Source organism: Dromaius novaehollandiae, chromosome 1, assembly GCF_036370855.1.
Source record: "Dromaius novaehollandiae isolate bDroNov1 chromosome 1, bDroNov1.hap1, whole genome shotgun sequence".
Lineage (NCBI taxonomy): Eukaryota > Metazoa > Chordata > Aves > Casuariiformes > Dromaiidae > Dromaius > Dromaius novaehollandiae.
Window position 1 is genome coordinate 216,089,696 of NC_088098.1, and position 144,179 is coordinate 216,233,874.

The following is a 144,179-nucleotide window of genomic DNA, read 5'->3' on the forward strand; positions in this document are numbered from 1 at the left end:
TCTGGAAGCGGATCTGGGCCTGGAAAAGCTGGGTCCTGACACTTCATACAGCTGGAAAAAGACAGCCCCTGGAAAGCTTTGGCTGCTGAGGATGGAAGCCGCAAGTAGAAGCCAGCACTCTGAGGTGTCCTCACGCGCTCCTCAGCCTCTGGGTTGGAGCCAGAACACCTGAAATTAGATGCTTACATATACACTTGGGCTCGGTGAGTTGTCCCTCTCTGCTCTGTCCCTTCTAGCGCTCACTGAAGGGCAGGGTGTAAGGAGCTAAGGTGCCTGGGTTGTTCCTGAAGATACCATGAGACCCTGCAAAACTTGTGGGAGTCACAACAGACCTCTTCTAGGAAAAGGGCATGGAAACATCAGCCTCCAGGTGCTCCTTGCACTTCGTGTCCACGCTTTGTAGCAGTTCCTGCACACTTTTACCGTGTAAGGTCCTTGTGCAAACCCACTGGTTTCAGTGAGGTTTTGTCTCCTCACTGGGCCAGGTCAGAATCAGGCCCAGGTCTTCAGAAGAGTTTCTAACTTTTCCATAAGGTTTCAAAAGCATTAATTTGCTTTCCATCAGTTTTTCCTTCTCTGACGATCAGTTCTTTCTGCTTTTCATACATTTCCAGGGCCTGCAACCTCATAAAACTTCATGGGAGAACGTTTCTGTTCATTTGGCATGGGCAGGAAATTACTGTCACTTTTCACTTCTTCAACCCAAGGCGGTGTTCACCAGGACTGTCATTGGTGGGCAGCGCAAGCCAGCTCTGCCAGTGCTGTTCCCAGAGGGGTCTCAGAGCCGGCAGCTGCCACAGAAAAGAAGCCAAGGCCGTTATTTTGGCTGGCACCGAGAAGGCAACTCGTGCATTTCAGCAACACGACCACTCCAGCGGACCCCTCTGCAAACAGCTCAGCATCTCTGCAGCACAGCGAAAGCTGGCAAACACCTCGGCCTGCTCCGAAGGTTAGCAGCAACCCAGATACGTGTTTAAACATAACACACCCTGCCCCACTGCCTGTGAGCACCCACATCCCCAGAAAGCTCTGTGCTTTGCCATCTCTGATGTATTTGGGACTAGGGTGCTCCTGTGAAGGACTCCCACAGACAATTCCCATACGGGGAGGCTTAACAACAATTTTGTGGCAAAACAGGGATTTGAACCCAGGACTTGCAAGCCTGGTCTTCTTCCTTCAGCACAGAAGAGGCATAATCACAGGCAAAGACAAACGTGTTAAGTGGAGAGCTTCCTCTCCTTCCCAAGTGTCTTATTTATTGTTACTTTGGAGGGAGAAAAGGCAGGGTCTGGAAGAAACAGTTCTTAGAGAAAGCTCCAGGATGCAAACACATGGAAGAGATGGGAAAAGTTCTTCTCTCCCTTTTCAGTCCAGCCTCACCATGTGGAGCAACTGGAATATTTCTTCGCGTTTAATCCAAGCCAGTCTTCAAACTTCCGCCACATGAGAATTGCACCACTTTGTGGCAAGAAAAGTCTGTGATGCTCAGATATCCATGGCAACATGACCACAAGGAGAGCCTTTTCCTTCCTGCCTTCACCTCTATATGTTCTCACCATTTCATCCCACTACAACTGAGGCGGAAATGAGGACACCCCTAAGCAAAGGTGTTCTAGATCAGGCTTGTCAAAGGGCCTGGGGACACAAAAGAGCACTTGTTTCAAAGATGGAGCACAATAATCATATTGAGAGGATTATCCACTGTAGAGTAAAATCTGTCTAATAACATTAGCCATGACATAGATCACAGAACAATAATTTACATTGGAAGGGACCTCCAGAGGTCACATAGCCAAATCCTCTGCTCAAAACAGGTGTAGTAAGATCAGGTCGCTCTGGGCTGTGTCCAGGCAAGTCTTGACCACCTCCAGGGATGGAAATCCTACAACCTCTGTAGGAAACTTTTTCCACTCTCATGGCAAAAGACTTTTTTTCCTAATATCTAGTCAGAATTTCCCATGTTCCAGTTTGTGTCTGCTGCCTCTCACCCTATAGGTATGCACTTGAGAAGAGCCTAGCTCCATCTTCTCTGCAGCCTCTGATCAGGTAGCTGTAAGCGATAAGGGAAGGGAGAGCAATAAGGTCTCCCCTTCTCTTCTTTAAGCTGAACAGGCCCAGTTCCCTCAGCCTTTCTCATACGCCATGTGCTTCAGAGCCCCCTGACCATATCTTGGTGGCCTCTTCTGGACTCAGTCCAGTAGTAAGTACCTTTCTTGTTTAGGGGAGCCCAAAACAGGACACAGTGCTCCAGATGCAGTTTTACAAGTGCCAAACAGAGGGGAAGGATCACTTCCCTGGACCTGCTGGTTACACTCTTGCTAAGAAGACAGCTGTGGATGCAGTCGGCCTTCTCAGCTGATGACTGATGTCCAGATTGTTGTCCACCGGGACCCCCAAATCCTTTTCTGCAGAGCTGCTTCTTGGATGGTCAGCTGCCAGCCTGTATTGTTGCGTGGAGGTTCATGAGGTTCCTGCCAGTCCATTTCTCCAGCCTGTCCAGGACCTTTCGAATAGCAGTCACGCCCTCCAGCATATTGACTGCTCCACCACCTAATTTGGCATCATCCACAAACTTGCTGAAAGTGTACTCCAGCCCATCATCCAGGTCATTAATGAACATTGATCCCAGTATTGATTCCTGAGGGATGCCACTAGTTATTGGCCCCCAGCTGGACTCTGCACCAGTGATCACAACTCCCTCAGACATTTGTATCAGCACTAGGCACTCACGGCTCCCTTCACAGTCACAGTGAAAAACAGATCATAACTGAGGTTGGAAGGACCTCTGGAGGTTACTGGTCCAACCTCTCCTCAAAGCACAGCCAGCTCTGTTGACATATCAGGTTGCTCGGACTTGTTTTTATTCTGCCACTCCAGCTCAGTCTTGCTCTACCACAAAATGCTGCTCTTCTCCCATTTTCATCCGGAGGGAACAAACTGTGCCATCCACAGCAAAGTGCACCAAAAAATGGCAGATCAGCCCATACCACCCAGCCCTAAGCTGTAAAAACAGGGAAAGACATACCAGTTTACCATATACTCTGTGGTTAAATCTACTGTTTAATCTACTTGTTCCACATGGTGGCCGCAACAATTTCCATGTTGTTCAGTAACATTACCCTCTTTAATTCCTAAATCCTTTCCACATGCAGATGCACACCTGTAATAATAACAGGCCAAGGTTACAGCTTTCCACTGCATGATTTTAATGTAGTAATAATCTCTACAACCTGGCAGATTGATGTCCCAGGAGATACGGAGCTTTCTAGGGAATAGGGGGTCGTATAGAAGTGCCAGAGAGCTGAGCCAGCTAGAAAGGAAATTTGGGTGGGTACAGACCTGCTGGGGAAGCCACGCACTGGCGAAATCAGTCTGCACCTCACTCACGCTCTCCTCTCGACTTCCACATCTTGTGTCACTAGACTGCCATTAGTCACACCGCCAGCCTGGAGCCAGACTGTCCCTCTCACTCTCCAAGCCATGAAGTCACTTTATTATTATTATTTTCTCCTTGGGGGGATGCAGCCTGCCCCAAATACCAGAGTATTGGTGAAGAGAAGACCCACTTCCACGTGTTGGGAACCTAACAAGAGGTGACAGACAACTTGCTGACTTAACCAAAGCAAGTATTGAGAGTGCACAGCCATTCTGAAAAGAGAGAAATGTATTAATTGGTGATATTTCATCTCATTATCATAAGATAGATTGAAAACTATTACCTAAAAATTTACTGGAGAAAGATGCTTCCTTCAGTGAAGTTTTAAACCTAGAAATGAAGAGAACAATCCCAGGGCTATCCTAGTGCTTGAACCGTCCTTGCAACAACCTTGAAGACAGGACTCTGCCTACATAGCTGCCATAAGAAAGGGGCTGGATCTTGCTGTTCCAGAGGGAAGGCCTTGTTTTGACTGATGGGCAGCTGACAGAATGAGCTGCACAGATTTTAGAGACACAGTCGGTTAGCAAGCATGAAACACCTAATCATGCAGCACTGTGCTGAGCAGAGATGCTCACGCTCTGCCCTGAAACAGCCAGTGCAGGATTAGCCTGGAACAAGCCAACAACGTAAGTCTGTCAGCACTGCTCTAGGTAACTGTAGCATAACCTAGCGAAGAATGGTTTCCTGCCCTGGAGAATCTGCAGTCTGAATACACCAGGATGAGAGGAGGAATGGGGTGTGCAGAGGGGAGGAAATTGGCCCAAAGTCTCAGCAAGTGCTAAAACAAGCTGTAGTGCACAGATCTTCAGACCCTTCTGGAATACAAGGAGGTGATCTTGATAAACACTACAAAAAGACAGGACAAGTCTGGATGCTTAACATGGGTAAGTCTATCAAGCATTATGGAACAGTGCTGGTCGCTGAGCTAGTGCCAATCCATATGGAGGCCCACCTAGTTCAGCAGAGGAAAAATGGAAATGTTTCTGCAGCTTCACTCCTCAGTGATCAAACCCCATTTTCCATGTTCTGCCTGTGCATTATCTGCATCGGGATTTGGAGGCTCATTTGAGGGAGCTATCTGACACGTGAAGTCACAGTATAATGCTGGAGAAAGAAAGAAAATGAGTCCCCTGGGTACCCTAGGCAGTCCAAAGGTCTGGCTAGGGCCACAGTTCTATAGGAACAGCTCCATATGTGCTGCTCCTCCCAAGCTCCTTTTTATGGCTGGTAGGGAAAAAATATGCCTTTCACAGCAAGACTTACCTCACCCCGAAGCAGGCATCCCAAGCGCACAAACCAGTGCTCATTTTTCTCCATTAGCTCTAAAAAGTGTCTAGGATGACTAGGTAAACTTTAGGAGTCTGCATCGCAGACATCTCTAAGTGAGCTCAGTCTGTGCTAGCATTAGGATCCTCACCCATCCTCAGGAGATGGCCTGTGTGATCTTCATTTCATCCAGGTGATGGCAAAATGGGAGTTCGTCCCTCAGCATCCCAAATACTTCTGCTAAAGGAGCAAATGGCATTTGCCAACCCTGGGCAAAGGAAGTTTGGCCAAGCAGCCACCATTCAGCCAGACACGCACTGCATGCCCACTGGTTCAGCAGAAAAACACACAAGGACAGCATGCAAAAAGCCATTTGTTTTCAGCACGGGAAGATGGCTCTGCAAGCCAACATGCTCTCCCTTCATGGGGTCTCGTTTCATCTTCCTGCCCTGGCACCACAATCCTCGATCCTTTCCCTCCTGATAGGAGGAGAAAGGCATCATAGGTCATTTATCTGCTTTGGTGGCTTTGCAGGTTATCTTTTCCATATGCTTAACTGCCCTTTGCAAGCATCACCCCAGTCCAAGCTCCCAGCTTGCTTCCCCTTTGCTGAGGAAGGTCATGTTGGCTGGGGGGACCCTATTCTCATCCCGCCTGTCATTTGGGGACCAACTCTTGGAGCTGCTCAGCATTCAGCACTCACGCGAGCTTACCAACACCTTGGTATCTTCCAGACCACGCTTGGGCAAAGCTCAGTGCTGGCAGCAGCAGACTCCTGGTTAATCCAGACAGGCAACTTTTTTTACCTTCTTGCTGGACTTTCCTGGCAGCCAGGGAGACAAGAGAAGCCAGAAAAGGAAAGTTTCTAAGTATAAAATCCAAAGTGTCTTCAGCCTTACAGAAGTGTCAAGTAAGAGGCATATGGGTGACCTGAGCTATTTTTAAACTGAGACCCAATGGAAACCTGATGGAGCTGAACCAGATTCCTGTTTCCAAGCCATCTCTCTCCCCACAGCCTGTCACTGGAGCAAAGTGGCACCAGCCAGTGTCCCTGGCTCCCACCTCCCGAGTGTTACGGTTTATAATACAGCTGAGTGCACACGCCGCACCCTTTGAAGGAAAAGGTAGGACCAAGGTTCCCCAAGGTATATAGATGGTGGTCCTCAGCAAGGCAAGGATGTTAGTATGCAGCCCACACAAGGAGGAAGCCTGGCTAAGCCTGACAGGGAATAGCTCTGCCCTCCAAAGGGCTCCAAGTCTTTTGCTGAGGAACACAACAGGGAGGACGTTTAGCCTTAGCTTTCTGTCCCTAGAGAGAGGGATGTGCTGGTTATGCGTGACAAAGGATCAACATACCCAGGGTGGAAAACCCTGCAACACTACAGTTAACCTCTTTCTTCCCACCCAGGCTGAGAGGCCCAGGGGAGGGAGGGAGCCACTGCTGATCACCACCATCCTCTAGCACACCAGAAATCCCACCAGTCACAGCACAGCCCCCAGAGCTCATTCATCCACTCGGAGATGGAGAGCAGCTCCTCAGGCAGCAAGTGATCCCTCCATCAGTGCATTTGCAAAGAGCAAATGTTGCAGGACTTTCCCCCCCTACAGATTGGCTGCCAAACCCCACAGCAGCTCCTGCTCCCCAAATCCTCTAGACAGGCTAGATGTGGCCACCAGGAAGAGCCCCATCACTTTCTAGGGGACTGGGCAGTGCCTAGAGGAATTCTCCATCTCAGATACTTCTGCAACATAAATAAAGTCTATAGGAAAAACAGTTGTTTGTCATTTGTCATAGTAAAAAAGTTATTAAGAGAAACAGGCAAAAGTGAGGAAGTGTTTTCAAGTTAGGCACTGAATAGCTTTTCAGAGTTCATGGCTGAACCTTTACAGAAGGCCCCACACTTCAGAAGGAAAAAAAATACTGTATCAGTTCTTTAGCCATTGCACTGCTCTTACACGTGATAATCCTGGTTTTATCATGTGTTCTTCTCACAAGAGTCATATAGGATGCTACACTTCCAGTGACTAGCAAGTTAATTGTGTTTAAGATGTGTAAAATTTAAAAACTACCAGGGGAGGAAAGAACAGCAACATTTTCCCAAGATTTTTATTGAATTCTTAGGAAGTTACGGATATGTACAGTTTAGATGAACAAAAACACTGAGCTGGAAAAGACTTCAGGAGACCATGTAGACCACCCTCTGCTGCTGAGACAGGATCACAGCTGCATGCTATGTCCCTCGGGGACAGAAAACACAGGTTGGGGCCTCACTGGCTAGGAAACAGCTGTGGCAGAAAGGACCTGGAGGGTCCCAGAGCCCTCATGACAACTAAGGTCAACTATGCCCTGGGTGGTGTTAGCAGGACTGCAGCCAGCAGGCCAGGGATGATTCCATCCCTTTGGCACTGGTGAGGCCACATCAGGGCACTGGGTCCAGTTGGGGCTCCCCAGTACCAGGCAGACAGTGACAGACTGGAGTGAGCCCAGCACAGTCCAAGCTGCTCAGAGCTGGAGCACGGGACATATGAGACAGGCTGAGAGCTGGGGCTGTGCAGCAGGAGAGGAAAAGAGCAAGGGGAAATCTCATTGCCATCCTCAACTCCTTTCTGGGACAGTGCAGTCCAGAGCTGGACTCTCCTTGGAGGTGCATAACGACAAGGCAAGATGCAAAAGTACAAGTTAGAACATGAGAAATCCCCTTCAGATATTCGGAAAAAAATTCCCCGTCATGGTGGTCATACACTGGAGCAGGGGTCCGAGATTGTGGGATCTCTATCCTTGAAGATATATAAAACTCATCACAAGACCCTGGCCAACCTCAGATCTATTCAGTCAACTTCAAACCTGGTCCTTCCAACCTCACTTACTCTGTATACATTTGCCTGTCCTCAAACCCTCCAGTTTACAGTATTCTTGAATCATATTCTCTAACATTTTCTAACTCTACAGTTCTGAAGATTTTCCTAAAATATACCCAAAGGGAGTATTTGCTGTGAATGTGCCCATTTCTTCTTGCCACACAGCAGTGGATATTGCAAAATAAGACATTTTTTGTTCTTCTTTGGTAACAGCCTTTTGCAGGCTCCCAAGCAGTATCCTGTCCTCACTGCCTTGTCTCTTCTCTAAGCTAAGCCTTCCTTACCCCTCATGGCTTCCAAACCTCTTGCCATGCTTTCCTCCCTCTTACAGGACACTCCACTACATCCACAGCTTTCTCAGTGCATGGTGCCTGCAACCAGACACTACTGACAGTAAAGCTTCACCAAGGCCAGGGGGAAAAGGAGAATTATTCCTATGTCTTATGCATCCCATCTGGTTAATGCTTTCGGGGAGACGCATCTTTCATGACAGCCTCACTTCTGAGTCTTGCTCCACTTGTGATCGGTAACCTCTCAGGTCCTTTTCTGCCACACTGCTTTCTGGGTGCTCAGTTCCTGCTCAGAGCTGTTTCACGTTTCCCCTTGTTGGAAACACTCAAGTTTTCCACTCGTCTCATTGGAAAACCAGCTTCAAATTCCAATGGTTCTCCCTGTTCCAAGTTCCCTCAAATATCAAGCAGCCCCATGGGCTTTCCTCAAGACAAGCTGGCGGTCTGACAGCGGAAAGCAAATAGCTGCCTTTCCCAAGTCGCGCAGTCACCACACGCTGGTTTCCTCCAGGCCATTTCTGTCACATTCCTTCCCAAAAGACAAGGCCAGGAGTCTGAAAACAATTAGTGCTGTACCAGGGCATCTGCTTTCCCTTGGTCACTCTGTCCTCATGCAACTGTAGGAAGGTCAAACTCAAACCTTATTCCATACCCTGAAGCAAGGCTTCAGGAGAGATTGGTTAGAGATGATACAAAAAATATATTCATATTCATGTAATTTTTTTCCATATTATTTCTATACTGTACGGCAGAAGCAGAAGAGATGCTGTCCACATGCCAGATGGGCACAGGCAGCTCCCAGGCCAAGTTCACAGCTCATCATAACAGCTTATTAACCTGCAGGTCAAGGGCTAGTGCAGCAACCCAGCTGTGTTGCAACACCCTCATGCAGCCCTGGGAAGTTGGGGAGATGTGTCCCACGTATGCAAGCAATAAGGATATCTAAAGTCTTAGCTGTTTATCATGACTGGTCACAGGATGTTTTAGCTATATGCCCTGTGAATTTCTCCCTTGTTCTTTAGAAAGTCAGATGGGAGGCAATAGTTTAGGTTCCAAAAATACATACATGCATATATACACATATATGTGTGTGTGTATATATATATATATATATATATGTGTGTGTGCATGCACTCAGATGTGCTTAGCCATGAGATTGTGGATTCTTCCACTGTTTTTAACGAACTTCTCTTGAGAGCTGCCCTGAGACCCTGTTTGGGAGCTATGCAGACTAGGGGCCTCAGCCTCCAATCCTACAACAGTGAAGGATAAGGCATTGCTGCACTCAACAGAAAATACAGCTCCACTCAGGCTCCGAAAACATTTTGGCATAACTTGTTAACTTGAATTTTATCTGCAAACGTTTTCAGCCCAGTACCACTGGGGATCCTGATTTTCCAAGACTTACCAACAGGAAATCCCTGAGCAGGAGGGTTTAGCTGTAATGAACTTATTGTATATTCAAGCTCTGAACGTCAATTTGGATTACGATGTCAAAAATAAGCACTGAGAGCATGCAACCGTACCCTGGGGTCACCTGTCAGGAACTCCAGACTGAAATTGGCCAGATATAGACCAGCACAGCCTTGATTTATTTTGTCCATGTGCAAATACAACAGCTAGGAACTAAAGGAGCCTACTGCATCCTGGAGATGAGACCCCTCTTCTGCCCTGTGCTTTCTTCCACTTTCTGCAGGGTTGCCTTGACTGGAGATGCTTCATTAGAAACTGTCCAAACAGCTCAGGACTAGTCAGACGCATTGGGATGCTAAACCCTCCATCAGCGCACATCTAAATCACTGCCGCTTGTGTCATTCTGGGACCCCAAAGTCCCAGGCAAAACCAGGATTCTCATCCTCCTGGAGACCTAAATATATGTGAAGGCAGTCCTTGCGACCCCACCTCAGATTCACGGGAATCCACGGAGAGCACAGGGCACTGAGAACCTCTTTTCATTTCTCAAGCTCCATCCCAGGCACTTGGCAGTGAGGGGAATCCAGGCTGATTTTTTTGTTTGTTTATTTGCTGTGACAACTGAGCAGTGCTCGTGGGACATGCAGAAGTGGGAGCACAGGCTTGTCTCTGCAGAATTAGGTAATGCCATCATGCAGGGACAATAACAGCTACCAGAGCATGGGGATGGATGATGGAAGGCAGATCAGAAAGTTTAAATACCAGGCAGAGTCCATGGGCTGGATTTTAAGGTCATTCCAAAACAGAACTCAAGAATCAGAATCCTATCAAATCAGAACGCAACCATCTTCTCCAAATAAATGTTTTGCTAAAGTCTCCATTAAACAGCAGCAAGTGTTGCCTTCCGCAGCTTCCTCGCATGGTGTTCTCCCCAGTTAATGCCACCTTCCCTGAGATTTCCTTCTAAATCCTTCCCATGGAGGCCCTACAGCCAGTTATGGCTAGCTGGATGGAGAAGCAACTTGGAGACAAGGAAAGTCAAATTTAGTTCCTCCTACCAAAGGTCACCAGGATGAACTCTTCAAGAGGACTTCATTCACAGGCCCAGATCTTCCCTGTTCTGCCCCATAACACTAACCACTTTTTTTCATGATGCTGGCACTGAGTCTTTTATTTCCTTGGAGAAAGCAGGCAGTGTGTGACATGAGTTTCTTTCCCCTTGCACGTGCACACACATGTAGCTGCAAGACCGCAGCCGTGAGCCTCAACACAGGAACCAAGGAGCACAGGAACTTGGGACAAGGTTTGCAAGGCACTTGCAATCTCTTCTTCTAGTGGGAAATGCTCAGCCACATAACAAGCTTGTCCCCTCGATCCCTTTGGTCTCCAGTCATTGAGAACAATCCAGAGTGGAGGCTTTGGCTACAGCCAAATAATTGTTTGCGTGCTTTACCTACAGAGTCTCTAATTCACTCTCAAATTCTCACAAACTGCACAAGCAGCAACAGGAAAGGCAGGGCTTTTGGATCAGGCTAAAAATACCATCTGTTTCCACTGGTTTCCTTAGGGAAGGAGATGAATTAAAAGCCTTGGGTCTCCTCTGCTTTAGCAGGTAGGGATGGCTTGACTGCTTGAGGAGAGGAATCTGTTTTACTCATTTTCTTCATGCCAAGAACCACAGAGGAGGCTGGTCTGCTCTGCTTGCCCGCAACTTGACAAGCGCTAGTGCAAGGCAGTAACATTTTTCAAACCTCTCAGTAAAGTTGAAAGTTTTGCTGCACAGAGCTAGCCTATCCTAATAAGCGTGGGTTAGCATATTCCTTTGCCTGTTATCTGGATAATGTCAGGGCAGTGAGGATTAAAGCTTCCCTCTTCAATTGTCTCCAGTTCCCAGCAAGGCTGACAGCATCTTGGACTTCTCACCCAGGAGAAATCCTATCCCAATTTAGCAAGTCTCCTCCATGGACTAAGGGGCAGCCAAACAACCGCTTCACATTGTCAACAGTGCGCGGTGTGACAAAGTTATCGTTTTAAAAACAAGCCAGAGCCAAGCCAAGCCAAGCCAACCGGGGCCCTCCGCCTACTCCAGCATGAGAGCATTTCCTGCTAGTACAGGAAAAAAGGTTATTAAAGGTACACATAAAGACAGTTGCTGCTACAGGTTGTGGAGCTGCACTTGCTATATATCAATGTTCAGTGTCTTGGAAGGGGTATCTGTAAAAGAAGGGCTCCAACTGGCAGGTTAAGAGCATGAAATCCAAAGCTAGATGTTAAAATTAAAACAAAGAAGAGCTTTTTAGCTGCCAAAACTAATGCTTGGAATAGTCCTTATCTCTTCCCTGTTGTCTGCAGCACTAGGAAGGATTTCCATACATTTCTGAAATACCATGGTTTAAATTGTAAATAATAGGCTGAAAAAAATAGGTAAAGTTGTCACCCAATGGCATGGACAAGATAATACTAACAACTCAACCCAGCTCTAGACCCAGCAGCACACACACTTCCAGTAAATGCAGATGAAAAGCTAAGTGTGTGTAATATTGTTTAGGCCTTAGGTACCTCTTCTACGCAAGATCTACATTTCAATGCCTCTTGCCATCTCTCCACGTGTAGCTGATCTCATGGCGTGCCCAGAAAGCATGCATTGTGCCTCTTTTCGTGGTTGCCCAACACACATATTAATGGGTCTTCATGACCGCAATATTCTTTTTTCACTTAAGCACCAAGGCTGTGGTTTAAGCTGAAGGGAATAAGCTCAAGCCTTGCTGATGGCTTATGGTTTTGCAAAAGTTGGAGAAGTATCCCAATAAATCTGTTACAAACAGATGAGTAAAGACCTGCAACTACAGAAATTACAATTGCTTTGCAGATACAGAGCAAACACCTACTCTAGAACAACAGTACTAATCATAGAGGGGAAAAAAAAGGGAATGATGACAGACAAAGGGTGGAGAAAACCTAGAGTATCCATAGGAGCACTCTATCCTTTGAGAATGATCTGAAATTACGTGACATAAATTAACGTCTTCTGGAAATATAGCAAACGCATTCCTTTTTTAGTTGTTTTTTGTAACAAACGTTACCAAGAAACAGGTCACAGAAGAAGTTTTGGCAATACATATTGATTGTTGCTTCTACACAAACGGAGATCATCCTTCAACCTGACAACACTAATTTAAGCCAGGGGTTTCCTGGACTGCAGCTTTCACTGTCCTGTTCCTTTTGTCTTTCTCCCTACTCTGAAGAGATGTCAACACACAACAGTCACCAATGAAGTCATTTTCCTGCTCTTCAGACCAAATGTTTGCGAGCCAGCATCACAGTTCTGCAGTTCTGATCATTGCCAACAATTCACCTAGGAGTAAAGGAACCTTATCTTTGAGTAAAGTATGGTTAGCTTCAGAGAGGGGACAAGGGGAAAGCATACGCTGCATGGAAACCTGACGGGAACTGCACCAGAATAAGCTTAGCTGACAGCAGAAGCAATGAGAAGTCTTTCCCTTTCTGGTTCTTAAAGGGGATCATTCTCTAATGATTTCTTCCATGGGGACACAAGACCAGAAAACAATCAAGTAAAAAGCCCTTCAGCTGCTTGCAAGCCTGAATACCAAGAAAAGTGATCATGATCTTGGGAAACCATGCATAATATGCAAGAGATTTACTGTGCTTCTGCACGGTATATATTTCAAGCATATTTGATTTCAGTTCTATAAGGGACAAGTATCAAGCTGTGGCCAGGATCAGAGGTCAATAAGAGCTAGAAAACCTCACTGTCTTTCAGACCAGGCATCAAGACATGGAGGAACTTCAAGGCAACCCAATTAGACAGAAGTGAACTTGGTTTACTGCCACTGCTTCTAGCATTGGTTTGAACATCTGTGAAAGAAAGGAGGAACTCAGCGAGATTACCACAAAGCTAAGGTATTATCTGAACACTTGTGCTCTGTCAGATACTCCATCTCCCCTCAAGGAACTGTTCCCACCCACTCCCACACAGGATGCATACAACCCAAACCATAGAGAACAGATACGTATTAGGTGTTGCTGCCAGCACACTAATGTCTCCAATTAAACCATCAAGGATGTATCAAATTGCAGTGAAATATCACCATCACTGCATATTTGCAGGGAGAAAAAGATTAATATGAGAAAATGATTTCTAAACCAAGCAGCCATGCTCTTAGTGTTAGCCAAGTCAGACAAAACTGCAAAAGACAACCTCAAACTCTGCCCAGACTCTCACTCTAATTTCACATCAATGACTGAAACTGGTTTCTTGGAAATAAGACCAGAAAAGCATTAGCTGAAAAAAAGAAAGGAAGACAGATTCCTTCTTTAGTGCTTCACTGAGTGCATGCACAGCCTGCAACACCAGGAGATATCTTGCAGCAAAAAGGAGATTTTCTTCCAAGAAATACCTGACTTCTCAGTTTGCATGTATTTCTATGTAGTTTGCATGTAGCACACGCAAGTCTCAATTGAAAATAGAAGTCCTCAGTGTTGGCAATGTTCACAGTAACACACTGGCCAGCTGGAGGGATGTGTCTTCCCAGAGAAGCCAAAGGAGACTAGTGAGCAGAACAGTTTGCTTGAGGCCAGTCGGTCCCTAAGGGGTAGAGCTAGGAGCAGAACCCAGGTACATCCAGGTAATCTAACCATTGCACCACACCACCTCAATCCGTCACCTGCAATAACAACAGAGGAAGATTAAGAGAAAAACATCTCAATGGCTGTTGTTTCCTCTCTACCACACCACCCCGTTTTAATCGGCAGAGCTCCTTTCCCATGCTGCAGCCAAATATGCTTGGCAAAAGCATGGCTGGCCGACTGACAGGTTTTCAATCCACACCAATTGCACATTCAAGGTTAACAGCTTCTCATGCATATGCAACTCAATTAACTGATCTTATTATTTTTACTGTTTTAAAGATACAGGCATTTTATGTGACGTTTTTAGGCAGCTAGAAGCGTTTCAGATCTGCAGATCTGTTCATACCTCTGTTAATCCACAGCACTTCTGAAGGGGTTGCCCATGAAGAGTGATCCATGATTTCACTTTGACATTTGAGATGTGACCACGCAACCCAATCTGCAAACACTTAACAGCGGCATGAAAAAGACACCATAAAAAGACCACCGAGAAGATTGACTTCAGCAGTTACCATTTAGCTTGCCTTTTAAGTGACACCACTGAAAGGCATTAGCTAATTTCAGTGACATTTGCTGGAGTACTATCCCTCTCCCAGGACTGAGCTGAAGGTCTTACTGGCTCTGCCTGCACCCTGGTTAACAGCATAGACCCCGTGTGACAGGTACCTTGCAGGAGCTGGTGGCTGGTCACCGCAGTCACACGATTCCTTTGGCATCCACGGGCAGCACGCGTACTGCTGCTGGCAGGTGGACACATGACGGAAAGCTGGAGTGCTACTGCCAAAGGGCCAAAAATCAATAATCAGAGCACGTATTAGATTTATTTCCCACCTCGCCTTTCCCCAGCCAAGGAAACTACATTTAGTTTTGCGTAAAGCAACGGTCTGAACATGTTTCAGCTACAGTCAATAATCAATATGAGCGTTCAGCGTCAGGCTGAGGACTCCTACTCCAAAACACCTCTCGTCTCCCCCCAGAAGCAGACCAGCTGCCCAGGCTTCAAGGCAGCGCAACAACCAAGTCACCTTCTCCCTCCACTAATCATCTCAGGAAAACATATCCGCTGTGCAAGAGCAGAAAGTATCTCCTTTCTGTAGCTTGGGGAAGCAGGACCATTTCATACGGATTACTCAAAAGAATTCAAAGTTTAATGAACATATGTCAATAGAACTTTTACAATACCTGACTATCAGAAGGTAATTTGTTCATTTTAGGATTTTTGGGTGGGTTTTTGTTTTGGATTTTTTGGTGGGCAGCAGTTTGGTTTTGTTTAACAAAGCAAATAGAGGGATTTTCTTTCTGTTAAAACACCCAGACAATCCAGACTGGGAATGGACACTGCTGTTTTAGAAGTCAGTCAAGAAAAGACAGCCAATTCAGAAGTTTAAATACAGTTTTATCAAAAACAAACAAACAAAAAAATCATTAAACCAAATCTAATGAAGTTAGATTGAAATGGCTCAGAAATTAAATTTCAAGCTAGGCAACACAATACATACAGGACAAATTTCATCTGTAGGAGAGGTTGACATCTGACAACCAATTACTTAGCAGGAAACAGTTTTCATAGTATTTCATGAGAAAAAAGTAAAATAATGCTGCATTCTTTGCTATACACCAAATAAGATGATACTAAAATAACCAGTAATTAAAAGAAATCTCTTACAATTACATGCTGTAGCTTATCTTACTAGAAGTTTGGGTTTTTTTGGCAAATTATAGAATTATTTTCAATTGGGATTAAAAAAAGCCACTAGTAGTATTCACTAAGGTAAGAACTGACTTCTTCAAGGCTTTCAGCTTTGATGCAGGCATCCCTTCACACTTGCTCAAAACACTTCTTTTTAATAAAGAAAAAACCTCTACAGTTTTCCCAAGGTGATGATCAGATGGATACTGCGGCAATTTTCCCAAAGCTGGGCAGTTTAGATTTGCTTCATCTCTTTCAGCAGTGCTCTCTGTACCAGATCTCTCTGCCCAAAAGCATAGTGTCACTTCAGGGAAGTTCAAAACCCAAGTTAATCAAGTTGGGATGCGAGTTTTCCCACACACGGGCATGTGAAAGCAACCAGGGCGCAAGATATGAACTTGCATGCAAATAGCAGTTGCTTACTACAGCACAGGGATACCAACTAAACAAGACCAAAGCACAGCACACACACTTTCCTCCTGAAAAGGCACAAAACCCATAAGCCAAGAAGAAATGCCTTCTTTGTCCATTTGAAAGGTGATGAACTGAGCTACAGAAAATGCCCACAATCTAGAGCAAGTCAAGTCTTTTGAGCAGCACCTCTAGTTACACTTCAATATAAACCTTTTCCATTCATAGCTTATTCACTCTATCAAAATGCAGTTGTATTAAAGCTGTTCAATGTTGCAAAACAGCTTAAAGTTTCTCTCCTGTACCTTCCCACTTCAGCTACAGTCGGCGTCTTGGCATTTTACTCTCCGATGACAGACAGATTAGGTGGGAGAAAAGAAAGAAAAAAACAAAAAAACCCCCAACCTGTTTCACTGATGAAGCCCGGAGAGGCCCTTTGGCTCTTCATGTTATACTGCTTCCCACCAGCAACTGCCTGCATTGCACGGTCTCCTCCTAAGCCTTGAGCAGCAGTCTCCTTTTCAACAGAAACATAAGGTTTTTAGGCAGACATATGTTGCTTATTAGCTCAGATCACATAAGGTGCTGGATGAGTAGCAGTGCCTCCCTGACGAGGGGATATGGCATTCCCACTATCCATGAAGTTTTGCGAATGCAGCTGCCTTCCAGCCACACACCACCACCGGACCTGTTTTTCCAGCTGCGTACCATCTTTTTGGAAGGAGAACGAAAAGCAACCGCAGTGCCATCCTGCATGACACAGGAATTGGAGCCACGAAGGTGGTCTTCAAGTAAACCCGCTTGTCAGAATATTCACCACATTTGGATCACTTCGGGCTTGATGAGTTTTAAGCCACAGAGTTCGGGGGCTTGGGGAGGACATTGCAGTCCAAATCAGGCTTGTAAGCAAAGCAACACAGATGGAACCATTAACAGAAGACACACAACTTCTGAGAGATACTAATCAGTTTTATTTTATAAATACAGATGAGCTTTCCCACAATTACCAATGTAACTTTAATGTGTCATTTACTTTTTTTTTTTTTCTTTTTGTGCCATTTTAAATACCTGGTCAAGCAAGGATAAGCCAATGCTGTCTTGCTTGTTATAAAAATATAGTGGGCTATGATCTTCCAAAACTAATATTCTCAAAAATCTTAGGAATTCCTAGTCAGGGGAAAAGATTGCAATGAAATGTTTTCTCCACTTGAAGACATTCGCAGACATTTAACAGTGTCACAGCTGTGCAGGAACCAAAAGGCTCCTGACAGTTTAAAGCACACTGTGATATATCATCTCACCTAAAAACTTACTATTTGTTTCCCTGCCACTAAGCTATTTTTACAAGGAAAAAAAAATCGCAAAAAAAGCCACAAGAGATGGCTGCAATCTGTACAATTCCCCCACACCCTTCACAGCAAAAATGTTTGCCAATGCTTTAATTAGCCCTACTATGTTGTCCCCCTCCATACTTTCTTCTATGTAGAAAGTTGTAAGAATGGAAAAGAAACCTGGGGACATTTTAAGGCCTACTAAAGATACATCCGTGGAAAGCCCATCAAGGAAGCTTTGCGAGACAAATGCAGAAATTGTGTTTGACACATTAACAATTACAGGGCTCAAACAATAACAGCAACACAACATTAGGGAAGAAAACTAGACTTCATTTGGTTGTGCGCAACCTGAGAAAATGTGCAACTAATGACAAAATTTGAAGTTCTGCTGATGTTCTGTGAACCTAATCTCATGAGTTGCTTAATTGCACTGAGATGCTCTGTGTTTGTCTAAGAAACATAGCAACTCCACAGCTACTCTTTGGGTTGGTTTGAAAAGTCACCACTGCACACAAGCTAATGCCTTTTCTTTAAAAAGGACAATCAGCATGCATGAAAATAGAAGTTTTGTGCTGTTTTGAGTGTGCTGATTCCACTCTTCAATGTGCACAACTGACTCAATGTTGTTGGACTGTGTCTGGAATTATACTAGATCCTCATTATTTTCTATCAGCAAAGTCACAGGACAAGTATCTTATTTCTATGCCCATTTCATCAGTAAGCACTGTGCTTGCTTCAGGTGTTTGTTTCTGGCTGTCAACATGCCAGTGACAGAATTAGTGAAAATTTCCCACCTATCTTTTCTCAAGAATAATAGCAGCACTTCGAGCTGCTGCACGCACCATTTCCTTAGGGAAGCTTTTCATGAGGTGGGAACAGAAAAGTTTATTCTAGGGGAGAAGAGATTTCAGTTCCATAAAGTACTCAAGAACATGCCCAACTTCACGTCCAAGTTTGCAACTGCGATCACGTTCAGCGTCTTACAGAGCCGGGGCCTCTATTTCTTCTGCTTCCATCTAGCACATCGTACTGTGATAGACCAAAAAAGAACGAATCACTGCAGAAAGGCTCAATCCAGTAACTCAAATGTAGACACAACCATTAAAAGCTAAGAGAAGAACTGTGAATATAATTTCAGTACAATCATTAAGATGTTACCTGCAAAACACATTCTAAAACAGTGCTATTATGTATACTGGTTTTCACACACACATCTTGCTTTGACAACGGATAGTTGAGATTATACAAATCCACATTTTAAAAAGTTAATTTAGGCTAAGCCTTATGGTGAAGCTAGAAAGACTAGGTCACTGGTTCAAGAGAAAGCATAGACCAGGGAGAGGGAAAAAAAAAAAGTCAGGCATGATGAAGTGTTTTTTATTCTGCTATATATCTTTATATTTGAGAGCTCACAACTGAGCCCAGATTCTTGGGTATACAATATAGAAAGCAAGAGCAATGAATCCAAACTCAAACAAATACCAGGAATCGCAAAGCAGGCTGCAGATTGCTTTCCCATTAGTGCAGCTGAACACATGTGCCAGTGGTAACCTACCTACAACACAAACTACATCTCTAGCAAACTGCTGAAAGTTTCTTCCTTTAAAGTACAGATGGTACCATTAAAAGGATATTTAATTTAGATGAATAATACTAAGTGCCTCCTTTCTACAGAGGGTGGAGTGATTCAACAAGTTCACCTAATTCCAAAGTGCTGACTGCATTTTAAGTCTGGATTTTTATGGACTTGTCTGAAATGCTTCACAGCACATTGCCTAAGACACCTTGGAATGTGGCAGGTGAACCCCACTTACGTAGTGCATTTGTCAGGCCTCCACTGATTAGGTTTGAAATACTGTACCTAAGTATGGAATGGTCAGGCTGAGATTTTATTTTATTATTTTTTTTAAAGTAAGAAACACTACAGACAATTTAGTCCTCAGGGCCTCTACTTGAAAAGTCTCCACTGGTAGGAACTGTGAGTATAGAGAAAAGGAGGAAAAAGGAAATTGATTAATCAGGTGCAAGGGAAACAGATACCACACAGGTGCTCATTCTCTGGCAAGTTTACACCACCAACTGAAGACCCATCAGTGCAAACCAGAATTTCAAAGACTACAGAGCACAGACAAGAGAAAGCTGTTCAATTATAGCAAATTCATGGTATTTCTGTAACACTGACTACATTGCTCAAAAATACACAGGCGTACATGGGAGAAAGTAAAGAGGTGTCTGCTGGTCTTACCATAAGTGTATTTTTAAATTAACTTTTTCTTTTCTTCTGAAAAGATTAAAATAAACTTTAACTCTAAATAATAATTAAGAAAACAAATACTCATAGAAGGGCCTGATCAGCACTAGAAGTTCTTTCCAGGAAAGCATTTAACAATGGACTCCGATACCAAAAAGAAAACCGAACAGATTATAAATACCAGACGTAAGACTGGAAGCAGAATCAAAATTTACCTGGGCTGTGAATATACCATGATCCTGTGTTATCGTGCTCAGTTACAAGTCCATTTGTCTAACACCATAGGAATAGCTTTAGCTTTTTTTTTTTTTTCGTAATTAATATAAAGAATAAGTGCAATTTTATCTCTATTCCAGATCACTGATTTCATCTCAATGTCTGCTACCAAAATCCCTGTCCAAGCTCATTTGTCCGAACTTTTTCGTGGCCTGCGGAAACTGGACATGTTTTCGTTCAGTGCATAGATCCTTCGAGAGAACTCCTCAAACTCCCCCAGGACTTGTTCATCACACTCTACTGCCACAGCGTGCTCCACCGGGATGGAGTTAAAGTCTTCGAGTTGGTCTCCCACGCTGAATCCTGTGGCTTCCATCCCAATTATTTCCTCAGCTTGCTCCACAGTGCAGCAAAGAACAGGGCCAACCGAGGGCCGGTACTCGCAGGGTTGTTCATTGCTTGCCACGCCAGAACACTCACCAGGCAGAAGCGCCCCATTTATTGCACTAGTATGTCCCAGGAAAGACTCCTGACGGTCTTGGGTATTGTTTAGGCTCCCGTTTTCTCCGTTTAAACTGCTGCATAAATCCCCTCCTTTTTTGCTATTTTCTTTCGAGGAGTCCATAGAGGTATCTAAGGAAGAAGATATTGATCCAGGCTTTTTATCTAACTCTCCTACGCAGGCTGCAATGGCAACAGGCTGTGTTAAAGCAGAGTTGTAGCTAGGAGGAGGAGTTTTGTACTGTAGTCTTTCATTCCCTGTGCTGGCTCGTTTTCGGAGTCCTTTATCTGGAGAAGGAAGCCCACCGGAAAAGCCAACATCCAATCTGCCGAAGCTAGAGCTCTGTCTCTTTGGAACTGGAATTGCACTGGATATATGGTGTCGATCACTATAAAAAAAGAAAAGGATAAGTCACAGCTGTCAGGCATGCTCACAAGCAATGCAGATGTTCAACCAACACTGAAGTAATTATTTTATCAGAACTCGGAGCTCTGTTTGGCCAACCACCTGTATCCTAAAGTGCTAAAACCTCAAACGTGTTTAATGCCATATGAATTACAGAAGACACCCCAGAGGACAACTTTACTGAAAACCCCTAAGATCATGTAGGGGACATTTACAAAACTCCACGGTTTGAAGAGTCAATCACCCAAGAAACCAGTGCATTATGTTAATTCATACTGTTAACACCAATTTATAGGATCAAGCTGTACTTTATGAATTATTACTATTGACTATATATTTATGTATTTATGGCCTGTACTGGGCCATCATAAACTCTTCAAAGAGTAACAATGGCTGAATCCTCCAAGAGCTAGTTCTTCTAGCAGTGGACTTTCCCGGATAGCTGCACAGAGGAGGAAAGCCACATTAATTTTGTTATTTGCAGAGGACTATTTTTGCCAAATCTCTTGTTTTTCTATGTCAATGGTTCCAAAGCTTTCTGGACAAAAGTCAACTTCATTTTTTTTGTGGAACATGAACTAATCAAGCTTAATTTATAAGTTCAATTTTACTACTTAATATAGTTCCACAGACCACTTACACTGTCTCAGAGTCTATAATTTGGAACATCCGCTTTACATCATCTGGGGTGTGTTAGGTGAATTTTCCCTCACAGGCTTAATCCTTACCCAAATATAATCACCATATTATAGGTAAATATTATGTGGTACGTTAATTTAGGTAACCAGTTCACTTTACTTCCAAATCTAAAAAATAAAATACAGCTATTACCAAACTCCTGCATACATCACTCAAAGACTGAATTGCTGTCAGTATGAGTCTCCTTCACTAGCTTCATTTGAAAGAAACATCCCCTTCTACTCCAGGCCTGATACATTTTGGGATTTGTCTTGCAGGGAAAAATTTTGAAATGCCAGTTCCAAGTAGCCCCTAGTTTGGGTCCTTTTCCATCCTAAAATATATATTTTTTTGCTCCCCTTTGTAAATAGGATAAGCTATATTGCAAAAAGTCCCTCTGTGCAAAATAAGCATACCCATAGGAGGGCAGTGTGGAGTACTACTGCGCTTTAATTTCCTCTCCTATATTACTTCCTCCCAGCCTGGCCCTTAATACACACACAGTGCCTTCTTCTCTCCTATAGCCACCCCAAATTACCTTAAGGAAAAGCTGCTTTTCAGAATCTAAAGAGTTGAGGACAGTGAGGTGGAGATACATGCACCATACACAGAGCTGGCAGCAAAAACGCCACCACCTTTTTCTTAAGATTTCAACTGCAGTTTAAGACTTTTTTAATGCTATCTTTGCCTGCATAACATTTCATAGCTCTATTTGCAAAGGTTTGGAGCATTTTTCATGGAGGTGACAAGACAAAGCAGTACGTGCCACAGATGCTCATAAACATTGTAAATGTGGTCTTGGAGATTAGTCCTCAGTAGCTTACCAAGAAGAGACTTTTCTACACAACTTTTGACTATTTTAACCAATTGCTACCTAATCACTTATTTAAAATTATGTAATATGATTAACAGAAGAGCCTGAGTCAGGACACTTGCAAACTTTAATTGTGCAGACATATACTGGGGATGGTCTGTTTTGCCCTTCCCTTCCTTCTGGCTTAGTTCCTTCAGCTTTGCTTCAACCATTCTCATAGAGACTCCTTTTCAAACTCAAAACCTATTTATTGTCATCCCTCTTAAATTCCCAAAACTGATTCCAATATTAACATCCCCTGTGAAAATAATGACAAAATCATTCTTCCTGGTTTCTATCAAGATGTCAGGGATGAGTCAAATGTGAATTCATTCCTGCTGAATTGGAACCCCAGAGGACTGCAAATTCCATTTAAAATAAGAAAAGCAAGATTAGCACAGACAAAATAATACAAGATGTACTTTTTTTAAAAAAAAGATAAATATTGAGGGTTTTTTATTTTGTCTTAAAGGTACAACAGGTGACAGATGCATCAACACATCATGTTAAGTGTTCTGTAGACAATTCAGGTCTGGATTCACCAAGGCACCTCAGCAGTGCCAGTCAGGAGAGTCTAAAAGCTAGGTGCAGAAATTATGGTACAAGAGCCATTCTTTGCAGAGTGAAGGAAAAGTATGATACCTAAACATCAGATCCACAACAGTCAGTATGCTAATAACACTATTACCTGACCTAGGGGCAATGACAAGAAGGGTTTGTAGGAAATTCTGTATTTTCTCTGGATTCTAATCAGCCATTCACAGACCTGAGAGGCATTTCAGAGATTCCTGTAATCTGGGAACTGGATTATACAAGGATATATAGTCTTTGAAAAAATACTCTAATGATAAAAGCTCTTGCCTGGATTGTAAGCAGTCAGAAAAAGGGTCCAGACAAGTCACATAAAGAGTGGCCAAAACACCAGCCTTTAGACATCTTTGGAAGGAGTCTTCCTGTTGAGTATATCAACTTGCAGCACAAAACACAAGATTTCAGAAGAATAAGAGCTCTCTCTGAGGTGGACGCTCAGGAAAAGGAGAGTGGAAAGCAATCCTAGATTTGATCCTAGCTCCTGAAGCTGCAAAGGCACACTAACACACAAAATATAAGTTATCCTTGGAGGGATCAAGACCCAGGCAAAACTCTTCACCATCGGAATGACAGTATCTGATATTTTTATTTGTTGCACTAGACTGTGCTTTTGACATGCTCAAATTTAAATCTCTTAGATCGGCCTCTTTGGAGGGTTAAGACATAAGGCAGTCAGGCTAATTTAGGCATAACAGCAACTTTTCTATGAAGGTGGAGCAGCAGCTTAAGTGCCTGAGTAAACCAACATGAAAAGTGTCTAATTAGCTCAAGAGAAGCAGCCTTACAAATTGTTTCAGTGTGCATGTAAATTTAAGTTCTTCCTAAAGGGAAGCATATATGCCTAAATCCCTTTGCAAGTCTTGGCTTTTCAGGCTAACGGGTGAGAAATTAATTAGTTCGCAGAACCAGGAGTGTTTTTAAAAAGCTTGTTATGACAAGGCTATTCAAGCTAACACATTATGTATGCCTGAACAATACCTCTTCAGTCCAGCAGCCAAAAAAAAAAACTTCCCTTAGTAAGTTGAATTGGCAGAATGATCTATACTAAGTGATCCAACAGCCTAAACATAGCAGCAATACAAAGCTAATCTCCCCCATCTACAAAATAACTTCACAATTGTTTAAAATAGAGTATATAAAGACTGCCCCAAAGGGCAATAAGAAGAATCACCTTCCTTTATCATACAAGCATTCGAACTAATGAATTTAAGCAAAAAGCACTTGCAGCCAGGCTCCTTAAGTGTCATATAACTAAACGGACCTTACCTAAGACTGCAAGACCAGGCTTTAAGCTATAGGAGATATATGTAAGGCAGATTTCTGAAACCGTCTATTGCTGCCAATAAACATGAATAGGATTGGGATAGTTTCAGCCACGAATAAATATGGAGATAACAACCCAAAGCTGAGAAATCAGGAATGAAGTCAACAGGATGGCTTGATTGCTTATTAAATATTAGCTAAGGCATTTAGATACAAATAGATATGCATCTAGGACATTGGACATCAGCCTTTAACAGGTCATTGCCTCGACTCCTTCTGCAGTCACCAGGAGAGATGGTACCTACAGAAGGGTGGGTAACACCATACTGACAGCTATTTATGGTCAGCAGGACACCCACCCTCTCAAGATGTCTCTTCTTGAGCACAAGGGCAACCTAGGCAACTGGTTTAGGCTGGATGACAAAGGGTTAGAAGGCAACATGACATGAGATGAAAAGCATTCTGGTCACTTTCTAAGCAGGACACTGATCAGGATTGCAGGCAAGTAAAATAAAAACAGAATGTGTCTAGCAACAATGGATCAGGCAGTTAAGCCAAGGGCTCTTTTCCTTTTACCTCTCCTCCCTGGAGGTGTCAATGAGAAATAAGATCAAACTTTTGGTTAAGTAGTAACATATACAGAAAAAAACAAGCATGAAAACAGGCAACTGACAGAGGGTGTCTGTTCTATTAGTGTTTTCCAGGAAAATGCTATGTTATTACTAGATTTCATAGCACTGCATCAGGGCAAAGTCTAGAGAAAGACATGCTTTATTAGTTTCATGGCTCATGGAATTAACGAAAAAAAGCACATCACACTAGAAAACTAACATCCAATTGTTTAGAAGCTTTAGAAACTGCAAGGTATCCTCACTAGTGAAAAAAAGTTTGGCTTGCTCCACGCCAACTTTGACCTGAATTACCAAGGGTGAGCTGGTTCAGCTTCTAGCTGCAATTACTTGGTCAGTCTTCTGAGACAGCAAACAGATGCGGACACCTGTCTGAAAAGAACAGCCTGTGACTAGAAGAGTATAAAAATGACTTGATGAACTGTCATCAGGCCATAAAGGCTTTTAGTCATCAAGTTGGATCGAACTAGAGCTAGTTACATATAGGAGTAAGCTAAATTGCTATTAGGAAGCAGGATTTCCAAACTAAATAAAAAAAATTGGAGAACCACAGATTTATTGGACATTATAGATAAGAGAATTACATCAATCTCACTGTTTCAGCTGCATCCAAATCTCAACAGCCAATTCATAAATAGTCCAGCTTTGGTTTTAAGTTTTACTGGCAACACAACTGCAATGCAGCTATCTACAGCATCTTGGCCATTTTCTCCTAAAATTATTCACTGTTCACTAGTCAATAATTAGTCTGTTCGGGTAGTCTTAACCTAAAGTGCAAGACAAACTCTACACGGTAAATATGAGAGTTTAGAAAGTGACTGAAATATGATGCATCAATATTTCTAAAGCTATTTTCCTAGTGAAGATATTCCAATTGTAATCTGTTTGCAGTTTTAATAAAAAAAGTTTCTTCAGTTGGATTTGCTTGTGATTATTTAATCTGTCTGCAAGGGGCTCACAGAAACTGTAAAGCAGTATGAAAGACAGAATACAATTCACAGGCTCAAATATGTATCTTTTTCTCCCCACAAAATGTTTCCTCTGAGGAACATTACTGGATCACAGCTGGTCAAAATACTAAATCTTGATTGTCTGGCCAAAAGCCAAAATCCACAACTACAGCTCTTTGGTATGAGAATACTTAAAAAAATAACTTAAACACCATTTGATCTTTTTTGTTGCAAACTATGACCTCATGGCAGTAAGAACGCTAAATGAAGGTGTTTAAGTTGGTTTATAGCCATCTGAAATGTTTGAAGCTCCAAGCACAGTTGTGGGCCAATATCATGTCAACTGTGCTACAAAGCAATAATAGTTTCTCACCTTCTTAGAAATTACTGGTTAAATAATGCACAATAGTGACATGGCTGCAAAAAGAGGCTGCCAGTATGAAATTAAGGTGAAATTGCATCTTTTGGTAGCTAAAAATTCTGATGTGCACTTAAAAAAAATCTTCATAAATTATGCTACTAGAGTTTAATTCAAACATTAGGTATATGAAGCCAGAAATACCTTAGAAACAAATTTAACGATTAAGCTGGGCATGCAAGTATTTTGGGGTAGAGCTTTTGAGTGAGGGCTCAAAAGGAGATCTTCCTGACTGCAGACAAGAACTTCTAAAGGAGTGTCTCATATTTGCCAGCATTAAATAAACCTACTACCTAGTCTATTCACTCAGAAAAACCTCCTTCTGTGTGCTCTTTACCTACTATTAGTAAACACAAATACTATCCCTCAGAAATTACACAGAATAAATGAAATTAAACTGAAGACCAGGAGAGAAACTGAAACAACCTTCATTTGATTTAATGCAAGCATGACACAAAAAGTGTATTCAGGTTTTTCTTTCACAAATGAGGCAAAAAAAGTATAACATAACAAATGTTCACATACAAAATGTCAAGTCTAAATCTAAGCAAAGTTTAGGTCTCTTAAAAGCTGGAATAAACTGCATATCCAAGAGGAAGAATTTAAGAGAAGAGCTGTGCAGGGCTTTTTGCATGAGCAAAAGTTAATCTTAGAAATGAGCTGCTTTTCTAGAAGCCAATGAGACTCCAAGTCTAAAAAAATTGGAAACAGAATTAGTCCCGAAAGGAAACAGAAAAGATTTGGGGGACCACAACTAGGATAGTCTGATCAACAACAACTTCTGACTCATTACTTTTCACCTTAAGAAAAGGAGTCAACATCCAGCCTCGATATCAGAAGAGTTAAGTTTTTGCAGTTCTGTAGCTTCCATAGCAGTGTGCACAGGAACCAATAGAGCTACCTTGATTTTTTTCTATGTATAGTACAAATAATATTTTGTAGTAGGAGGAAGGGGGAAGAAAAGTAAACTCAGCAGAATAGAGGTGCCAGGAGAGATACGAAGAGGGAAGCAGAGCTTGTAGACCTGCAAGCCTGATGCAATAAATCATACATGTTGCAATGTGAAAACACGTATTAATCATTTAAGTGTCACGCCTGAAAAACCAAAACAACACAAATCTCACCAGGCAGAGGGATCCAGCCGCAACGTAATTAAACCTTGATGCAGACACTGAACTCTGCAGACCTACAACAGGGCCAAGGGTTGCCTCAGAGCTACCGGCACACCAGAATTCGTGAAAGCCTTAAATTCTAGTAGATACTTTAAGGGCTACCGCCAAATTCATTCCGATAGAAATGTGAAAAAGGGGGGGCTCTTCTACCGAAGTAAGACTTCTTACCTTAAGGGGGTAAAGAACCTATTTCGTTTTGAATCTGAACTAATGCTTAGAGATAAAAAGATTAACAATGAAATAAGGATTTAAGCTACCCTCAGTATCTAGGGGATTCGATTCAGTTCCAGACTGCAGAGAAATGCAGATATCTCTAGACAAAAGCAACGTGTGAAGAACATGCATGGGCCAGGAAGGAGTTCAGGTGATAGAGACAAGGAGTCAGCGTCATTTCTGAAGGTTTTCCTCAGGTTCTTCCTAAAGCAGACCCACACAAAAATAAGGATAGCTTGCCCAACAACAGTCCCATAAAAACACAAGGAGTCAGTGTCATTTCTGAAGGTTTTCCTCAGGTTCTTCCTAAAGCAGACCCACACAAAAATAAGGATAGCTTGCCCAACAACAGTCCCATAAAAACACAGGACCTTCTTTGGCCTAAGGAGTCTACAGGCACAGAGAAGAGGTTTTAAACAAGGTGCCCAATATTTACAGAGTACCTACAGGATGTAGTGAATTGTAAATTGTTTGGTTAAAAAGCAGCACAGACCTGACCTATTAAATTAGAGCTCTAATATTTTTATTTATTTATGAAAGGGACAAGCTGATCTCTCATCAGGAGGCCTTACATCATTTGTTTCAGACTGGCACAAATCAACAAGAAAAGCAAAATCAATGCAAGCCCTTTTAGCACAACTGAAGTGCACCAATATATGGGGCACTAATGCAGCCATTTATAACCCATTTACACATACATTTACCCATACATGTGTAAATGGATTATAAATACAGGGGAATGCAACGTGCATTAAGTCTCAGCACAGTGTTTCTACAAGCAATGAAGAATCAGTTGTGCATTGGAGCTTTTGGATTAAATCACTAGGTATAAGTTGAATTTATAACACGACTTTTTTTTAATATGTATTTAAGCATGATCTTTACTTTTAGTAAGAATAAACAGGCTTTTTGTTCGAGCAAATTATTTTGCACTCTCTCAAGTCCATAAGCAACACCCTGTAAGGACAAAAGGCCACATTTTCATATCATAACACTGCCATGCAGAGTTCACAGCTCCTCAAAAGCTTTTTCCTTTATTTAAAGGAACAGATGTTTCTGCAAAACAATCCTGTTCAAAGAGAAACTAAGGACAGCATAAATGTTGATGTTTACCAGTTTCACTCTGACTTAAGAGAACCTAATTTCAGCAAGATAAAGGAAGCTGAAGAACAGCAAATGAACAACAAAATACAAACCAGGCAGTGCAAGTGAATATATAAATAAGAAAAATCCATCCCTACCTCTAAGGCTCTTGCTCTCATCCTGCAAACAAAGGATATCCTGGCAATACTTTGCTGACTACAGTCTATAGCAGAGGGTATCAGATTACTCACCTGCTATATCCTGAAAAAGGCAAAATTCCTTCAAATCATCATTTTAACAGCTGGTGGCTTTTATGCTTACTTAAATATATGTAATTGGATATTATCCACAAGACAGTGGGCATCTGTACTCCACTATGTCTGCGCCCCACTGCAATGCCCCATTATGAAAGTCTAGTCAATCTTCCCCTTGAGCCAGACTTCCTGTAAAGGCTCATTTCCATTTATATTATTAGCAAGTACTAAGAAGCTTTTTTTTTTTTTTTTTTTTTTTTTTAAAGGCTAATGATTCTAAACAAAGTTAAAAATGAACAATTATGCATGCAAGTCTTGGAGGTGAGAAGGAAATGAGGTGTAGATAGTGGGGTGTGGTGGGGACGGGCAATGCGATACTCCCAGAGAACTGAGCCTAGTATTCCTACATGTTCTGAACTATTGCCCAGCCAAAAATGTGTTTTGTCTTGCTAATGAGTGTATATCGTCTATAGAGGAAAAAAAAAAAAAGGCTGTATGAAGCCAAAACCTCTAAGGCCTAGCTAAAACTTCCATTATCAGTACTTCAAAGCTAGCATGTGCCAGATGGGAGAACAGATACCTACACTTTGAAAATGATTCCCATGTAACAAGTCCCAGAGTCGCTCATCTCTGCAACCCAATCTTATTCAAGATTGAAAGAGATATCCACCACCTGTACCCCTCCCACTCCACTGATAAGTGCACACAAGTGTTACAGAAGAAGTTATGATGCATTTCCACTACAGTTTAAGTATTTTGGCCCTTCCCCAATGCACAGCTAGGCCGTTTCAGGTTTGTTTACAGGACTGCACATCATTTTAGGAATCACTTACCCAGTGCCAGGAGGGGGGGAAGAAGACAGGGAGAATCTTTTCAGTGGTGGTTAAAGTTACTGATGGTAGAACACTGCACAAGGGACTGAGCTTCCTTTTCTCAGGAACTATTTACTTCCAGTGTTTTGCTGGTTCAGTTGAATTTCCATCAGGCAACATTAGTTAGTCAGAGATTATATTTTTTCCACTCCTGTATTTGTTTTCCTTTGTCAAGACTTTTCCAAATCACACCAAGTACTTTGGAAACTAGCTTAGGTCACTTGGATCAGCATTTCAATGCAAGGAAAGAGGCAAAGAGTGACCTCCTTTCATATAGAAAGAAGGGCTGGAAAAAGTTATAACACAATGATGTCCCATAGGATTTTAGTTACCGTTACCCACTGCAGTAGAATTTTTGGCCTGAAGGTCCAATATATTGAGCTGTGCTACTCTGAGGCACTAACCATGTTTGAAGCCTGCTCTTATAATTTAACTGGAGCAGCAATAAAATGCTTTTCTGCATAAAAGCATATGTGATCACACACTTTCAGAACTGTTCTCCTTCCCACAATCTCTATACTGGGGGGGGGGGGGGGGTATTTTTTTAGTAGGCTCCTAAAATGTCACTAAGCTCTAAAAACAATATAGAAGTTGCCGAAAGCTGTATATCAGCAGAGCTTGGACATTATTTTTCAACCTAAGACATTTATCACATAACACTTAAAGTAGTATAGCTTTTTGCACAAATTTAAGACAAATATTCCCATCACTAAGAAAGTCTACCTCATGATATACTGTGTCTCTATTCTTGTCATGAAGAGCATGACAAGAGAATAGCTTGCGTTACACTTCTAATAGAGCTTTTGCTATTTCTATTTGTTTAACATGGAAGGAATTTAGATATATGAACAGCACTGGAAAGCTAATAACCAGACTGTTAAAAAGAAGAGCCAGTACCATAGTATTTAGTGTCATTTCACATCAGATTTAAACACAAGTTGCAATTAATTTTGAGTCTGCTAAATGCCATAGAGCAATTCCAAAATATTAAGGTTTGGCTATTTGTGCTTAGTACTTTGTTATCCTATTAGGAACAACTGGTTTTCTTTAGGAGGACTGGAAGCTTTCCTCCACCCCTACTTAGCATAATCTGTGCCAAAAGAGAAATTATTTCCCAGATCAGCTGGAACACTGAGGGAGTCCATGTCCATCAACAGAGCACCACCAAGTAATCTGGCAGCAAAACTTGGTGAAGTTACCTAACCACCTGGATGATATTTTAAACACCCTGGAGTATTCAGGGCATCCGCACAATGTCAGATATTACACAGGGACCACACAAGTTCTATGCAACTTCGGGGCAGCAACCAATTGATCTAGGGTTCCTAAAAATGGCACAGTACATATGTTTGGGTGGGTTCAGGTGCCCAAAAAAATAAAGACGAGAATGCAGGGCACAATAATTGCTTAACATAAGAGGCTGTGCAAGTGTGCATAACTCAAAGACCATATAGAAAGAAAAAGATATGAAGCTTCTAATACATGCAGAAATACATGCAGAAGTACACTTGTTAATGAACAACCTCCACACTTACTAAAATTTATCTCAGTGGGTTTAAGGAAAATTGGTCAAGCATCATGCTCAAACAGCTTTTGCAAAAGAATTCTGCACTAACTTCGGTCTTGTAACTCGGAAACCAGTCTAATTTGATTTTCTACAGACAGTGGAGAGGGATTCTGCATCCACCATAGCGAATCAGAGCAGGAACAATCAGAATTCCCCTGGTAGGCTACTAGGACCTTCAGTTACTAGTTAACATAGCTTCCCATTTAGCAACTACACTCAACATGCAACAACTGTATTCACTAGCAGCAAATATACTCAGCATGAATTGCGTCGAGTATAATTCACAGATTCCCATGCAGCTCACTTGAATTATACTGAAAGCAAAAAGGAGGCTAGATACAGACCAAGCTAAGACCTGTTCTGTGAAGGTCTTGATGTCTTTCTACCCTCCTATCCTCTCCCACACTATAACAATACAGAAGGTGCATCTGCTAGAAGCCCTTAGATACAACCTTAAGAGAATGGTTAATGCACCTTGGAGTTTTAAATCAGTCTTTCCCTCCCATAACTCTCCCAGAAGTAGCGTGGGCCCATCACATAGAAGATGAGATTACAAAAACAGAAGAAAACAGTAGGAACTTGTGGACATCTTATGTGGCCCGCATTTTGAGAAAGTAACAACCTTCACCAAGCATCCTCAAGTCTTATGAAGAGCTGCTTGTTTGGGAAGATCTTCACTCTACAAGTTTTGTTTTGTTTTTAAGAATGCATCTCCTTTTACTTTCACTCTTTAACTAACACCTGTGAGATGCTATAGAAGATACTTACCATCTAACCATTAGCCCAAGCTCCATGAAGTTTTTCAGGTTAGGAAGAGTTTGCCTTAGATCTGGAGTACTCAGTCCATGTTGATATCTAAGCTACAAAGACAGAAAAATTTAAATTAGCAAGGCTTTCCAAGTCCCAGATTTGAATGGATATGATATCATGATCAGTTAATTTACTAGGTTTTCAAAGAAAGCGCAGGATAATGAAACAATTCCAACAGATCTATTAAAGGAAATGTTTTATTTAATACTCATATGACCTCATATTAGCAAAACTCACCCAAGAACAGGGATAAAATACGATTGTTAAACCTCGTAACATTTTTTCCCCATTTCCTATCTGTAACAGGAGAGTAGCCTCACAGCTTAATAAAAAAGACAGCTATTAAGTGAACAGACAATGTCCTACATTTGCCGATTCTGAAAAGTTATGTGCAAGTGTCATCTGTCATCCTTAACGCATCAGTGTAGCAGTGGAATTATCACAGTGACATCAACTAGCAGAAACATATACTGTCACACAACTCAGCTAAATCTGTGTTCTCATAACAGTTTATATCGACATTTAAGCCGACGACTGTGCCTCCCATAATTAAACCCAGCACTCAAATACAATGCAGTGTAGCTAAAACAAAAAGGCTTTTAACACTGATTTACTATAACTCAAGTATTAATTCCTATGTGGGCGCAAACAAATTAAAAGGTTCCATACATTGACTCCATGGGAATGGAACATACTTCTACCCTCAGATTATCAAATGAAGTACACATGACACACCTGTCAGTGTCACTACTGGTAATTAAAAACTGCTCATTTGCAAAGTCCTCAAATTAAGAACACCTCTTAAGAAAAGGGAACATGTAAGGAAAAAAGTTATGCTTGGAGCCAAAAAACTTCACGGAAACTTTGCAGTGAAATGTGGTTAAAATATGGAAAATATTCCTAAATTCAAGTATTAAGGGATGCTATTGGAATGAAGCAGTGCCAAACTGATACACAGCTGTTAGCAGATGTTACATTAAAGCCCTTAAAGTCACAGCTGGCTGAAGATACATTTACAGTGACTACACAAATTTGATGCTGATAAAGCTAGGTGCTGAAACATATGGAACAGTCCTATTTAAAGTTAAATGTTTTTGAGCTACACACCTGTTTCTGTAATTTACAGAAGTAGACTGTAAGAAAGAAAGATTTCTGACTTGAAGCAAGAGCTCACCTGACTTTTCTTAAACAATGAGCCAATCAGCTTTTCATCAAAAAAAAAAAAATCTTGAAATCGGGAACTATTTCTATGCTTGTCTGAGTTTTAGAAAGAAAAATTGCTTTGGAAGAAAATCATCCTCAGAACTGAGTTGTTCAACAGGAGGCTATTTATTACATAGTTTATTATTTCCATATGGACATAGTCAAGTCATCTGGCGGGCTTGGTTTCATATTTTCTGCTACAATGACAGAACCTGGATTAAGACAACCATACAATATAAATTACTGAACGATCACCACATTCTCCTGATGAGATTACGGTGGATTTGGTTAACCAGAGAACTGGCCTGGGGCAAAAGAAAAAGAAAGAATAAAAATCAAAGACATTACATTTGTTTCTTCTACTACAATCAAATGTTTATAGAATACCCTTTTTTAATAGTCATCCTTAAATTCTAAGGTTTCATAGCATAAAAAGGACTGGATTAAGGGATCTCTGTTTCAAACGACCAAGATCAGAAGAATGCATGAGACACTTGTACCAAACATGAACAAAACACAATTTCTGCTAAAAATAATAAAAAATGCATTCTATTTCTGCTTTGTAAATGCTTAAAAGCCAAAGCAATATTGCCTTACATGTGTGCATTAATACAAGCTGAGGATAATGTACTTATAAAATGAGTTTACAGGTAATCTCAGAAGCTGTAGAAAAATTTGTTTGCCTTCTAGTAACAGAAAAATCAGTTGAAGCATCAGGGCATCAGCTACTTCACTAAGTTTTTAAAAAGAGAACAGCTGCTTTGCCCATGAGAATTAAAAGGAGCTCAGAGATACAGCTTAGCATTATGGAAGATGTAAGGAGAAAAAAGGCAAGAAGGAGAGCAATGAAGTGTCAAACCTGGGTAGGAAAACAGAGTACAGAGGGGTGCTTGTGTGCTGTCTTGATTCTCTTAAGAAACAGAGTTCAAATTTCAGTTGTTGCTATTCAGTATCACCCATCTCCACCTGCCTCACACTAAGTTTCCAAAGGAACCAAGTATCATTTGCAAAAGCAGCATATTGTTTTAAGATTAGATTAGATTGGACCTTCAGGGTATTATGGACCTGGCAATCCCGGCTACCCAAAGAAAATGTTTAACTTTGGTGAACAAGCGTCCAAGATTTGTGTTCACGCTTATGTATCCTCAACAGGTCAGAGCCACAAGGACTGCAAGTCACTAATGATGTTCCAGTAATAAGATGTTAATTGTCATTCCCTTACTAATGTTTACCTCCTATGCAGAGCTTTGTTTTCCCGCTGCTGTATAAAACATTGCCTAATTGAGCAAAAAGCACAGTGAACAAACTGAGAAATAAGCCAGAAATATCAGACACTTTAGACAGGAGTTTGAATCTGCTCTTGCACCAGTTACTAGCAACACTCTTACTCCACAGCAGCAGGATGTAGCAAACAAAGTGGACCATATTTTACAAACAGTTCAAGACACAAGAACTTAAGGGTACTGAGATGAAAAAACAACAACAAAAACATTCATTTTACAATTGCTTTCAACTATACAAAGATATAGATTAATTCTTTTTACTCATCTCAAAAATGGGGAAAGCTTCAACATTTACTATGCTTGGTTACTTTTGCTTCCATGTTAACTGACCTCATTCCAAGTTAGAGATGCATATAATTCCAAGTTAGAGATGCATATAAGGTAATAAAATGTTATTGTGGGGGTAAAAAACAAAACAAAACAAAAAAAATCTAATGTTCATGTTTCTGAAAGTTTTTAGAAAACAAATCTAGATTCACCCAATTCAATCCCTTTTCTAAAAAACTTTCATCCCAGGCTTCTGGCACTAAATCCAGTGTGATAACACCGAGGACTTCAACACTATGAAAAGATGGTGCAAAGCAGATAGTTACTGATAGTTGCAAATACTGTCTGTCTAGAGAGACTGCTTTTGTAAAATATAAATTTTGATTTGCCCTAAGACAATTTCAAGAAGGACCTATACAAACAAATTTGAAGACATGGGAGATAGACTGGTCTTCTATAAAGTCAGGATTGTCCTGAATCAATCATATTGGTACGTGTTTTATATTATGCTTGCCATTTATTCCAAGATGATGGATAATCATAGATGTTGAAGTGAGCTGCATTTAAAGCAATGATTCTTAGAGACAAAGGTAGAGCTATTTTTAAACTTGCTTTTTTTTGATATAAAGGTTTATGCTCTTAATTTCACTTAAAGGATAATAAAATCGTTCCAGCTAACACAACAGCAGTATTCTTTGTAGGTGAGGCATGTCAAAAAAGTTAACCAACAAGGTCATAAGTGGTTTAAACTTAACTCCTCAGGAAAACTGTTGACTTGATCCAGCTTCCATGTGAAGTTCCTTCCATGCAGTTCCAACTTCTACTGGAACAAAAGTTATCTGTCCCTTAGCAGTGAATCCACTCCATACTGATCCACCTCTAGTATCTCCGAACTATTACTGGTATCCAAGCATTTTAAAAGTAATTTATTTTGTCGGACAGACATACTTAATCAACATAATTAAAACCATGTCAGAGAGCATAAAAGTTTATCACCTTTCTAGCGATAACACTGGGAAGATAACTACACTCTTCACAATCTGGTGAATGAATGTTTTTATCTTGTTTATTAAAAAGTTAAAAATATAAATTGCATGGGTCCAGTTACTCTCTTATAAAGCCCATGACACGACAAGTACTAGAATTCAAGTTTTTCAATTAAGTTGGCTTAAAAAGCAAAAAAATCCAGAAAAATCTTTATTGCTATCTTATTTCTGGGTAATAGCAGACTGTATCTCAGATCAAAATTCAGGGTTATGCTGCTAATGATACTGGCATAAGAGAGACTAATGAGACTAACAAATCTCTTGCAAAGAATAATGATACCCTGAATTTAAGCACAAAGAAAAATAGCTCCTTCGTATCCCTACTAATTGACTTAACAGCATTTAATGATTAATGGTATATGAGCATAAATATTTACTTCCAACCAGAAACCACAGAGCACCTGGATTACTATATCCTTTACTGGGAGCTCTGAATGATTCCCATTTTGAAATAATCTATTCATCATTTATCTTATTTTGTTTCCTCAACTATATTCATCTTGTTCAAAGATGCATGGGAGCAGACTTGCAGCTCAGACTATGTTAACAAAGTCTATAATACCAGTCATTTTGGTACTTACTGTGCGTAATGCCAGAGTTCATGCTGAAGCTTACAGCATTTTTGTTTCCCTTAGTCTCAGACAACAGCTATTCAATGTTGCAGTATGTTATTCTACCAGCATCTGTATCAGTTCAAGAGGTGTATACCATGCATGCTCATGTATTGTTAGGGCAGTCAAGAGCAATTTTGAACTGTTTTCAGTTAAACATTTTTTTCCTTCATAGCATCAATAATTTCAGAGGACATCTGCTCCACAAATGTGAAAACACACAAACAAAAATAGAAGTAAAAGTGCTCTCTTAATCAAGTTCACAGCATCTGCTAGAAGCCAAGCATGCACATAAGCTTTTCAGAGGATGTCAAATTCTGGGACTCAAATAGAAAACGCAAGTTTTAATGAAATGACATAGTTAATTGTTTTACAAGATCCTGGATGACTTTTCACAGTATGAAGGAGCACTGGCTGGGATTCAGATGACTAAGCACTGCAATAATGAAAACAGAAAGTGTTGTTATAATGCCTGTTGCTATATAAACAGCCTTAGGGGGAATCACTGAAATAATGCCTGCTGCTATATAAACAGTTGTGTGTTTATATCTTTTGGGGGAAATTATAAAATTTGAGATTATTTGCACTCTAACATATTGCTCACTTCTGTTATTGAGCCTGTTCTAGCTCTGAATTAGATGGGTTTGCTGAAAAACCCTTACACATTAACATCAGTGAAACACATCTCAGTATCAATCAGCACTTTAGGTAGCATACATTGGAATCAAACCTTTAAAATTCACTTTCATTTTTCATATTTAAAAGACTGCTACTATACTACAATCTGACCAATTTGGAAGCAAATATAGACAAGCTTTTTTTTGGAAGCTTCTTGGGAAGTAGTAGGGAAAAGAAAGCAATATAGGAAGTAGGTAGGAAAATAGGGAGATTATAACAAGTCTTCAAGCACTCTTCAACCTTGTTTTCAGAAGGAAAAAACTGACTGCAACAGTAGTGACAGTGCTCATTCAAGCAAGAGGAAGCATTCAAATACAAAGCTATTTTTACAGAAACCTTGGCTTGTATCTTGATATGCCAAGAGCTGCCTCCCTCTCCCAAGTGGATGCCAATGCTGTTCAGAGGTCCACCCTGAAAAGCAGATGTTTACTTGGCAATTCTTTTAAGAGCACTGAATTAACAAGAAAAACAAGTTACGTGAACAGCGTTGAAGACCCATGTCCTTCACTAATCCATAGAGCACAAGCATTAAAACTCAAGCTGACCCAGTGTGCTTCAACTGACAAACAAAAAACCCAAAACCTTTTATTAAAACCACCTTAAAAGGATTCCCATCGCAATTTTGATTTAGCAATAACAAATAAAACATACAAACTGAAATCAAAGCAGTAATGGGAGATAACCACTACATTTAACACTGTCCCTTCAAAGATGGCTTACATTCAACTTGTTTATGAAACACACTTAGTCTAAAACTATCTTTCACAGGCTGATTCCCCCCCCCCACACACACACTTATGAGGTACAAGCTGCTATCAATAAAATAATCTAGTCTCTTACTTTCATCTGTAACAGTGATACCTAATGGCCAAGATAGTACAAAGTCACTGGTCCAAGACACTTCATGCTACAGCAAGATGATGTTCATCTCTGTGTTATGGCTAAGTGTCTGCACACATTAGGTTAGCATGGAGCTCTAACTGATCCAGCTCTCAAACTGTATCGAATTCACATGACAACTTATCACCACTGATTCTTGTTATCCCATGGACGACTTGTCTCCTTACCTTTCCCCTGCCTTTCAGATGGAAATGAATTAAAATCCTGCAAGATGAGAGGAAATTCAAGCGTGGAGTTTAGAGTACAGAAGTGATTCAGCAGAGAGGAGGGAAACTATGTTCTCTGCTGACAGCATATCTAATTCTCTTTCTCTGATCTGCCTTAGAATCATATTAAGCTGCATCTTGCCCTCAAATCTACAAAAATACAAAGTGTATCATTCAAATACAGCAGCAACCTGGACAATGCTCAGACTGTAATATTCTGTCAAACACTTTTGAAATAGCTTTCCTGTCATTTTTAAAACTGAAGTTTGATAATAGGCCATATTTAATAATGCATTCTAGTTTCACAGTAATAGAGTTTATTGGAGATGGACCACAAGAAAATAAGGTTACAGGAAAAAATGTTTGAGTAGATGCAGAACACACCGTATGACTAAACATCTAGATGAGCCAAAAGCTGTTTTTCCTCCAGGACACTCTCTCACATTAGTGGAGTCCTTCCTGAGAGTAAACACAATACCCCTCTGGAGAGGCTGCAAATACTAGCCTTCACGGTTCAAGTCTGGTCTCCCAGTAAGGATATGGGAAACCACTGTGGAAGACAGACTGGGGGAAAGAGCCCCTTACGTAAGTAAACTACTCCTGTAAAATCTCGTGGTTAGTGGACCCCGTTATAAAAACAACGTATATGGGTCCCCTTGCCCATAAAGGTATCTCTCATATATGATGACTATTTTACAGAACATGCATTAAAAAAAGCAATTTAGAAGATACAGCAGTTACTGGCCTCAGAAAAGCTTTCCCACTCCTTCCCCCAGCCCTATGAAGCACTCAAATGACCGAAACCATGTTTACTGTTAGGCTGTAGTCTTGCTGCGTTATAGCTTGATGAGCTATACAGTATAACCTTTCCAGGTTCAGGTCAGAACTCCTTAAAACTCCTCAGCATCACAAAGTAATGTTTATTGGATTATGAGACATGGGCACACTCACTTCCTATGACCTCATCCATCCTGAACATTTGTATTAAAAATCACTGTATCAGGCATAGAACAAAAGGTCAGACATGCAGAAGCCAAAAGGAGAAAGACAAGTAGCATTTTGTACTTAAGTCTTGAAAAAAGTAGTTTTCTTCATGTGTTTAGCTCAGCAAGCATAATCTTGCTCTATATAAGCACATTTGGAGTTGCTTTTTACCTACAAACACCGTAGCAGCAAAAGGATGGCAGCCTCAAGAATACAGAGGGAGGTGCACTCAACTCACCCACATGGGCCAGGCTGAAAGGTGGCTCGACTATACCTGGACTATCCCACCAGCTCGCAGACAGCTGAATATTCACTCATCCGCATGGACACGTTAACTCCTCTCTGCTACTGATGATGTTTCACTGCTCAATGAAAGCTCAGAGTCGTACAACAAAGTTTCCAAGCAAGTTTTTGGAAATTTGCATAAGGTCATACTGACTCATCCTACACTTATTCATTAGTAGGGAAGTCTATATTTTGACAAGTTAATTCAAATAAATAAATAAATAACCCTCAAACTAGCAGACAATTTCCCCATTTGGTTTCAGTCTAGCTTTACCTTAACATCTTGCAGGAAAGGGCTTTGCAGAATTACTCCAATACAACATAACGAGGCGCTCCTTTCAGTACTGTACGGACAACTACAAAAGACTAGAGCTCTAGCTAAAAAGGGTTAGTATTTTAGCTATTTGTTCTTTTAGGCTATGTTGGGGAAAACCCTTGTTTCAAGGAATTAACTAGTTTTGGGAAAATTGGTAAAGTGGAGCTTTAAACAAAATCTATTAAACAATGACCTTCCTGAGGACAATTAGCAGCTATGGTTGAAATGGAGCTTGTTTTTTTTCTTATTTACACAATATCAGCTTGAGAAATATTCATAAATTATGCACTAGGCAAGCAAGGAAAGATGTCATACTTTCTTAGTATTTTCACTCTCTTGAAAAATTAAATGCTTTTTAGCTTTGGGTTTCCAAGCATTCTGAACAAAAGTAAATCAGCCAACATATATCAGATGCTCGTATTCCTTCTGCTGGAAAACAGCTTGCTCTAAACTTCATCCACAACATATAAAAAGCCTGAAAGATATTTATGGCTGATTAAGTGGCTGTCATGCCCAAAGCCTTCAAAAACAGGGTTTGGGCCCTGTTGTGCCAAACTCTACGCGGAGAAATAACAGACAGACCCTACCTAACAGAGCCAACTGAAGTGACAAACCGGTGGGTTTGTGTGTTTTAACATGGATTTTTTCCATGAAGAGATAGCAACATAGCAGAAAACAAGAAGGTTCCTGAAGGAAAAGACAAGCAGACAAATGAGGTCCATTATTTCACAGATGCTAACAAATTATGACACCCGAAAGTCAAGCTTTGTCTCCAGGGCATTCGCCACTAGTTAGAAAAAGACTATGCACTGAATATTTCTCCTAGACTCATACAATATGCCACAGCTTGATAACAGACTTCTTCCTTTCCTATCTCTTTCAATTTTAAAAAGAGCAGTGTTTATATGAACTACAAAGCAGCTTAAGTTGGCAAACAATAAGCGTGCATGTCAGCTTAGCTGTATCAGGAATCTATTTTCCTTTTGATTACTAAAACTTGGTTCTATTTTAAACACACACTACTTTTTAAAAATCTGACTGAACAAGCTGAAGAGTTAATGCACAGAGACAATGGCAACTACATAATATACATAAGTGACCTAAAATACAGAGCATGCAAGGGGGCTCCCAAAATTAATGTGGGGAAATGACTCGAGGCACTGCAGGCAGTGCCAGCTTTCTTGAGGGCCAGTCACTTGCAAAGAGACAGATGCTCAAGGAAGTTTGAAAAATCCCCATCATCCTGGTAGAAGCCCAGTCCCCCAGCTTGTCTCCTACTTCAAATTTTGCTTCCTATTCCACCCATGTTGCTCACCCCATCTCACCACCTCTACACTCCTCTGCAACCCAAGCAAGAAGCACAGCTTTCAGCACTGTCTGGGCTCATGCTGCAGGTGCTGTGATCACTGCAGCCCAGGGAGCCCCGATCTGCTCCTCCATAGAGCAGGTTACCCTTTCTAATCAGTACAGATTGCCTACGGGCAAGGATAAGCAGGCTTTCATCTGAATAAAAGTGACTGCAGTTACAACTAATCCAGTCTTATTTCAACCTATTTTATCTTGGCATGGGCAATAGGGAAGGAAAAAAGAAAGCCTTCCAACAAGCTTGCAGAAAAACATATGTAAATTCCCCAATTCCTAGTGATCTGGCTAGGTATCAGCCCATTGCTACCCTAGGAGACTTTCAGGAATGAAATCTCTCCTAAAAGCCTTTGGCTCTATGCAGCTGGAGAAGGTACTTTGTGGTCTTTCAGGTGCAGTCCCTTCCTCTTAACATTAAAATGAAGGCTTGGCACTTTGCAAGACAAGGACTCAGCTCTGGCTTCAAACTGTGCTCTTTCAAGAGCACTTTTCCCTACGCAGTTAAATTGGCCACAGATTCAGACAGTGCATTCTTTCTGAACTGTACATTTTATGAACTTAGTTTAGGAGCCTCGTAAAAGATGCAGTGTGCAAGTCACAGTATCCTGCGCTCAAAGGGTCGTAACCACGGCATCTACACCAACACCCACAGAACTTTTAAAGACGCTTCTACTCAGTAGTGTTTATTGCCAAAACAAATTTCTACTCCTAACATTTCTGCCATTTCCCATGGAAAAGTTTAATAGTTTAAAACAAAGCTGATTTGCTCACATGTTAGTGTAATACAGCCAGGAAATGGACATCTTGCCCGAATTCATGTTTAAGAGCAGAATTTCAGTGTAGTTTCTTACACATGGCACTAGTACATAGCTTAAGCATTCAAATTCTTTTTCATGCAGCTATTAGAAAGATACCAGTTTGACTACAGCTATCATTAAGTATTTTGCTTTTCTTCCTTGTTTCTGTGAATGTTATGTGCCTCATACAACTGAAACTGCCAGGACAGCAGCACTCTGACAAAGAAGGATTGATCCAACATCTCTACCAGGTTATACAAAGCACGTAAATGTTGTCTGCCACCACGTGGACACAGTGGCTCCGGACACATGAAAGGATAGCTAGACACAAAGTTTATTGCTTGTATCTCTAATGCACTGATGTGAAAATAAACATCCTTTGGAGAACTGACAGAAGATTGTTCAAGTGACTTTTCCTGTCAAAAAGCAAGGTTCATCTGTTACTAATGACTGACAGATGAAGGCAGAACCATTCTTTGGCCACAGCTGAGCAAATCGTGCCAGTATGAATTGGAATATCAAACTAACATCACTCAATAGCTGTCAGGCAAAACTGGATCAAAAGGGAAGTCTCATGTTGTGAGATGAATGTGACCATGCATTCAACATGATCAGAAAAACCCTTAACAGATGCAGTGGAACAAGTCAGTAAAGAGATTTCACAAAACACAGAAGTGATGGCTGGGAAGGTACACTCGACTGTCACCAACTGCAGTCTCACTAACACCAGCAATTAACTGGGGGTAAGACTACACATATTCACTTAGCCAACTTCCTTAGCAAATCAAAGAGTTGCAGAACAGTCCAATTTCATTTGATACCCAATTGCTTTTCAACAGCCAGTAGTTGAAGCAAGGATAGGAAACCACCATTTATAGTCATAGTTAATATCATCTCTTCATACCTAATGATGTAGCTACACTGAAGTCAGGACCAAGCAATCAAGGCTCTAAGAGTCCAGGAAAGAGATATCAGTTGCCAATAAGCAGCAATAGAGCTTCTCCTTTCTTTTTACAGGCCTGGGATTTGAAACTCAAAAACAGTGCACTTTCCCCAGAGATGTTCCTCCCCAAAGCAGCACAGGCATCCTGCATAACCAACAACTGAGAGAATATATCTCGTATGTCTTGCAGGCGATTATCTCACAACAACTACACCTACACCTACAGAACTAGGGAAAAAGTGGAACACCAATACTACTGCTCAAGGACTCATGACAGCTCAACGTCCATAGTTCATCTGAACTGTACATTACGCACATTATATTCAGAGAGACATGAACATTCTCCTACATGCTGGAAACACATTTGCTTATCACACACACAAAAATCCCATGAAAATTCAACAGGTTCCTCAAAACTATCTGCTATAAAGGGAGATTTTCATAGGCAATCTAAACTCCTCTACTGTGAGCACCAACATAAGAGTTCATGTCATTTCCTGCTAAAGCCTCACCTTCCTCAGATACTCTACACACATCAATAGCTTAGCAGCTAGAGACCTTGTGGGGTCAGCTGCCTACTGAATGATCTCCCAACACCGGATATTTATGAGAACTGAGCCACTTTTAGCAACTGTATTCTACTTCACCATTTATAATGCTCTGGAATGACAGTGAATTTTGTTCCTGTTACTGCTGTTGCTATTAGGCATAAGTCATTAATTTCCCTTTAAAAAATATCACACTTGTGAACTCATTACAATCAGAGCTGAAATCTTAACTGGAAATTTATGGTCAAACCTAATATTATCTAACGAAAAGCTACTCTGAACTTTATAAGGACTTTGATTCTACAAATAGAAAATATGGGGCCTGAAACAATTTGTGCTCACATACAGATGGAAGTTATTATGAACTCTCAGAATTAACACACATTGTTTTGACTTTGGAATGTAACAGCAAAGCAAGTTTCACCAAATAAATGCTCTACCAAGCTAGCACTGAACTGCTTCTAATTCCAACAGAATTCTCCTGAGTGTAAGATGTGGTTTTCATTGTTATTGTCCTGCTGTTTTACTAAAAAGTTCTACTTTATCTCTAGAAGAGTTTTGATTTCAGTAATTTTACTTAATATCAGCCTGGTCTCACTTCTTCCCCACTCACACTCTCACGCCTCTCCTTGCTCTCAAAACTCCACGGGGGGGAAGAGTGTGCTGGGAAATCAAGGAAAACCTCTGTGAAACTGTGGGAGCTTATAGGAATCCTTTCACAAACATATTTAAGTTGATGCAGGTCTTTCTGGGCTCTTGACTTCTCACCCACTCTGATCACAAGACTCACATGCAGGATTCAAGTAAAGCAACAGAGACCTGAGTCTCTCCTCTAACATTTCAGTAGATTTAGTGTCTTCCTGATTGCAGGGTATCTAGGAGGAACCCCGTAATCTTCATAAAGCAGCCAGAGCAAATTAACCAACTGACCCACATTAACTCCTGACAGAATAACCACTTAGTTTGTAGGACTGGTTGCATGAAGCAAGGCCAACACCTTCATGCCTTAAAAGGATTCCCTCAGGTTGTGAGGTTCTACAGACAGAGAGGAGGCAGCTGCTCACTCTCCATTCAGACTTAATCTTTTTGATTATGCACTTTTTTCAAACTTTTTCTGCACCCACATGAACTAAGCATACCTCAAAGCTTTTCCTCAGAGCAGTCTTAAGATCTTCTAAAAGCTACTTAAATTCAACAGTTCCAGCCTCCAAAAGAGCATGTAAAATATTCAGACAGTCCCAGGTTTTTAATCAAGTCAGCCCCTGGATAGAGAACTTCCAGCACTGTGATGTACTTCTGCATTTTATCTACCTACTCTGCTAGATTATTCACAATGCTTTCACAATGAATTTACCTGTGGCAGACCTATAAAAAGCTGTAATATTTGATGAAGAATATCAAAGCAAAGGTGACTACAGCAATTTATGCAGACTTCAGTAACACTTCCCTGATTAAGTAGCAGAAGCCCTAAAAATTCTGATTTATTTTTATGTTTTATATTCAACAGCATACATTCTCAAGCAGTAACATGTGAACCACTGCTTTTGCACTAACTGCTTTAAACAGTTCAGCTAGCACCAGTGACCCCACATAAATTTGGAAACCCTTTTTTTCTACAAATACATAAATTAAATCTTTGATTACTTTTCTGAATTTAAGCATATGCCAGTGATTTCAGGAACCAACTCCAAGGACTCGGAAGGCAACACGGCTGAATAACCATGATTTGAACTGTTCATAGTATTTTGGAAATGGCACAAGAATAGGATCAGAACAGCAGATTTCAGTAGGTCTAACCATTGTAACATCTCCGAGAAGTCAAAGGGAAAAAAGGAAACAAGTGATAGTTCCTATAAAAGGGATACCACAGGCACAAATGCCAACTAACTCAGGCTACAAGAAATGGAAAGGCCCAAACAACCTGGGCTCAATGAAGAGCTAGTAATTTCAATTAAGAAAGCACAGAACACTTGCATCATATTACTGAAGAACAAACTGCAAAATTACACAGGAACAAAAATATGAAAGGCTGAAAAGCAAAGCAAGCAGCATCATGACAAGTTAGAGAATGAACTAATACATTTACAGAAGTAGAGATTAAAGAAAGCATTCATTTGATGCTAATAGAGAGAGAAAGCTATCAAATTATTTGAAGGAAAGAGTGCTTAATCCCTTTTTTGCACTAGTCTTCTCTATGAAAGTCAAGTGTGAACAGCTGGCTACCATTATCAACACTAGCAACAAAGAGTCACAGTCTAGGTTATATTAACAGCTTAGTTAAGTGAATTTTGAAGACTGGCAGGACTTGATTAACTTAATCCTATGATATTTCAAGCTTTAAGTAATTTCAGAACTATTGGAGGTTATCTTCCAAAGCACACTGAGCACAGGCAAGATACCAGAAGCCTGGAAAAAGGTAAATGCAATCCAAGCTTTAAATAAATAAAACTAAATGAAAAGATCCAGAAGCTTTACTTCAGTTGTGGCTTAGGAGATGCGGAGAAAGGCAGGGAGTGGAGCAAGAGAGAACTGGGAAGAGAGGATCAAACCAAAAAACTAGAAGTGAAGCATACAAAAACACCACCAAATGGCATGTCAAAAATAAAACTGTCAAACCAATCTTATTCCAAGCCTCACGAACAGGCTAGAAGCTGAGATGAATTTAAAGAAACCTTTTGACACTTTATGGCATGAAATGCTCACAAGCAGGCTGGGGAAATGGGATCTTGACGAAGTATTCCACAGAATGAGTGCAAAGCTAGTAAGTACTCTCTCAGTGTAGTTAACCAATGGCTCACTGCCAAAATGGAAGCGTTAATTAAGTGAGGCTCCACTTGGGTCTATAATTTATCCAAATCTCCTGTATTTTCTTTAGGTGACCTGAATAAATACAGAAGAGGTTACATGTAGACAGCACGAAGCTAAAGGCTGAGTTCTCACTCTGCCTTTCCCAAGATTCATTTTACAAAATCAGAGACATGATTAAAAACATAACAGGTACAGTTGTAAGGATACTTTTCAGGCACAGTATGTAAAACATGAATTAAAGGAGTGCACAAATACAGAAAGGGCTATTTTGTTGCCACACAGAAAAGGCTTGGGGATTGCAGGTTGCAGTGAGTCACATGAAGTTAGCAGTGTTAGACCACACAAACCTACTGGGACATACGAACTGAGGAAAACAGCACGACCCATGAAGCACTTCTCTCATCCCACTCATGAAGGCAACTCAGCTGAACGCTGTATCCAGTTTTAGACATTGCACTTCAAGAAAGATGTGGATCAGATGGAGAACAGGTGAGCAACAAGAATGCTCAGAAAGCAAGAAACACTACCCATGAGATACCACTTAAAAATAGAGATATCTTTCAATGCATAGAAGTTTGTTCATGTAATTCTCTCCCTCTTTGCAGATTGTTGGAATAAGTGGTTCTGTGGTTAAACATAAGCAAGAACAGCCAAGCACTGGGATAAAATACTTTGATCACAAGCTTTCCTTCACAGGTAGCTAAACATGCATCTGTCAGGGACAGCGTAAGAGCAGCTGACTCTGCCCTAGGGCTGGGGCATCGGTCAAGATGACCTCTCAAGTTCCCTTACAGACTAGCTTTTAAACATTTTCTGAATTCCACAAACTTGTTAGCAACATGTATCAGTACTACCTCAAGTAAAAGCCTGTAAACTCCCAAAAGCTAAAAAAGATTTCTCATGTGTTTACCAGAGTAAACCAGAGTAAAGGATGATTTTTAAAACACAGAGCAAGGAAGTCAGGACGATTAGAGGATTCTTTTTTCAAGTCATGCATCTGTAAGACCTGAGAAAATACAACAAGCTAGAAAATCTTATCATTTAAGGATAGGAACAGAAAGCTAGTCAGAGTAGTAATATAACAAAATTAAAGACAGAGCAATGAGAATGAGATGAATGATCTTTGAGTATAACAGAATAACAAAGATATCAGAAAACATTTACAATTTTCAAAACAGTGCAACATACACTTATAGCATTTACAATTTGAAAAGGAAGAGATTCACGGTTAGCTGGCAAGCCCTTCTCTGAGCACCACAGGAGGTAATCTCAGGCACAAAGCTATAAGGTAAGTGAAGCCAATGAGCTGAAGAACATCAAGAGTTCACAGATGTTCTCCACAGGGAACAGCACTGCAGCTGAAACAGAACATCCAAAGAGATGCATATTCATGCCACATTGACATGAAGCAGATGGTAGATAATGCATTAAAAAATTTCAAAGTGTACCAACCTGTGCTATATTTTTGTTGAGAAGATATACTCCATATTCAAACTGAAGCTTCTCTCCTCCTTTTGGATATAAAGGAAATCTGATGAGAAAGGGAAAAAATATATATATTTAAGGTGAAGTTATTCAAATGTATAAGTAGACTTTAAAAAGCCAGACTCCCTTTCTGAAAAGGCAAAGATTTAAAGACCTCTTAGAAAAACAGATCCACTAAACACACTTGCCTCCCTTGCTGACTTTTCCCAACAGCCTCCCCAGGAGGATATCCTCCAGAACCCTCTGCTGCTATGGTAGATCAGCCTCTTAAACTGACACCAAAATTCAGTCAATGGATTATGTTTTCCAAAGTACTATTTCAGGTTTTTAAAACATGCTTTATGATCCTGCTAATGCTGCATCATCTCTCTCACTAAATGAAGCACATTTTAAGAAGCATGAAATGAAGTATCAGACCTCACTATATCTTTGTATTCATCCATTTTCATTTGGTTAGCTCATTTCTGAATAGAAATAATTTTATATGAAAGAGAAAGGTGTTCCCCTTTTCACTAAACTATTATTTTGATATTGAAAAGGAGTACAAATCCCTTTACATGCAGAAGACATTTGCAGGCCCATAGATCAATGCACCAGAAAAAAAAACACTTGGAGGTCACAGGTAATTCCTCATTTTTGTGTGCTCCCCAGCCCATTTAAACCCTCCAGCCCTCCCAGACATCCATCCCTGGAACCTTCCCCACTTTTCCTGCTGTCATATTACCATTCTCTTCTGAAAACCTCTCCTTTCAACAAGCTTCAAATATGCACCAAAGGCTCAAATCAGCTATTGCATCCTAGCTCACTACAGCCCTCAAAAATATTATATTCCTAAGGTTTATTTCTATTCTATAATACATAAAGTTTTTCAGAATTCTAAATACATAGATCTAGTTAATTGTTTATAGGAAAGTGGCACAGCCTATTTCTCTCTCAACTGCTGCTTGAGATGAAAGAATCATCATTTCAGTCTGTAAAGCAGCAAAGGTTGTTTAGCATTCTGCATTAAAATAGTTTTATTAATCTGTTCTAGGAATCTTTGCCTCTTGAGTGAAGCAGTTACCATGAACAGTCTTAATATTTGTAAGCTACATTTCTTAGGTTCATCTTTTGACTCTTCTTTACCCTCAAATGTTATGAGGTCACAAGGGTTAATAAAGTATTTTCAAAACAATCTAAAACTTATGTTTATGGCAACTTCACCATGAAACAAGCTTTTGCATCTCCAGAGAACTGTGTTTTATAGTTCCTAATCAAGATACTGAGGTCATTATCTGCACAAAAACTACATTACATCAGAAACCAAAGCCTATCTCAGAATTAGGATAACAAATATAAGAGATCAATATCTACCAGAAACAACACATATTCTGGAGATGTGATTACACAGTGTATTTCAGCATCAGATAGAAAACCTTTACTGCAGCCCCACTGTGGGGAACATTGGCAACATTTAAGGATACTTCTATAGAGCTATTAGAGCTAAAGGTTAATGGGTCATCATCACAGCAGATCAAATATTAAGATGTCAGCTCCAAGTTTTATGCTACTTTCAAACTCACTAGGTCACTTCAAGTTGAGGAATATAAAAACTACCATGCATATCTAGCTCACCTTGCTTAATAGATCCATAAATCCAACTCGTTCCCATGTAAGAAAATAAACCTTTCAAAATGAACATCCCACAAGAATTCCACCACACACTATCCTGCGTGTAAAATACAAGTCGAAAGGAATTCATTTTAATATCTACAATTACACTACCCAAATGGAGCAGGATTTAGATTTAAAGGACACCTTTACAATTAACAGTATAAAGCTCACTCAAGCTTGACAATGAAAGCACTATTAGAAATACAAACCATGTTTTACTATAAGATAGTATTTCATTAAGGTACTAGTAATGGAAACCATGTATCCTCTATTATTGGACACAGAGCTCTTCAATACGCGCAATTTAAAATAAAGGATAAAAATTGTTTAACAGTGCTTGCTACTATCTCACACACAATTTCTTGTAAGTGGTGAAGATTAAGCTTTTCTGTTCGTCAGCTTTCTCCTGCTTTTTGGCTAACGTTTACAATTCTCTCCTCTAACTTCCACTAATTAATCTTGAAAGAATCTAAACTATATACATCCTCATGTCAGCTTTTATAACACAGTAAGTTACATGAAAGTCTTGAAAAATATCAGTGGATGTCTATACATGCACATTTATGACATACGGAAAAATATTACCAACTTTGATGTTCTTTTTTTGTGTGTTATCTTGCTTGCCTGTTAGGCCTGGTCACAAGCAATAAACTTAAGGGATGAGAACCATGACATTTTATATACTGCTTCATTGAGTATAATTGAATGCAACTTTGTAACTGTTGGCTCCCTATGCGAAGTTCTTCTTTCTGCCTGCTTCTTAGGAAAGCATGACTATAAGCTAATTCTCACTTTGGCATGCTACACAAAGTTTGTAGTGTAAGATTTTAGTTACATTTGCTCAAAAAAAAATACATTCAAAAGCTATTTTACTATTTCATAATCACAGAACATTCGATAAAAATACAAAACAGCATCTGCCTGCCCATTCTATTCCAATATCTACCTTCCTTGCATCTGTTCTTGCTAATTTGTTTGAAAACCCCAACACCTTCCCCCCAAATCCAAAAAACTCATTAAGCTCCTTTAAAGCAGGAAACAGACCCTTGCTACAAGACGATGAATCCAAAGGAACAAATCTGATACTTGGGAGGGATGGGAGAGGGAAACCACACAAGCCACAAATACCCTTGTTAAGTAAACACCAGAACCGACTGTCTGAGAGAAGTTAGCAAGTAGTAGGGTAGATTATGTCTGTTTAAAGGCATTTCTAACCATGAAGATGAAAAGGAAAAAAAGTCATTCCCTGACATAGAGGAAGCACCAGTTCTGCTTCTGTTCTAGGGTCCTCTCAACTGTCTTCTGAAAGGTGATGGTTATTGGGGGTGGTTCCTGAGAAGTGGAAGAAAGCAAATCTTCAAGAAGGGCAATAAGGAGAATCCAGAAAGCTACAGGCTGGTCAGCCTCACCTCAATCCCTGGAAACATAATGGAGCTAATAATACATTAAAGCAGCCATTTCCAAATCTGTTATGGACAAGTTGATTGGGAGTAGTCATCATGAATTCACAAAGGGGAAATCGCTCTTGACCAATCTGACAGCCTTCTACAAAGAAATAACTAGCTTAGTGAATGAGGGGAGAGCAGTGGATGACGTTTATTTCCACTTTAGCAAGGCTTTCAATGCTGTCTCTCATAATATCCTCCTAGACAAACTCTAAGTAGAGGCTAGATAGACAGACAATAGAGGTGGACTGAAAACTGTCTGAACTGCCAGGCTCAAAGGGCTGCGATCAGCAGCACAAAGTCCAGCTGGAGGCCAGTCACTAGTGTTGTACCTCAGGAATTGATATTAAGGCCAATACTGCTTAATAGTCATTAATGACCTGGACGATGGGGCAGAGTGCACCCTCAGCAAGTTTGTAGACAATACAAAACTGAAAGGAGCAGTTTATAGACCACATGGGTGTGCCACCATTCAAAGGGACCTCGACTGGCTGGAGAAAGGAGCCCAGAGAAACCTCATGAAGTCCAAAGAGAAATGCCAAGTCCTGCACCTGAGGAGGAATAAGCCCAGGCACCAGGACAGGCTGGCAGACAATCTGCTGGAAAGCGGAGAAAGACCTGGGCATCTTGGTCAACAACAAGTTGGACACAAGCCAGAAATGTGCCCTCACAGCAAAGGCAGCCAACAGTATCCTGGGCTGGATTAGGAAGACTGTTAGCAACGGTGTGATGCTTCCCCTCTACTCAGCACTGGTGAGGTCACATCTGGAGTGCTATATCCAATGCTGAGCTCCCAGTACGAGACAGACACTGACATACTGGAGCAAGTGCAGCAAAGGGTCACAAAGATGAGTCAGGGATCTCTATAGAGCATCTATCATATGAGGAAAGGCTGAGAGAACTGGGATTCTTCAGCCTGGAGAAGAGAAGCCGCAGGGGGGGATCTGAATGTGCATAAAGAAAGTGAAGCCAGACTCTTAGTGATGCTCAGTGAAAGGACAAGGGGCAATGGGCACAAACTGAAATACCGGAAGTTATATTTAACATAAGGAAAATAGTTCTTACTGGGTGGTCAAACACTGGAACAGGTTGCCCAGAAAGCTTATTGAGTCTCCATCCTTGGACATATTCAAAACCTGACTGAACACAATCCTGAGCAACCTGCCATGGCTGACCCTGCTCTGTGCAAGGAGGCTGGACTAGATGATCTCTAGGTGTCCTTTCCAACCTCAACTATTCCATGATCCCCGTGACACTGTCCTGGCAAAGCTACCAGACTAGCAGGCAGTAATTATGAAAACAGCTTCTACCCCGTGCAGTTAAAAGCATGTCCTTGTAAAAACAGGTTGACATTTATCCTGCAACTGTGGAATATTACCTTTCATCAACATGTAGGATTCACAAGAGATAGGCCTAATAGAGTATCTGCTGTAAACTCTGATTGCATTTATTTCAATATACAAAGAGCACACCACTCAACTGACATATAGCATAACTGACAATAATTAACTGTGGCTCATGCCAAAGATCTTAGTTCAGACAACATTAACTTGATAGAAGAAAAAAGCACGTTTAATGACTTTTTACAAGTTAGCCCAAGTGGGAGTTGTCTCTGCACCTCATGTGTTTCCACTGCATTAATTCCCCAAATCACTGCTGTTCTTGCTCTACCCAAGGCATTTGATATGTCAGCAAAGATAAGAGCTTGTAGTGATAAAGCGAATAACAAGCTGACAGGTACATGGAAAAGCAGCTTTAGGACCTATCATAATTGTACCAAAGATGCCAAATTAAAAAAGTCTCACTCCAAATTCAGAAGGTGGAGAGTACTGTACAGGAATGATCCAAACTGCACACAAGACTGATTTTAACAAGATGTTCAATATATGCATTTAAGATAACATGAAGATTCTCAGTCTTAAAAGACTGGGGTTTTTTTCCCAAGTTTAATGCTTTCCCATTTAACACCAAAGCACCGTGACAAATGTAAAGTTTTTTTATTTTATTCCTTTGAGTCATCTGTGTTCTCTTTCATAGGAATCACTGGGATGCAAGTCAGATGACAAGTGCTACCCAGCTGCAGGAACAGAGGCAATCTCATAACAAGTTTCAGAAAATACACATGCATTACATTTTTAGACACTTAGCTCACCTCCCTTTCACTTCCCCTCTCATGGCATGTTGCTTTGGACAAAAGTGTTATTCTTCTACTTATGATACCACAATGACAGAACCGTTTCTTCCATAGTGAACTCGTACAAGATCATGCTTACAGGCACAAAGCACACTCAGGGGCTTATACTAACACTAATACCCCTAAGACCCAAGCTTTCCAGTCCCACAAAAATAGTTTTTCATTTATTTCTCCTGGGAGCCAGTAAAAACATTCATGGGAGGGGTTACAAGGCACTTTTAAACAGCTCCAAGTAATTTCATTTTAGTAGAGCTTAGAATAGAAATGGCAACTAATCTGCTTCAAATTTACCTCTCTCCCATCTCCCCCGCTTGTGGGGTTCCTAAGGATAGAGATCTTCTCCCTTCCTGGAATCTTAATTCCAACAAGCCAGAATCAACTGCTTTATATCACCCTATCACCGACTGATTACTACCACACTTCCTAAGCACAGGTCAAGTGCTGGATAAAGAATAATCCTGCTTGAACTCTGTCTAAAAGACCAACATGGAAATCAGAAGGCAGTGCATGTTAACAGCTACCTAAGAAAGTCTCCTTTTCTATTGAAGCATCTAACAGTCAAAGCCTATTTCTTAGTGTGAAATCCTGTGTTTAACACAAGATGCCACTAACCACTAAGCAGTTTTAAGAACAAAACTGCTGGCTTTTCGAAGTATACTAGGTAAGCTTAGTTTCAGTTTTATACACAAGGAGGTTTTGCTGACAGGCAATAAGTAAACAAGTATTAGTAGGTCAAGGCTTAAAGTTCTACTCATCTACATGATCAAACAAACCGGCTCCCAAGAAACTCAGGCAAGACAGACACACCAAATCAAAACTTACACTCAGGCATCAGAGTAAGAGGAAGAATCTCTCATTTCCTTGTAAAACACCCAGGCAAAAAGGAGTAGAAAAAGGAAAAAGTCTTGGCTAAAAGAGGAGTGGTTAAGTGGAGTGTCAACATTGAGTCTACAGTGTAAACTGGCACTGACATGAAAGTTTCTAGAGCACTAAGTCTCAATAAATCCTCCCAAAAGACCTGTGAAAAGGCGAGGCCAAGGTTACAATGCTTTGTTCACTAACTCTGAAGGGGAAAGTAACCCCAAATCAGTCTTAAATAAAAAACAGGGCTGAGATTCTGCCCTTTGTCCAAGTTCAAGCCACAGAACCAGCACATTATCATCAGGACAGACTTAAGTTCTGCATTTTTAAGGATCTTGCAACACTTCACAATTAATAACATCTTAAAATAAGTAGTCAGTCTGAACATTTGCACAAAGAAATACTATTCTGAAACATATTAGGCTTACAGGTACCCAAATACACTATTGACAAGACTCTTAGTGAAGACTGATTCCAAAGTAATGGCCTAAGATTTTTTTCTAACATGACATTCGATCAAGCAGCATACATCTGAGACGTAAGTACTATGCAGCTATATCCCTAAGAACTAAAAAAGTGAAAGTATAATCTTACTACAGCAGGTCACATTTTTAAGGTTACAAAGAATGTAGACACGACAATTGTCAACTCATGTTTAAGTCTTTAAAAAAAGAGAAAAGGAAAGAGAAAACAATGTATGCATTTGCAGTCAATGTAGGAAACTAATGGAGGCTGACTACCACTTCCACTCCAGCTGAGCTAAATCGAAGCAGATCTCAATTTTCAGTTCAAGATGTATTCCTGCTCACATCTAAACTCTTGCAGTCTAGGGATAGTATAGGATCTGCAGATAGGAGTGCCAACGCATGCTTTTACCAGCTGCGACTGCCCAGGGGACTGAAACCATTTATTTTGGCAATAAACTCTGTGGCTCTAAGACATGTCTCTGCATTAATCTCATCCCAAAGTTACAGAGTGCCCCATCAGACTACCAGCTGTTGCTCCACATTGCTGTGACTACCTGTTTACTCACAGACACAAGCAGATCATCTTATGACAGAGCTAAAAGCACAAGGAAACCTGAACTTACCTTAGAGACCATGTAATGTAACCATGGCTGAGGTACAGGGTTGTGTAACACTTTCCTCTAAATAAACTCCATCTCTCTCCTTGAGTTAGGAGACTGTCTAAACTACTTTGCAAGATTCATTTCAGCTTTATTTTCTATGATTCAAGGCATGATGAAGGAGACAACTCTGCATCTGTGCTGCTGAAAACAAGTTTGAGAAATTCCAGAGGTAGATGGTAGAGAAAAAAAATTCTTGCAAACATTTTTCAGAATTGCAGTTCAAGGTGAGATGCCTACAGTTGGATCAATCAGTTTTGCTTCTTTTAAAAAGGAAAAGTTCCTTTTTCAAAAAAGGAAGTTATCTTCCCCTATGGAGAAGTCTGTTTCTCCCTCCTCCCACATCCTCTTACTAAACTCTGAATATATGGACTAAACCCATTAGTTTTGTTAAATAGCATGGGCAGAAGGTTTGTTACTACAGTGTCTTCAAAACTGCTTGCTAACACTGATGCATTTAAAAGTCCAAAAAAAGAAAAAACAAACAAAGACTACAGAAAAGGTCTTTTAAAGGTTGCTTATGTCACCCACCACTATCGATTCTGGACCAGACCAGAGGTCTGTTTTAGGCATTAGGATCACCATTCTTATAACTCAAATAATGAAACTGTCATAATCTTTCCACCATAACCACAAAGAACTTCTCTTCACTGATCTACCTTTTTGAGCTGACCTTAGATAAGTACCTACCATGCAACAAGATCTCATTTAATTTTATATCCTATACAGATATGCTGTTCTATGTCAGAGTAACTTAAATGTTTGATGAACTTGCAGCACATCACCACAGAACTCTTGGTTCAGTCAGATGTTAACTGTTAAGAAAAGCTGATAGGATTCCTATTCCATGCCCTTATTTCAGACCTGAAGGATCTCTTATGAATTCAAGTCCAAATATCTTTAGAGTTCAGTTCTGTGATTTACGACCTCCTCTGTACCCTGAAAAATCACATATATCAATATATTGGTGGCTGATTTTTGCCTATAGCCACCTGTCTTTAATACAAACTATTTCAAAAGTTTAAGAAATTGTTTCTTTTTAACTGCTTTCGCCTGCTTCCACTTTGGCATTACACCATATGTTTTAGATCTTTTCTTCTCTTCTGTTCAGTTCTTTTGGCATGTCACAAGTTATATTAATGTCTGAAAGTTTAATCTCCACATTAGAAAGCTCTTTGGGCAAGAATTCAGTGAAGTAATGATTTTACTCATCACCTCTTGTTTTCCACAAGCTAAAGTGTGGCACAATTTAAGTAGCACATTACATCCAGTTTGGCAAATTTAGTCAAATTACTTTGGAATTGTGTTAGATAAGCTAAATTTTCAGAGTGATGCAAAAGTTTGAAAACCACTAATATTTGTAGTTTTGCAAACTAAGGTAAAAGCAGTGATCTATACGTTTCAGACAGAACAAATGCCCCCATACAAAGCCTACTGCAATAGGCCTTAAGTTTTAGAGACATGACATGATACACTTGACAAAAGCAAGGTATTTATCGGTTCAAGATAGGAGGCAATTTTTGTCTTTGAAAACTGTTTCTGGATGTTTCTCAGCATTGAATAACTATTGATCTTCTTCTTTTGAGTATTATGAATGCTTTTGAAGTTGTAGTTCTGGTTTCAGAAACTAACAGATTTACAGGTCTTTCCCCTCGGACAGCAACATCACATGAGACAAAGCTGAACATACCCTGAGGATAAGCTTTGGGAACACAATAAAAAGCTTGTGTCCAGTCAATTAGGAAGATGCTGAATGCATTTCATAGATAACATTTAATTTACCTGCAAGTTAACTGAACATCGGAAAGGCAGTTAATCAAGCACATGAACCTAATACCACTAGACTTTTCACATCATCATAATTAATGCACCTTTGTCTACTTCCTAAGTGCATCCACTGAATTTGTCACAGAACACAAGCTTGGCATGGCTTTTTTTCCCCTTCACTACTTATTTTCAAAGACAGTAAGCAGAATGGCCACAGTGAGATGAGTGTACAGCAGACTTGGCAGAATGCAGCTGAAACCCAATTATTCACTATTATACAGATAAAGAACCGATGTAATTTCTGTGACTACAACAGTCGCTGGTCTGATAGCAGAGAACCATCCATCAGATCTAGGAACAACTGTGCCTCACACAACAGAACCAAAAGATAGGGCAGTTTCGGAAATGAGGAATTTCAGGCTTAAACCCACTGATAGAACACCCTGTATGAGGATAGAACTAAATGGCCCAAACCAGATAAGATAATGCCCTGGAAAAGTCACAAGTTCTTGCCTGATGTGACTCTGAAGTATGAGGAGCGTATAAGATCTAGGCTTAAGTACTTACTGAAGTTATTTCAACTTCACTCCCTTTGGGGGGGACAGGGGGACAGAGAGGAAGGACCTAGCATTTTCTCTTCAACCCAACCACATCCTGTTCACTCACTGTAAAGGAATGTTATATCAAGAGGAGAAAGTTTGCATTATTTCAAAGTGCTGGGACTTTTCTGAACCAGAATAAATGAGGCCTTAAAAGCCTGAAGTGAGAAGGGTTACCATTCTCCAACCAGCTTGCTCAAGACCCCTATATTCCCCAAGACACTTCCTGATGCAACTATCAGGAAAAATAGGTTGCTCAAGACACCACAATGCCCAGCACTTCAACCTCCTCAGAGGTCATTCAACAGAAGGCGACGGTGCAAGAAGCTTTGGCTGCACAGCTGAGGCATTTGCAGCAAGATGAAGTGCCAAAACAGACAAGATGACCAGAAATCTGCCTCAAAACCTATTTCCTTCTCAGATAAGCTGCATGGAAGGTGTAGCAGCTTCGCAGCAGACACTGGCATGGGTCTTAAGCAACATACCCAAGCAGCTGGGTCTTTGTTGGAAGGAACACGCCTAAAACTCAGCAGTACGCAACTGCCTTCAACACCAGACTTCTTAATTACAGAGATGCAGCACAGAGCATTGCACATCCTCTTTATATGAGGCTACCAGTTGATGATAGAGACCGCAGACTGACCTTAGGGTGACTACTAGCCTACAAGGAACAGTTAACTAGTCTGCCAACAATCAACAAGATTTAAGAAGAGTTAAACAAAAATGTAAGATCCCCACCTGGCGAGCAAAGCTGAAATCAAACAAAATCGCAGGGAAAAAAAATGCAAGACATGTACATTTTGCTAGATATGAAACTAAAACACGGATATGAATCACAAATCACAAGTGACTTCAGATTTGATTACTGTATGGTTTCAGTTTCTACTTGAGAAAAAAAGCTAAATTTGTAAAACAAACTTAGTGACAAAAGTACTGACTGCCAAGGGGGAAAAAAGCGTATCCTCACGCAAACTTAACACAATACAAAGATAATTAGTGTACTGGGAAACTAAAACACACCGGCAGTTTAACTTTATGAAGCATATTTCCAAAATGCCTATCTGAATAGCTCAGCAATAAGATAATCAAAAGCAGAGGCACTGCCATCTTTCTATTAAGTGTAACTGTTGCGACCTTGCTCTTGGAGAATGTACAATAGCTTCAATATGTATAGGCTGTATACAGAAAAAGAAATCATTCAAAGACCCAGATTATGAAAGTCAGACAGTTCTCAGCAAGACAGTCACCAATTTATAAAAAAAGAGCATTCTACTAGTTCAGCAAGTAACACTTTCAGACACCTAAAAAGCATAGCTAGCAATCTCTGTGACAAGTGACATTGATGGTTTTCTGCAGATTGTGCATAACCATGAATTCAAGCTTAAATTCAAGGCTTGCTACATACATGCTGTGATGGATAACACAATGCAAGGACTATCTGTAAGGACAAAGCCGACAACTTTGCTATCAGAACTTTAAATCTTCCTGCCATAGAAAGATCATTTTTAACTAGAAGACACTTTACACAGGTCAAGTCCCCCCTATTGAAAAATGAAGTAATGTTTTGAAAAATAATCTCATCAGGAGTATAGTGTTCCAATGGGAGTACGGCAGGCTAGCATTTCTTCACAGAAACATTTCTCAGCTGTAAATGTCTGGGGTCAGTGGTCTTTTCTACTGCAATAAACAAACTCAGCTTTTCTCAGACTGGCCAGCAGCATGCAAAAAAAAGCTGTTAGCTTACAGAACCACAGTTCTGTAAGTAGTATCAAAATTTATTGAGGGACATCATTTAGTTGGCAAATATTACTGTGCATGGATTAAAAAATATGAAGGTAAAAAGCATTGATTTCTGTGATCAAGAAAAAATAAGCCTGCTTTCTAGATAAATATCCTCAAGAATGCAGAACATAAAAACACAGTTCAAGATAAGTTCACGGCAAAAAGCATTCTTTAAGCAATATAGTTGGACACTTAACACACACTCAATCTACCACAAAGAATCAACTTTGCTTTGACAGCTATTAGGTTTCTCAACAAGGCATCTCCCTCCATCTGATTTAAGTTTGCCAAGATTTCTTCCCAAAGCTGCCATTTTATCATCTCAAGCAAAGTACCAAACATGATTAAAGATTTGTCTATCTGGTTGAAGGATGTTAGTATGTCAGTGAAAAGTTACTCTTCACTTGCTTAGTACCATGATTTTTCAGAGTGGTAGCAGATAAGTCATTCGCAACACAAAGCAGTAACCATCTCCAGTTGTAGTAGGCCTACAACTCTGACATTCAGATTTCGCGTTCCTTGAAATAGGAACTAGGACACATTAGTAAGGACAACTTTTAGAGAAAGCTCATTCAACAAGTAGTTTCTAAAAGCTCCAAAGTTACCCATAGGCCTGCTCAATAACACTTAGCTCCCTTAAGGTGTGAAAAGCTTGCTTTGCAAATGAGAAGAAATGAAAGAATTTGTTTTGATACAAGTTTTGTTTTAATCACGCTACCAATATGCCAGTTTTTATGACTTAGTACTTTGCAAAATATATACACTGTACAATTGTCTCTTTTCACTGCAAATGAGCATCTTAAATGTAACACTAGCATATTTAATGTGTCGCTTAAACATGTGCAGATTAGAAGTACATCTGTCCTGACTTCTCAATTTTTCCATCCACTCTGAAATTTGGCCCCCTTAATTAAAAACATCTCAAACTAGGGTAAACCTATCTGCTGGTTTAAATTCGAGAGTCAATCAACAAGCAACATAAATATGTTAACATTCACTGCATATCACACTGTGCTGCAGCTCTTTGACCCAGCACTTGCATGTTGGATGTAGCTGAACAGAAGCGGTCTTAAATAATTCCATTCATAATTTAACATCACTGAGAAATCCAAGAGTACTCTGATGATCTGACAACAGCATCTGTGTTTCATGTTTGATGCACTCTTCATCTGCAGAAGACTGCCTCATCCCAGTGAAAGATGACCTGATTTCTTATTATTTGTACCTTTGTCACTTCCCAAATGGGTTACAAGCTTTCAGCACCTAGAAAATTACTGGTGATTAAGAGTGCTGCAGTGTCTTTGTGATATGTGAGGTTGGATGCACTCGGTCTCTTATTCCGGATCAAGTCCGACCCCAGCAGTTCTCTATGACCATGGTTCGTCATAGCTGATTTTTGAATGACTAATGAGAATGATGTTGAATCACTGTTGTACCTAAACAACAATATGAAAACTGACCGTGAATTACAATTTTCTAGCACACTTGAAGTTTACAATAATGGTGAAGCTGAGCTTCAGAAAAAGGCAGCCTGAGGTATAATCCATCACAGAAATTATTTCCAGAGAATTACTTCTAGATCTGACGTAACACCTTTGACTGCAAACAGCATATAATTTTAACCCTGCTTTCTATGAGAGCAGTAGAGCAGATAAACAGACATTAGTGAACATAACAGATGTTTTCCGTGTTTCACGGCAACAGAAGGTGTTCAGGCAGGACTGGTATTAACATAATTTACAAAGCCATTTAGAACACAAGCAATTCCAACTAGGCAAGTCAGTAAACTAATCATGAAGCTACTTACTGCTTCCAGTTATGCCATTCCTACCCTTAGAGTGATTTCATCAAAAATGCAAGTAGCTTGTACAGGCTTTTTTAATTAAGCACTTCAGATGTTGCTCAACGATCTTTCTTTATATTAAAATTCAAGCTCTTACAGCTATTTGTCCAGAAAAAAAAAAAAAAAAACATTAACTGTCCTCAACATTTTATTTTTCTGAGGTTCAATTTCAGCTCACAAGATGGAGGTCTGACAATGAAAGTGGTCTAGTATGATTTTCTCAGTGCCTCTGACAGCAAAACCAAGTCCTTAGGGCACCAGGTAAACGACAGCACGCTCAACTTCACTTCTCCTTATGCTGTTTTGCCTAACTGCTTGGTTCCTAAGTTTTATAAACCATAAAACATAACTGCAAAAAAGGTAAGAATGTCTTTGAATGCAGATGTCTAAGATACTATCGCAGCTGTTTGTGAATCCTTAAGTCTGATGGTATCTGTATATATCAAGCAGAGTGGAAGAAAAGACCTCAAACTTTCTAAAACGATAAGAAGTCAAAGAAAGCCTTAGAGTAGGTTACTACTACCTTAGGTCAGCTAATGACAAATATTCCCACAAACATAGACGAATGATGTAAACTGTGAAGATTTTACTGACACATAAGAAAAAAAGACTAGATCATCCCAAAGAATCTTTCCACATGTCTCTAACCATGATTATCAGGGAAGGTACAGAGAAGAACACGCAACATGGCAAGGCTAGATCAGCCCTTCCCCAAGGACACCTCTTGCAGCTCCTGGCAACACCACAAGGCTTGGGGGCTTTCTTAGGTTACACATACACATGGCTATAACATCTGAGAGTGGTTTCTCCCATAACTGTCTAGGGCTTTTTTTTTTTTTTTTTTTTTTAAATCTTAAACATATTTTTACCATTTACAACATTATGTTTAAGTATTGAACTTGTTGCAACCTATCTTGCATAAAAAGCATCTCTTTTTGATGATTCTAAGATACCCATATGTGCTCCAGTAGCTGTGCTTGAGCAAACTGGAATGTTTGATTTTTTTAATGCAAAACCTATATAAAGCATGTATTGTACCCATTTATTTTATTTTTTCCTAACTTGAAGTATTGACTTTGAGATCGTTACTTTTTCACTACTGTTACTTTTTAATCTTTCTTTAACACATCTTGGTAGGAAGTAGGTAATAGCACGAATCAGGCCAGACTGCATGTAGTATTCAACATCTATTTACTATTACTACTACTACCACAAAGAAACGATGCCAGCAAAATTATTTCTTGAAACTATTCTCCCTTACAAATCACCTGTTACAGAGATCCACAGCTGGAAATTTCCTTAAAAATAATATATATACACATATATGCATTTTTTTTCCCCAAAGATACAGTGTGAATGTGCATGCAAAAATTCAACAGAAGTCATTGCTCTAAACATGCATTTTACTTCTCTAGATACATACAGGGTACCAAGAAGGTGATTAAACCCTCTGAAGAACGTTATTTTTCTTAGGGAAGCATACATAGCTGCAAGCTCTCTAATGTAGGTCAATGAAACTACTATTCTATTCTTAAAGATTCAACTGACAGGCTGTAGAAGTGCCATGTGAAGTTTTAATTATAAATGTAGCAACTGAACATAGCTTTGAGTCAACACAAGCCAAAGACCTCCAAACAGATAGCATAAGTGTACTTTACTGTACTCACATTAAAATGAACAAGGAGAGTGATACTGTTCCAAAAGATTCAGTAGTTTCCAGCTAGCAAAAAGCAAACACTTACTTTGCACTACATGTAGCCTATACCAGCGTTTAAATAAAAGAATTCAAGCAAAGACTACCTAAAAATACTATGACAATGGCAATGCTAACACAAGCAATTAATTACATAACAAATGTCTAGTTCCAGACTTAATATTCCTTATTTTGCTGCAAACTGGAAGCTATTCTCTATTTTTAAAAATCTGGAAGCAGACTAATAGAAGCATTCAATGCAGGGCACGAAAGAATGTCAGAACATATCATACATGTTTTTTAATTTCAGCTTCTCTGCTTGCTTACAAGAACAGGATAAAGCACTATATTTCTGTTTCTCAAGAACAGTGCCAAAGAATTCAGGGGGTTTATTCGGCAAGCATCTTTGACACTGGGCCAGAAGTATATGCTACTATCCCAAACAGCCTAAAATCTGGAGTTATACATCCACCATTTGCATTGGATTCTTTCAGACTCCAAAACTTCTAGTGGAATGGTTCTCTTTCCTCTTAAATATATGATGCACTCTGGAGATGTTGAAAGGCACCACTGGAGAAACATTAATGAGATACTAATGGAAAATGACACTCTTGCCTTACCTTGGTAGTTCAGAAAGTCATAAAAGCAGGTTTATGAGGGAAAACTTACAGCCTTTTAATAGTGCCAAAAAGTTTTTATGAAATACATGAAGGGAACAGTTATTGAATAGACCACAAACACTAATGTTTCTACAATGATAAAGCTGGCTGTACATCGTATGCTACTGGCAGGTATTTTCTGTCTCATTCTGCTTTAGTAACGGGGCCAGACACCAGCAATAACTTCTCACCGCAGCCTCCTACTTCTTTTATAGACTTTAATTGTAACATAATAGTAATTACAGCACACAGAATGGAATATTTCTGCTAGAATTTTGAGATTCAAGTGGCCTGGATCATCCAAGTAAACAAATTTGAAGTGCACAAAATATTTCCAAAACAGAACTTGCATTCTGAAAGGTTTCTGCATTATTTATGCAGAAAAACAGCTCTGAAAATAAAGCAGCTTATGGTAAGGGCTTTAAAAATCTGGCACAGCAACTTGAAAGATGAAGGAAGTAATACTTCTATGTAGTATAACATTAAAACCAAACATGTACTTAAACTATTTGAGTGAAAAACATCAGCTAATCCCCCAATGCACAATGGATGACAGAGAGTCAAACTTGTAGTCCAGAAAAAAGTAGGAAGCCAAGAAGAGTGTTTAACATAATCAACAATCACAATGCCATGTATTATAATAAAGATTGAGTATGGAGAAAACCTCACTGTAATTATTCAACAATTTACACTGGCGTTAGAAAAGCTGTTTAAGAACAGGTTATTGAAATAAAGAATTTCAATAATGCATATTAACTGCTATGTTCAACTCATTTAGGAGCAGATGAGAAACATGAGCTATTAGTTTAGAAAGAAGACTACTAGCTAAGATATGTGAGCTTTTCTATAGCAACTGAAGTCCTTTGAGAGTTTGTAGGACTAACTCTCCAGTATCTGGGAATAGAAGATCTCAGGCAGGAGCTAATCCTGGAAAAATCTTGCAGAACACAGGTAAATGGCCCAATAGGGACTAATATACTTAGCTAAACTTTCTCCTTTTCAAAGATGTATTGCGAAATAAAGCATTAAGTCATGAGGGCTTGGAAGGCTACAGTCTGTAGGACTAGACCTTCCAGTGCGTCTCAGACAACAGGAAATTGGTTTAATCTTTATACACCCACACACAGGCAGTTCTATTTCTATTCCTCAAATTTCTTCTCCAGATATAAACGTTCTAGCTTGCTGCCCTCTTGCAAGTGGTACACAGGAAAGAGGATGATCATGTGCTTAGAGCTCTGAAGTGAAGCAAAAACAGACTGATGTTCTATTAAATTACTCAGGGAGTGTTTGGACAAGTTATTAAAACAGTATCAAAACTCATTTGCAAGACAGTTATTCTGGTCCATATTTCATCACATCTAAACAGCAAGATCTCAGTGATAGTTTAACTCTTAGGGCAAATTCCCAGTCCTGTCCTGCCTAAAGTCACTAAACTTCAAACAGAAATCAGACACTTCTAAAGACCCAAATCCTCTCAACTATGCACAGCATGAAAAGGCCCTTTTGTCTTGATGAAGGCTATCAGGAAATACTGTTAAATGCTTTGTTCGTATACCTCCAAAGCAAAAAGTTAGTTACAGTCTTCGTGACAATAAAGACAGCTGTTTTCCACAAATTCAGTCCCCCCAGCCATAAAGAGCATTTCCTTTGCTCCTTTTCAAACATTGCCTATGAACACAGGAAAAAAAAGCAACAGAATTACTAGTGCCACAAGCCTGACTTTGCAGCCGACAGTACACACGCAGAATGAGAGTGGAACAGCTGGCTTGCCACAGCTGGTCAGTGTTGCATTCCTTTGAGTTCTGTGGTTGCAGGCTGCAAAGCGAAGCTTAACCAACAATTGCCATTATTTTCACATTACAGCATGCAGGTGCAATGACAGTGCGAAAACTGGCAAAGGGCCAAAAGGCAGAGGAAGGCATTCAGAGAGTGAATTTAAGGACAGCGAGATAGTTTCCCATTAGCACAATAGCAATAGCCTAACTACATGCTAAAGGACAAAATGATTTTAGACAAGATGTAAAAAACTCGAATATTAAATTGATTTATTAGTAGATGATTTACATTATTCTTGTTTAATTGGTTAAAATCCGCTACACTAAGAAAGCTATTTATTTTGTCATGTTTATCAACCACTGCTGCCCCACTGGCAGTAACTCCTCAGTGAAGGCCACACTGGTATCTGGTGTCTGCAGTTTATTCACATAACCAGTAGCCACACATGAAAGGCATGTTTTCCAAATTGCAGCCACAACTTAGATTTAAAAGACACTATTTACATTTTTATACCATTATTACAAGGGTACTCAAAAGCATATGCCTGCCAACAGGCCTAGAATGACGAAGCTGGACTAACTAGTCTGTTAGAAAACAAGAATCCAACATCAGACCATAAAGTGCCATCCTAGGAGTACTAAAGATAGTAACAAATAATTTCAAACTCAATATCGCTTCAGACTACCCAAAACTGTTCAAGTTTGGGAGGCAGGGGATTGCTTGTGATTTTTCTTTAAAAAATAAGTGCCTAAGTACATCTCTAGCATACTTACTCTCGTTCCTTCTCTGTCAGTTTGTCATTGATATTATCTTTGATTGTAGACCTGGAGCCCTTGTGAATTATGGGATACCTGAGTGGCACTTGTAAGAAGTAGGATATCATTGAAACCAAATGAGCAGTGTAGCCCAGGGCAACCGCAATGCTTCCATCATCTTTTGCTGTCAATAATAAAAATCCATTATTTAACCAATTGAATCTCAAAGAAAACTCAAAAGTTCATCCTTCTTGCACAGTAAAAGCATGATAAAGCTAACAGAGTTAGAGTTATAACTTACCAGACTTAAATCTGAAACAATTTAAACTGCTTTATAATTGTTTACATCTTTCATTAAAAGGCAACATAAAATGGGTGATGGCTAAGTCTTTCTTCCAGTTTTACACTTTCAAAATTAGAAGTTACTCTTCTCAAAGTTTGGTGGCCAGGGAAGGGGAAGAAGAGAGGGAGAAGTGAAAGAACATTTCTAAGCCAAAATTCAAATCTTAAGCTTCCTGTGTTTCTCTAGATGTAGCTGACATTTTGCCAAGGTCAGAGAAAAGCTGCATTCCTCCATAACTTCACTCATTAGTGAGATCATTTCAAGAGACACTGAACCCCAGGGTCTAATCTCTGTTCTCTGCCCATAACTGGAAGAACTTAGATTAACCCATTGTTTTGAAGTATCATTATTAAATTGGCATTTAACGTTCCACCTTGAAGTTTCACCTGCTGGGAATACACACAGGTCTTCCGATTCAAATTGCACCCTTTTCTACAATCCGTATGTTACCCATATAAAGACTTTTCATTTTTCCTCAGCATCTTTTAAAAAGTCAACACACCTTAACACAAGCATGACAAAGACATCTCCTTCTCAGACACAAGGGAGAGTCTGAGGGCAATCAGCTAAACTGAGGTCCTCTTTAAGCAAAGCATTTAATGATGCTTAACATCCATGAAATCATACTGAGCTCTGGAACAAGACATGGTATATGGATTCAGAAATTGCACCCTTTTCTAAAAGGATGCTCCAGTAAAAGATGTTTACCACTCGCAGCAAAACTTGGTTTTTTTAAGTGCTTGATTTTTTCCAGTATAATTTTTGACTAGCAGTCTGAACTTACACACAGGAAGTCAGATAGCTGCTTTTCAAGTTTAACTCCATATTTCACTGAACTGAATGCTACGTCTTTCTGTCATGTAGTACAAATATTATTAGTTCTTTAGAGCCTTTAGAAACTCTTTTAAAGCCACTTAACAGCAGTAAACTGCCAGTGGGCCAAAAGATGCATATTACTGGTTCTCAAGAATAACAAAACTGAGTTCATTACCAGACTTAGTGCAATGAGCAAAACAATGCAATAAACTGACCTTTGTCATACTGTCAAATTAATTTGTATTAAAGTTCATACCTCGATTATTCTAGCATTCAATATACATATTATTAGCATAAGTTAATTATTATGGAATGTTTTTAAAGAAAAGTTTTTTGCTTGAGAAACCGCATGCCTGGCAGACTGAACAACTACTGTGAGCAAGACATTCACAAGTTGAACTTAATGAATTTCCAATTATATCAAACATTTGTAGATAAATGCATGCATGCAGTTACCTGTACAACTGTTATACAGGCAGGCATACATATTTGTTTCTGCAACAGTAAAATGCAGACTGTTACAACCAAAGCTGACTAGTGAAATACTACCATACCGAGGTAGGAATTACCATGAGGCAGCTTTAAAGTAATACTTGTGCAAGTTACTTATATGTTAAGTTTACAAGCAACTACAGCAAACTACATGGCGATTCTTACATATCAGTTGATCAAGATCTGGGCAATCTGTTCCAGTGTCTGATTATATAATCTTAAAATACAGAGGTACATCTGTAAGAATCAGCAATAAAATCCTTTGTGCTAGTTAGTAATTAGAATGTCAAAGTTATATTCTAGTCTAGATCGTTTGCAATGATACATTTGTACCCTAAGCTATTGCTCCATTTACTTAATTTTATCAAGTTTAGATCAGTGTCAACTGTAAGCACTAAATTAAAAATATCCAGCTACCTTGAAAGTCTTCAGAATTGGGAAGCTTGACTCCGCAAACAAAGTAATCCTTTTGATCATTCTGTAAATTTAAATCAACAAGTAGAAAGTGAGACTGGGACAACAATTCCCAGAAAATAGAAACTTGTACAAAACCCTATGACAACAAAGCAGGCATTTTTGTAAAACAGAATTAAACAGTCAGAGTGACATCGAGATGGTGTTTTATTCTACACTTAATTCAGAAATAACAATAATACAGAAATATATATTTTTAAAAAGGAAGAGCTTCATTTTAATCATTATATAAAGGGCTTAGGAGCTCTATCTTTTGGCAAGTGTTTTTGTGCAATTTTTTAAAGTTTAGCTAGCATACTGTCAGCTTTACTTTAAATAATTACATAAGAAATGGCAAGTATGCATTAAGTTGTAGATATATACACATACACACCCACATACATTCTACTCTTCTAGTGGGGACTATTTGAGAGATGCTAGCATAAGATAGCTCTCTCCTTCTGAGGTTTACAAAGTACCACATCCGAGAAAGATGGAAAAAATGGCATGACTAGAAAGCATGTTTCATCAGGAAGAGAACAGAGATTTGCTTTAGGTGTAAGAAACAGGAAATTCATTTCACTTGAGGCTGGTTTTTGGAAAAGCTGAAACATACCAAATCAATAGGGTAGATATAGGACAGCTCCGACAGCAATTGCTTGCATCGAATAGTCAGCTGGGCATTCGTCTTCAAAAACAGTTCTCTTCAGGAAAAGCCAACCCAAAACAATTAGTTTCTTCAAAGCTTTGAGTAATGGAATCAAGCCCTTGCAACCCTTCTGCATCATCCCAAGCACCATTTCCCCTCCCTCCAGAAAGCTAGGCAACTTCACAAGGATAATTACAGAAGACACAGCTATTTTTTCATTTTTGGTTGGTGATATTATAGGCATATTCTGACTAATACAATTAAGTATTACAAAGCACTGATCCATAAAACAGAACTAGAAGTCCTATCATAGTCTACAGGTGCAACAGAGCATCTGTTTTCTTCTCTTCTAGGCTTACCATTGTTAATTCCCACTTCAGATATCAAGAAATTATAGCAGAGACTTCTTAACAGAAGTTTTAGGGTCACAACATGGACAACTTTGGTGCAATATAAGTCCAAGCCAAATGCCTTATTTACAAGCCTATATTTCCTTTCCAATCACAGACAAGTGGGAAAAAAAAAAAACATGGGTCCTTTTACCTCTTAGCAGTGCATTCCTTTCTTAATTCATGCAGGGATTCATTATGCTCTTGAAGCTTCTGGTATTCTGTCTCAAATACATTTTCTATACAACATAAAGAAGCAGGCAAAAAAATTGATATCAAGTATTTTCTTAATTATCTGACATTCCAAAAGGAGATACTGTCATAAATTTTGGCACTAATCCTCCGACTATTCTTAGGTGCCCTTTTTCCATGTTATGCTGCCAAACCGGGAAATGACAGTGCAGGAGAAACATCTGCCTTTATGCACCATTCACTAGCCAAATACCACCACCAAGACCTCACTCTCCTTTAACACCTGTTCCCCTCATGTCTCTAGTAATAGAACAATTCAGTTAAGGCAGCTCAAGTACTTGCACAGCAAACATTCCATCTTTAGCAACAATTACGTATTTTGGATTCAACTGGAAAATTCAAGTGTCCTCCAATAAGATCAAACATCTGAGTAGCTCTGCTGTTGGTGAGCTCTAAAGGGACAACAAAGTGGTATAAAGCACAGCATTTTATTATAGGACGCTTCCCCAGTAAAACAAAACATGAAGCAAATTGAGCATCTCACCTTTCACTTACATACTAATCCATTAAGAAGGGTAGTTGTCATCCAACTTAAAATGAGTTCCTAATCAAGAGGTACAACACCATTCCTCATGACATCAAAATGTGCATGCATCACGCCACCATTCGCTGCATTACACTGCAGCTTTTCTGAGTCTCTCATATGATTTTAATCAAGCACAGATTTAAAATTGCTTTATACAGGTATCATACTAAGAAGTTACCTAGAGACACGATACCAGAAATTTTTGTCAAGAATTCAAGTATGACACAGATGAAGACATTATGTCTGGCTGAAAGCTTCAGATAAAGGAAAGCACAGGCACATCACAGATCAAAAAACCAAAACACCACCTTTCTTTTGATCACCACGACTATAAGGCAGGCTAGTACTCTTCTGATCGGTGGATTAGGAATATCAGCAGCAGCAGTAGTAATATTTCTACACCCACCTCTTTCACGCAAATTATTTTGTTCTTTATGCAATAAGGCTACTTCTTGACCCAAAGCCTTCTTCTGCCTCTCCAGTTCATTACGTAGCACCAGGATTTTCAACTGTAAACATTCACTCTCCTTTTTCTATCAGAAAAAAAAGTGAGAATTAATTTTTTAAAAGCTTTTCTGCACGCAAGCTTTTCTATAACAGGGGTGATAGAATGGAAGGGGAAAAATAGGACAAGAATAGCATCTGCAAAAACAAAACTGAACTGAATAGGATACCATAAGCAATAGATTACCAAGGACCCTAATCAGCTTACTGCTCTGGAAGAGAAATTCAACTCTGTCCTGCAGGACTTGTTCCTCCCATGGGGTGCATCTCCTTTCCTGTGCTCACTGATGCAACCAGGCCCAGGGCAGAGATCAGGAGGAGAGGTGGGAGGAAACTTTTGCAGGACAAGGATAAAGAGACTAATTGCAGAGAGCTAACAGCACAGCAAGCATTCCTTGACAAAGGGTTTGGTAGCAAGAGGGGAGACAAGCAATGAAGAGTCTATATGAACTTGAAGCAAGGAGCTGGAGAAAGGCGTATCTGAGCTACGCTATTATATTTCCCAACCTCAGGGTGATGAGAAAAGGCTAGAGAAGGAAGAAGCACACATAGTAGGGAATAGGTTATGTCATTACACACAATTATATCTGAAGGAACCTTCCTTTAAAAGTTTTAGAATAGCTACTGCATCTACTCTTGAATTTATTCCTGCATGCTTAAGAAGCAGCTTTGTTCTTTGATGCATTTTGTTCATTAGGAAACTGCGCTGCCATGCGTGTAATGAAGTAGAATTTTCTTTAATTACGGCGCTTTTTCTTTTTCTTTCTTTTTTTTTAAGAAGGATTGTGTACCATGTTTTCCAGATATTTATTGAAAGTAACTGAAGATAGATTCAAAATGGACAAAAAGTTGCATCCATTCAGTCCAGCCATGCCTCTGATACAATTCAAAATCTGAAGGGGCAATCAGACATACTTGTAAGCAAATCTGGTGTAAGTACTAACAGACACTGTCACTTTATGTAACTCAGCTATCTTTTCCTTTTTCAAGCAGTTAATGGAGATATTGTTACTTCAACAATAGCTGCATGAAGAAAAGTCAGCTTTTGCTCAACTTTTCCCTCCACTTCATATTTACTTCAATCACTCCTGTGCATTCAGCACTCTAGTTCAAGTCCCCAGCAGGAAACATGACTCAGTATTAAGGAATGAAATTCCAGTTCACACATTTATAAAGAGACATGGTAGCCCAACAAGAGTTTCCACTATTAAACAAAGAAAAATAGGTAATCATTGCTTTATACCATAGAGCATTTTACTTAGAAGTTGCATCATATGTGTGATCTTTGTCACTTTGGATTCTTCATATAGTTTTGCTTATGCATATTTATAAAGGAATTCCTTTACTTGGAGGGACAAGAATACCCACAATTGTGGGAAAAGATAGTTAAATACCTTTTAAACAAGCAAGATACCAGCAAAAGTCAAATAAGATCTAGGCTGGAGTTACTCAAATGAGATGTTAAACTGCCCCTTAAGGGAGTTGACTTTTCTGTCTACAAGGCAACCCTGTGATTGGAATGGTTAAATAAACTCCTGCTTTTCAATTCTGTCAATTCCTTAACCCAGGTCAAAACTACAGGGAATTATTCAAGTACTCCCAGCCCAGAATCTACCTTATAGCAGTAAGATACATTCACATCACAAGAAGTTTACCCTTTACTATACAAGGCACCAGATACATGCCTGTGGGTGCTAATATAAATTTCTAAATCAAGTCACCTGAGCAGTTCAGCTCTATCAACTCATTACTTTGAGCTGAGCTCAGCTCTTCTGTGAATAAACTAGTGCCACTATCTTTTTTGGGTTTTTCTTTTGGAGGTGGAGAGGGCAGGAGACGGGGAGGAAAACAGGGGGAACAAAATGTAAAAAGCCATGGCAAGAACTAATACAATTAATATTTAAAATGAATGCATCACTTCAGTGAAAGCTTTTGCATGAATTCTATTCACCCAAAGGGAGTTGGGTGCAAGAAGGTAGAGCGAGTAGACTCATCCCACTCAATGATTTAGATTAATCTTGAAGAGAACCTGTGCTGGATTTAAAGTTTGTCTTTTCTGGTAAACATTATATTCACTGTGTAATGTCTATGCTTTTATAGCATAAAAACTGTTATACAAAGCAATGTCAAAAATTGGATAAGCAATCAGTTAATCTACCTCAGGAACATACATAAATCTAAAATCCACTATGTCACACTCCTCAGGTAAGTCTCCATTTAAAGTGGCAGGTTTAAGTTGAAGTTAAAAAGCAAGCTTATGGTCAAGACACATCAGCTATGCACTTCAGCAAACCTGTAGAATAAGGTTTTAGAAAACAAACCTACCAGTTCGTTGCTTGTAGACGTACATCTCAATTTTTCTTCAATCTCCCTTCCTATTTTCTGAACAGTTACCTGAGTCTGTTTAATTGCACACTGGGCTCTGTGAAGCCTGTAAAGAGAAGAGAAGTTATAGCTGTACTAAAGATTTCCCACACGCTTCCTAACGACGAATGCACCAGTTACCTCAAAAAGAGCAGAGGTAGTATGAATCCAGATTATCATGATCTAGTTTGAAATGAAAAAGTGGAATCGTAACTCGCACAGCTTATAAATGAGTCTCCAAAGTGAAGCAGCAAGTCTAAAATCTATCAAGTACCAGATGCCCTTTTTATCCACTAAATTCAATAGAGGCCAAAGATACAGAGCTACAGGTGAGATCATGGGTAATTTTCAGGTTCTCGTGAAGTAACTATTCAGTTGTAGCACGGGTGATAACATCAAGACTTAAGGATAAATACATGGCAGTTACAGTGAGTACTGCTGACACCAGCCAATCAAAAAGAAGTAGGTATCTTTTAGGTAATATACAGCCACTACAGCCAAGAGCATGAACCACCCTCACTATCTCTAAATATGCTATGGTCCCCTCTGTAATGAAAATATAAACTTCTTAATCAGATTTGGAGTAGGGAAAAGAAAATGATTACATGTTTATGAGCACTTAGTTTGGCTTCGGGCTGAAGAAAGAATTGAGCAGTCACCATATTTGTCAAAAAAAGATACTCAGAGGACAGCAATAGTAAAGCACATCTAGAAAGACATTAATGCATCTCTTAGGACTAATGAGTACTGCAGTGGAAGCTAGAACTTAATGTATTATTTGGAAGAATATTATTTGGAAGTGATCTAAAGATGCAGAATATGGCTTTTAAGGCATGCAAACACAGGTTTACTTTTCCATTCATAGCTTCTTAACTGTTAATGTCTTCTCTTTTCATAAGAACTTTTTTCAGGCAGCTTTGCTACTAGACTAAGTATTTAACTCAACTGAAGGTCTATTCAGAACAGCAATACATGGGTCAACAGATAACCTTTGCATGGAACGCGTGTTTTGCTGGGCAAACATCTACCTAGCAGACTAAGCCTCTGAATATGTTTCAATGATCATTTCTGTTAGTGAAAATTAAAATCTCTACTTCTTCATAAGAATGGTTAAGGTTACTAAAGCAGGCTAAGAATTTGCTAAGAACCAAGCAACAAAGCATTGCAGCATACAGAAGAGGTTACTCAGCTCCTTCCTTTTACATTACATAATCTCTTCCAGTTTTATCCAAGCAATGGAAGTATTGCTATTTAAAGTTTGTAACGCTCTGCATGCAGCTAGAAAATAACAAGGCATCATGCTTCACGTACAAGTAACAAAGCCTTATTCCTTCTCATATCATCCCCTTTCGGCATCCCATCTCTGCCTAACGGCACACATATTACACAATAACCTCATACTGAAACCAGTATGAGGGGAATACTTGAACCATCTAACCCATCAAACCAGTAAAGGAAGACAAGATAATGTATGGACAGAAAAAAACTAATATTAGGAATATTAAGCAAGGTCATTATCATTTAGGACTTTTCCATGTTATAAACTCAAGGTGAATGTATTTAGAATAGACACCTTTAGTTCCTTCACACTATTGCTTCTCCTACATTCTTTCTACTCTCCATTCTCTGTAACAGAATAGAAACCAGAACCTTCTTTCAAGTTATACTAAATGGTACCTTCAGTTTCTTTACAGCTCCTCAGACTGCTCATAGCAAGCAAAGCAGACTTGTCAATCCACCATTTCAAGTCATTTGAGGCCTTCAAAATTTCCCTCCACCTCTTTCCTTGAACTGGTCCAATATTCTTATTACCTGTAAGAGGTTTCCCAAGCTTTCTGTAGTTTAGCACATTAAGTACATCCAGAAATAGCTTTAAAAAAAAAATCCCACACCACACACAGACACCATCTAAATCAAGCAGCGTGGCTCTGCTGGCTGTTACAGCAAAAAAGGACTGCTGAGGCCAACATTGTTAGGTCACCCAAGGGCTCAATCTCTCATCCCCACTAGAGTAACAAGACCTCATTAAAATGCTGATGTCCTACTGAGAACTACTTCTAACACCTCCCACTTTCAGCAATACTTCGAGGTTTTCAGCTGTGTAACATACAGTATACAGGTCAGTGTCAAGGTTAGCCACCCTTCCTGAACATCATTGAAAGCTCTGCTGTCACGTCATAGAGCAGGCTCTTAAGTTTCCTACTTCAACAGTTTCCAGCTTGCTCTTTCCTGAAGGTCTGGAACATTTTCTTTCCAGACATTACAAAGTCTAACTCAAAGATCAAATAGCTAAGACTTATAGGGAAAGAGTAATAACAGAGTGAAATTGGCTCTCCCTTTCTCTCCCCTTCATCTAATTTTGTACTGGAAGAGTATTCTTTATTTAGCCTGTCAAGTGATTAAGGAAGAGGCTCAATGAAGTCTTTGAGTCATGCCACTTCAGTAGCAAAAAAAGTGAAAAAAGTTGAAAATTCAGTGAAAGAGAATTTATGTAACTGATATAATCATGATAGGGTCATTTGTTATGCCAGTTCTTCAGTGATTTGATCAATACTCAGCTAACAACCTACAACAAATTTTATAAGAAGTTCAGTACTTCTACCCATGCCCAAGCATAAGGCACAGGTATCTATTCAGACTTTCTTCTTAAACAGGACATTCCTTCAGATATTTCTTCAATTTGGTGAATATATCTCTCTAAAGGTATATCCCTAGAGACTGTTGTAAGACTGTTTTCATAAAGAAATGTCTTTCTAAGCCAAGTATCATCCAGTCATTCCTTGCAGTACAGAGAAAGCCTACAGCTAAACGAGGCTCTCTTGATGCCAAACAGTACTGCCATTTACACTGAGTCAACCAGTATCAATAAGTCTTCATTCTTGTAACCCGAGTATGTTAACTGTTGTCCTGAGAACTTGAAAATGGTAACAGTAAGGTCATATCCACACCTGAAGTTAAGCCTTCCAAAATTAAAAATTTATGGACATCTTGTCACAAAAGTAGCAGCCATCAACAAAAATTTCCCTCTCCCACCCAAAGAGCCCCCACTGTACCCACCTGCCAGTCTCTCGACATCCAAAGGGAATACAAACTAAACTAAGAACATCAGCCCAGAAATTTTGTGCATCACTTCTGCATGCACAAGACAGACTTCAGTGAAATCAATTATAATTACACCAATGAATGGAGATCAGCAAGTTTAGGCTATAAACTTGGATTAAAGTTTGGATGCAGTTAGTGGATAGATGTCTCAGCACTAATTGACTGCATACTGTTTCCATTGCTAGTTTGAATGCAAGTCCAAAGCTACAGCCTAAAGTTAGCACAATTTGTGCTTTGAGTACAATTTGACTCAGTTTAGTAACTGACAATCACAAGCCAACTGATAGCATAAGCTACATGCTATCAGCCAATACAAGATTCTTCCTACATTGTTCAAGTTTTTTTTAATTTTTTTTAAAAAATTAGCACTTACAGAGCACTTTCAGAATTAATTCATGGCTTCAAGAGGCCATTGGCCTGCTACCAAACTTCCTTCAGCAGAAAGGAAAGCCAAACCAATTACAGCAGAAACCTAAGACTTTTTAAAGAAATAACTTAGCCAATAGTGTCGTCATGCAGTGTCTGCAGGCTGTTCTAGTGTCTCTGCAGCAGCTCATAGCCATTGTAAGCCAGCAGCAGGGTAAATGAACGTAACTGTGACAAGATTTACTGCTGTTGCTTGGGGCCCCCTTAAGAGCTGCTGTGCAATTGTCCAAAACCAGGTGAGTTCCACGCTGCTGCCTGGGAAAGCATTGAAAAACAAAGCAGACATTCAAATTTCTTTACAGAAGAAGGCCATCTTACAATACTTTGGAGGTGGAGATCTGTGAAGCTATTGTCCTACCTCCACCCTCAGATCACTTCCTTTTGAAGACAAGGAAGACTAAGAGGTAACAAAACGCTCTCCCATCCAAAGGCAGTTTGAAAGACAATGGGACATACACAAAACCTTTAGCCATGTATCATAATCTAGGACCAAAAAAAGCTTCATGTTTAAATGATCTAGCAAGAACCTGCAGACAGAAATTCAATCTCTCTCTCTCATCTTCACTTCTTAGCCCACATCTCAACAACTCAAACTACTTGGGGGACTCCTTCTAACCAGTAAGAATAGCTTTTCAAAAGAATGGCTTTTCAAGTCTGAACTAAGATCTCTCCCCAAAAACTGACTACCTTGGCTGTATGATTTGACACAATTCTAGCACACAATATTTGGCCAAGAAAAAGCTGAGTAATTATGTATCTTTGCACATCTTTACAGCTGGATTTGTTTTTGCAATTAAACACAGGTACTGATTTGAAAAAAAGAGGTTCCAAGTTTCAGACTTCATTACATGATTTCTTAGCAATAACCTTCTTGTCTTGTTTGAAAGAACTCCTGATCTTGCAAACTTCTCAAAGGCCGTGGCATGCAATAGCCTGAAATAACTTGATTTTACAACTTGAGAACGTGCCATAACAATGCATTTGCTCTCTTTCAACTTGCAGCAAGTTTGAGGTAACATTTAAAGGTTCAGCTGAACTGCTCTCCTTTAAGAGGCACTGCAGTATCCTGCAACTGAGATGTCCCCTCTTGATCATGAATTATTCCAGTGATTTACTACTTCATGTAGTAAGTACGCTGCCATCTTCAAAAATAATTATAGATTGCCATCTGCAACAGATCATGCTAAATAAATACTTCATGTAGTAAAGAAACTGAAAGCTGGAGCATATTCACAGTTGTGCCCATTAGTTAACATATGCTTATATTTATATTAATGAAAGCGTCTCAACTTTATTAGACATTTGACAAATGACTGTAGTTCTATTATGTATTCCAAACATCTATTTGTTTTTAACAGATGCATCTGGATTTTTCATGAACAAAACCTTAAGCCATAAATACATCAATTAATTACAGCAGTCACACGCTACAGCTACTTCTCACAAGAAAAATGAGTGCCTATGGTCATATTTGCCAGAACAATCTTAGTTTATAGTGAGCCTAAATTTAAACTGAGGATTACTACTGAGGATTTAGAAAGTACAACAGAACTCTTCTGGCAGTAAGAGAGATGTAGGCTCCTGAAAGTACAATACCCAATCCTATTATTAAAAAAATCCAAGACTTTCCTATTAAATACAGAAAACAGAATGCAGACTTTTTTTATTTCAGAGTAGATTATAGAGAGTGCCAGCCATGTATTTTACATAGCCCCTTTAACCATCATTTGCTACATCCACTTTCCCACAAGAAAGGTTTTTCTGATTTATGATCATATACTCCCTTTCTTCAGAAACCTATTCCTACAATTTGTCAAAAGCTGATGGAGGGCAAGAAAAGACACTAAGAAGGTGGACTAGAATAAAATATAAGTCTGACTTGCTCACTTGTGGTATTACAGCACTGACTTGTAGAAACTTAAGGAAGTCGAACAAGACAATGCTGTTGAAGTACAGATACCTTCTGTCATCTTTTCAAACAGTTTTGAATTGTGACAAGTGTGCAAGACTTGAATGAACAAGTTTCTGAATAATCAAATCCATGATGACACTGCAACAGTGGATGCTTTGAACTGTTTGCACCCTGCAGAAAAAAAGGAAAAAATACATCTATCAGACTAGCAGCAGGAGATATCCAGGCCTCCACTTGGAGGGTCATTTAAAGGAGTTAGCCAGGATACAGATCACCTTAAAAACACATGGGCATGGAGAGAAGATGAAAAGATCTTAAAATGAAGCATGAACAATTCTTTTTTTCCAGAAATGAAATTTTCCTGTTATGTCTCTAGTCCTCTTGTATTCCAATTTACAGATTTGCCCCCAGGCTAGCATAGACTAATAGCTTGACTTGTATTCAAAGAACAAATATTTGTGGCAAATATGAATTAAGTTATTCTTTGTTCTTTACACTAGTGTTCATAGATTTGCTATTATAGAAACCCTTGCCAGTGCAACAAACAGGATCACACTGGAGATGTTTTGTACAGCAGGAAGGTAAGTTACATATAAATTTCCTGTAGGCATAAGTACATGAAGACAACTTCTATCAGAAGCCTGGCAGTGACACTGGTAGATTCCAATTGCCTTCGCTGCCATGTAGCCTCCCAACAAATTTTCATATACATTTTAATTCTTGTCCTGAAGCAGCAAGTAAGCCTAAGGCTGGAGTTCACTGCATAACTGAAAAGATGCATAAATCCAGGCTGAAAGGATTTCAGGCTCTACCCAAAAAATGAAAACGGCTGCCATCAAGCTGATTGTGTTACTCTATTTGCAGTCCACATGACTGATAAAGTATTTGTGACACCTGAGAACAGGTCTTACCCTCTAGAGGGAGAAGGGGGAGCAACACTACTCAATATTCAGGTAACTCTTTTTTTCAAGCTGCATACTACTGCACTTTTTCCTGGAGCCCATCCCCAAACTCGGATCAAAATTTCCTTCCAAGAGAACAAGCTGTAATTCACAGTTGTAGAATTAGAGAATAAAGACCTAGCAGTAGACAAGCAAAAGGCAAAGGAGATGGTCACAACTATTACGTGAGTATTCTGCAGCTCCTCAATCATAAGTGCATACCTTTGTAAGCTTTAGTTTATAGAAAGACACACGCACCCATTTTTAATCTTAAAAAAAAAAAAAAAAAAAAACCATTCTCCTGATGAGAGATCTTTAATCCACTGTATTAATTCACAGTCAAAATGCAACACTGACTTTCTCTGATGCTGCTAGGTATTTTTGACATATGACTGAAGTCTTTGCCCAGGCAAAAAGATAAAGCAAATAGTAGCACTGCTCTAGAAGCACTATGACCATGTGCAGGACAAAGTCGTCACAAAGACAGGCAAGTGTTCCAGTGTAATTCCTCTCCAAATCCTGCTTTTTAAACACTGGGTTAAGTGACATACTTTTTTCATCTACTGTAATGAAGCTACAGAAAGGATGAGGATTGGGTTACGATTTCTAATATAATCCAAAATAGAACACCACTTCATCAATATGTTTTTTTGACTGCTGTCACAAATAAAGAAGCAGAATAAAGCTACTTTTGAAGTTCTTACAAGATCTGTGTAGTCTCTCTCCTAAACAGTGTTTTAAAACTGAATCTGATCAAAAGTTAGCAACATCCCTGCTGCACTCGTGCTAAAAATCTGCTACTACATAACTATTGTATTCAACATGGTGGCTATTGGGAGAGCTGAAGATAAGACCAGTAGCAGAGCAGGACTACCAATCCTGCACTTACTTCAGTATACAGAAAAATACCTCTTATGCTTCATGGACTGTTTCAGCTTACTATGACCTGTGCTCTCTTCTACCCATTTTGGCAAAAGCCAAGCTTGGAAATTGACTCTTCCGATGACTGATTAGCCTCAGTTTCCATAAAGCTTAGCACCATAAGAGTAAAATGCCTGGGAACAGATTTGTCCACAAGTCTGATCATACAGATCAAAACCCCCAAGGAGCCTCAAGAAAAATTCCAGTTTCCACCTCCATCGCTATTTCCCAGGAATACCCTACAATTCCAAGCCACCTGATTTTCAGGCCAAGACAGATCACACTTGTTACACTGTCCATCCATTTTAGCATTGCTTAAAGTACACAGGGACACTCATGAGGTCAGATTACAGTTCATATTTATTCATACTGGCCTTAGGCCACCTGGGTTTTCATGTCCAAAGCTAAGGGGATGCCTGCCTTGTCTTGGCTGCCTGTACAGTAAGGAAAGCCAAATCTTCCAGGTGAAAGTCTTTCCCGATTAGAAACATCAGATCTGGTCATCACAGAAAAACAGCCACACTTACTTATCACAAGCAAAGGGAATTTTTAGCTGAGGAACTTACTGATTTGCTTATGACAGATAGGCACAGGAAAAGCTGGGACAAGACACAGGAAGAGCATCAGGCTAGCTGAATGACACCATTTTCCTGCCACACATGTGCCACCTTCTCAAGGTGCAACAGGAACAGGGCTACATAAATATCCATAAATACAACATCGAGAGAGGTCTTGGTCAGGGACATGACTTGGGATCCTTCTCTGAGGAAAGGACAGCAAAGAAAAAAGCTAGAAACCAAAGACTCCACTCTGTTAGTGCGTATTTTAAAATGCCTCATTTCTCTTAACAAAAGGTAGGACATACTGGATTATTTGCATTGCTACATTAAGTTTCATCATTCCTATCTGGGGGATAGTTTTTTAGCTGAGAATTGAAACACAGCTACCAACTTGAACAAATAATTGGGGGAAAAGAAAAGAGGCAATTTAGAAGTTAATTAGGCTAGATCATCCAATGGTCTTATTCTCCATAAAGCTAAACCAGTTTTAGCCTTAAGTTAGGAATTGCTGCTTATAAATACTCTACAACAGAAAAATCTTACTGAGCTCCTGGCTGTCAAGACAGCAGACTCTCCTGCCTGGTTAAAGACTGACTTGTCTTGCGCTGCCTCCCTAGCTGGGAACAGGCCAACGTACCCCAGTAACAAACCTTCACTCAAAGTGGTACAAGCAGAGAAAGACCTTGCTCACTCGACTGATCCCCACTCAGAAAGCTTACGAATAAAATTATGCTAAACTTGAAGCTGTTTATGTGATAAAAATAGCTGCCCAAAAGCAGTTACTACATTTTGCACATGCGTTTCCACTATGTGGTCTCAGAAACGACTGAGCTAATAACTTCAATGCTACAACTGCTTATACTGACCCCTTAGTTTGTCTGTTACTCATTTCAGAGATTAATTTATGTAAGGTTTCTGTTTGTTAATTAAAACTGCTCCTAAAGATGGAAGAATTTAAAACACACAAGCAATAGTTATCACAAAGCTTCTTTCCTACCATAAGCAAAGCTAAACAAAACAGTGATTTTATATGGTGTCTCCATATTTTAGACTCGGTCTCTTAAGACAGTTGGTTGCTAACAACTCAAAAGTTTCAGACTGCAGACAAGCACTACCTAAATTTGTATTCTTAAATAAATTTGCCTCAATCATAAACATGCATTTTTCTTTAAATTAACAACTCTATTATGAAGTATAAATCCTGAAACAAAGTCTGTAACTCTAAGGAGGTCTCTGGTGTATGGGATTACAAAAGGTAGGAAGACAGGAACATGTGAGGCAGTGAGACTTAAGACAATTTGTAGAAACTATATTTTTACCTGTCATGTATGAGCATGCCCACGTTCAACAATACTGAACATTGGTATAGGTTGCCCAAAAAAGCTCGTGGACTCTCCATCCCTGGAGATATTTAAAATCTGGACGTGGTCCTGGGCAACCTGCTCTAGGTGACCCTGCTGGATCAGGGATGTTGGACCAGATGATCTCCAGAGGTCCTTTTCAACCTCAAATATCCTGTGGTTCTGTAATACTGCTAGATGTGCATTTGATTCGTTTCAAGAAAAATGTGGCTCATACAAGTTTTTCTGAGCCCCTAACCTAGAATGCAATATTACTTGCTAGTTCAGAAATTCAGCCCTCTTCCTCTTCAGAGCAGTGTCTTGTCATTGGTCATCTTAGGCCATTTAAAAATCACTAAATCGCAACCTGGGCCATCATTTCTGCAAAGTGAAATAGAGGGGAATTGTTCACTTAATTTTATGATCTGGTTACAAAAGCCATGTTTACCTGTTCAGGGCACTGCAACCACATTTATTTGCTTGTCACCAGAACTGTAAGGACCTGTTTTCTTTGATAAAGGCATGCCCCTGTGTGTTCTCTGCAGCTGCTCTTGTTTCCAAGACCATTCCACTAGATCAGATTCACAGGAGCAGCAGAAGCACTTTAACACCTAGCAGTACTATTTAAATCAACTTCAGCTAGGAGAGACAGAACTAGTATTATTATGGTAGTTACTCAGAGTTGCTCTTTTACTAGTGTCTCCAGTGCTGAAACTGTACCAGTATCAGATTTATTTTTTTTAATCTTCGTAATAATACAACCAAAACATTTTCAATTTATACTGACTGACCAAATAGCACAAACATGCCATCACATCTGCTAACGCAATGGTTAAAACAAAGAAAGAGGTTGTGACTGGAGAAATTAAGAACGTAAGAAACAAAACTGCAGAGAGCCAGGTTTCATTAATTCTTACGTACTGTTTGTCTCCAGACAGAATTCAGAAGGACTTCCTGCACTCATATTTAGAGGTGAAAATGCTATCAGAGGCCTAATTGGTTTAAGTGCTATAATAAAACAGTTGTAAAATACAAGGCATATTGCTTCAGTTCCTAAATACAAAAATAAAGTTTTAATATTACGGGCTCATCCCATCTTCCCAATATCACTCAATACTGAAAAGTCTATTTTTCAAATTTTAAAGAAAAGAAAGGATAGGAAACTAACAGAATGCTAAATATAAACCTATTCCCATCAGTGCTGCAAACATGCTGAGAGTCTAATTATGGAGACATGTCCAGAACATGACCTCAGATATATTTGGCCCATCCTGCGTGTTATATGAAAGGTGAAATGTGTTACTGTACAACCTATTACTACCAGCTACATAATATATAGAAAGCCTTGAAGTGACCCATTCTCAGGAAATAGGAGCATAGAGCCAAGGGGAGGGAAAAACCTCAAAAATTTAGCTTTCCAGTTGGGCTGGTTAATTAGTCAGTTAGCCTTTTTAAAGCAAATGGCTGTAAGAACATTTGTCATTTCCATATGGCATGGACAACTTATTAGCAGCACAATGTTTGCCTGAGGATCTTGTCTCTGCCCCAGAACAAGAAGGTTCACAAGGTGCTGAGAACCTCCATATGTAAAACTAAGGTGTCTGGTTACTTAAACTTTTCCTCCTACTTAGTTAACTTGTAAAACCACATAATTAAGCATCTGAGCACACATGCCCCATTTTAATCTAACACTTGAAAAAAAAAAAATTCTACTGTTCACACTCTCTGGCATTCCTAATTGATTTTTTTAATAAACATAAATGCAGTCAAGCACATGCTTTTCATTAAGGCCTATTCATAAGCTTAAAGTTTTAGCTATTCACTTCATCTGAGAAGAAAAAAATATATATATCATTTTTCCTTCCCCAAAAAGCAGCTTCGGCAGCTGACTAAAGCCAATCACAGAAATTCTCATTTTGCAGCTTGAAGAGGTAATGGTTAAAATAGAACCTGCTCTCTAAATCCTTGTGCTGTAGAGCCAATCACAGTAGCCATGCAGCATGGCACCACCAGTATAACTCAGATGCAGATACCACCATCACCAAGACTTGTTTCCTTTGAGAAGTTTAAAATCAAACCAGTACAAGCTGTTCTTCATATTCATAATATCCCATGAAAACATTAGGAAACCACATGTGCAGCTTGTGAATTTTTACTGCAAACACAAATACCATATCCTGAAAAAAGTCTTCAAAACGTGGGATTTATGTGACCAGATGCAAACCTTTACAGTGTAGACACTTCCCTATTCTCTTTACAGCCAATGGACAGAAGCAGGCAAACAGCAATTCATTTCCTCCCACTGTAAGTGTCCTGTCAAATGAATTATAACTCAAATTATGCCCCCTCTTTTGGTTATAAGTCAAACTTTCTCATAAAAGATATCTCTGGGAAGATTTCCCCAGGCTAATTACTCAATTCTGGACTCCAGGAGGAGGTGACAAACCCACAGACTGCCTGACAGGAGAAAGAAAGCACCTGCCAAAAAGAGACCAGAAGTTATTAGAAAGAAATAAAAGCCATCACAATCTTTTGAGCTAGATACCAAGAGTAAGCAGTGGTAGTGAAAGTTCATCTGTTCAAAGCTGAGTTGATGTAGAAAGGAAGAGAAAGGATTCAAGACTATATGGAGGACCTTGCCTCAGTTCCCAGAGAGCACTCCCAGTTCAGATGGAAACGGGCAAAAAAAAAAAAAAAGCACATAGGTACGGTCATGAATTATAACTTTTGTGGGAACCAGACAATACAGTATATATTCCTTGACAGGGCAGGTAAAGCCAATTGAAATTCAGTCAGCAGCAGTCCTGGTGCTGAGGACAAGGAAAAGTTCACTCCTCCTGGGATAAAGCAAAAGAAAGCGGGAAGCCTCAGCTCAGAGGCAGTGCTAAAGAGGATCTCCACACAACAGCATACCTAAAAACTGTAAGAGAGAGTGCCTGGACTTTCACCTTCCCAAGACTGAGCAAAGTGCATAGCTCCAGTAATCAGGTTTCAAAACAGCAATGGTGAGCATCCAGCAAGAGAAGCTTTATCAAAGTTGACATCTTCATTTCTTATCAGTTTTATGATAGTCACTTTTAGGAGAAGGGCCACAGTTCACATTAGACAGAGTTAGACAGGGCTCTAGTCAGTCAAGTTCATGACCAGCTGGTATAAAAGTGAGTATTTTTCTGGAATGTGCGTGATACCACAAAGAAGTGCAAAGGAAATTGCTCTGCTCATGCATTTCTTTATTATTTTTCAATCAGAATGACTGGCAAACACTTTCTTGGTTCCATTTAACAAAGATTAAATTTTAGGTAGTATAAAAGTTCATTTCTAATGGACTGTGTCTGAAAGCAGCCAGAATCACATGTTACGCCCCCTGGTTGTTTTCCACTAGAGGCAGAGAAGACAGACATTTAGAAGGCAGTCTTTATCTTAAATACATTTTCCAGAATCAAGAAACAACACATTTAAAGTTTAAGAGAGCTTATAAAATAACGGCTTCTGAACAAGCAACCTAGAGTTAACTTCTCCTACCACACTGTCTTCAATATAGAAAAATACGGCTAACACTTCGTACAGGCAACAGTGACATCTACTGTTAAGGTTACTAAGTGAATTAGATTTATACAACTGATAAATATGTTTTTCCAATGATTTGAAAGCATATTAAACATTTGCTTCAAGAGTTTTTTGTAGCATGTCTGCTGTTATTATTACATAGCTGAAGTCAGCAACTTAAAAGCGTCTTGTAAAAATGCATTTTACACACAAATCCCTCAAACCCAACCCACTGACAGTGTTTAACCCCTCTATTGTACTTCCTACAGCTAGCATTCTCAAACTATTATATTTAAAGCAGATCTGGAAAAGGCCTTCCCGCTTACCCTCCTACTAGCATTTCACATTCTTCATAACCAACAGGCAGACAGCTAAAGTAACCACCCAAAAGTGCAATTACAATGGCATCGGAGTCACAAGGCAAATCAATCACATGGCACCGGAGTAACCGGGTCCTGACTATGCAGTGTGGCTTTTCTGGATTTCAGAGGAGGATTATGCAAAAGGTAAATCCAAGTCAATGGTTTAACAAAAATCTTAGATACATAACTGTTTTCTTCTAAGAACGTCACTTTCAGGCAGGTTAGGTTTTGGCAGGGAAGCATTTTCAGTTGTTCTAAGACATTTAAGCCAATTTTCATTCTGCTGAGAAGAACGGAGTAGGGGCTTTCCACAGAATTTCCCCAGTAATAAAGTTTCGTGGTTTCAACATTCACAAGCTAATCCATGGGGGTAAGCTCCATAACTGGCTCTACATCAGAGTGGCTCAAGCATCCATATGGCAAAAGTCCGGAGCATACCAAGGAAGAAAAGTCAAGCCCTGTCTCCTTGCTACCAGGGATAAGTCGATGCTACTTAAACATCTTCCATGCAAATTCCAGTCTAGAAATATTTTGTATTTGGAAAGGCTACCTCCACATACTGTAAAGAAATTAAAAAAGCTACACGGAATATTCTCAAAAGCCTTACCTAAGCAAAGAGAAGACATCATAAGAGTTACGAACACAGTTCTGATCCACCTGGAGAAGACTATTCTTCAGGGTACCTGAGTGATCCTAAAGGCAAAGAAAGAACATTAATTAAAGAATCAACAAATTCTTCCATCTTGACTAAAAGCATGCACTTTCTGGAGAAGAATAACTGATCTTGTATTTAATGCATTTTAACTCGGTCTTGATACAAGTTCATGGGCTTCAGAAGAAGCAGTTTTTAAGAAGAGGCAATAGCAGCAGCCCAAGTCAGGCCTACAATAGTGTTTACCTATAAAATGTTACAGCATTAACATATTTAGCTGTGTACTAGACCTGGCATGCATTTTCTTGAACTGTAATATCCATTATTGCACAAGTCATTTTATGCACAGAAATACTGATGGATGCAATTGCAGTATTGACTTTCTTCAGCTTCGGATCTACTTCACATTCAGTAATGTGAGCACAGATGTATAAGAGGTATAAGAGGTACAAGATGTACAAGACTGAAATAAAACTCAATTCTTTCTCCATGTTTTAGCACATTTAACAGGCATCTAAATTTTGAATGAAGTTTTGAATGATCTTTTATTTTGGAATGATGTGAAGGAGTTTTAGGAAGTTATACAAAACCCTGCAGTGTTCCTAAGAGACCCAAGTGCACATTCTGCACAAAAGGCATCAAAACAGGCCAACGGCAATACTTTATGCTGCAAATACCAGATATCAAACTCTTCCGTATCAGGCAGTCGCATAAATTCCTAGAAATGCCACAAATTCTCAGAACCGTTTCTTCACAGGACAAAAAGTGAATCCTAAGTAGGTCAAATGACTCCACAGTACTATCAAAAACTTCATGGATCATAGGAAAAAAGCCATTTTCTTTGGTGTAAGAAATTACCCCAGACAGTACATGTCATCCGCTAGTTTTCTAGCAGTAATATAGATTTAGTCTCATATGAGTGCAACAATTCCTACTTACATATTCTTCACCTGCCTCAACAAGCTGTTTCCATATAGAAGATGTTGAAATGGACAGTTACATTTCAACAACTCTTATTGACAAAACTGCATTAGCCACAGGTCATGCAGTAAACATCCCTTTCCAGCAAAAATAAGATTCCATCTAAATTATTAGGAGATTTATATACTATTCTCTGTTGCAATGTGCTGCATAATGTATCAGCAGGTGTCTCAGCTCCTCATTTTCATTCTCAAGATGTTGGATTCTACATGATGAAATCCACACATACATCCCCTGAAAAAGATACCAGCAGACAGACATCTTAATCCTAGTGAATGAACTAGGAAGGTGGAAAATTGAAAATGCACAACTATTATTATCAGTGTGCACATCATGAGGTAGGTCTTGTTTTGACAAACACTGGCTTCAGAAAGTGAAGGACAGAAAGTTAATTTTTCAGAGGAAAAAGTGGAGTAGCCCAGAATAACTAATTTCAGAAAGAGGGAAAAGCACACAGCAGTTATGTTTTAGCCTTTTCTTTTCCCACTGTACTACAAGGCTCCCTACAGATTATACCAGAAGGCGATCTCCAGTAATGCTAGCATTGAATGGATACACACAAAGACAGATACCAAACAGTCTATACAAACTACTCCACCAGTGAGAAAACAGCCAGAACACACAAGGAAAGGGCTCCAACCTAATTTATTAGAGAACAGTTTGCTCTTTGAAAGGGGAGCCTATCTACTTCTCTGCCACAGTATTTATTACAGATACTAGACACAGGCACATGTATTTGCGAATGCATACAAAAAGGCCTTTCTTGAAAACAGTTGGGAATAAACTGAGACTTTGCTTTGCTTTTGCAAAGCAGTCAGGATCCAGCTGCTAATAAGCAAGTATGCAGGAAAGATTCCACCTGCACTGATGGAGGTCACATACTGTAGGAAAACAAAGATGCAGCTTTTCTAAGACAAGTGCCTTTCCTGCTTGATGGTTGAAGACCTAGCTACAGCTCAGTGTCCCTGATGAACATATGTTGTTCTTCTAGCCACCCACCTCTGACCACAGCCAAGTGTTTTCAGTGATAGTTTCAGAGACTAGGTCTGGTTTTTCCTCTAAGATGACAGCAGTAAGCTAGTCATTAACCAAAAACTATGTTTGTTTCCCTAAATGTGCTCTCTGAAAACACATCACTGCAGGAAAGAGTTACCCTTTTTGGTATTGGTCTTACTGGTTCGTAGCAGCAAGCATAAAACAGTCAGAAGAAAATTTGAAAATTGTGAAGCCATTGAGGAAAATGGAGAAGGAGAAAGCTGGCTTTTAGGAAAGCCATTATAGCAGCCAGAACTCATTTGAGCCTGCGTAGAAAGTGGTATTACACACAAGCATGCAGTCTCAGACAAAACCAAGGAGATCCACAAGTCCTAAAAGAACTGAAAAACTAAGTCCAGGTTGATGGCTTCAAAAAAGAAAACACACACACACCCCTATGAAGCTTGCATCTCTCTCCAATTTAAACACTGGATCAGCTGAAGCAAGTCCAAATACAGAGTTTCTCCAGATGACTACCAGAGAGGATGAAGCTAATACAGGGAACAAGCATTTCAGTGGCCCCAATGCGAGAACTAAAGGAAAAAGGAAAGTAAGTTGAGCATGGCTGTGATAAAGGGAACAGAACCCTACCAAGCTCTTCTGTCAAAATAGCTGCATGATCTTTTACAAAAGAAAGCAAAAAAAAAAAAAAAATCTTGAACAGAGTCGGAAGCTGGAGGTACAAACGTGAAAGTTGCATGTGGTCAAGGACACTGACAGAAGAAACAGCTGTTAACTCCTCTTATCAAGTCACATGAACACTGTCAGATACCTATAGGAAAGCAGTAATACCCTTCAGGGGACACAATACACTTGTAAGCACATTATACAACTTGTAAAGGCTTTTGAAATTTTTACCAACTTTTTTCTCACCATCAACTAAGTATCCATTGCTGCAAGGAAACAGTAACTTGAGTAAGAATGTTATCCAAGGAAAATATTTGTTTTCTCCTTGGATAACCAGCATTGCCAGCAGGTGGAGGGAGGTGATTTTTCCCCTCTACTCAGTCATGGTGAGGCCACACCTGGAGCGCGGTGTCCAGTGCTGGGCTCCCAGTGTGAGAAAAGCATGGACCTACTGGAAGATGACCAGTGAAGGGCCACTAAGGCGAAGCATCTCTCATATGAGGAAGCTGGGATTGTTTAGCCTAGAGAAGAGAAGGCTCAGGGGGTTCTTATCAATGTGTACATATATCTGAAGAAAGGGGGTAAAGACGACAATGTCAAACTCTTCTCCGTGGTGCTCAGTGACAGCACAAAAGTTAATGGGCAAACTGAAATACAGGAAATTCTCTTTGAATACAAGGATTCCACCCCCGACCCGGGTGACTGAACACTGGAACAGGTTCCCAGAAGAGGTTGTGGAGTCTCCATCCTTGCAGATATTCACAAATCATCTGGACACTGTTCTGGAGAACCACTCTAGGTGACCCTGTTTGAGCAGTAGGGTTGGACTAGATGATCTCCAGAGGTCCCTTCAAACCTCAATCATCTGTGATTCTGTGAACAGCTAAACTGCAGCTGGACAGAAGAGATGGAAGAGTGAGGCAAAATACCAAATATCTATATATTGCCAAGGATATAGAATTCAAAGGTATTCCCACATTCAGTAGAAAAAAAAGTCAGTGATGAAATTAAAAACAATAAAGAGGCTCTGGATACACTTTTATTTTGTGAAGGTTGTTATAATAAAGTTGCCTAGCTTACCTATAATTTCTCTATCAGTGTTGGTGCTAGCATTTTTTCACATTGCTCCTTTACAGGACAGGAGCCTGCTAGAAAGCAAGTATTTTTAGAACGAACATGCATTCTGGAGGTTACCTTAAATGAAAATGGGCCTCAAGATTCTAAAAGCACAAATACAGTACATTATGCAGTACACCTGCATGCTTCTAGTTTTATATAGATTTTAAAATAAACAATTTAGCCATTATAACATTCATATCTGAGCACGTTGCTCTTGCTGTTTGATGATCAGGAATACATCCATTTAACTACTAAATCTAGTTTTAATTACAAAAACCTTGTGACAGTGCCTAATGACCCTGTCCTACTTCAATTTATTCTGTTATAGTTGCTTTCAGACTCCCACCTCTCAATATGGTAAGCCTATAGGATAGAAAATGGGCAACTTGCATTAAATTCCAGATGGATCAAGTAATGTTCCGAAGTATATCCAGACAGCGTGTTTTGATACTTTGAGTCATCTAGAGATGAAACATCTCCAGAATACTTTACTCAGCTTTCAACAATTCTCTTGTTTTAGCTCATGAGTGTTAACTCATCTTAGTTAATGACCAAGACATTTTAGAACTACAAACATTCAGTTTTCCCACTAATAAAACAAACAAGCTACAGGGAAGGGCAAAGAAGGGGATTTGTGCTCTGCAGAGGCTGAGACTGTATTTGCAGCTTTTCTACTGAGCACGTAGAAGAAGCAGAACCAAGATGTATTTTTAAACCCTAAGAGCTAGCGAGCAATTCCTGACAACACAAAGGAGCAGGAAAGGCGATAATGTTACCATCTTTGAATTCAGACTCAGATTATTACTTCTGAAATCATGAAAACCTGGAACAGTACCCTGCTTCAGGAGAACTGAATTAACAGCACCAGGAAGTAGAGTCTGCATTGTGTATCAAACCCTTTAGAATTTGAAAGGCAACCACCAAAATATTGAACAGTTTGGAGGTCTGCATACAGCCAGAAGAGTTTGGCAATGAGATGTAGCTTTTAAAAGCCACTAAAGAACACAGGAGATATGTTTCCACTGCCATGTGTGGAGATTTATTCATATATTAACTTGCTGTTCTATTAGACTGAATGCATGCCAGCTTCGTGTACACTGTCACCTTGTCACTTGCTGGACTTCTTCACATATACATACGGTTACCCACGTTGTAGACTATAAAGCCACTGCCTCGATTCAAATCCCCCTAAGACTGGACTTGCTGGTTGGGGCTACTGCACAGACAGTAGCTATTTGTCAGGGGTCATTTTCTCTCCAGCCAGGTGCTCCTTATACAACCTGTAGAGCACTGTAGTACCAACAGCAATTTGGGATACAGATTGTCAGCTGTGTCATTTACATTAAGTTTACTACATAGATGTTAAAGTTTAACCAGCATTGCTATATAATCAATGTAGTTGCAGTCAAAGTACTGGTTGGACAAACAAATTACAGTGGAGCCCTTGGAAAATACATGGGGTGAAACAGTTACAACACAGAGCAACTAAATGGCTTCCCATTTAGAAACCGCACATTCTGTTATAAGATTGATAACCACCACTTAATGTGCTTTTATATTTGCCACGAAAATGTGTATTAATAGCCACATAATTTTCAAGATGTTTTAAGTTTGAATGAAGTGTCTGTCTCAAAGAACAATCTTACAAAGACTATTTTCTGTAATCTGATTCTTTTTGGCTTTAGAATGATCTACACTAAATCTTCCATGAATAGCTCAAATGTCCATCCAGCAGGGATGAGATGAGTCTGATCTATCATGTCAAAAAATTATTGCTTCTCAAAACTAAGCATTTACATGTTCTGAGCACCCAAGTGTGAAAAATCTATGTTTGGAAGTTGAATTTCAGCTTGTCATCAGTACTAACAAGCTACAACAAATATGAAATACCCTTACCTTCTGTTCAAATGAAGCTCCATAATAGCCATCATTGAGACCAAAAATAATCTCGTTGGGGTTTTTTGCACGTATCTGCAAGAAGAGCAGAAAACAAGCCATTTTCAGGCTGCCTTATGACAACTGTACACTGCTTTTAAGCATAAGTTGCTCTATTTGATGGTCAAATGCAGCTCTTCAGTTTCTATAATCCTAAAGTAAATGAAACTTGAAAGAAAACCAAATTTAAACATAGAAAACACATTTGCTTCACAGCTTTAAAGACAGTTGCTGAGTATGCTCAGCCATTCTACTTTGAAAAAACAAATATCAAATGAAAAACAATAAACTGGCCAGACCACCTTTCCTATTGCTCTATTTCTAGCTGTCAAACATTATTAAGAGAGCAGGAAACTAGTCAGAGATTAGTCTCTGAGAAATTAGCTTTCACAAGATCTTATCTAAAATGGTACTCAATTGCAGGCTTTTGTGGTTATAACAAAATTAGTTTTTAGTATTACAGCTAATATACTGTTAAAGTAAAAAATATTATTTCAACTAAAAGTCTGCTGTAGGGAATATTTTTCAGAGATTCTCTTCCATTCAGTAAAAACAAATGGAATATTAAAATGCTACATTTTGTGCAGCTATAGCAGTCATGCCCTATAGAGCTTTTACTCTTTTCCATCAGCTTTTTTTTCTTTTTTGAGATATCCCAATTTAAAAAACACTGAGTTCATTTTAAATTAAGAAAGAGAATATGGTCTAATCTAAACAGATCATATCAATGCAGCAATTCAAGACTGCCCACTGGAACTATAACAACCTGTTACTTAATTCAAAAGGCACAGTACTTTTTGGCATTTTTAGTATTTTTGATACAGGTTTCTGTTGCATCCACTTTTACTATACGCTCCACAATACAGCATACTCTTCACTTTCACCTATTTCAAAAGGCTACTGGTAAGATGAAAAAACAGAATTAAGACAAATTTATGGCTCTTACACAGCAAACTTCTTGGACTGAAGACTTTTGATGGGGAGTCATTACTATGAAGAGTGATTAGAACTATATTATATATGAATGTTATGATTTATTTTCATCCAGCTATATGAACAATCATACCACTACTTCCCTAAATCAAAGCATTGCAATTTAACATATTATTTGAGAGGCTTAGTCAATAATGCTGATTTAAAATATTCAGATAGTCAAGAGTTAAAGCTCTGTGTACAAATCTCTGCAATGAACTTTTAAAATACTGACTTAAGATGTGTTCATTTCCTCTCTCAGCATTCTGTTCGGCCATATTTTGTTTCCTCAATCCAAAAGCTGAGAAAGCCTGTTTTCACATTACCTGTTGGCCCAAGTATTTTAATCCATCTAGATTAACTTTCCATTCTATCAAAAGCTGATAGTGCTCCTTCTTGCCACCCCAGATCCTCACAACAAAACACGAGACAGACGTATCAAGACGGTCGGGCATTATTCCGAAGTCCAGGCTCCTCCATGTTGGATTCTGTTGGTATTCAAAGAGGGATAAAGACAACTCAAACAAGCTGAAAGAAGTCTTAATATGCAGTAGGTTACAGAAAGCAGTGAGGTCTGTGTCAAAGAAAGACTGGAAAATTTAAGTACGATGAACATGAACCTTTTCAGGATTTAGAGTTGAAGGCAACAGGCTCTGCAGTTTCATTATTCTCTTTCTAAAGACTGCTGGGCTGAACACTATATATTGTAAAGTACTTCTGAAACTCAGAGTGAGTTCTGCTTCCTTCCATTACAAGATGCTGAAGAATTACTTCACTAATTGAGTTTAGCCAGATCAGGAATTTTTAAACCAACATAGTGGAAGTAACATTTGCTTTCACATTATACTTTGGCATCTGAAAACTAGGGTATAGCTTACATTGCAAAAGTTAATTTAAAACTCGGATCTGCTCCCTAATATTAAAGTCTGCATAATTTATTTACAGATTTGTTTACATTCTTCTCTTCCTTGACTGATGCTGATGATAATCCTTAAATGCTCTAAGAGCTCCTCTTCATTCTAAGAAATCAGACTTATGTCTCAGCTTTATAGAAGTAGCATATATTAAGTTAAATTATGAAAATCTTATTCCATCAGAACTCATGTTTGTGATGCACCAAACATTCCAAGAACTCTGGCTCACCTCTGAAAACATTACAACCAAGAATTTAGGGAAACTGTAGTAACTGGACCAAGCTGCAACCAAACCAAGTCAATTTGAATTGACATTACTAGTGGCAAGAGCCTGATTCTCATTTTTGGATTTCCACAGGCTGTAAACCATAGGGTACCCTAAGTTAGATAAGGGAAAATGCCTAGTTCCACCCTCCCCTTCTCTACATGGACACAGAAATGGTAACTCCTCCAAAATGAATGCAAACAGTAGGAACACACAATCCCACACAGTTGGACCACCTTGAAAGAACAAGCCTTTCATTCTATTGCTTAAGCAGCTTGGAACAGGCCAAGCATCCCTGAACTGGTATTAGGCAAATATTAAGCAATTTTAAGGTATTAGGCAACTGGTATTAGGCAAGTCAGAATAACATGCCTCTAAAAAGAAGGGACAGGGGAAAAGTTATCCATTAAGTATTACAAAAAGAATTGTTTCCCATGTGCTTACTTAAATTTTCACAAGGAGAAAGATACTTGGTAGCTACCTGGACACAAGAACACCAGGACATTAAAATGGTATTTGCACAAGACTACAATATTTTAAACACAGATTTTGTCATTCCATCTCTTATATCCTTTGTTAGATTCCCTTTCCATTATTAACTTTTCTGTTTTGCAGTAAACAGAACTCAAAATCCTAAAGTGTCAAAGAATGTAAGTTTGAACAGGGTAACAGGCTTGCAGATGCAGAGTGTTTTCCTCCATTCAGGAGGTTTTCAAAACCTGCTGGCACCTCCCACAAACACATACTATAAATGGTGCAGTTTTACCTTGTTGATGCAGACATTAAAAAGTCTGTTTAGCAAGTTTTCAGATTCCCTTGCCTGACACCGACAACATCCTACCACCACAACAAAAGAACCTGCCCCTTCTCAGTTGTAATAAGCTGTTTTTTCTGCTCTGGTCCTTTCACTGATCTGAACCAGACAACTTAGAAACTTTAAGAAGTTTCAATGACTAGAGTTTCTTGAAACTATTATGCCTTCAAAGAGCATGCATGTTGGCATATGCAAGTAAATATTCCTTAGCATTCATCTACTCAATATGATGTTCAAAGAAGTCAGCACTATGTGCTGCAACACTGTTCAACTCTCCCTATATTTGAAGCATTGCACCCAGAGCCTCTGCTTAGTGAAATCAACATATTCAACTGGAAATATTGTTTTTAAAACTGTGTATTAAAATAGCTTACCAGAGAATTCTTGATCACTTCACTCTTATAAAATTCTAAAAGAAAAGTGAGTACAAAACCTTTAGATTAGCATAAATACTGACATTAATCTTAATATTTGAAATACAGAAAGCTAAAATAAGTAACATTCAGGAAAGATGAATAGTAGTGGAACTATTGTCAGGAACGAGGCTCATTCAGACAGACTTTAAAATGCTGTCATCTTTTTGACCAGAAATACTCATTGATACTTAATAATTAGAAGTCATTATCTAAATCAAGCATTTCATTTTCTTACCCGAGATGATCCTCATGAATTACTATGAATTTGATTGCTGAGAAAAAGAACGTGCCCCATTACTTTACAATATTTGATTGACACTTGCAAAGTGACTAGTTTGTCCATGACAGCTTCCTGGAAAAGTACAGTATGATGGACAGACTAATTGCACCACTTTCCTGAAGAGCAAGGGTGACCTGCTCCAGATGCTTAGAAAGTGAACAACTGAATTACCTCACAGAGTTGCCAAGAACCCTGTATTTAAATGGAAATAAGCAACAGCTGACACATGGACCTTAGCTCTTCCAGCCAAAATAAGACTTGGAAGCCTTTAGGTAGATAGTACTAGAGCCCGGAACACAGATTTTGGAGAAAACCCCTCAGAGTGCCAAACTTCAGGGAAAAAGCTTTGAAAGAGCTTTAAACGCATTCAGAAAAACAAAATACAAACGGCAGGTAAAGATAAGGAAGAAGTGCACTACATTCTGGCAGAGCACATACGATACTGAAACAGTGCGATGCCCTCTTTAATGCAGCTCAGCTTCATCTAACGCAAGAGGCATAGAAGCCTTAGTTAACTCCCACGATTTAAGGAGTTATTTAATCAACATACTTGTGTAGGTCTGTTCACCATGGGACAACTTACAAGCAGGAACTGTTTGATAAGACAAATTTTTCCAGAGCACAGAAGATCTCCTTGCAAGAAACACTGCAAAAGTAGTAAATTCCAGGTTCAACCAATCCCCACAAAAAAGTCCAGGTAGTGAGCTCAAGTTATATGTTCTTACCCTTCAAAAACAGTGACCTTAAACAAGCAAGTTTCAATTACACTAGCTGAAAATAAGATTTAGAAGCAACAAATTTCATTTGCAATGCTCTAACAGCTAGTAATATTAAAAAGAGCATAAAGATATATTTTTAGTAAAATCTCTCCACAATGAACGAGTTATAGATTGTAACAGAAAAGCAAGGCAAAAAGAGAGAAATGAGATATAGCACTCAAACACAACGTCTGTTAACACTGAAAGACTTCAGGAAGTTCAGGAAGCTAAACAGCTCTTTTCCACTGTTAGAATAGCTGATGCAAATAGCAGCAGCAGAATATCAGTAAAGCACAGAATTAAATTTTTGAGTTATTATGACACAACTAGGAAAAAAAAAGTTGATAAGAAGCTTATTTTACCTTTGTATATCTTGGCATTATCACACAAGTGAAGAGTGAAGTAAGTATCCAAGAGGCGATAACCATTCTTATTGATGATATTACGTGCAGCAATATTCCGCAGATGACGAAGCCGGCGCTAGAAATAAAAAAAACTTAATAGTTTAAAGAACTTTTAGGCCAAACTTGAACCTTTTCAGGTTTGTTTATATTAAACCATTTTAACAATTTCCAAAACACCAGTGTTAAAAAATAAAAACCACCACACACTCCTTTTTAGGCAGAAAGCTAGTGTGAGAAATAGGCATTCAACAAAGTTATAATAAACTGACCAGACTAGCAGCACCTGGCACCTATAAATTCAGATTAAGCAACATGAATATACAAGACAAGCTGTTTGTATTCATTTCCTGTGCATAATTTTCATTCCATACATGTGTCTAAATCATCCCACTGTTTGAGCAGTTTCCAGCAATTAAGTGACACTTTTAGCATCCAACCACAACAGGAACAGCTAGGTGTGCAGCAGCATCACATCTGAAAGACTAAGAAACCTAAAGTATTTTCAACAAGCACTAGTGGACAAAAAGTTTCAGAATAAAACACCAATCTAGACCTGTAAGTAACTGGCTAAACCAAGTTTCCTGAATTCACAGTAATCCTGGAAACTGTTGCTACATCCTTCAGTGAAAGTTAAAATGTGTGTGCATGCAAAACACATCCAGAGGAAAAGGAAAATGAAGGGTACAGTCAAGCTTTGAGATTTCTGCTGAAGTTCCTCTCTCTCCCTCCAAAACAGTAAGCTTCTCTTAGTCTGTCAGCTGTCTTCAGTTGGATAATTGACCCTTCTTTGGGGTTGAATACAGTGAAACTGTACTTTATTTATAAAGTTTTGGCCTTAAAGTGTTCTATTGCTTAAATATACTAGAATATGCTGTTAAGATTGTTACTTTAAGTGACTTCATTCAACTCCAATACTATGTTAGATTGCTACAGTACCTGTAATCTTGATTTTCTTGTCTCTTTCCATTCCCATAGTCACACAGCTGTGACTACAATCCTTAGTTTTACAGCACAATAGCTCCTTTACCTTGAAGAAATATTGATCCATACTAACTTATTCTTAAATAAGCTACTTAACAAAACAACAAAATAACCAACGAAACTTTGTAGAACTGTTCAGCCTCTTAAATTACTGCTTAGCTTTAGTTCTTATTTTAAGAGTGCGTAGGTTTTAAAACAGAGTATAGTGAACTAAACACTCAGCAGACTGCCACTTCAAATACATAAATTTTTCACCAAATCCTTCAGTATCATACTACAAAGCACATTATCCTAATCTCCCAACCTACAAGTGTTTCTCCCATTTAACATGGGGATGTTTACAAAAGGCTCCCTATGCTTTTTAGGTCCACAAACCACCTATACACTTCAAACAACTGATTTAACACATCCGTCTATAAAAATTTTAAGGCATACTTTCCCCCTCAAATCTTGTTAACTTGTAAGTCTGGATCCACTTAAAAAAACAAAAAACAAACAAAAAAAACAAAAAACCCACTTTCTCGATGACAAAAAGGGGATTTAAAATGCTTTTGAAATTAAACACTCATCTGTTTGCAGTTTGACCAAAAATATTTTCAAGGAGAGCTGAAAGCCTCTCATTGCGTTCAGAAGCATGGTATGACACTGAGACTGTCATGAAATCCTAGTTTGACCCATTTTCACAGAAAGAGAAACTAATGCAAGAGGGATATTAAGTTTCTATTCATGTGACAGACTCCCATAACCACTTGCGTATAACCTTCAACCTCATTCCTGCAAAGTCTATTTATAAGCTAGACCATGACAACAGAGCCTGAGATGGGATGCCCAGATACATCACAGGAAAGCTACATATTAGTACATACATGGAAGATAAAATTTTTAAAAAGAAGCTTAATTGCAGCACAGTATGGTCTTAATTGGTTAGAAATGAATATTAAGAATGTCAACAAGAAGATTAAGCTTCAGTTAAAAAAATCACATGGACCTTATACGTTATTTCAAGTCTAATCTTAAAGCTGTGTACTCTTGCTGGCCTTGAAGAGCAACTTCTTTACTTAAGAAATGGTTTTGAACATGCACTGGACACCCTAAAGTGATTCACTGGTTTTATGTAATCTCTCATTTGATTAATTTCAGTGGCATTCATGCAAGTCAAACATCTATCATCCTCAGAGCCCTCCCCCCCCCCCCCTTTTTTAAATTACAACCTAAGAATAGCCCACACAGCATGTAACAAAGAGGGTCAACTTTCTCCAGATGCTATTAGGATTACAAACTAATTGTGTGACTGGTTTAAGTGGTACATTACAATGAAGTAATCCTCAAGCAATGTCAAATGAGTTTCTCCTCTTTTACCATATTGAATGAGGTATGGAGAAAACCTCTAGTGTCACAACCTATGCCCACATATTAGAGACCAGAGCCAAGTCCTTATCTCCATGGTTTGAGACTTCTTTGCACCCTTCAAAGTCTGGAATTTTTCCCGAAGCCTGAAGTCTCACTCCTTACAAACCAGTTGTAAGACTAATGTTAAATTTAGGGTTGCGAGACCACAACACTCATCAAATCTCAACATGCAGCACGTAATGGATGTATACTTAAACCTCCAACTTAGCCTTCCTCTTCTCTGCTCTTCTGTCCCACTGTCCTTTCTGTCTAGCTGACAGCCAGGGAACAAAGCTCCAATTATGCAGACAAATTTCTCATCCGTGTTCCTTAGTATGAAGTCATGAGGAGAGAGGGGCTTGGATCCTGAAAAGCCGCTTCCACTTTGCCCACTACATTGTCCTTGACATTATATTTCATTATTCAGATTTCCTCAGCACTCTACAGAGGCAGCATTCAGAGCTAATTAACCTCTCCTTCTGACCAAAGATAATTAGCTTTAGCCAAGAGACCATGAGCTATGAAGGCAAATTCGAAAGAACTCAAATAGGCTCTAAAATTCTTCATTAAAGGCTTGTGGCTGTTCTGGGACAAAGAAGAAGCAATATTTCAAAGGAAATTTCAAACCTCTGTTAAGTATCACCTCCTATATACTTTGTATCATTTTAACTTAGGATGTTAGAATAAACAATACACTAAAAAGCCAAAACGCTGCCTTGTAGTTCAACTATCACTGGCACAGCCAAATCTCACCATTCTGCCAATCCTCACTGCTTATTCACACGGCTGCATCACACCCCTCATTTGTGCCACCACAAACACTTGTGCAGCTGCTCAGTGAGCCACACTGGGGAACCCATCTGCACAAAAACCAACCACCTCCTTTTTTGCTGGGTTAGTTTCCCCAGATCAGTTCCTCAATATGGTTCACAGCACAGCTATATAAACAGCTGTGCTAATGAAAGAGAGGCAGCAGCACAGCAACAGGCAGCCAGAAACAGCCAGGATTGCTTAAATGAAACTGCCAGATTAAAATATGTGCTGAGCTACAGCCTTGCACTTCTACAGGCAAAGTGCAAAGCAGTTCACAGTGAGGAAACAGTACATCTCAAACCTCAAAAGCAATTCTTCATATAAAAGTCACCTATTGCACCTGACATTGAATAGTGAGAGCTCTGTGTATAATAGCTGCAAATAATCCTGAGCTCTTTCATTTCATTCTTCATCCAGTGGAAGTGGGAAAAATTAGTCACTTTAGTTAGAGATTAATTTTGTTATCTGTTCTTTTTTCTTTATATTACAGTATCAAAAAACATCCATCACAAGGAGGGATCTCTCACAGATAAAGTGTTCTGCAACAGGAACAGCTGTTCTAAAAAACCCAGTTTAAAATCAAAATACAATGAGTGCTAAAAAATGTGATAAAAGCTTTGGCAGCCTCAGCCACGTGACTTAGAACAGGCCAGCTATATCCACAAGCTGATAGCGTAGGATCTGCATTCTTAAAGAGATAAGCAAAACATGCAGATGAGTACAGATAATTCTCACGATCTCCTCTGACAGTCGACAGTTTATCAGCAGCACCGCAGCGAAGATCTCAGACACTACATTAGACATCTTAATAAGATGCCTTATTGTGAAAAAAAGTTACATTTTGGCAGAGCATTGATTTAGATGAACTGTGATATGCAAAAATGATAACACTAAAAAGGGTATTTAACTTTCCCAAGAGCTCTGAATATAGTACACACGGCCTGAATGATGGTGCATTGGGATCGCGGATCAGCAGTAGAGCAGGTTGAACAGCTAGTTCTAGGGGCTGTGTAACACAAGTTATTTTGACCACCACAACTGTCCTAATCCACTGCACTTCCCAAGAAAGCAAACTGAGCAGCAAAATTACAAGGCAGACCTTGTGATCATTTAATTTAACTACAAGCCTAAGTTGTAGCCGAGTAGAAGCAACTACTACATAGCAACTCCACATCAACTCCACATCAGCCTACAAGAAGGAAACTAGTGCTTCCTCCTACTTTTAAAGTGACTGCACACCAGCAGGAAGAACAAAAGAAAAAACATTCTTAAAATAAATCTTGAGCTTACATCTACAAATATTTACAATTTGTCACAGAGGTAAAGATATTGCAGGCTATAAACATGCTTCTGTTACAGAGGCTGACTGTGAAAGCTGTAGGATATATCAGAAGAGGTAATCCTACCATTAGATTTTGCCATTCACGTCTACAGAGCCACAGAATTGGCTTCCCGGGATTCAAAATCCTGTGTCTAGACAGAACTGCTAAGACTTTCTATGCACAGTAAGGATCAGATTCTCTCAAAAGTCAGGGAGTTTTTTTATTTTAAAAAAGCACTCAGTTTTCATCATTCTGAAGAACTATTATCAGTTGTTTAATGTATCTAGTGTTCCCATTCAATGACTTTCTGGGAATCTTTCCAGATTTACCACAGGCCATAAACAAGTCAGGCTGCTACAGAATAAAGTATTTTGATGAAGATTCTTGTTAATACTTTGCATTTTCATCAGATGATCCCAAAACTCTTCAGAGTCTACCAAGTGTTCTGAGATTTAGAGGACTGAAACTGCCCAGTCCCTTCACACTTTAGTCCCCCGAACGCCAAGACACTATAAGCTTTCAGCACCTCCACCTCTGGGCAACTTCTTGTGTCACCATAAGCATTTGTGCAGTCCTGTGCTGAGGGTCGGAGAATTTATCCAAGTGAAAACAGGGAAATGAAAGTCAGTTTTAAATCAGCTTAAGTTTCTCTAATTCAGTTCATCGCAGGCCTGCACAAACGCTTCTGCCCACCAAAAAAGCACAGAAGCGTGGAAGGAGGAGGACTGGTTTTTAACACTGCAGCCCCATGACAGCTTAAACTGATCAGACACCACTCTTTTTCCCTCTGGGGAGGTGGGTCTGGGAAACTAAAGTGACCAAGCTATTCACTTTGTTTTGCTGTATTAGTTATAGCAATCTAGTACCCTGCATGAAATCACTGTGGAGACTGGAGAGTGGAGTTAAGGAATAATTTATCAGAAGATGGAAGGAGGTGAGGACATGAAGGAGGGCCCTGTTGTAGTATAAGCTCTGAACTGGTCTCATGGTACCACAGAGAGAACAGTGACTACCTATAACCGCCTAAAGTATTCATGGAATTTCATAATTATTTGTTCAAGGTCACAATGTGTAACAAAAACAAGAATGGAAAGTTCTGACTCCTGTTCCATCTTAACCACTTTGTTATTCTCTATAAGAATCTGATGACCCAGAGGAAAAAAATTTTTATATAAATGTTAAGTATATCCAAGTTGGCTGAGAACACAGTTAAACATTTTTCTATCTGCACTACTGATCTACCACACTACTAGCTCAGACTCCAAGCATGAATTGGGAAGCTCAGGCCATTAATAAAGGCAACAGGTAAGCCAATCTTTATCACATGGAGGTTGCCATTTTATTAACATCTGAGATGGTCTGCTGGCTGTCTTCCGGGAAGAGAGGGAGGTCTTGCTTCTCTTTTTACCTCACTTCTCCCTCCTGTGCCCTCTCTCCTAGTCACATGGTTTGCACTCTCTAGCACTGGCTCTTTCAGCAAGACTATTCAAGATAAAAAAAAATCTGCTCACCTGGCAGAAACATTGGCACTTGGATGTGTTAGATCAACTTGGAAAGGTATCTAAGAAGCATCTACGCTAAAGCAAGGCAGGCAGTGAGACCCCATTGCCAAGGGCAGGCAGGGAGAAGCAGCACCTCCTTTCGGCAGCAGAAAACCACTAAACTGTCTTGAGCTACTTTCAGGTTGCAGTCCAGTTGTGTAGAGAGAAGGATGGCAAAGACTGACTCAAGTTTTAGGTTAAGGTCAGTAATGCTTCATCTTATCAGAACTTGCAGCAGTTTTCCTACAGTGTTTGACCACTGGAATACCTGGTTCACATTCTGAAAACCTGCTAAATATTTACAGTAACTAAACTAACAACCCAGTTAGAACTGAAGCTCCAGTTTGTAAGAAAAAAATCCCGAAAGGTTAAAAGGCAAAGCTACAAAAATATTATGATAGAAGACTTACAGGTTGCATGTACTACTAACTGCCTCAGTTAAAGGCCTGTGTACCCTGCAAATATTAGTTCCTTCCACCAAATGCCATTCAAGATACTAGCTATCGTATAGCCCTCTCGTTGAAAGAATGGTTAGAGCTGTTGCGGGCCTAGCACACGCGCAAGTTTCAGAACTGCTATTGGAATAGTCTCCTAATTTTCATAAAACTTAATGAAGTTGAAATCATCTTCCAGAATGAAGATTCATTGTAATTGGTAGGGCAGAAATTTTACTTTGATTAAAAAAAAAAAAAAAAGATCAGTGGCCAGATTGGAAAAAGGCTTCTCTCCTCCCAGTACTTGGTGATGCTATCAAATTATTCCTAGTAACATCCCATATAACCTGTACAAAATGCAAGATATAACAGTTCAAGAGAGCCTCTCCAACTCAAAAAAGGGCCAGCATGGGACGGACAGACACAAACACCCCCTATAGTTTTCATTTACATTTCACATTTTTGTATGAAGCTTAAATGTAAGGGCTAAACCAGTGTAGCAAGGCTGGGAAGCCTTCCTATACAAGCAAAGTATGAATTTACAGAAGTGACTTGAAAGGCCCAGATTTGCCAAAAGCCGCTCACCGCTTCAGGTTCTCACAGCTGCCTGATCACCCGAAGAGCGATCAGTTTTCCTCCAAACAGACATATTGTACTAGACTTTAAACACTGTCTACAATTCCAGTATCAATTCTCCTTACTTAACCATTAATATAGTGTCCTACCTACCAGGACAAAGTTTAACATAAGCATCAGTGAGTAGTTATCATCCTTCAGCTGCCATCTCAGATTTTCAGACCATCTCCCTCCTCCTGATTGTTTTCAATATCCCATAAATCTTTTTAAACTTAAGATCAGCTCCGACCTCTATACAAGCTAGTACATATTCTGGTTTTATACAGCTTTCACTGTAATTTCACAAATAAATTTTGTGACTGAAAGCTTCCTTGCTTGCTTTATGACCCACAGTGCCTCTGGAAGAAATTGAGCAAAATCCTTCCAGCTGTTTTAGCACTAAAGCAGGGTGCAGAGATTAGTTAGCAACACAAATATGTTATTACAGCACCTGTAGTTGTTTCAAACTTCACTGAAATAAGCTTGCAAGAAGGTCAGCTATTTGTGTCTCTGACTACTAGCCATAATTAAGTCACTGAAAACACAGGGTTCTGCATACCTTGTAGTTTATAACAGTTTGAATTTTTTTTATTAAACTATAGCTTTCATGATTTTCAAGTTCATCAAAACATCAACTGTATTTAGACAAAATGAGCATAATTTATTATCACAGCATGGCTCTACACCTCAGTATTACAGATTCCTCAGATTTTCACTATGCTTTCTTCACCTGCTTTCACATATCTGTACCACTCTGAGTACTGAGTAGCAATCATGTGTCTCAAGTTCTTGAAAGTCAAGTGTGAGACAAAAGAAATCACATTTAATGCAATTTTAGATAAATTTTCAACTGCCTTAGTTTCCAGACTGACACACTCAGTGTCAAAAAGGAAACTTCACAGAAGCTTTGGGTCTAGTTTGCTGCTGTACACAAGGCCTTTAATAGCAAAGGAAAATACAGGGGGAAGTTTAGATACTAATCAGATGTGTTTTACTTCAAGCATCTGTTTACAGTACTTACAGAAAGACAAAAAAGTGCTCATACACTGATTTACACACCTGCTAGGAAGATTTATTTAGAAGTTTTGTGATGAAACATTAGTTTTCCACAGTTCAGCTTTTGGTATATGTCAGAGTCAAGAGAACCACACACTGAAATGAGATCAGACCTACTTCAGGAGTAAAGCAGAAGCATTTGATGTGCAGTTTTGTAGGACATACCATAAAGAACTTTGGGATTCAGCATGCACCTGAAGACAGCAAGGCCCTCAAAGCTACAGAACCATCATTAGGTCAATAAGCACCTTGTGCACCTCTTTATAAATTGTACTTCCTTTGTATCCAGACTTCCTCACATCAGGTGATGGGATTCAAGAGCAGTTCAGTAACTTATTTCCATTTTACATGCATTAGCTAAATTAACATTTAACTACTTTCTGGCAACAGTCTTTAAGAAGTGATGCCAGTAATGAATCATATTCAAGGCCAATAACAGCTACAAAGATTTACTGTAGGAATTTTATTGCTTTTTCCTGTAAAAATGCAACATGCACACACACACACACACACACACACACACTTTCTCCTCTTACATTCCTAAAGATTTGATGTAAGGAATGAGACATACCGAATCTGCACAGTGCGATTTAATCCAGACTAAATGACCGTAAGAAAAGTCAAACGACTTTCATCAGCATGGGCCAACTGCTTGAGATTTTCATGAACGCCTAGTTGTGGATGTTTGTTTACAATTACATTTCAGTTACACCACTGATAAGAAATAGGATCCATTTCTTAAATCAAGGTGCTTCCTTTCCTTTACACTTATGAGCACCTGAAAGCTTTTGGAAGTTTGACCAAATTCAGCTTAGACAAAAAAAACCTATGAAGTTTTCACTTGAACATATTAAGACTAGATAAAGGTTTCCAATCCATCCATATTCTGACACATTTACTCCCATTTCTGTACTGCAGTGAAATCCAACAAGGAAAGGACTGCCAGCACACTGAAGAAGTTGTCCAAAAGAAAGTCTTCCATAATTCATATAGAGAGAAAACAGAAGAGGAAGAATAAGGAACATCTCTGTATTTGACATGGCCCATTTAGAAGCAGCTAGAGAATATTTATGCTTGGAACGTGAAAGAGCCCTTTATTAGCTCAAACTGGAGTTGAAGAAACAGTGTGTGAAGTCAGTGCTATGTTTTGTCTAACAAAATAAATCTATGGCACAACATACTCCTCTAACACTAATGAAAACTGTAACACTAGTATCAAAACAAATAAAACAGCTCTGTATGTAATGGCTACATATTACTCTTGCGCAGTAGCTTAGTCTGTCCTCCCTTGCACCCTCTCTTACTAGCTGGTCCACTAAAATCTTTCCTCATTAAATAGATAATTTTATACTACAGAGCAACTCAGAATTCAAATTCTACCTCAGAGCAATGATCTAAATAGCTAAGAACTGTTCATCAGGGGCAAGAAATCTTAATAAATCATAATCACAAGCAGCAAAATTAGAACACTTCCTTAGAGCTTTAAAAAAAAAAAAAAAAAGAAAATCAACGAGACAACCAAGGACAAAACCGATATTCAATGTAAACCCAGTGTTTACATTTTTCTTTTCACTGCCATAATCTGCATCCTCATCGTTCCTTCCAAACTTAATTTGTGCTCATCACTGCAAAAAGACTGAAATTCTAACAACAAAAATGAGGCAGGGACAGGTACAGAAGACATACGCATTCAATCTTAGGCTATAAACACGAGAAAGCTGGTTAAGTACAACAAAACAAGGCTCAAAGCATATGATTCACTTGAATGTAATGCAAGTAGGAAGGATTCAAAAGTGAAAACACAAGACTATGTAGAGACTTAGGCAAATCAAGTTCTTTGTCTATTCTATCAACAGCTGTGTTTAGTTATGGTCACTAACACTCAAAGAGTGACAGACCCAGCAAGCTGGCAAATACAATAGAACTCTGAAGAATAAAACCTGTCAGCACACCCTAAAAAATTGCTGTAAACAAATTAAAACCTACAAGCACTGACCATTAGCCAGACAAAGCCCATCTTGCAAGGTATTTATGTAAGATACAAATAAGAAACTAGATATACAGTATTTCTACCTTTAATGGAGACCTTTAAGAAGCCAGAAATAATGCCTTTCTCCATTGAAGAAAGCTTTCCTCTTAGTTTGTCTAGATTTACTCACCTGCAAATGAACAAACAAAAGCATAACTGTTTCTCTGATGCAACAAGGGAAGCATGCCATGGGTTAGAAGAGAGACATGGGTGCAAGTCCCACCTCATTAGTAACACACTGAAAAGTTTCTTAAACCTCTTTATGTCACCTTGGGCAATAGAACATTAGTTATACATATTAGCAGTATTGGGCACGTCAATTAAGCAGTGGAAAACAAGATGATGTTTGGAAGGAAAACCCAGAAAGTAAACAGGGCCTTATGGAATCAAGCATCAATGAAATCAAAGCAAAGACACTTTGGACCTTAAGGAATCACTTGATTTGAAATATACACCATGATACACAAACAGAAAGCGTATGCTGATTAATAACCTGAGGGACATTCATCTTGATCATTTGACCGGACAACAAGCCAAGGGTAGACTTGTAAGCCTCTCTTCATAGACAGCACGAGTCTTTCGCTACCAAGTATGAAGACATTACCACCATCCAACTGAGGATATTTCCTGACTCTCATATATCCTCGACAAAAGCATCGAAAAATGAATTGCTACAATTTTCTGACAAAACAGTCTCTATATAATACTTTTACAGATCATTCAGTTTGCAAAACATGCTTGCATTCCTTAGATAGAAAGGAAAATGACTGCGGGGGGTGGGGGAAATCGCGCCCCAGATTAGAGCTGACATTCTGGGCTACCATTAGAGTTTTACAGTAACTTTAACAACTGTATCTCCTCCTAACTGTCATTCATCTGTATTAAATGCTAGATACTGATACAGCTGCAGAAACTGCTGTTATGCAATCACTGCATTGACAGTGAATTTTCTTCCTTATTGTTTCACCTAAGCAGTGTTTCCCTCTCAGCTCAGTATTTAAGGACTACGCACGTCAAAGAGAAGTGAAAGCATTATTCAAATATGACACTTTCTGCTATTCCCCTAACACATTCAGTAGGAAAGAGGAAGTAAAATATTTAAGAGTCAGTTTATTTTCATGTTATTCCACTTCGGTCACTTTGGTTATGTCAAGCAGCGAAATACACACCTATTTGGTATTGGATTTTCAGCAATTGAAAGTAACAATCCAATTTATGGCTTGATTTAGTAGAGGAATCCAGAAGTGCTTTTATTTGTAGAAAGCAAAAGAAAAGCATCTTTTGCTTTAAAATTCATTCGCTCATGATTTCCATTCCTTCACATCCTGCGTTCAAACAGCAAATTTCTGAGGTAGGTATATTAAATCTGAGAGATTTCTTGTACACGAAATTTTACAGAACAAACAATCTTTAATACTACAGTCATTGAGAAGACATTCAGATCTTAATCATCATCTTTCAACTTCCTTAAAGGAGGACTACAGAATAAGATTACAGGACCAGAAAGGACCTTTGCAGTAGTTGAACCAAAGTTTGTGGAAGGTAAACATTACAATGTGGTTTCATGTTCAAAGTAGATTTTTGGGGACTTTCTTCCCACCAGTTCAGGGTCTCCTCCAGAACTTCCTTTGGCTGACAGAAGTTTTTCAATTCCTAAGTAATATTTTCATGTTCAGTATTCAAAATCAAGGACCCTACCCTGCCAAACAGGTTTAGGACAGGGATAACCAATTGCTTTCAAGTGGTGGTGGGAAGGCAGCAAACATATCCTGGCCACATGCTAGTTTTACCTGGTTACTAGAAATGCCCACATCCATATCATGAAACCGGCCTGAAACCGGCCTGTATCTGGTCCGACAAGTCTATATCGGTAGTGAGTACAAACGAATCTGATGCTGTGCACTTTGCTGCAGTTCAGAGTGCAAGGAAGCCTCAGATGGCTCGTTATGGAACCAGTTCAGGACCCTTGCGCTCACTCATCCTATCCTATGGTAGCTAAACCATTTTCAGTGTTAAGCTAGTATAGATGCCACAGGAGCTGTATTTGCAAAGCATTGCTTGAGGCTAATGAATTCCACCAAACTCCACCTTGTTCTGCACACTAGCCCCCTTATGAAACCCAGGCTGAAAGCAAATGGAGACTAGAAAATATTCTTGGGAAAACGTTTGCTCTGTCCTTATGCTCTTTAAACACCTGCTTCTGACCTTTGCAGCTAAGAACTCACCACTGCTCCTCCCTGCAGACTTGTAGTAACTGACAAAATGCCTGTATGAGCTGAAAGATACTGGGTTATGTGGACTTTGGTCTAACACTGCTCATGGCCATGCATAACGATACACGCTGCACAACTCCCCTTGTTAATAGCAAGTCCATATTCACCAGAGCTTATCTCCTACCTCCCCCACCCCAACCCTTCTATGCAGTATGCACTAAGTGTTTAACTAATACATCTTACAAACCCACCCGTGACATCACTACAGAGGACATGCTGACATCTGATTGACTGACACAGAGTTGAAAATAAACCCTAGATATTTAAAATACTAGGGGATACACTGGGAGCTGTGTGCAGAGCTAGCTCTTTTCTATCAGAGGTTTTTTCTCCCCCATTACTCAGGCTATCTTCAGAGAGCAGAAAGTTGCATACACCAGGATATCAATAATACAGCTCTAGAAGCCAAACTGTTTCCTGGGTGAAAAGCAGGTATTCTTAGGGATAGAAGTGTTCTGTAGTCCTATTTTAGGATAATGCCTTATGCACGGTCTAAACATCATATATTGTCTTCCCCTATAACTTGGAAGTAACAGTTATAGATAATTTTCAGAAGAAGGGTCTTTGCTGCTGATCATTGATCAGGCCAGTGGAACACAGGAACATGAGCAGATCTAACTTCTTAGCTTATAACTAGCAAACACAGATGGCAGAGATTCAAATGGCTGACAAGCTTTCCTCCTACTGTTGGTGCACAGTTGAATCGCTTGGGAATGAGCTATTGAAATACCACTTTACAACCATCCAACTAAGTCTCAGAGTGCTAAGCTGTTATACATATGACTTAGCATTCACTTACTATACTGGAATTCACATCGGGTTCTGCTTGCTTTTCTTCTGTAAAATATGACATTACAGTAGCAGAGGACATTTCTATCATTTTCTAGAATAGTTTTAGCCCTTACTTCTGAGGGAACATTTCCCAATGCACCCAAAAAAAGCTCCAACTATATCTATAGCTTATTCATGTCCTGGTTAACAACCTAGACAAGAGGTATGCTTCAGACTCTGGACATCTACCTGACTGGAGGCCCCAAACCACAGGCTGATGGCATAAAAGCAGACAGCTGTTCTTTCACTCCCTCTCAGTATACCACTGCTAGATGTTGTGGCATATAACTGCTGCCACCATCATCACTGGTCACCAGCCTTTCAAGATGGACAATAACTAGTAACTCAGATATTCAGGCTGCATTTGCTATGTAAACAACTTGCCCTCTCTTGTGCAAGAGAACAGTTGGTCAGACAAAAGCATCCCACAGACCAGATCCTACCCACGAGCAATTGTCAATCCACGCTGTCCTTTCTTGGAACTTGTTAAAAAAAAAGAAAAGTATGTTTCTTCTTCCTTACAGCTCCCTAATCACTCCCGATAAACTGCACACCAGCACAGCTGTTCATGCACAACAGCACATGCAATTCAAGTCCAAGCTTGCAGGTCTTCAAATGCTATCTCACAGTTCATTAAAAGCTTCTCTCCTCAATGTTGAAATTGATAGTAAAAGCTTATCAATTTCAGCAGGAGAAAAAATAAGTTTTAAGTACTGGAGGCATTGGTGCTGGAATCCATAAAGAGGGGTTTCTTATCTCTAGACAACTACATATGACACCTATTTTGAACAGTAATTAGCATGGTAACATTCAACAGATCACTTGACTGCAGTGTGACTGGCTCTTAATGCATTTTTTGTTCAAACCTTTCCAGCTAGAATGTAAGAGCCTGAAAGATTCCCCACCACCACCCTTCATTTCAGTTGCTTATAATGACAGGATGGAAAAGTTTGTTTTAAGCTTTTACATATCAATAAGATAAGTTATCATGACACTCTTAGCTTTCATTGCTTACCGCAACTAACAAGAGATAATACTAAAGAATCTCTGCCTTTAAAATCAGTTGTTCCAGGAGACATTTTCAGTTCTGTTAGACCCATTCTTCCAGCAAAAGAAAATGACATTCTGCCACAATTACTTAGGGACATAAACGAAGATTAACCAGATGCATTTCTTTACAAATATATCCTTAACTCCCCCACTTAAAGTGTAAGATGCATCCACAAAAGGCATTCTTAAGCCTGGTCATCCTGCCACCAGCAGACAAGTTAAGGAATAGGTTACTCAAAGACTAACACAAGTGTGGTCATACTGGCAGAAGATTTAGGAAGAGAGGCAATGGGCACAAACTGAAACATGGGAAATTCTACTTGAACATAATAAAACACTTTCACTGTGAGGGTGGTTGAACACTGGAACAGGTTGCCCAAAGAGGTTGTGGAGTCTCCAACCTTGGAGATGCTCAAAACTCGACTGGACAAGGTCCTAAGCAATCTGCTGTAGCTGATCCTGCTTGAGCAGGGAACAGATGATCTCCAGAAGTCCCCTCTGATCCCAACTATTTTATGATTCTGGCATGGCTTTTCACTCTTGCAACTATCTCACTAACGGGTGCTTTGTTTTCTATTCATTGAATTTCACTGGCACAATTAAATTTGGACTAAACCCAAGTTATACCTTCAGGACTTCAGTCATTAAAAGCACTCACCTTAAATTCACATATGAGAATCTGTTCTTTTGAGAGATTTATAACCATGACTCAGACCATCACTACACTCATCTTTACAGTCAAAAAAATGCAGCACTGGGTGTTCTAAAGGAAATTGCCTACTAAAACAAATCATTGAGCCGAGTTCTGTGCTAGCAGGTAGAAAACAATTACCTTGCATGATGTAGCACCACACTCGGATCAACCAGATTTTTGCATTACACAAGCAGCCTATAAACGAGAATGACTTTTCCATTTTATTTCTCATTTCCATAAGAAAGAATATGAAAAGCTGAGAAAGATAAGATCTAGGAGTATAATCAAGATTGCACTCCTACATTAAAATAAAAGTCAATGTGCCAAGGAGCTCAGACTCCTAAGCTTTAATGTTTTTACTGATACTATCCACAGTTTTTGAGGAAACACAGACATTTGCAGGGTGACAGTCCCTTGAAGGTGAGATTTTCGCAATTCAGTAAGATACTTAAAGCTCAGGTACTACAGCAAAATATGATGATTTGTTATCAACATATCAGACTGTAGTTTCAGAGCTTCTTGATTTAATTGCAAACACTGACATAGCAGATACCTCAGCACATGGTCCTCACACTTGTGGAGCACACAGCAAAAACAATACCTCAGACTATCATGGGCTTACACTTGCTACAATTAACATTCCTGCAGCAATCACGCAAGCATCCTACATAACTCTAAATATTTACTTGCCTAGAATATCCTGTAACTGATGATTCAGTTTCTGCTCTTATAAATTCCTACAAAAGTTTCTGCTCCTGCAAAAAAGGTTGCGTTTTGGTCCCCCTTTCACAAATGAAATATAATGAATAATAACAAAAAACTTATTTGCAGCATTCACTTGCTTCTTGCACAAGCTTTGGAGAGACTAAAATCAAAAAGCTTAGTAGGGTGAAGGCCATACTTTATCTCCTGAACAATCCACACCTCTGCAGAGATCATCCAATCCAGTACTTATGTTTATGTTCATTAGCATAGAATTGGCTCACATTTTAGAATGAGCACTTGCTCTGAAATTCGGATCAATACTTCCACTGTTCTCATGGCTAGGAGACATCTCCATTCCCCCTTTTGCCCCTAAGTAACTGGCTAGTAAGACTAGCTTATACAAGGACCAGTTGTCTCTTCACTCCAAGCTGACACCTATTGATTTTTCCATGACAGCCCTTCATTCTCACACCTGGAAGCAAGTAGCAAAGTAAATCAGAGCACTTGTCTACTTCATAACAACATCAACTGCACCAAGGCAATGAACCAAAACTTCCAGTGCAGACTCATATCTTATGGTATATCAGAAGAAAAGCATGTCTTTCCTAAGTAATTATTCTCCACCACCACACTTTAAGTTGATTAAAACTGTGCAATAAACAGCATTGCATTCAAGAGGGGAAAGGGCATAGACTTAGTTAGAAACAGATTGCTAAACTTTTTAACGCAGAGCCTAGACTACCTCACTTAGCCTTGTTTGTAATGCTCTCCAAAATTAAAACACTCATGTAAGCAGGAGAGTTGCCCAGCGAACCAGAAGCCAAACATCAGCAAACAGGAAAAACAAAGTTATCCAAAGGAAGGATGTGATGGGGAGGGAACATTTCGCTACCTTTTAGAATACACCGCAGGTTTTATCCAAATTCATCCCCCCACCCCAATAACAGATACAGCAGAGGAGCAGGGCCCCCAGCTGCTCCAGCCTCCTCAGAGTTACCCAAGCTTAAAGCCAGCTTATCCACAGGAGGAAAAGACACCGCAACTCCCAGACTGAATTTACACACGGTAACTCCAGGGCATGGCAACAGCTGCTCTGGGAGAGGAAAGCCTTCCCTGGGGGAAACTGTCCCGACTCTCCTGTGCAGGGAGAGGGGATGCAGTCCGCTGCCCCATGCAAAGGGGGCCTCACCCCCCCCCCCTCTTCTCCCCCGGCCCAAGAGAAGGGCGCTCAAACCGCACAGTGTCCCTCCTGCACGGCCTCAGGGACCCTTCCCTCACCTCGGCCACCCCCACACCTCGGCCAGCCCCCCGGCCGCCCCCTCACGCCGCCCCACGTCCCGGCGAGCCCCCCTCCGCCGTCCCCACACCCCCGCGAGCCCCCGCGGCCGCCTCAGCCGCCCCCACAGGCCGGGGCCGCCCCAGGGCCGCCCGGCGCCCGCCGTACCTGCTGCGAGGGCAGCTCCACATGCAAGGCCCGGGTGGCGGAGCCCGGAGGCAAGGCGGCGGGGCCGGCGGCCGAGCTCATCCTCGCGGCAGGGCACCGGCCGGGCAGCGGCTGCAGCCGCTGCGCATGAGCCCCCCCGTCCCGCCGGGCAGCCAGGGGTTAATGGCGGCGGCGGCACCGACCCGAGGCCGCTCGCTACGGAGCCATATTACCGCAGTGCTGGGAGGCGGGGGCGAGCGCGCACGGGCGGGGGAGGTGCTGCCCTCCCGCTCATTGGCCCGCTCTCCACCAAGGCGGGGCTGCGGGCGGTGTCCCTGAGGCGCTATTGGCAGGAAGAGGCGCCAATCACTTTCCCTCTCCGCGGCCTCTGTCAAACAGTTGGAACGGGGCCTGCCGCCGATTGGTGCGCCGACTTCCGGAAGGCGGGACGGCGCCCGAAGGAGCGGTCGGTGATTGGGTGGTGGCTGCCGTGATTGACGCGGCTTGCCCTCCCGTCACGTGGGGGAGCTGTTTTTATCACGTGGTGGGACGAAAATATTTTGCTGGGCGGGTGCGAGCGGGGGTGGGGCGCTGTCGCCATGGCAACCGAGGCGCGGCTGGCGCGGCCTGCGGGACCTCGGCCCTGTGGTGGCGACTGGCCCCTCGGCACCATGTTGGCGGCAGGCAGCAGTGTCCCCCTCTTAGGGAGCGGTCCCTCAGAAAGGGCATCGTCCCTCTGTCCGCCCTGTGCCAGCAGCGCTGGAAACGCTTGTCCCCGTGGCGCAGCCTGTTCCCAGCCCACCGAGCAGCTCGAGAAATGGCGCCAGAAACTCCTGCCCTGAGCACAAGGCAGCTTCGAGCGGAGCCATGGTTGCTGACGCGTCCTTGTACACCCGGGAGAGCTCCCCTCGGGAAAGCCACGGTGCTTCCGTGCGCTTGCAGTACAAGCGCTTCATTTATGTGTGTTACACTGGTGCACTCAGCCTGGACTCCAGTTTAACAAGCCTTTCTGTCTTAGATTTACAGTGGTGAACAAGAAAGCAGAATAATAATGAAAAAAATGAGGGAAAAGTCAGCTTTTCTGGAATTCAGTGGTCATCCCTCCAAAAGCCGTCCTCCTCCCTCCACCACCTTCCTCCTTTCTCTCTCAGGCGCTCACCATTACCTCCCCTTCTCAACAGAAACAGGGTTGCCAAACTCCCTTCATTAATGGGCAGCAATTCCCTATTTTGCCACAGAGGGATATGGGGGCGTGCAATTTTTTTCAAAAGTTTCACCAAGCTGGGTGATCCTCCAGTACCTGGGACCTACATGTCGGACGTCGAGCCTGGACTTGCGTTGGGATTCTGGATGTTGCTGTCTCAAATTAGGAGCACAAAGTTATTGGGAACCAAAGTTACTTCAAATTAGTGACCATTTTTTGCATTTTTTTTCCCTGGGAACAGGTGTGTCCTTATTTTTTTATTTTCATGAAAAAAAGGAATCCTGCTATTTCAATACTTTCAATAGGAAAGCGCACGCTACTGCCAAGCAGTCGCACTTCTGAGCCATGTTATCTAAAATGAGGCTTAAAAATAATAATTTTGCATCTATGGTATCTATTTCATTCACCTCCTGGTTTTTGATTCATTAGAATGCGCATACTTCTGGATTTTGAACTTTTTGCCTTCATGCTGGAGGCATGAGACTTGCTTTCTAGAGTGAAATCTGGGATTCTTTGCCCAGTCTTTATTCCAGAAATTGATGTGTTAAAAATGCATTTGGAATCCCCCAAATGATCATAAAAGCAAGGGATTTGGTAATGCTTAATGGCTTTGAAGTCATTTAGGTATACTTCCTCCAGTGAGCGATACTAATTCTAGCTTAAAATTATATTTAACGTTAGACAGCATTACAGTGCTAAGGGGGGAATTATTTCTGAGATAAGCCACTAAAAACAATTCAGAGAAATGGCATAAATATACCACTGCTTGTTTGCCCAAAACATCAAAGGATTAAAAAAAAACAATCATGGGATGAAGTGTCATATGCCATAGTTGTTTTGAGTTTGATTAATACGGAAGTGAAGAGAAAACTGGATTCACAACAGAAACTTAATGCCTCTCCATGTCAGCATAAATGCTCTGGCACTGTAATGGGTTATGGAGAAACACTACACAAACAGTGAAACATGATCAACATTGCATAAAGAAAATTAATCATTTGGTATGATGGTGGCCATTTAAGTGCTTTCTCTCCTCTGCAAACTAATATGTGACTGTTCTGTGACCAACTTATGCTGATTTTGTGAAAAGTTCATACTATACTGCAGTAAGCACTTTAGAAAGACTGTAAGGCGGTGGAGCAACAGCAGGGCTTTCCCATTTTTCTTCAGTTACACAGTGGTGGATGACTCTGTCTCAAAACTTTCTTGAAATACTGATGTTGTTTAGAATAGTAAAATTAAGAGGGTATTTGAGTATACCAACTAGCATGAGCTGTATGTGGAGACTGAATTTAATTTGCTGCTTAACGTAACCATCTAATCCATAATTCAGGTAGTAAAGAGCAAAATTTTCCCCAGAGGGAAACTCAAATATGACCCCAAATCAGAAAATCCCATTTCATTTTTTTAATGACTTTAAAACAGTGTAACTGATATAACATCAGAGAAGTCTATACAGTTTTCCAGCTGAGAAGTCTATACAGTTTTCCAGCTAATGCTTGGTTAGATTTTGGGCTCATATTCCTAATTTCAGACTTAACTTTCTCCTTTGCTGTCCTAGTGCAACAGGGAATTTGTTGCAAGGGCATCGCAAAATGCTCTGTACACACAGTGTCATATGCCTGGTAGTAATGAGTTGTTCCTGGGGCAAACCAAGCAGAAGGTTTCAGTTTTACATTCGATTTTCGTTAGTTTTGACAGTTTAAGTCTGACCTTTGCATAGTTTACGTGACCATTCAACATGAGAAAGACTGCAATGGAGGGAAGTTTAATAACCTGTAATATGCATGAGTTCAAACAAAATTATCATTCCTTTTGGGCTTAAAATTATTGGTTTGTTAATTAATAGGGATTGGTGGATTATTTAACCAGAGCGTTTGCAAATGTCACCGGGGGAGTACTGTGGCTTCCCTTATGCTTCACGTATTAACAGTGCCTCAGCAATAATAATGTTTGAGAGTACTGTAGATCTCAGCTGTATTCTTGGAATCACGTAGATCCTATGTAATTTACCGGTGCTCTGGGCATTTGCCATTTGAAATTTCAAACAAATAGAAAGACCAGTGTTATCTATCTACACAGTTTTGAAGATCCCAGAATCACCTTTATTACATTTCGGTGGATGTTCCTCGGTCCGTTTCTATCATAAAAGGTGAAATTCCTGCAGCTGCGGCAAGTGCACAGATGTATGCAGCACTGTCAGGTCCATTACCTGCCTGTTTTCAGTTCTGTTCAAGTGAATCCAGTAGGCAACCAGGAAAAGAAAGAGTTTTCATGATTGTCATCTGATTTCTGGGGAAAAAATGTAAATAAGTGCCTGCCGAGCATACATGTCTTTGTGGTCACATAAGAGCTAAGCTCACACAATCAGCTACTCACTTTCATCTTACGGGTAGTCAGAAATAATTTCTTCCTGCCATTTTTTGGAAAGCAAGGCCAGAAAAGAATTAAAATGATTATTAACAGAATTTTTAGAAGCAATTTTTACAAAATTGGGTAAATCATCTTGCAGAACAAAGCATATTTGATGTCACAAAAAACTGCTGAAGAAAGCTAGACGACACGCCACCCTGGAACATTGTTATAGTGCTCTTTAGAAATTATTATATCTTATTTCTTGAAGCACTAGTGTATCAAAGCTCTTTTTTGCTTGGTGGTACTGAATTTGAGACACAGGAATAGCGTCTTTTTAAATGTAATGTGGAGGAGAGATACAGCAGGGCATTATTAAGATTTTATAGCCTTTTTGCAGGTGTTGGGTTGCTAGAAGTTTTGAGAAATAATAAAGGAGGCAATGACCTTGTGGCTAACTGTAATTAATTCCTACTTCTGCCATAAACTGTGTCAGGTACACTTCTGCCACTGCTGTGGAGTATCAGATCATTACAACATCCCTCAAGCGAGCAAACACATTTCACTGATGGATGAAATGTTTCCATGTGCGGAAGCTAAATACCTCGTTGGCCATTGTACATGATACTCTCTCAAACACTTGTTTTGCTCATACAGCTGCTTGTCCACCTAAGCAAAGGAAACAAACACATAAATGCGTGCCTGTGGAAAATACATGAAAATCTGATCCTGTGCAGCTTTGTCAGTACCTGTTTGGTTGGAAGTCTGAAAAACACTCAAGTTCTGTGCGGTAATGACAAGAGCATTTATGGAGATATTTACCAGCGCCTTTTCACAGCTGTTACTTGCATGAGCATAAGGCAATGTATTTGCAAGTTTTACCAAGCTCTGGTTCTTGCTAATGCTGATGTTCTCCATGCCTGTTCAGATCCTGGCCCCTCTGGTACAATAGTCAGGGGCCTGGCAAAAAATTACTGACAGACGCAACGTAGTGTTAGTTAAAGGGTGGCCCTCTTTGGAGGATAGAAGAGGCATTTGCAGGAGGAAGAAAAGATGAGTGCTGCAAAGAATGAGAATATACCAAGGTCTTAAGAGAACTGCAGCCCCACCGTATCTTGCACCAAAGTATTTATGAATGTTTGTATTTCTAGTTGAAGGAGGATATGTGGTTGTGCAAAGAGGAGGCCAGAGATGTCTGCAGAGTTCCTGATTGTTCTCTCTGACTTCTCAGGAACAGTGATCTGCTTCAGAAACATCCAGCGAGACATCGGGCTTGTGCTTAGACTTGTTGCTTCAGCTGAGTGGTGTAAGGAGCCAGATCTGGATCCACTGGCGAGCTGAGGGGAGCATGGTACAGAGCCATGAGCCTGCAAGCAGATGTTCCCCTGGAAGGCAACAAGCTGCTTTCCAGCGTCTCATCTCATTTAAAGGAAGGAAAGACTTTTGCACTCTGTCCAGTGGTTATTTTACACTGCTGTAAGACCCTTGCAGCTACCTAAGACCTTCTAGTCATCCCTATGCATATCACAGATGCTCATAGTGAGAGGCAAAGTAAAGATAGGGTCATTCTGCTCTAACAGCCTTGCTTTTGAATTAACAGCGATGTGTGTCAGTGAACATCAGCTAAAGAGCCAGTAGGAAAGGAGACAGTACTAGGAAAGTAGTGGCCTACAGGGAGATGTTCAGGAAAACAATGTAAAGGTGTGAAGGTGTATAAACCACCTTAGACCACATTAAACTCCAATCTCATCAGCTCACAACTACTAGACCATCTCCATGGAGGACATGAAAGAGGATTGCTGGTGCTTGACAGTGGACAGCAACTATTATTTTCATGGAAAAACTTCCCTCTCAGGCTCACAGAGCAAGTATGTTTTTAAATGAAGTGGACTCATGAACGAGAACAGCAGCACTGTCTCAGAAAAAGATGACTCTGCATCAGCCTTTACAAACTGGCCTTATTCCCATACTAAGTTGTTCAAGAAGAATGTCTTTGTAATTTGTTTAGGCAGTGAGTGTCTTTTCACAGTGTGCATTTCAGTGTTTGGCGCCTAGGCTCTCCCCCAGTCTGAGTTTTCACAGCACAATTGCAAAATATGGAGTAAGAGCCCATAAAACAAACCTCATTTCTGGGAAAACACTTAATGCTTTAAACCATGTTGCTGTAAAACCATATGTGTATTATTTCTTTGAAGCCTGGAACATGGTTAAACATTGTGGCTTCGGGTAAGGAGTGTTGTTTGTTTTGCTGGTTTTTCTGGGTACCTTGAGAAAAATGTTTGCCTGAAGATAGGTTGATCTCAAGTCCACTGAAGTCAAAAGAAGAGCTTTGAGCATTTTCAACGTTGTTTTTGATCAAGCTTATGTTGAGTTGAGGGTTTGCAAAAAACAAACCAAAAAGCTCATCAAGTCATGCTGGGTTGGGGTGAGGTTTACCAAATGGCTGCTACAGCATGAGTACGGTGCAATTCAGTTCATCAACAAGAATATTCTGCACTGCGAACCTCAAAACACCAAAATGCTGGGTTGCCGCATCCCCTTGCCTGAACGCGACTGTAGTTCCTGGTACAAGTGTGAGCAGCGGTTTCTCACAAACCTGCACTGATCTGTCCCAGCCCTCTTAACTATCCTCACTGCTAGAAAGCTTTTCTTTAATAGCTGATCTGATTTTCTGTGTGTTTGCTTCATTATAAATCTGTTGCTTTTCTCCTTATATTCAGCGAATCCCAAATCTGTGGGTCTCAGATTGACAAACCTGAGGGATATAGCACTCAGTTTTGCTTCAGGGAATCACCCACAGGTTAATACAGTAATGTGAGTATGTGAACCTGATTTTTTTTCTCTGGAAAAGATATTTCAGCATGTTTATTCTTGTGAGAGAGTTGCCAGTTAGTTTTGAATTTGTTTGAATTAGCTTGTTGAAAAATCCAAACAAAAGCTTACTGTGTAAAAGAGTTGGAGGGGTCAAGTGGCAAGGAGTTATAAAACCTGACCTCCGAAGGACATATTACCTCATCACTGCTGCCGTAAAAGAAAGAATTTAACCAGGAAAAGTTTAACAAGTTCAATAGATGTTGAAAGAACCTCACAAAACATGCTCAGTTGGGAAAGAACGAGAGCCACTTGCTGTCACACGAAGTCGTGCCATGATCTTACCAGGTTTCACAAGCGAGACAGAATCCGGCCAGGACGGTTTGGGATGAGGCTGTTTCAAAAGACATGCTGGAAATGGCATTGGGACTAAGGTTGTGAGCCTTGAGTGTGCTTTACCCAGGGACACATCCCCATTAAGCACCAGAGTTTTTGGCTTTGCAAGGACTGCATATAAGCTTAAACTGAGGGACTGCTTGCATCCTGCTTGCTCAGGGTTTATCAAGGTATCGCTTTGCCCTCTGCACACCAGTGCATCACAGCTGGCAAAATGATGTGCTGTTTTGCATCAGGTGTAAAACCAAGACCTCAGGAAAAGTCATTAAATACACTCTGGAATGAAAGAGGCTATGTACATTATGCATTCTTATTACATTATATTTTATATTTGTTTTATTATTTTATTTTAATATTTTATATTTATTATTTTCACATCATATATATTGCCTATACTTTATACAATATACATTATTACTGAAGGTGTTTAAGTGAGCAGTGACAGCTAAACAGATACATTTAACCAGAAAAACAGAAAAAATCATGAACTAAAAGGTAGACCAAAAACAAAAAAAAAGAAAAAAAGGAAGAGGATTAATCAGCCAGGGATAAGGAATAGTATTTTCCCAGTTTTTTTCTTCAGCGTTTCAAAGGGGGTTATATGAGAAGGCTGTATCAATACTCACTAAACTGTGTGTGCTGGGGTTATATCAGATAGAGGCATTAAAGGTTTTACAGTATGTACTACGATGTTGATCTTCCTGGGGACTGTCCTAGTGTTGTGCTGAGGAAATTAGGTCACATTCTCTGAAGGTCCATACACTAACACAGCTTATTCCCATATTTTGCCTGCTGTTGCTTTCAGTGGACCTTACATCAGAACAAAGGCTGGTGGTTTACCACTGAATATGTAGTGGCTCTCTGAGTTGCTGTAAGGACTGCCTTCCAAGTGAGAGGTTAAAAAAAACTAATATTCTGCCTGAATATGGTTATTAAACAGCCGCGGACACATTCGCAAGAGCCCCTGAAGGAAATTTGTCTCTGAATTTTGCTCACGTTAAATCCCCTTCCCTTCGCTGCAGCTACGTTTTCATCTAGCGTAGGTGGTATCTTGATCTCCTGACTTAACCTGTTGTGTAGTGGTGCTTGCCACCACACAAGTGATTGCATTTCACCAATGGGCAAAGCAAATCTTTCTGTAGAACATTTATAGAGCTCTTTGAGGCCCTTTGAGTGGAAAGCTCCTGCAGAATAATCAATAAATGAGTATAAAAGCTAAGCAAACGTAGGGAGAAAAAAAATCAACATGCTCATTGGCTGGGAGCCCACCGGCTGGGAAGGCCTCCATAAGACAGCATGGCTACCAAAACCTTGTGTTGCCATCAGCTATAAGTTTTTATAAGTTTCTTCCAGGACAATTTCATCCAATTGTGCCAAACCAACGAGACTTTCTTGATCTTTGATTTATTAGGTATTGTTCATAGATCATAACATCCTGACCAAAGCAAATCTGTTCATCCATTTAGAAAGAATTTGCTGGAAGGCATATCCAGCATGCATCTTGCATGACGTGGCTAGAGTCCAGATGGGTAGGGTGGTTGCTGCTTCCGCATAGCCAATTTGGTAAGATATCTGCTGACTGCTATTCCCACCAGTCAGTTCCATGTATATGAGCAGAAAAGCTCATCAGGTAGTAGGGAAAATGGGCAACAGCTATTGGACTCTATGGCAAACTCTGGCTGGCAACTTAATGTCTTGGAGAACTGGGCTAGTTTTCCAAAAATGCATGCTCTCAGGAGGGGAGAATAGAAATAGATGTCAGTCTAGTTCTTTCTGATGCCTGACTTGGAGAAGTTTATGAGACAGTAGAGTTTGTATAAAGGAACCTCTAGTCAGAGGGTTTTTTTGGGTTGCCACCCAACGGGAATGAGATCATGGCACAGGAGGCTAATATTTGGCTGGGTCAAAGATGATGCGAGGACTGTCCAGCACTGTGCAAACTAGATCAAACTAAAACAGAAATCATGGAGCAAATCTGGGACCTATTTCAGGAAGAACTCTCTATATGTGATCAGCTAGCAAGAGTGGATCAGATCTGAGAGAAACCAGGGGACCAGTCAGCGATCAGGCCATGGATGGAGTGCAGATAGCTGCCATGCTTCTTTTATAGCGCAAAATCCCCCAGCCCAGAAGAAGAAAAAATAACCATGAAGCAGAGCAGAGCAAGCTTTGCATCAGCCTTTCGCTTCCTGCCCTTTCAGCTGTAAAAGGTGGTCTCTTGAACCCCTGGCAGAAGTAGGCAGGAAATCGCCCATTCTTGTGATGATCAGGATTTTCCCTCAGAGGGAAAAAATCCTCATTTAAGCGAGCTGTTGCCAACTAGCACAATTTTCCTGAGGATCATTTTACAGCATGAAGTTTAGAAGGCTTTGCGCTGTAGAAATTCATTTGTTATTGCATGTGGTACTTCTCCGTGTACTAAACTGACAAAATATTTATCCAGAAAGCAATGCATCCATTTCTGTTCCGTGTCCCCTCCTAGCGCAAGGGCATTCCAGGCTGGGTTAGTGGTTTCTCGGCATTGCTACCTGGCATTTCCCCAAAATGTTTTCTTTTTATCATGGAGTTACAGACAGACACCTCTTGAGGGCAGCATGTCCTCTTTTTTTTTCACCTCTTTCAGTAGACACTGCTGTGCTTCCAGACTGAATCAAAAAGGCTGTTTAAACCCAAATTACTAAGCAGTGCAGATGACACTCTTCCACTTTTACTGTTTGAATTAATGTGGGTCTCAAAGAAAGCTGGTAGCATCACAGCATTTATCCTCATGACATGCTACTGCCCTAGAAAATATTGCCACCCTGCTTTGGAGATAGGGCAACTGTAGCTCAGCAAGCCCAAGTCACACGCTCAGGACACAGTCAAGGCAGGAATCAGTGCAGGTGCATCCTATTGCCATGCTTTTTTTCCACTAAATCTATCATTTGTTGCTCCAGTTCTATTCACCAGAGAGAGGGCTCTGATTTGAGGCAAAGAGGAAAAAGTAGGGCAGAAACCGTGTAAACACATGAAGAAGAAGGGGTGACACTGAGGCAGGGGAGCTCTTAGAGGACTGGAGAAGTGCCAATGCACTTTAATATCAAATTAATTGCTACTAATCGATCCAAAAGCAAAGGAAGAGAATGTTGCTCAGCCAAAGGTGCATCAGAAAGCAAAGATGCCCATTTCGCAAAAAAAGGAGTGTCAGAGCAGCTTTACAAGGGCTGGTTTATCACAGGCAGGAGCTCACCTCTAGTTACAGCCCAAGGAAGATGCCTGGACAACAAGCAGAAGGCAAGAGCATAGTGAGGCCATCCTGATGCAGTCTCCATACCCCTAGCAACCTGTGGCTCATTCACCTTCCAACTCAGATGCAGCAACTTAACTTCTATTAACATTTAGCTTATTTATGTCTCTCACCTTCTTTTATCCTGGATGCTGTGTATATCCAAGGAATTCCCCTCCCCAAGAACTCTATATATTACACAGACAAGGGTGTGAGCAGGAAATGTAGGTCCAGGGGCTTTGTGGAACAGAGAACCTGGTTACTGTGTGTCCATCTTGGTGGCTAGTTACTTCTTTATGGTGGGAGTCATATCTTCTGCATATGTATTTCTGGCTTTGTGGCAAGAGCAGCAGTAGTAGATTTAATAAACATACCACAAGTCAAAAAAGAAATTTAAATAAGTCCCTTATCCCTATGCTCCTGAAACTGGCAAGAGAAGGGAAAGTCATTGCTGAAAAAACAGCTTAGAGGGAGCCCTTTATCCCACAAGATCAGTTCAGAGGGGTGTTCGCTTTTGAACCTAGTATGTCCTGGATTGGCATCTTGGGCAAAAGATCAGCTCAAAGGAAAAGAGCCCTTTACAAGCTGGCAATAAGCCAGCAGGAGGGAAAAAAGTTCAGCACCAACCTCATGTTAGACCTTAGCTAATGAGACTAGGGTCCCCTGTTCCAGCACAGCAAAGAGATCTGGGCAGTGCTGACCCTCATCTCACAGAGGGGATGAGTATAGGCCTTTCTTTAGCACAGCCCTTTGGAGGAATGGATCCTTATTTAGAAGGGATCCTTCCCTCCCCTGCTTCAGGGGATTTGGTCTGATAATTGAATATGCTGCTTGGAGAAAGCTCTGCTGGGGCTGACCTCCTCCAGCTTTGTGCAGAGGGCTTAGAGCAGGGCACTCAAGGGCTCTGCTCCCAGCACCACAGCTTTCCTTGCTGCATGCTCCCAGACAAGTCACTAGAAACTTGATACCTGCTAGCAGAAAATAGAAGACCAAATTTTTTTTTTTTTTTTTTTTTTTTTTTTTTTTTTTTTGTGGGAGGAAAGAAAGAGTAACACATGAGGTTAGAGCAGGAGGCTTTGAGACACCCTTTCCCAAGCCCAAAAACGCTCATAAGCAAGTTTCACCTTGAAAAATAGATGTCAGCCTGGCGAGTTTAAGCCTGTAAAAGTCAGCCAACACTATCAGACTGCTTATGTAACCTGTAGGCCCCCCTCCAACCCTGCAGACAGGTTAAATGCTCACTTGTTTCTAAGAGCCTGTGTGAACTTCAGGGCAGCATGTGCTATTTCTGGAGTGCTTTGCACCTCCAGCAAAAAGGAGGTTAGGGGCTCACAATGGAGCTGGACTGTACCTCTTCAGCCAAGGGGCCAGGGATGCAATCCCAGCTCCTCATCTGCAAGGCAGTGAGGAAAATAAAGTTATTTGCCAAAAGGAGCAATAGGGCAAACACTTAGTATCAGCTCAGTAAAGGAGGCCTAGAGATACAGGCTTTCTTTGCTCCTTATGAACTCACAGGCAAAGCAGCCCCTTAAACCACAGAGATTTACTTAACTCATCCAGGGTGTCCCATGTAGGGAAACTGCAGAGCAGCTTCCTCCCCTTGAAAGCCAGAGCACAGCTGCTATTACACAAACTACTACAACATGACCCCAGCTACATACCACTGGGACACTGAAGAGACCAAAGCAGCCCACTCACTTTCACTCGTGTTTATTTCTAGAAATTTGTACAAAAAAATTGGTAAATCTGTAATACAATACTCTATCAAATATGACAGATGAACATTTGTCATTAGAGGCGAGATTCCAGGAATGTGAAGTACCATCCTCTTGCATGGAACAAAGGCACATTTTAGAGCTTGAAACACACAAACTGTTGAAAAGGCAGGTCAGACACGCAAGTAGTGCAATGTTTCAGGTTTATGCATAAACACGCTGTACTCTGAAGAAATCTCACTACAAGCAGTGTTCACAGCCACATTTTATAAACATTTATAAACACTTTAAAAAGTCACTCATTTTAGAACCTATGCATAAAAAGGCTATTCCTTTACATTCACTGGATGGAATATTTAAAAGCCATCTTCAGACTGCATTTACCCCTACAGGCTAGCCTAAGGGTCTGCAACACTGGGGCCACCTGATTGCACATCCCAGTACTCCTAGAGCTTGTCTTTGGAGTATTGTGGCTAAGTCAATACCTCCTGCTACATGCCCCTGTGCAAGCAGCATCTAGGGACAGACCTGCTTATAAAGTGACATTAAAAACAAAAGTGGAGTTACAGCCAAAGTACTCAATACACTGTAGGGACCAAGGTCCATTGGACTCACATGTCCTTTGGTTTTCTGCACTGGGCATAGTGGGTACCACACCTGGGGGCTCAGCAACCTGTTACATTGCCTGTGCTTTCAGAAAGAGCTTTCTCAAACCAGAAATGCCCTTGTGCTGTGTAAGCATTTATCAACATGGCTCTTGTGCAACATGCCTGTAATACTGCTGTTCTGGTCAAATCAGCCAGCTGCTTTTTGACTGGAAAAAAAGCAAATGGATCCCACTTTCCCAGAATAGCTTGTGCTAGTGGGTACAATACTGTAGCCATAGGCATGCTTCTAATCCATTGCTGGCAATCCAACAGCATTATATAGCAGATTAAAGGCAATCATTTACCCCATCCAAATCCTCACAGCAATAGAGTTGTGCTCTTTTGGATAGAAAGAAGTTTGTAATGGGATTTATCCAAAGCAAAGCCATTTTTATTTTTACAAGTGGTCTAACAATGCTTTAAACACTTCCTTTGAAAGACACATACTCCCACACACGCTTTCAAATATACGATGACAGCTTGGACTCCTGGAGCGGATGTGTTGATTTTGAGAGGAGGAGATGCTGCTGAGCCAGTCCCTTCAGTTGACTTCCAAGACCTCAGTCTCTGGCAGGCCAAACTTACTCTTGTACTTGTCGAAGAGTTTGATCAGAGAGTTCACATACAGGCCGTGATAGAAGTCCACTTCCCTCTGGGATGGATTATCAGTCTTTGGGATGATGATGGGCTCCCCAACTGATAAAAGAAAGATCCACATTTGGTTGATTGTTTCTGTACATCTTGGACATCTGTCCTCTAGGGCCATGGCTATGCTAGTTTAGTGCATCTACCCTGGCATAGAACAGCTGGCTGTTATAGCAGAGGTTTGCTCCCCCTCAGTTATGCTAGGCTCTGGTCAGGCCTGAACCACAGCTGTCCCACCAGCAAGAGTGATTCCCAGAGCAAGTGGCCCACTTCAGCTACCCAATGGCAGCATGGTTTTGCTAGCCACTGTGTCCCCCACTGTACAGGAGGGTGAAGTCCCATTTGCTACTGTTCATAGGCTAGCAGTAAATCCCTGCTCAGTAGCAGGAACTAAGACTAAAAGCTGCAGTTCTCACACATTCTCCTATGTGCATTACAATAACATGGCAAAGCAGAACCTTGCTCTCCCTAAAATCCTTGCTGCTTGGGGGTAGAAAACCTGAAGACACATTTTGGGGTTGGCTGCAAGGCTCAAGCATCAGGCAGCACCACATAGTCCTAGGGGCTGAGGCTGCTTTTAATTTAAGCTATCAGAGAAGGTAAGCAGCCACTGCATTTTGTCACAAAATAGCTCACAGGTGTCTTGCAGAACTCTGCAGGGTTTGCTTGCAGCCTCTGGAAACTGTTCTAGCTTGCTCTCAGCTGTGCTTGGAGGTTTTATATAGAAGGGAAAAATTAAGTTCTAGTCAGGAGTCCAAGACCAAGCTAGATTGTAGGTATGGCCTAGACTCAGGTATGCCACTAGCTGGAAAAGCCTGAAGCAGCACAAAGTACATATCTTTATACCAAGAACTTACCAACAGTAGTGATGGGCTTGGAGTAAGGTAGCAGTCCCCATGTGTTGGAGGAGAAGAGGCCACGGCCATGAAAGATGCATGGAGCAAAGCCAATGTGTTTCTGAAACTTCTTCTGAACCCATCTTCCCCAGGAGCCCTCCTCAAAGATCACCTGCTGGAACACTTCATTCTCCCCAAATGAGTAGACAGGAACCAAATCCGCACTAGAAAGATGGGAAGATGTTAGGACCCCACACCACTGGACTGCAGTCAACACTGCAGCACTAAACTCACTGCTGTGTACTCTTTCAGGCTGCATATTTGCAGATTTTTTAGCTAGAGCTTTGTTTGCAGCACAAAGCACTGATAGCAAATCAGCCAGACTTGGCATGATACAGTAGATGCACTTTTAAAACATACACAAGAATTGTACTGACAGTGAACATGTAAAACTATTTAGTAATTAAACATGTCTTCCATATATTCCCATATGGGATCATTTGAAGGAGGTCCTGTTTCAGACACATGCATTTCTTTAGCAATATCACCTATGTAGCCTCTGTGATCCTAAAGAGACTAGTAACACCCAACTTTCACTTAAGTCTAGAAGATCTCTGCTGTCCTAGGCAGCTTCCTATCACTGTCTACCATCCACGAGCAGAAGACAGGGACAGGCTTTTGTGCCCAAGGCTCAAAACCCATACAACAGAGTGCAGAGGTGAATCCATCCAAGCAGTTAACTGCTTCAGAGACAAGAGCAATTTTCATATGCTAGAAGTACTGCACTAGCTTAGAGATTGCCTCTTACCCATGCTGTAGAGCCAGTTTCACAAATCCTTTGCGGTTTTTCAGTGTCACAGAGTTCTTCCCAGGGATGCAGTTCAGGGACTCCGCTGCTCCTCCCACCACAATGATGATGGCATTGCCACTGCCATTCTTGGACAAGATGTAGTCTATGCTGTCACGGTTCACAGGACATATACCTGTGTATGTTAGGAGACACACATAAGGGTCAAGCTACAAGATTTAGAGTGGCCCAGATAATCCTGAAAACACCAGCCAGTAGAGTTGCCAAGATACCCTGTGACTGTGGAGGATGGGGGAATATTGTCAAGTAATCTGTTCTTTTATGCAGGCACTTAGAGCTGGACAGCACTAGACCAAGCCATAAACTCCACCAGCTCTTAAACAATTTCCTTAATACATGAGAATTGAACTCCCCCTTCTCAAGCTGGTAACTTAACACTGACAAAGTAATTGGATTTCAAGCAAGAATTTTCTTCCACATTTAATAATGCCAAAGGCAATTGTTTAAGAAAGAGATCCTCCCTTAAAATAAACTTTCCAGTTGGTGCTGGATTAGCCTTAGGGTAGAAGCATAGTACACATTTTGTTGGATGTGAAAGCCAGACTGAACAGTTTCCCAGGAAAACCAAGGGGTGGGATAGGTCTTCTGTTCTCATGAGAATGCTTTAGTAATGCAAGAAGCATAAATGGACAAGCCTTCCTGATAGATCTCTTACGGTCAGCTTCAAAAACAATTCATTTTTCTGAAATAACGTCTCAAGGTCTAGCATGGTTAGAGCATGACCATCTGCTTTGCTCTCAAGAGATGTGTGGGACAGGGTGCCCTGCTAAGTCCCTACCCCGGGATGAGTGGCTGGGAAGGTCTCTTGCCATCTATCCCATACTGGCAGGGAGCTGTACTACTGGTCACAGCACTTCAGGTCAGGCAGTGCTTTGCAAAACTGAAGTATCATGCCCCTCTCCAGGGATCTCATTCAGCCAGATGAAAGAGAGACCCCTTAATTTCAGCTCTGTTGCTCTAAAGATACAAACAAGTGTGATTCTCTACTTCTGAAACTGTTTTAATCTTACAGTTATTGCCAGAGCTTGTACATTTCTAAAATATTTGGCCAGGATAAACCAGACAGAATATAAGATGCCACCATTTACATTCCCATCCACATAACATGTCTGAGCTGTGTTGAATACTTGAAGTTAGAGCACCAGGAGGAGCAACACTACCCAACTTAATTTTAGAAGCTGATTCTGCAGGTCTCATGGTAGTCATCACTTGAACCAAGACCTGAATGATGAATGGGCCCCATGGAATTACACAGTACAAGTCTGCAAGCCCTTCCTGCATAGCTTGAAACACTGGGCACTGAAGTCACACCTAGTCCCAACTCCAAGCCACAAGGGAGCAGCTTTAATTCTACATAGATTTAAGTTTTTGAAGAGGGGAAAAAAAAATCCCAAAGCCATTAAGTACAACTACAGTTGTCCTTGACCACATTTCCTTCAAAAGGCTCACAAGCTAAGCTTGCTGCTCAGTAGTTCTCCCACGCTCTCCCCACTAAGGCTCATTTCAACTGTGCAGCCCTCACTAACAGACCCACAGATTTGTTCCCAGCCGTTTCACATTTATTAGCTGGGCAAGATTACTGCTGAACACAGGACTGAGCCTCAAAATCCTTCCTCCAGGAAATGCAACAAGGCAAGCAGACATGTAGCTATTGGAGCTCTTGAGCACATTTGCACAGTGTACAGGATTTTTCTGGCCATCTCCCTGAGCCTCAGAGGATCCCAGCTGTAGCTTAAGTCTCTAGTAGGCTGCAAGAAATTACAAACAAGCCTGCCATATATTAGACTCAGTATGTGCATCAAATGTAGTATTTACCAGGGTTTCACTTGAAGTGATTCATCCACAAGTCTCAAGGATTCAGGGAACTATTAGCACTTCCAAAGTGATGTTAAAACCACTGCAGTGGCTCCCTTAGGTTCCAGTATAAGGAAAGAAGAGGAATGATCCTTTCATAAAGTTAACTTTGTCCAGGAGACTGCACCCAGTCTTGTTTCCTTACAAATACAGGGGAAGCAGAATTTCCCACTGATTTAACTGTACATATCTGGGATAGCCAAGCTAGGCCTGTCAGCAGTGATGTTGCTAAAGCCTACTCCCACCCTCCTTCCAAAAAAGGAGAACTGGTTTTAGCTAGCCAAATGATTTTTCCACTAGTGATTTTGTACAGGTTAAATGTGGTTTCCCCCTCTCACCTCCCCCCCCCCCCCAAATCTTTAAGAAAAGGCTGATGCTGTGTGATGACTTCAGCAACACATGAACCAACTTGACAAGCACTGCTGTCTGGACAGCACATCCCAAATTCTTGTGCACTGCTGTCCTGCAGGATTCCCAAACTGGTAGGAAACTATAGGCTTCAAACATCAATTTTTATCTGATGCAGGAGAAAAGCCAGCTTGTTTCAGACACTGGCCCCACTCTTGTGGGGCTCTTGGACAGGACAGACCTTTTCTGCATCAGATCTAGGTAGTCCTCCCCACCCCCCACTAAATTTCAGTAGTAGTCTGGATTTCACTGTTTCCCAGATAAGTCAGAGCCAAGTACAGCTACTCCTATCCTCCCCCCTAACATGCATTAAGATTCAGCCAAAAGGCTGTATTAAAATGCCTATTTTAAAGCCATTTAGTGGCAAGCCTGCTCTTGGAGCAGCAAGTTCAGTGCTGCACAGTGGTCACAGCTGAAAGCCTGCAATAGCCCAAGCTCTTTGCTCCTGGCAAGCAGCTAACTGCAGCCAGGTAGGGAGGGCAAGGAGTGCAAGGTGGGCAAGCACAGCCAGGAGCCAAACCAAGGTCAGCATCATCATTGTGATGCCTCAGCTGTCTGGATTGTCTCAGAGAGGAAAAATTCTTCAGACATTTACCAGATGAGGGAGGGCATAGCCATTGTGCAGGAGGGAAGGACAGACTGCCTCCATCTCCTATCAGGAGGATAAAGCCTAGCTGTAGGACAATTTGCATAGTAACCAGATCCATGAGCAGAGCTAGCCAAGCTATTAAAGTTTCAGAGGCTAAAGAACACCTTACCCTTCCAGCTAAGGTGACTTCTTCACCTACTAGTACCTTCAGATGTGAATTAGGACTTGCTTTTGCATCTTCATCTTCTATACCTACTACTCTAGAGATGCTGGATATCCTTAATACTCAAGGACACTTGTCCAAAATTGGAAGTGATGAGTGCAGAGGAGCAGTGGTCTCTGCAGCTCAAGTAAGCCAACATTTTTTCACTTCCTGTGACATCTACATGATAGCAATATTTGCCAGATGCTGTCAGGGAGAAGCGGTTTTGAGGGCCTCTGCTGCGGCTTTCGATTTCAAAGAGGAGAGACAGTTCAGAAGCAAGGGCATGAAGAGGAGAAGCAAAGTGCCTTTGCACTTACCGCCAGACATTAAATAGTCCCTCAAAATTGGCATCCTGAAGTTCCCAGCCAGTGTAGCAAGGTATGGTCGGATCCCAGGGAATTTCTGGCCGACTCCTGTGGCCTCTGTGCTAAAGTTGCAAAAGGCACCCAAGCCCATGATTCCATGTGGATGGTACCCAAAAATGTAATTCCTGGTGGTCAGCAGGTTGTGGGTTTTAACCAGCTAGGAAAGAAAGATTGAGTGAGCTCACAGGCAGGCAGACATTTTCAGGTAATGACTAGAACCAGAGGAAGACAGAGCAAATTCTGAAGTCCCCAGGACAGCTACTGCTTTGGCCTCCCTTCCCACCAGGAAGAAAAACAAAAGGAGGGCTAAGGGTATGGGCTATCTTAGATTTCAGAAGCTGCAGTAAGAGCTACCACTTAGGTTATAGCTCCTAAAAACAAGGGGAATAGAGGACACAAACTGATCTTAGATGTCAAGATGACTGTGACAGCCAAGCAGGAACAAGTTTTGGGTTTCAGCAGCCTGTCTTGTTTCCCCATTCTGCTTTCAAAGGTCTTCTTGCAAGCCTCTTGCCCAAACCACCAAGTTCTTCATGGTCCTCTAACCACAGCAGTGCTTCCTTCCAGACCCTGTCTTGGTACATTAGCAGCTCATATTCTAGTGGGAGAGAAATTCAGTGTCCTGTAACAGAATCAAGTTTAATACCTGAAAACAGACCCAATAGCTCACTGGCTACTTGCTGGCCACCCTCCAAGAGGGAAACTGAGGGGTGGCCTTGGCAAGAACTGTATCTGGCAAGTTTGTTGCCACCAGAAACTGGCCTGCCTTCCAAGACATTTTGTTCTGTCCAACCCCTCTCAAAGGGCCAACAGAATGCCTCAAGCCATCCCAACAGCGTTTGGATTTCTGCAGGCCATGCTCCAGGAGCAGTGACTATACTCATGGGAGGTTGTGCAGTTCTCCTAGCCATTTGCTCATCTGTTTTCACAGCATGGTCACTCTGAAGTCTTCTTAGCCATGCACAGCACAATATATGCCCCACTTTCACCAGGGCCAGCTTTTTTTATTGTAAAAAACATTGTAACAGTAGTATGCCATGCATCACAGCATCTTTCCCAGGCAACAGGCAAGTTCAGTCTCCCCGTAAGTGTACAACAGGACCAATGCCTCATCCTGCACTTTAAAGCCCAGCAGAGAAACAAACCACCTACTAGCCTCACAGCAGCATTTCTTCAGTCAATACAGAAACAGGGATCAGTTTTTTTTTTTTTTTTTTTTAAAAAAAACACATGGCATTGATACCGGTTCTTGCCAATAGATGCAATACTCCAGCAGCTATCAACAGCTGCACCTTTATCATTAGATGCAAAACTGTTCCCCAGCCCCCAAACTGCATATGAAGAGGTCATGATCTGTGTCAGCTCATGTAGGAAAGAGTGCAGCTTTCCAAGATATCACATCAGCATTACGTACCCCACTGTCCTGGCCAAGGAGTACTTTGGCAGTAGCAAGCAGCTCGGGTTTCAGCTACTTGTAGCATGATTCAACAAAACCAGTTGCAACACACTGAAGCGGAGCACCCAGGAATTTGCTTCTCTCCTGCCCTCCCCATGCTCCCACCACTGCCCATAGGCCAGACTGCAGCAGTTGTATTTGAGACCAGCTGCAGTACAGGCATGACACAGCAGCACATTAAACAAGCTGACTGCTCCTCTCTGTATTTTCCTCCAGCTTTGAAGTCACATGGGGCTCTAGGAAGCGTGTGAAGATGCTCGCGATCGCAGCTGCTGCAGCAGCTCTCTGCAGAACCCCATGGCCTATAGCACAGCACTGAGCCATCCTTTCTCCCCTTTCCCTTTTTTGCCCAATTAACAGCAGATGACTTGGCCTTCCAGCCACAGGGTAGAAAAGCTCTCACTCTGGTTTGACCCATTAGGGCAAACAGCTCCCAGATGACCGCTGGAAACCACTCTCCAGAAAAGAAAGCAATGCTACAATAAGCAGTTGTTTCCTCAGTCTGTCAGCTCTTGCTCAGTGGTAGGAGAAATTCAAGCCCCAGTGGCTACAGACATGTAGCTCAGTTGGATCAGTGTTGCACCTGGCAGAGATTTTTCTTTAGAGCAGCTCTTGGAGCAGGGTGGAGGCTTACGGGCTTTGACCTTGATCTTTCACCTACACCAGGCTCTGTGGCTTCAAAAAGAAGCTGGCTGAAATAAGGTGATTGTCCTTGCTGCTCTGGAGCGCCAGGTATTGTGAGCTGAGCTCAAAGCCACACATCTCTGCTCCAAAAGCAGTTGTACAGAAGACATTCTGTTCTCCTGCTGCCAGCCATGGTAAGCATCCAGCACTAGCCCTCGACCACGTGCAAGGTCATCCACTTCCCATGTGCAGCCCATTGCTTACATACCTTGTATGAACCCAGGCCAAGCTACAGCCTTATTTTCCATGGTCACCTTCCAAGACCTCCTACTGCAGAGGCATAGGGTTACACTTCCCCTACATGCTGATACCCATCCCAGCTGCCCAAGCAGTGCGAGGGGTGCATAGGGAGCCAGCACCTGCACAGCCCACCCAGAACATCACAAGCAGGACTACCTCCAAAGACAACTATCAGAACAGCATTAGCAAGTACCAGACACTCAGTGAGACTCAACCAATGCAAACAAGGCCATACCTGTTTTTTCCCCTGAGAGGTGAAAGCAGCTTCAAGGAGGTCTGACTCCTTGAAAGCATTCCCCAAACATCCCAATTCACAACAGGGATTCATAGGCCTGAGGATCAGTCTAGCATTTAGACACGTGCTTCCCCCACACACCCCAGCAGTTTGTCCCATGACACTGCTCTCAGCAGATTATCCCATGACAGGTGATAGTTGCCTTCTGTGAACCTATACCATGGACAGCCCATGTTCTGGAGAACAAGTCTTCCTCCACGCAGTTCAAGTCAGGGCAACCAAGGACTGCCAGGCACCAGAGAGGTTTGCTGTGCAGTATCTACAAGTGGTGCTCAGGTCCACCAACGCATGAACTCAACCCAGGGTCTGAGCTGCCACCACTGGAGGCAGAGACTGCCTTAACGGTTCCTTAAGTTTATTCTAGAAAAGAGCTGGAAATTAAGGGCCTTAAGTACCTACTCCTAGGCTCAAGCTCAACACATAAGACTGAAGCTTTCCTTATGAGGCTGATCATCCATTGCTAGTTTTCTTGCACCTTACTTGCAAGTAGACAGAAGTTACCACTTGGCAAGCAGTATCAGGCTGCTGTGTCTCCAAGAGCAGAAGAGGCTACCTTACTGAGTTGGCCTAAGGAGTTGCTGTAGCCATCATTTTACAACTGCTTCTCTAACTCTGTTCTGAACTTCCAAAAGACTTCTCCTTCTGCCTTCAAAGCTTCCTCCACACCCACACAGGCATCAGCTCCCTGAAACCTTGATGCTCCCATTAAGAGATACAGCAGCAGCAAGTCCCTGCTGCACACCAGCCAGATTACTACACTGCTGGGACTGAAGCTAGACCTCACTGCACTAACATGCCCTTTCCCAGCTGCTATGAACTCCTGTCTGAGAAAGAACTCATTTCAGTAGCAGGAGCAAAGGTCCATCCACATGTTCTAGTTTAAAGAAACCTGCCTGTTCTTGTAACAGATGCAAACTGGCTACAGAAGCAATAAAGCAGATTTACAATAATTACTGTAAAACAGCTAGCGTTAGATATTTGAGTGCCAAGTATACCCAGGCAACAGAATTGCCAGCTTTATTTGTAGAGACAGGATGAGTAAGCAGCACATTCAAGTGTGGAGAATGGGGACTGCTCAGCACCAAGAGCCAGCAAAGAATAGGGTCAAAATAAGGGGTCTAAGTGGGTGTTCATGATCTTTTCAGCCTATGTACAAGCTGAACAAACCAGTACAAGCTGAAACATGTAGGACGAAGCAGCAGTAGCCTGCATGCAAGCTTGTAGCGCTGGGCAAGCACAGCCAGCTGCATCACACCCAGCTGCGCTATAGAAAAAGCTACTCTCACCTTCTTCCCAGCAATGCACACCAGCACCTGGAAACTCCTTCAGGATCTCCATCAGTCCACTACATTACACATTAGAAGCAGAAGCCTCTATTTTTATTCTGTAAGTCATTTGTAACAATAGCTTAAGGAAGGGCTTTTCCAGGAAGCCAGCCAAGCCAAAGTACAAGACAAATATTGTAATAAAGTCACTGTCTTGCAACAGTTCCTACTCTGGTTGCAGACTCTGTAGTCTTCAGCAGGAAGAAAAAAAACAATAAATCTCACTGCACACATCGGACATGCTCACTGCTTTACATCACCAGTTAGCCAAAGGTCTGCAGTCATTGCTACCTAAGTGCTGTTGCCTACTGGAGATAAGCAGTAGCAGTGTTCACATGCTCAGGTGCTGGCTTCTTTGCCTGAAGACCTTTAGATCATGGCACTCCCCACATTAAGTCCTCAGATCAGGAGGCTATGCCTAAGAGGCTGGCCAAGACCTGGCCTGCCTCCACAGCAGTGTGATGGAGTGCAGTCAATACACAGCACCATGCTCACACCAGTGAGGTTAGACCTTACCTGGCAGTTAGGCACCAGTGAATATGGACTACTGTTGCTCTCAAGTGGAAATTGAGCCAGATTTAGGCAGGGAACCAGCCTGATACAGCTCTGAATATCTCCAGGTAGTTACAGGTATGAGTCCTACTGGTGAATCAGGATGGGAGACTGCTCCCTCAGGTGAAAGCAAAGCCTTATCCAAAAAGATATCAGAGCAGAGCCTGCTGCTTCTCATGTAAGTACATTGTAAAAGCAAGCTCGATGCCAGCAGGTACAGCTGTAGAGTGATGCAGCAGCGATAGCTAGAAGGTATAACACAGCTTTATCAGAGGCTGATGCTGGCAATGTTTCAGTCCTGCCAGATCCTGCCTGTGTCCAAGTTCTGAGCTCACCTGCTTGCTGCAAGTAAGCCTTGGCCTTCAGAATAAACCAGCCACTGAAGAGCATACCAAGAAGCCTCCCCTCCCAAATACAGCTTTCAGTACCAAGGCTTCTGCTCCCCACTGGGCATGGGCTCCCTATTTCTGGGGAGGCTTGCTTAAGGGTTTTGGAAACATTCTGCAAAACTACTTCCCATATATTTCCTGGAACAGGAGTAAAATCTGAGGTAGTAGTCCTAATGCAAACAGCACCTGTTGATATGTGTGCAGCTAGCACAGCTGTACATGCAGAGTTTGCAGAAGTTGAGTTTAGCATTACTTTGAAGTTCAGTATTACTAATGGCACAGGACAAGGTGCTGCAGATGACCCTCCTAGCAAACCATTAGCCAGGGTGAGGAACCCAGCCCTTGTGAGCTCTTACACAAGACTGTTCAGAATGCAGCCAAGGTGAATTTTGCAGACAGATTTAACAAACCGTTGTCTCTAGACCAGTGTCCCCCTAGCCTGATCCCATCAGTAGTTTCTTATCTAAGGAACTCCCCTGCCCTTAGCAAGTTCATGCAGCTCTGGTTGCTGGTACCACTCCCTGCATCAGGGTGTGTTCATGCTTCATCCAGCAAGAGCAGCTCCATAATTGCAGAAAGCTTCTGGCACCTCCCAGCCTTCTGCTCCCTGTGGCAGGTTTTAACAAATATGCAACTGGCTGGCTATTTCTCCATAGATACAGGAGTTATACTACAGTGGTCAGCCCTCATACTCTGCCCTTTGCATCCCATTTGCCAGTGGGTTCTGTAAGCCTTGGGCAACTCTACCCCTTAGTGACAAAGCAATTAGAACCGTAAGCAGCTCTTGCAAATGCACTGCATGTACTAGCAAGTATTTACTTAAATTAACAGAAGTTCAATTTATCTACCCAGCTAAACCTACTTTAGGATCCTAATTGTTTGACAAACTTCTGTAACACCTGGAATGGATCTGACCTGCATGGCTGGCAAAGAGCGTGTTTCCATAGATGTGTTAAATATGCCAAAGGAGTGATGGAACAAGGACACCAGCTGTTACAGGTGACCCTCCGGTATCAAGTCCCTAAGTGAAATTGTTCCATTTTAGCCTTCAGCAATACCAGGAAGGCAGGATTTGTTCCAGTACTAAGGACTTGATGCTAGCAAACAACCCACTTGAGACCCATCTTCAACACCAGCGCATGTTCTTTTCTCCATTAGCTACAAGACCTGGGCTGACCTGATCTTTGTAATGTTTTCCATGTATGCCTATGCTGGCCAACAGTTGCCAGCATCATTAACAGCAGCAAGCATGTGACAAGATTTGCTCACCACCCTCACCCTGAGAGGGTGAACAACCTTGAAAAGGAGGAGCCCAGCTTATACTGCTTTGGCTTCCTACTGAAACTGGATTCTTGGCTTTCTTCCGAAGTTTGGCTACCTTAGGGCAGTCTGGTTTATTAAAAGCCATTCCAGGGTCCCACTCTCCCCTTGCTCAGGCAGAAAAAACTGCCACCAGCTCTCATGTCTTATATAACAGTCCCTTCACCCATGTGTCCTTCCAAAGAGGATTTGAGCTCCCTCCCTGCTGAATTTGCCCTCTGCTCCCTTCCAAGTCCTTCAGCTAGTTCTGCATTCCCCAGTGCAGCTTGGTAGCCACATGCCCTGGGAGTCCTGTCCTCAACATGTTATAGTCAATGGGGGAAATTCAGCTTGTTCAACTGAATAATTAAAACCAATCCTTTTGCTAGTACTGGAAGACTCCCTCAAGTAGTTAGACTTCATAGCGATTTCATCACTCCCTAGGAAGTGGTGGGGCTTTCAGTGCACTGGGTTCCCACTATCCCTTTATCTTGCTGCCCTGTGGGAGTAACTGGAAAACAGGCCAAAGCTGAGCTACATTTACAACAGAGGAACAAAGGCAGGGCAAGACTGCTTCAGCATGTTCTAGCTGGAAATGCCAACAGGGCAGATTGCCTCCGGAAGTCTGGCGAAACAACCCTCAAAAGCAGCATTTTCTTTGAGTGACAGTACTACCATCACTAATGATGCATTTCAGATTTCACAGCCACGATGACTCCAAACAGTGGTATGGCAACACTAAATAACCATGTCCTCCTTACAGTTCAGTATTGTGGGCAGAATAGTGCATGTCCAAAATCGTCTATAGGGGTTATTACAGATCAGTTATAAAACAGTCCTATTGCATAAAGTGTTACTTACCCTTATTGGAAAATAGTCCCTGAAGTATCTCCATATAGCCCAGTTTCTGACCCATTGGGATCTCCTTCCACCTGAAGAGAAAATAAATCACATTTTAAAAGCTATTTCTACATGGATGCCCACCAAGAAGCCTAGAGGACTTCAGATGAGATAGGCTGCCATCTCACTACTATAGAGAAATCAACAATTTAACTCCAAGGGAGTGGGGCACCTACATCTTTTGCATAGATCAGGTTTTGCATAGATCAGGTTAAGCTATCAGTGCTCAGCATTTCAATGTACTTGGACAAGCTATGCAAGGCCTGATTACAAATTCAGGCTGGGGTCAGGCTTGGTGTCCTGTTGTGGTAGGGTACTGGGCAATTCAAGCTAGCAACAGCTCAACATTAACACCACATTTGTCCTTAAGGGAGAGAAGGCCAATACATACAGAAAGACCCTAAGCTGTAGAAGTCCATTGCTACAAACCAGCAACAACAAGATATCAATAAGTGTCATCTTGCCTTGCCCTCAGTATTAATAAAGTCTGCAGGCACTCCTTGTGCCTAGGGCTGACATTTGTATGCTTCACTGAGCAGTGCTCTCAGACTTAGCCAAAAAGTCCCACCAAGATGGGAAGTTTCCCATCACAAGTAAGCACCTCTCTATCCAACACTGAAACAGCAGTGATCTGGTATGAAATATTTACCTTTCTTTGGTGTATTCCAGTCAAATACCAGCCAGGCTAAATATAGAGCAGCAATCGCCCAGCAGTCTGTGCATAGTATGTACATGAGGATTAAAGTGCAAGCAACACCTAGATAAGTCCAAGAAAGAAGAGAAAACATGATGGTGTCAGATTTTGGTCTGCAGAGGACATTTACACTGGCATTAAGAGCCCCTTGCCTTTTGACCCTTCCATACTTAAGTCATCATCTCAATGTGATGTCATTAATCCTCAATCAAATTGGATTTAGCTAAGAGTCCTTATGGAGGACTGAGACAGCTTCCTCCAAAGCTACCTACTTCCCAGTACCTGCATCCCCTTTCTATGGTTTCTCCAGGTAGGAGAGTTGTCTCACCCAGGCAACAGACACTTCACCACCACCACGATTTGCTGTGACCAGCACCATGAGGGTTTCTTCCTGAACGACATGCATCTCGCATTACAACAGCTCTACACCAGCAGTCCTGCCAGGTTTCCAGAGATCCCACCCACAAGTGATACTTCTGTTTTTAGCACAAAATAAATTGGGAAGGAAAAAGAGACTTGCTTGACTTTGACTGCAGTCAGCATGCTTCTCCTGTTTTATTATGATTAAGGATACCACTGAGCAGAACAGCCTGAAGCTTCATATGAAAGCAGTGCCTGGAGACTAACAAATCTTTGCTGTTTTACTAGGCTAACACCAAAACACTTCACGCCCATCTCTGGTGCCTCGGGGTGGGGGGGAGACACCAAGCCAAGAGGAAGGCCCTTCTGTTGAGGTAAGCTACATCAGTTACTAGCTGCTTCCAAGAAATTTCTTTTCTGTGGACATTCATATGGAAGAGTCAGATTAGAGATTTTCCAATGCTTGTCAGACTGGACAGTGAGGTAGAGCACAACATGGACATGAAGTGAACAGCAGTAGGTCTTCCCATAGCTTCTACAATTGTCTAGATCTAGGCAAAATAATTTCTTGCCAAAGTATCAAATCACATAAGTGTGTTCTACAATATCCACACCCCTGAGGAGATGCCCTGTTGCTGTTCATATACAATAATTAGCTTTTACATAGGTGCTATTTTCCAGAGTTAACATTTTTGCATTAAAATTCAAGAATTTTAAGGCAGGAACGCTTGCTTTCAAGCCAGAAGGTTTTACTTACCCATGATGAGGAAAGTGAGAACCCATTGCAGCACAGAGATGATCTGGAGCTGTTTCTCTACTTTGGATTTTGATAGCCAGAACAAATCCTGCAGAGCAGAGAGAATGCTTGAACCTGTACCTAAGGACAAAACAGTCAAGTTACATTTGTGTATTGAGTGCAGACACTGCCTGTAAAGGCAAGTGAAGCTTACACAATAGACTTTCAAACAGGATTTTTGAATAAATGCACATGCAGCTTGCTTTTAGAGCAAGACTCATCCAAAGCTAGCTAGGGAGTTTAAGTATCCTGGAAGGGGAAGCACTCCAGTCTGCAAACATCCAACTGTGTTGGGGTGCTGGAAAGGTAACATGAGTTTAGCACCTGAGAACACCTCCAATTCACTTGACCATAGAAGTACAGGGGACATTGTTCAGGTCACACAACTAAGGCTTCTTTTAACTCAGCGCTGTGGACATCCTGTAGCTCCAGTACAAGCCAGTGACTCTTGCACAGTAGAGCAAGTCCTAACACATGCCCCTGTTTCAGACTGCCATTTCCTGGAAGTAGTCTTTGATAAGAGGGAAACCCACAGATCCACCATGAACAGACAATATCAGCTGCCCCATGCCACTGGCAAACATGCACCAGGCTGTGGTCTAAACTATTACTCATCTGCCTTTCCCCAAGCCTGTTGCACAACTCCTATGTACGTGTTCAAGGAAAGTGGTGTACTCCGGACTTGCACAAAACAGCTCAAGGGTGGATTGAGCAATGCTCCAAGACCCCTGGGATCCACAACTCAAAGGGTATGGAAAGCACAATATTTCTAAAGCAATACATAGGGTGGAAGAAGTTGAAAGCCACTATTTTAGAAGCTAAAGCTATTCAAGTGGGGAGAAACCCAAGCAGCAAATTGATCTGAAAGATAGATTTCTATATGAGTAACCACCCACTGCAGTGTTTGCTGATATGCTAGACAACCTACAGGAAGAAGCACTTGCAAGTGGGTTTTATTTGCCTTCTCTTCATTACTTTATTCCATGAGTATTATAATTTCTGGATAAAATACAAATCAAGCTTCTAACCTATGAAAAGCCAGGAGATATGTATATATTTCCCTTTCCATTTAAGTGTTAGCCTGTTATTAGAAGGGATGAGATCTTGCTATGGAGCAATTTGATGAATGGGTTCAGTCCTTGCTAGTGCTGGCAAGACATGACATTACTAACAGTGAATACCATAGTAAATGCAGATCAGGTTAGCTCACACTTAGTAAGATCATGGGAAATATTATGGAAGTCTGACAGAAGAGCTTCTTCTGTCTCCAAGTATAGCCTGGTACTAGAGTTTCAGCAGTTTCTACAAAGCAGGCTTCACTAATGCATCCTTTAGATGCATGAAACATCTTGGCAGTCTTTGCTAACTGTTCCCTTTGCTGATAGGGACAGCAATAGGATTAATGCACAGTAGCTGCACCACAGGGTAGAGCCTCCAGAACTGCTGTATCAGTTTGCAGCTTTTGCTATTCCCTCCTGGATGCTGTTCAGTATACCCAAGCCTACACACAGTCCTTCCATGAACTGGGGAGCTGCTGCACCTCTTATTAAGATAAAAGGAACAGAATTGAGGTCAGGACTGACTCTTTGCCAGGTAGATTTTGAGGGACACAGAGCAGTGCAAGGCAGCAGTTACTGGCCAAAATCATGTGGCAGAGCTGCACTGGCCAGGTCCAGGTCCCACTCCATGCTGGCCCACAAAGCTGCCATATTCCCTCCAGGTCAAAGTTCCTGCTAATCATGAGTCCCTGCAGCTGCGATGCACAGCCCTGCTCCAACAAAACAGCAAGAAATTCACCTTGCTTCCTCCCACAGCATCACAAATACAATCAGGGAAACCACTGCACAGGACATTTCTCTGGATCCAGTCATGTAGCCCTGTCATTGACAGGTCTGAAGCTGCACTTCCTACTCAAGACTTCCTTTATGCATCTTGAGGAAGAAGCACTTTGGAGCATCAAGTCTGCAAGAAAGCAACCTTGAAAGACTCATAACTAATACAGCAACCTCACATTTGAGCTAGCCAACTTTGTCCTGGAGTGACTTTTCCACCTTGCTTGGGTGATGTTCAGCCAGAGAAGTGATGACAGCCTAGCCAGCCCCTTCTTTATTACTGTGCTTAAAGATCCCTCAGTTAGTCTAGATTTCTAGCAAAATGAGGAATTTCCTCTAGCAGTGGAAATTCCACTTTTCAGTAACAGCTGAAAAGTCAGACGCAAGTACAGTGTCTTTTGAGGACTACAAGTTACATGGTTTCAAGCTAGGACTGACAGCTACATGCCTTCCTGACCATTTCTGCTAGTAAAGGGAATCAGAAGAGAGCTACACAGCAAGTTTCAGCTCAATTTTAGAGCCAGCCCACCCAGCTCGGGTCCTTGGCAGCACTTGACCTATGTTAACTTATGCTTCCGTTGACCTCAGCATCAAGCAAGCTTCACTGCTGCATCTCTGCAGAGTTAGAGATTCCCATCTCAGGGAGTGAGAAAGCTGTTTTCCTCTCCAGGTGAGAGGAGGGACACTGCCACCAACACCTTTCTCGGTTTTGTAGCTTTACAAGCCTGATGAGGTTTGGCCAGCCTGCTTCCAAGACAGCAAAGTGAACATTTCCAGCAAGGAGCTGGGTAGGCAAGAGTTCATCAATACCCCAGACAGACTAGGTTTTAGTGAAGGATATAACATTTCATTACAGTGAGCAATCTTTATTGGTAAACTGAAATCTACAGCTCTAATCCATAGTTTGAAGTGGCAACCTGGACAGGATATGGGCATCTGGCCTTAGACAAGTAGTGCCAATACCAGAAAAGCCAGCAGACACCATGGGCTGAGTAACATTAACATTTAACTCCTAGT

The 144,179-nt window shown here is 40.7% G+C and overlaps 2 protein-coding genes across 4 annotated transcripts in view; both read right to left on the reverse strand.

Annotated features, from left to right (window-relative positions):
• Nucleotides 1-16,966: 16,966 nt before the first annotated feature.
• UVRAG (UV radiation resistance associated) lies at nucleotides 16,967-114,467 on the reverse strand. 3 transcript variants are annotated; one of them, XR_003258858.2, is made up of 16 exons: nucleotides 114,202-114,467; nucleotides 96,983-97,100; nucleotides 95,541-95,575; nucleotides 93,500-93,661; nucleotides 92,163-92,237; nucleotides 86,460-86,545; nucleotides 72,704-72,809; nucleotides 70,281-70,407; nucleotides 69,251-69,335; nucleotides 68,675-68,762; nucleotides 68,023-68,083; nucleotides 65,973-66,138; nucleotides 47,769-47,847; nucleotides 32,038-32,129; nucleotides 19,819-20,709; nucleotides 16,967-18,381 (listed from the first exon to the last, which is right to left on the reverse strand). XR_003258858.2 is itself a non-coding variant. In XM_026097940.2 (15 exons), exons 1-15 carry the CDS (start codon nucleotides 114,280-114,282, stop codon nucleotides 20,007-20,009), a joined length of 2,064 nt encoding a protein of 687 aa, XP_025953725.1. In that variant the 5' UTR covers nucleotides 114,283-114,467; the 3' UTR covers nucleotides 16,967-20,006. The 3 variants fall into 3 exon arrangements, 2 of the variants coding, with proteins under 2 accessions (XP_025953725.1, XP_064361295.1); XM_026097940.2 differs by having other exon boundaries at nucleotides 16,967-20,709; XM_064505225.1 differs by lacking the exon at nucleotides 114,202-114,467 and adding an exon at nucleotides 107,249-107,268 and having other exon boundaries at nucleotides 16,967-20,709.
• An 11,435-nt stretch (nucleotides 114,468-125,902) lies between these two features.
• The window catches only part of DGAT2 (diacylglycerol O-acyltransferase 2), a 23,590-nt gene continuing 5,313 nt past the window's right edge, over nucleotides 125,903-144,179 (reverse strand). Inside the window, exons 2-8 of the mRNA XM_026097954.2 lie at nucleotides 141,292-141,411; nucleotides 140,130-140,237; nucleotides 139,442-139,512; nucleotides 132,293-132,497; nucleotides 128,860-129,034; nucleotides 128,073-128,275; nucleotides 125,903-127,266 (exon numbers count right to left, since the gene is read on the reverse strand). Of these exons, the coding sequence (XP_025953739.2) occupies nucleotides 127,112-127,266; nucleotides 128,073-128,275; nucleotides 128,860-129,034; nucleotides 132,293-132,497; nucleotides 139,442-139,512; nucleotides 140,130-140,237; nucleotides 141,292-141,411 (1,037 nt within the window). The 3' untranslated portion in view covers nucleotides 125,903-127,111. The remainder of the gene's footprint in view (nucleotides 127,267-128,072; nucleotides 128,276-128,859; nucleotides 129,035-132,292; nucleotides 132,498-139,441; nucleotides 139,513-140,129; nucleotides 140,238-141,291; nucleotides 141,412-144,179) is intronic.

Bases quoted from the DNA above. Each gene is read 5' to 3' on its own strand.
- UVRAG (XM_026097940.2), bottom strand. From the start codon at position 114,282: ATGAGCTCGGCCGCCGGCCCCGCCGCCTTGCCTCCGGGCTCCGCCACC. The intron at 97,101-114,201 runs GTACGGCGGGCG...TTTTATTTCTAG, and splicing joins TGGAGCTGCCCTCGCAGCAG to CGCCGGCTTCGTCATCTGCG. The intron at 68,763-69,250 runs GTAAAAGGACCC...CTTTTCCTGAAG, and splicing joins AAGGAATGCACTGCTAAGAG to AGAACTGTTTTTGAAGACGA.